At 31.6% G+C, this 144,179-nt stretch overlaps 1 protein-coding gene and 1 long non-coding RNA gene across 4 annotated transcripts; both read right to left on the reverse strand.

The window, feature by feature from the left end:
- Positions 1–1,599: 1,599 nt before the first annotated feature.
- On the reverse strand, positions 1,600–8,400 carry LOC127701407 (uncharacterized). 2 transcript variants are annotated; one of them, XR_007982021.1, is made up of 7 exons: positions 8,310–8,400; positions 5,797–5,877; positions 5,406–5,501; positions 4,748–4,782; positions 3,478–3,550; positions 2,831–2,948; positions 1,600–1,772 (listed from the first exon to the last, which is right to left on the reverse strand). It is a non-coding gene; the product is annotated as an uncharacterized LOC127701407 (long non-coding RNA). The 2 variants fall into 2 exon arrangements; XR_007982020.1 differs by lacking the exon at positions 5,406–5,501.
- Positions 8,401–20,031: 11,631 nt separating this feature from the next.
- Positions 20,032–90,906, reverse strand: LOC127701409 (sex peptide receptor-like). 2 transcript variants are annotated; one of them, XM_052205272.1, is made up of 3 exons: positions 90,624–90,906; positions 29,865–29,916; positions 20,032–21,887 (listed from the first exon to the last, which is right to left on the reverse strand). In XM_052205272.1, the coding sequence occupies exon 3, from the start codon at positions 21,586–21,588 to the stop codon at positions 20,449–20,451; it is 1,140 nt and encodes a 379-aa protein (XP_052061232.1). In that variant the 5' UTR covers positions 21,589–21,887; positions 29,865–29,916; positions 90,624–90,906; the 3' UTR covers positions 20,032–20,448. The 2 variants fall into 2 exon arrangements, with proteins under 2 accessions (XP_052061232.1, XP_052061233.1); XM_052205273.1 differs by lacking the exons at positions 29,865–29,916; positions 90,624–90,906 and adding an exon at positions 26,360–26,479.
- Between the last annotated feature and the right edge of the window lie 53,273 nt (positions 90,907–144,179).

Below are 144,179 nucleotides of genomic sequence, written 5' to 3' on the forward strand. Positions count from 1 at the left end.
AAAATGTGAATAGTCAATTCCAGTTTAAATATTCATCATAATTTAAAGTAAAATTATTTGTAATAATGAAGTATTTAAAGTAAAATTATTTGCAATAATGAAATATTAGCATATCATAATCATTATGTATGTTTTTCTGTATTTACAACATTTAAAAATCACATTGTGAGGTATATTAAACTAGATGATAAATGCATCCTCTATACAATGAAGAAAATCCCCAATGAAAAATGAGATTTAGAACTAACCTGAATTATACAAAAAGAATCACTGGTGTGACACTTTCCAAAGTTTTTTTGTATGGAGTCTTCATAATTTTTTTTTTAGAAATTTGTATTTAATGTATGCCAAGATTCTCTTATCTTTATTTAGAGAGGCATCCATAGTGGACAGTCCTTATGGTATATATATTTTTTTCAAAACTAAACATAATTGGGGCGGGGGGGGGGGATTTATACTACACATATCAAGAAGAAAAAAAACCAGTTCATACCTACAAAATATTAGGTATTCAAGAATGACATCTTAATATTAGGAAATAAAAAAATTAAAGAAAGTAGTTGTCAATGGTACTCAAGTAGGAAAAGGTATAAAAAAACATCTAACACATTTCTAATAAACTGCTTCGCTGAGCGCAGCTGGATACGCCCGCAGAGGTCCAACCCTGAACAGCTGGGGCAAAAATAGACACAATATTCAAGCTTGATACAGGTCTGAATTTGGATTGTAATTAAATATTTGACATATTATAGGTTTCTGAATAAATGTAGTCAAAGAACTTGAAATTGGTTATATGAATTAAATTTATATTCAATTAAAGATTTCTTGCTGTTGTGCAATACACTGTGCTGTTGAGCAATACTTAGTAAATCTTTTGTCAGACTATAAACAAACAATAACTTCTCAATGTTATATCAGAAATTTATAAAAACCTAAAGGGAGGTTATCTTAATAGATATAAATCAGTCATCAAAGTTTAATGAAAACTGCTATAAGCAGTTTAAGGATATTGTCCAAAAACTTGAAAATCACCCCTTTTTTATGAATAAAATCTTATAACTTGGAAACGTAAAATCTTAAATTTATAATAATCAAAAGGGAGCTTACAACAATAGATATAAACAATTTACCAAAGATTCATAAAAAATGCTGAAAGCATTTTTGAGTTATTGTCAGAAAACTGGAAAATCCCCCTTTTTGTAATGAATAAAACCCCATAAATCAGAAACGTCTAGTCTAAAATTTATAAAAATCAAAAGGGAGCTCATGTCGATAGAAATAAACAATTCACCAAAGTTTCTTGCAAATTGGTGAAATTGTTTTTGAGTTATTGTCCAAAAACTGGAAAATTCCCCCTTTTTTAATGAATAAAACCCACAAAACTCGGAAACGGTAAATCCAAAATTTATAAAAAATGAAAGGGAGCTCACGTGAATAGATATAAACAATTCACCAAAGTTTCATGCATATTGGTTAAAGCATTTTTGAGTTACTGTCCGACATGTTGACTACGGACGGACGGACGGACAGACGGTCAATGGTATACCATAATACGTCCCGTAAACGGGCATATGAAAAGGAGAAATTATAAAACAGATATATCAGAACAATACATTTCCTGAATGTTACATTACTCTATCATAGTGGTAAAATATAAAACAAAAACTCAAAACTAAGTGCAATAAAACAAGTCTTCTCTGTTCTTTAAAATTGTTCTTGCCCTTCACTCTTTGACACTTGTATGGCAAGCACTAAGATTAGTCTTGATAAACCTAAAATGAAATGGCTTTCATGTAAAATTCACAAAATCTGGTTCAATTATAGAAATAAACATTCATTCTAAATGAAAAAAAATAAGTTTAAACTGTTTTGATCACATTTCCACAAGATGACCTGGCTTTTCTTTTGATATATTAAACTCAATTTGGAATGGTGTCTTTGTTTCTGATCTTCCAGTTTGGACATGTTGCAAAAAATACCTTTTTTGGTTTAAAAATATTTTATCAAGTATAATTCATTATACGACTGGAACATCTTTAGCTTGAAAGGTAGATCAAACTATCAAAAAATTAAGTGTGATTAAGCGTATCTAAATTTTTTAGAAAAAAAAACTATTAAAATCAAGGGCAGATAATTACATTGATTTGATAGGACAATTTGTTTTGTTTTTATGGGCGGATAGACAGACAGGGTGATACCTATTATTTAATCACCTCAAAAACTTTGTGGGGTGTATAATAAGATGGATAAAGTACAAGATTATATCATGGCAGGAGGTTTTAAACAATAATCTTCAATAGAATTAGCATACAGTACAGTGTAACAATTATATCAGAATTATTTATTTTTTTTTATTTTGGATCTGGAAAATTAAAACTGTACCAGTAAGGTCTCTTCTTATTTTGAAATTAAAGGGAAAAAAAACTAAAAAAAAAAATAATTTGAGAAGACAGTAAAAGTTGATTTTTTGTTCAGGTCTTTAAATAATTCAATTTCTGAATTGATCAAATGTTTAATTAATCCCATGGAAACTGTTTGTAGCAGCATGTCCAGTCTGCCTTACTTCACCAGAGTACTAACCAGATTTTCCATTGGTCAATAAAACATAAAATTTCCATGAAAATTATGGTAAAGATGAATTTAAACATTATCCAATACGCCTGAATTATTAAATGGGTTTTAATGAAGTTGTTAATAGATATAAGAAGTTGTGGTATGAGTGCCAATGAGTTAAGTTTATATGTCTCAAATTAAAAGTATTTTTTTCAGATCAAATAATCCTAAATAAATTTCAGTCTCAAACATAGCATTTTTTTGGGGTGATTGATACCATTGTAGGTCCTGGATTTCTTTCAACATCACCAATTAACACCTGCTCGCTAAAACCTTCACTGTTGTTAAGGCAGATGTTCTTTTGGTTAAAATACTACTCTCAACTTCATTACACTCTGAAACAATATACACATAGATATATATTTATATTATTAGATACAGAACAGAGATAAAGAGTTTTCAGTTGCATTATATACACACTCTTTAACTTGATTGACTTAGTCAGATAAATGAAAAACGGTAAAAATCTTGAAAAAAATACAATTTCAACAACTAAAGATTGCTTAAACATGTTAAAAGTACATTAATAGTGAATGATTAACTGCAATAATTTATATAATATAAAAAGAACTTTTTACAAACACAAATCACCATGTTTAAGATTTTTTTATATATTTATACATAAACTATATTCAAAAGTAAGACTTTTAAAGAGGCAGTATATGCAGAAATAGCATTTTTCTTGAAAGAAATCAAACCTATCAACATATTTGTTTGTGCAAATGTAAATACATGTAATGCCTCTTTAAACTTAATTTAAAATTCAAGTCTGTTGTCAGATTGAAAATGGTGACAATAATGTATACAAAAATATTGTTATTTACTGTATCCAATTAAAAACAAATATCATCTATTATACACTACCAAATGCTCTTTGTGTATCATTCTCATCACAGAAACTCCCCTGTTCCTCAACAGCATTTTCTTTATTTGGTATCTAATAAAAAGAAAAAGCAAATTATATTGAAATTGACCACTCACACTACATATATGATGTATTTAAAAATAAATGGGGAATGTGTCCATGGGACACAGATGGACACAGATGATGCCCCCGCTTGCACATCATATAAAGTTATAAAGGGACATAACTGAAGAACGGTAAAAGTGAACCATTTGGTTGAGGCAAACTAAAGTTAGAGAACAGAAGCCAATTAACTTTGGGACGTACCAACGGACAAGGGTAAAACTTAATGACCCCTCCACTACGGCGGGCATAAAAAAAGAATTAAATGCTTGTTGATACCTGTATGTCCTTTTATTCCACGGGTTCAAATTCACTTTAGGCAAAGGAAGGTCCAGCCTGACCTTTGACCAATTATACTTAAAGGTCAACCCGTCACGAGGGTAAAGAATGTAAGTAACCACATAAGTTCCCTTTCAGTATAGTTGCATATATTAAGATCATTTTAATACTAAATTTTCATATTTTTGCTCAATATGTTTTTGTAATTTTTTTAAACTGCAAATATATTAAAGTACATCGGGTGTAACTAACTACCGGTGGGAAGGTCCAAACCAGTAAATGGAAGGTCATGGACCTCGGACCAACACCAATTTGAACACCTGTTTTCTAGTGTATATAAATCTTCCTCAAGTTCAAATATAAATAACACCATACAGCAGAATTAAATCCATATTAATTAAAGATGTTTGCTAGTCAGGTTTTTAAATTATTGTCAGATTTTGGAATTCCTCTAGTTCTGTCCATTTGAAAACCAAAATTTATTTTTGCCACTTCACTCATTTTTCTTTTCATAAATCTTTATTATGCCGGAGAGAAGCCATTTGTAAAAATCTTATCAAATTCTTGTAATTTTAGCATCCTAGCATTTTGTAATAGTGTTTGTGAAGTAAGATTTGTCAATGATAAAGATATCATAATTCAAGAGAGAATTTTTCCCTGAAAATTTTCAATAGCTTATATCTCAAAAACAAGCATAAACAACACAGTCCTTTAAGTATTTTAGCTCTTTTAGTTGTGAGTGAGTGAGTGAGTGAGTTTATTAATCTCCTATCAATATTTACCACTGTTCTGAAAAGCTTGATATTTTGAAACTGAGTAGAAAACATCCTTTAAGTAATTTACCATATTGTCAAATGGTGTGATGTATTCTGAATGTATATAACTAACCTGAAATGACGAATCTCTGTCTGTCTGAATTCTGCCTACAAAATAAATGAAGGCATAAGAACATAAATTCTTATTTATTTTTTGCTTATAACAATCATATAATAGTGCACATTAAAGACCCATTGGTGGCCTTGGGCTGTTTTCTACTCTTTGGTTGAGTTGTTGTCTCTTTGACACATTACCCGTTTCCATTCTTTATTCTATGTTGATCATTTTATAAATGTGTCAAGCCTTAGAAAATTAAATCTATTTTCTCATGTTTATAGCATGTTGTCTATTTCTCACATTAAGAGATATTTCTTGAATTACACTACAAGGAGTGAATAAAAAATTGCATGAATATGATTGACTGGGAAATGATGGTGTAACATTCCAATTGGTTATATGATAAAAAGTACATGTATCCATAGTTACCTATTCAATTGTGTAATACACGCTTTCTTTTTTTCAAATGTCATGTACACACTTTTTAAATATTTACAAGCATTTTCTTACGTGATAGTTATTGGTTATGAGTTGTTTTTCGGTTCAACGTCCTTGAGTCCTTGAGTTCTTTGAATCGCTAATCTATCAAATGTTTCATTTTTGTTTTGGGAAGATGCCGAGTGTTTGAATGAAGGCTGTAGTTTCATGTAATATATGACATTATCAATCAAACCTTTTTTTATTTTTTTAGTATGGCCAAAATAACATGATCTATCAAAAAGTCTTCTTTTAAGCACATCACTGGACAAACAGGACAATTAAAGGTGCTCTGCAACAATAATCACCATGAATTTAATTAAATGATCAACTATTGCATATATCCCATATCTCTGAACACAAAAAAGTTTCCTACTACGATGGCTTCAGTGAAAGTGGAAATATTAACACACATCTCTGAATACAAAAAAGTTTCATACTACGATGGCTTAATTCGGTGAAAGTGGAAATATATACCAAGAATAGCATTAAACAAGAACTCTGAACTAAAAAAATAACATACTTTAATATGTAATGCTTTGCATTATGAATTGGGCAGAAATGTTTAAAATAAATAAAATGTGTACCTTTTCTTCTTTCTTCATCACACACATTTTCTTCGTAGGCTGCATTGATATGGGTTCAAGCAGTTGCTTTTTTATGTGAGTCTATATTAAGTTAAAACAATCTATTACTATAAATCAGATTTTTCAGCATTAAGACAATAGTTTATGAGCAAACTATGATAATTGATGCTGAAGAACATTTTAATATTATCAAACCTGAAGTTAATATTACATTATAGTTAAATAAATGCATTCAAGATACATTGTAATGTAGTCCAAATATATTCTTTATATGATTTTGTCTTTTGGTTTTGAAGTAACACTATTAATGGATGGAAATGCAGAGATCTGATATATTTATGCAGTTCAATATATATATTTATATATATCAGCACAAGTCATTAAATATATGTTAGACTCAGATTGACGTCCGGTCTCTAATCGACGTCCAAATTTGACGTCACGTTCTAAAATCAGTGTCCAATATTTTAACCCTCTAATTGACGTCCAATGTGACGTTATGAATCACAAAAACGACGTCTGATCGATGAGAGTCTCCTCTCATCGCAATGTCTATAAATTTCATTGAATTATTTATTTTCAAATTGATCTTTGTTTATATTATCTGTATCTTTTTGTCTTTTTGTGAAAATAAATGAAAACAACACGTTATAAATTTAATGCGTACGAAGCACTTTTCTTGATTTACCTTCATCAAAAACTAGTAGCTTACCGAAACAATTACTGTTTTCTTTTATTGGTATCAAAACTAGAAGCTCTCAAGAGCCTGTTTCGCTCACCTGATTCTACTTTGTTTTTGGAAATCATGTTAAAATAGATTAAAATCATAACAGATACCCTAATAATGAGTGAGGCCAAATTTGGTTTAATATTAGCCCTGTAATTTAATAAAAAATCCTGGTGGCCATCTTGAACAGTAAATCAGCAACAAAGTAGCAACACTTCATCAGCACCTCATAAGAAACATTTATGCCATGTTTGGTTTCATTCCATTCAGTGCACCTCTAGAAGAAGCAATTTTGTATGTATTTCCAATAGGGTCTTATGTCAAAGGAAGTCCCCCCGCTGGCGGCCATCGTGGATGAAGGATCAACTTCAAAGTAACAACACTTAGTCGGCACCTCATAAGGAACATTCATGCCATGTTTGGTTTCAATCCATTCAGTGGTTCTCTAAAAGAAGACATTTGTATGTATTGTCCATAGGGTCCTTTGTTAAACACTGTTCCCAGCTGGTGGCCATCTTGGATCATGGATCGGCTTCAAAGTAACAACACTTGGTCAGCACTTCATAAGGAACATTCATGCCATGTTTGGTTTCATTCCATTCAGTGGTTCTCTAAAAGAAGTGGTTCTTTAAAAGAAGACATTTGTATGTATTTCCCATAGGGTCCAATGTTAAACTAAGTCCCCCGCTGGCGGCCATCTTGGATGATGGATCAACACTTGGTCAGCACCTCATAAGGAACATTCAAGCCATGTTTGGTTTCATTCCATTCAGTGGTTCTCTAAAAGAAGACATTTGTAAATATTTCCCATAGGGTCCTATGTTAAACTAAGTCCCCAGCAGGTGGCCATCTTGGATTATGGATCGGCTTCAAAGTAGCAACACTTGGTCAGCACATCATAAGGAACATTCATGCCATGTTTGGTTTCATTCCATTCAGTGGTTCTCTAAAAGAAGACATTTGTATGTATTTCCCATAGGGTCCTATGTTAAACTAAGTCCCCCGCTGCGGCCATCTTGGATGATGGATCGGCTTCAAAGTAACAACACTTGGTCAGCACCTCATAAGAAACATTCATGCCATGTTTGGTTTCATTCCATTCTGTGGTTCTCTAGAAGAAGTTCAAAATGAAAAAAGTTAACGACGACGACAGACGCCAAGTGATGAGAAAAGCTCACTTGGTCCTTCGGGCTAGGTGAGCTAATAAAAGGACAAATGTAACATCAGAAAATGACAATAAGACGATCACAGACATCATTATTACTTTACATGTACATGCATAATAATATTTTGGTGAAAGACCTTCATATTCTTGACCTACGTTGTCGTTTTCTTTTATTGTTCATATAAACAAATACATGTGGGTATACATTGTACGACAATGAGACAACAACCCAAAGACAAAGATAATCAAAAGATATCTAGAGGGCAGTACATCTATACAGACTCAAACAATAGAAAGAATAAAAACGTACGGCAAATTGTTGAAAAGTATTATAATTTGGTTATATTTTTCAACAACCGTTTTGAGTTATAGGTTCAACCCACCTTTGATAAAGATGAGATTTCACTGCGACATGTCCATAAAACGGACGTCAATTAGAGAAGCCAAAAAATTGACGTGGATTTGAGAACAACAAAAAAGACGTCGATTAGAGGGACATAAAATTGGTCGTCGATTTGGAATGTTATTTTATTGTGACGTCAGATTTGGACGTCGATTTGAGGAACGGACATCAATTAGAGACTGGACGTCGATCTGAGTCTTACATATATACAACAATACCTGATAAAAACTATGTTCCAGTAAAGCTTTGTTTGGTAGGACTACAGCCACATCCTCTGTGACCCCAAATACTAGATCACTAGTCTTTACCCTGTATCTATTAAAAATGCACTATATTAAATATGAAATGAAAGTAACTAAAAATTAAACAGTCTTAAACTAAAAGAAAAGGGATTTCAGTAGTTGTACAATCATAAAGTAATATTGTTGGTAGGTTTTAATTTTTTCAGCTCATGTGTAAGTGAGTCCACTTCAAAATTATATCAATGGCCATTCATTATCTCTTTTTAGTTTTTTTTTGTATCAGTGCTGTATCAAATAGACACAATTCATAATCTCTCCATGCATTATAGTGACCAAAGCATAATACCGTGCAGTTACTTTTGTGCATGATGATTAGGTCAATTGCCTTGTTTCTAACGATCTTATTATTCTTTAAATACGGTTTTACTAAAAAAAGCTATAAAACCAGGTTAAATCCATGATTTCCTTCATAAAAAATGCCTGTACCAAGTCAGGAATATGACAGTTGTTTTCTGATTCACTTCATGTATTTGAGCTTTTGATTTTGCCATTTGATAACAGACTTTACATTTTGATTTTTCCTCGGAGTTCAGTATTTTTGTTACTTTACTTTTTACATGTAACTTGCATATCTATCTTATCTAAATATCATTTAATTCCTCTTGAAAGAAGATGTATCATGTGTAATAGGGCCATGTTTCTAGATGTTCAAAACAATAACACCATGCATTCTTGTAAGAGATTTACCAGGAAAAAGTACAAACGGGTTCAGAAATACACATTTTAAGGTTTAATGGCAAAATAATTATCATTCTTATGTAGGTATCTTAAAATAAATATGTAGTTCCAACTCAAACACCTTTGTATTTTTTTTCTGCAGAAGCCCTTTGTAAAATTGTTAACAAATAAAATAATGCATAGTGGAGCAAAACAAAAGATAAACAAATAAAGAGTAATGCAACAATGACCAACCCTGTTTCATAAGTGCCACTTCTTCATCTGTGAGACTACATTAAGAATTAAGAATTTTAAGTTTTATTTTTTGGGGATTAATTATTTAACATTTGATATTTATGAATAAAAAATACAGCATTTATTTTCCATCATAGATTTTATAAACACTTTATTTTGGAAAATGTATATAACATTTATCATGCATGTACCTGGTATAAATCGAAAAGAAAATTTTGATTTCATTCATGTCAATGTTGGATTTATCAGCCAAATAAAAAAAAACATTAAATGTACAAAATACTATCTGATGTTCTGCTATGTTCTCCGGCCATCATTTATGGTATAATATTATTAATGACTATATATATATATATATATATACTATTATAAATGGCCATTTGTAGTCATACTATTCAAAATAATATGCTAACTGTTTTTTCTTTTTTTCTACCAATCTCAACTGAAGACACACTCCTCCTTTTGAATGTAGGGACTCCAATTGATTTCTTCATTTCCATACACTGTTATCAAAATTAAAAATAAAATAACTTTATTAACCAATAACAAAAAATATGATATTTTTTAAAATATTAGCTTTTATTTTTGTGATATGTACACTTCACATAAAAACTGCATTTACAAATATAAAATGTGTGTAACCTGAATAAACTAGCACTTTGAGTCAACTCACACAAGGAAATCCCCCATCCAGCACTGCTATTTTTATATTTATTATAAATCTTTATTGCAATTAAGTTAAAAGTCGAGTTGCTTGAAAATGGGGAAAACTTTCTTAATTTTTTGGTGTACCTCTTTAACATTTTTGAATGATGATTCCTTATAGAATTGTATAACAGTATTGTTGATTCTTTATGTTACAAAAATGTAATCTCTGCACAAAGTATGGTTATTTTCTGAAGAAACAGATAGCCTTTTGAAATACTGTGGATTCATTATTATTCGTTGGATACCAATTTCCGTGGATTTCGTGGGTACAGGTAAACCACGAAATTAAATGTTCAACGAATAACATATTTTCAATAAGGGTTTATGAAGACTTTTGCAAAACCACGAAATCAAATATCCACGAAAATGCAAGTTTTTCCGCAATCCACGAAAATTGGTACCCACGAAAATAAGTGAATCCACAGTACAGCAGATGGCTTGTAGTTTAATTATTATTAAATTTCACAGCCAGCACCGTCATATTAAACGTAAAGGGAGATAGTAACTAAACTATAGTACATATATGTAAAAGACCCTTTCTGCAAATTTCGTTAAGAATGGGCTCTTTGGGGCAGCTGTAGAGGCAATATTATTCGGGCAATTTCCAAGTATATTTCATTTGTCTACATGATTTATTTTCTTACGCTTGATTTGTTCAGTACAGTATACATTTTGTCTTGTATCTACAGTGTATCCTGTTTTATTTTAGAAAATGAACAATGTGTCACTCTCATAAAAGAATTTTAAGCGTGCATGACTTTCCAACATATAGACTATTATAAATAAGTATCGCATAACTTTTTCAAATCCTGCAATCAAAATACCGGGACCCTTTCTCATGCAGTGTATAACTTAAGTTCGAGTACATCTACATGTATGCTGTTCATTAAATGTAAAGTAAATCTGAAAATTCTGTTTAAAAAATCAGACGACACGACCGTTTAAATATGTGACTGTTTATATATATATAATTCTTAAGAAATAGGAGAAATATAATATTTTTGTTTATGTATCTCCCAAAACTTTGTTTGTAGGGTGTATAAAAACAAAAAGTGACAGACATTCCTCCGGCATATTTTCCATTCATTCTTATAATATTAGACATTATTTTCATACCTTAATATCAAACGTGGTTTTAGTTTGGTCTGACCTGTTGCATGCACAGGAAGTCTCACCACTTCAGCATAGGTCATCTTTGATGAACTAGATGCTGTATGAGATGGTGAAGTTGCAACCCCAGTTATGCACAGTGTTCTAATGGGGGCTTCCATCAATTCCATTGGTACAACTTGCTTCAGGTTGGAATTCCCTAGAATTAAAATGCTTCTCAACCTTTTCTGAAGTTTGTAAATCATATCTAAATAAATAAAATCGGTATACAACAGTTTGTCGGATCCACCACAGATTTGGCAATTTTTTCCATTTAATAATAAAGGAGCATAAATACATGTAACTCAAGAACGGTTACAGTGACGGGTGTCAAATTCAAACTTGATCTGTGTTTTGTGGTATTAAGTAGTGTATAAGTTTTATAACATTTGTTGGGACAAACTAAAGTTAGAGACAAGAAAAGAAAGATTCAGCAATTTTTGCGTTAATAAAGGGGCATAACTCACGAACGGTCAAAGTGATGCCACTCAAATTCGAATAAATTGATCTGTGTTCTGTGAAAAAAATAATTGAGTGCAAATAAAGTAAGAAAATGGAAACCAATTTCTGTACAGACAGACATATGTATGGATGGACATCATGACAACAGTAAAAGTTAATGCCCCTTCAACTAGCAGTTGGGCATAACAAAAAAGTTACAATTATATTATTCATTCTGTCTAAGGATTCAGTTAATTTTCCAGATATTTTTTTTAACTTCAATCTATTTATATAGTTTGATTGGTGATTCATTCAGTGGTAAAATAATAAAAAAATCACACCAGATACATCATCTCATACAGGAATAGATAATTGTCACTAAATACTTGTGGCAAACTATTTTTTTTAGACCAGATACATTATCCAATACGAAAATAGATTGTCACTAAATACTTAGCTCTGTAGAGAACAGATATAACGTAACAGTACCCAAATTGCACTGAGTACACAAATTGCACATATTCAACAAAATCAGCTGTGGAAATCTTACAAGTTTTCTTTAAGAATAAACACTTAGTATTTTTATGATTTGACATTACACATGTCTTTTAACATAGCTGAATATATTTAAATATACACAAAACGTTCACAGTAAATATCAACAGATGAAGCTTTCACTGGAAAAAGTAAATCTACGGAATCGTCGTCATGCGAAGTTCTCAAAAAGTCATCATTTCTTATTAAATGGATAGTAAGCATGGACTAATGTCAAATTGTTCTAAATATTTGAAGAAATGGAACAAAACATCTAGCTGTTATTCAATTCTTAAGGATGTGAGTTTAAGAATGGCCGGCTGGCCGATGCAATTTGGGTACTCCTCGTAATGGAATCCTGGATCGTTTGGAGGTCGGTTCATACTCATTTTTCAATGATTCAATATGGATTCAAAATTAAATATGTGTAACTATATAGTAAACAAGTATACATCTACAAAATAAACACAGATTTGAAACTTTTGTCTGCATCATAAAAAAACGTAGGTGAAAAAACTGTCAAAATAGGTGCAATTTGGGTACCGTCATGTTAGTTCTTAAATGTCTTCTCTAATGAAGAATTTGTGCGTTAGCAGGTCCATGTATATGTATCTTTATATTTTCTGCCAATCTGTATCTTGTTATATAGCTTCTGCCAATGTAGGCACACCTCTTCCGAGTAGTGTATTTAACAACATGAATAAAAATATCTTCCACCAATATCACTGTACATTATTTACATTCTTGACGATAAAATTGGGCTTAATGTCAATTTAGACTGCATCAACACTTTAAAATCTAAAATATCTATCTAAAGATATCACTGTTTAAGAGTAGACATCAATTAATCACTTAAGGGTTTATATAAAGTTATTATCTACTTCTACTTCAATATAGGCACACCTTCAGTATGATGCCATTTGATGGTGTTTTCAGTTTGGCAAGCCGCAATCCCGGTAAAGGTTTTTTTTTTTCTACACCGAACAAATTTTATTTGTTAATTCTAGAATTTGATTGCACTTTTATGTAAATATGACAATCTTGCAATAGGTACTAATATTAGCTGCCTGTTTTTTTTTATATAGCGTATTTCAAAAGAGAGAAAAAAAGAAACTTTGTTTTTGTTTACCTTTTCTACCTCACACGTAGAGAGCTAAAATAAAATATAAAACGGAATCAAAATCGGAATTCTTCCGGAGTAATCTCGTTTAATCAATCAATTTTTTAAATAAAATCTTTTTACACGTTGGCGTTTATGTTGTTTTCTCACTTTTGCAAGCATTTTATACACCGTTCAAGTTAATGTCTTTAATGAAATTGAAGGATACGGCGTTGCAAACAGCACTGTATGTAAAACCGAGTACATCTGGAAAACTTGTGTCGACTCGTTTAACCGATTTCTAAAAATGATTTCATTACCCTCAATATCATTACCAGCTGATTACTATGACCAATCTGAATGTCATGTGGATATTTCTGTTTTGTTTCTTCTTTCAATGCTGTCTGTGCCTGACTAGTTGACGTTACTTCCTGAGTTGTGACGCCGATATTTCTAAGTCACGGCTTATCATTTTTTACCCGAAAAGGATCAGACAGCAAAGCCCTTCTTTTACCTCTTCTCGTGTATTGTGTGACTGATTTGGAAATTTTTCCTTATGAAAATCATGTTGGTGCCATTCAACACGCAATTTTCTTTGAATCAAAACAACCCTTGTCATGATTTTTGATGTCCCCGAATTGAACATATTTTGTTATAACTACCAGCAGGTAACATCTATACTGTACAGTATAAAAGTATACTGTTGTTAGTGTTACTAGCAGACTAATTTTACTAATAGATTCCCACTAATAGTGGCTAATATTGCAGGATCGGGTGGCCTCGGATAGAAATCGAACTTATGCAAATGCAAGTTTGCATGTACATGTATAAGACTTTGACTGATTTCGGAACATACAAATACGAAATAAAAGATGAATTCGGGACTGTTTTGTAGGGTTCTTATACCAACTCAATTTTGAAACAGTAACAGAATATGCAAAGAAATTTTTTCAACCCGAAATAAGTTAACAAATGTATTGATATTCATTTGCACAAGGTCGATTTCTATCCGACGCAGCTCAAATGTAATTGTTTGTTCCCCTTGGTAATTTAATTGTTTTATTGCATCTTTCTCAATGACTAATATTATGATATGTCTATATGATGAGTTTATTATTTATTATATATTTCAAATTGGTTGACTGTGCTTTTGCTGCAAATTAAATTTTGTATAAACGTTACTGAACATCACTATTGTATTATTTCATATAATGTAGTTAATATTTATCTATATTTAACTAAATTACCCAAAAACGTAGTGAATTGTCAAAAAAACATGATTCCTCTACACTATAGAAGAAATTTTACGAACAAATTATTTCATTATTCCGGCTCTTCTTACGAAATTCCTACAGGCATTCTACAAGCTCGTGTTTCTTCCGCTATTTAGTCGTATCGGAGTGTAAATAACTGCGAGCATTATTGTATACAGTATTATCTATTATTGTTGTTCACATAGACGTGTTTTGCCGTCTGTAATTTTACTGATATTATTCAATTAGTACATTTTTCTTTATATTCGCGTGTTTTATTATTGACACTTTGTTCTTCCACTGTTAGGTATGACAGGAAACTGAAGTTTAGTACCTATTTAACAAATGACACCCGGAACATTTTATGTGCCCGTCTCGTCAAAGATATTGTCAATGCTTCTGTTTATCGTTTTTTTTTTAGAAATAAAGATTGATTACAAACATGATGTTTCGTCTGCATAAGCTTTGGAACTGTTAAAGCTTGTCATGAGACGTCAGAGCTTGTCTGAAGTTGATATATCACGAATAGTAAACGTGTTTGTATACTTGTGTTGTTTTCGATTTAATCTTTCCCCTAATCTAAACACAATGAGATTTATTGTAAACTAAGGGAGGAGACTGCATCATTTTTACTCTACATGGTATATATAAATACAGACTCATTACCGCTTACTGTATCCCCATGGTAAGTGATGAGAGAATATAACACTGTCTGCACGTTAAACAAGAGGCTCTCAAGAGCCTGAATCGCTCACCTGTATTTCAGAGGAGAAGATTTTTAAATGTTAGCAAACTTGAAGAACAAATTGTGTAAAATTGTCTTTAAAGGGCAATAACTCCTTAAGGGGTCAATTGACAATTTTGGTCATATTAACTTTTTTGTAGATCTTATTTTGCTGAACATTATTGCTGCTTGCTTTGTCAAAACTACAAATTTGGTGGCAGCAACCCAACAATGGGTTGTTCGATTCGTCTGATAATTTCAGAGCCGATAGATCTTGACCAATTAAACAATTTTACCCCATGTCACATTTGATCTAAAAGATTTAGTTTTTGAGATATAAGCCAAAAACTGCATTTGCCCCTTATGTTCTATTGTTAGCCATAGCAGCCATGTTTGTCGATGGATACAAACTTCCGATACAATTTATAAACAAGATACCCTAAGGAACATTTAGTTAAAGTTTGGAGTAATTGGCCCAGTAGTTTCAGAGGAGAAGATTTTTAAATGTTAGCAAACTTGATGTCTAACAAATTGTGTAAAATTGTCTTTAAAGGGTAATAACTCCTTAAGGGGTCAATTGACAATTATGGTCATTTAACTTTTTTGTAGATCTTACTTTGCTGAACATTATTGCTGCTTACAGTTTATATATACATGTATCTATAATAATATTCAAAATAATAACAAAAAACTGCAAAATTTTGTTAAAACTACCAATTCGGTGGCAGCAACCCAACAATGGGTTGTTCGATTCGTCTGAAAATTTCAGGGCCCATAGATCTTGACCAATTAAACAATTTTACCCCGTCACATTTGCTCTAAAAGATTTAGTTTTTGAGATATAAGCCAAAAACTGCATTTGACCCTTATGTTCTTTTTTTAGCCATGGCGGCCATGTTTGTCGATAGATACAAACTTCCGATACAATTTATAAACAAGATACCCTAAGGAACATTTAATTAAAGTTTGAAGGTATTTGGCCCAGTAGTTTCAGAGGAGAAGATTTTTTAAATGTTAGCAAACTTGATGAACAAATTGCGTAAAATTGTCTTTAAAGGGTAATAATTAACTCCTTAAGGGGTCAATTGACAATTATGGTCATATTAACTTTTTTGTAGATCTTACTTTGCTGAACATTATTGCTGCTTACAGTTTATATATATCTATAATAATATTCAAAATAATAACAAAAAACTGCAAAATTTTGTTAAAACTACCAATTCGGTGGCAGCAACCCAACAATGGGATGTTCGATTCGTCTGAAAATTTCAGGGCCCATAGATCTTGACAAATTAAACAATTTTATCCCTGTCACATTTGCTCTAAAAGATTTAGTTTTTGAGATATAAGCCAAAAACTGCATTTGCCCCTTATGTTCTTTTTTTAGCCATGGCGGCCATGTTTGTCGATGGATACAAACTTCCGATACAATTTATAAACAAGATACCCTAAGGAACATTTAGTTAAAGTTTGAAGGTATTTGGCCCAGTAGTTTCAGAGGAGAAGATTTTTGAAATAGTTTACGACGACAGACGACGACAGACGACGGACGCCAAGTGATGGCATAAGCTCACATGGGCCCTTCGGGCCCCGGTGAGCTAAAAACTGAGCAACGTCTGTTGGAGCGTAGTTATGAAAAGAGAAAACAAATAAAAAGTCTTTATTCCAATACAAGACTGGGGAAAAACACAAGTCACGTACAAAAGCTCAAAAATAAATATATATCTATATATTTATCAGGAAACTTCATTACATAATAACAAATATTTGTTCGTAAGAATTTTGGGGACTCGGTGGCCGAGTGGTCTAAGTTGTTTATCTACTGTATCAATAGCCTGTTAACACTGAGGTTGTGAGTTAGAACCCCGCACTTGGTCGGTGCTTTCGACTCCAATCTTAATTGACTAGGATTGCCAGTTTTCCTGAGGAAGATGAGTGGTTCATTCCGGGCACTGTGGCTTCCTCCGTCATTTAAAACTGGTCGCTATTAGTGCTAAAAGTGGTGTTAACACGAAAAATCAATCAATCAATCAATCAATCGTAAGAATTTGTATATCTTGATCATGTGGCATCTATCGTATTAACTGGTCCATTAAAAGAAAAATTAATTTGAAGTTGAGAAAATATTGCCATATACGGATAATACACCTACGTAATAAAACGTTCAGTATAAATAAACAATAAACATTAGCTCTTTCCTTTGTATGTAAGGTCAACCAAGAACGAAGGCATTCATCTATTTGCATTTTTAAATAGATATAAGAAGATGTGGTATGAGTGCCAATGAGACAACTCTCCATCCAAGTCACAATTTGTAAAAGTAAACCATTATAGGTCAAAGTACGGTCTTCAACACGGAGCCTTTGCTCACACCGAACAGCAAGCTATAAAGGGCCCCAAAAATGACTAGTGTAAAACCATTCAAACAGGAAAACCAACGGTCTAATCTATATAAAAAACGAGAAAAGAGAAACACTTATGAACCACATCAACAAACGACAACCAATGAACATCAGGTTCCTGACTTAGGACAGGTGCAAAAAAATTCAGCGGGTTTAAACGTTTTAATCGTTCCATTCACTGATTACAAACATGAATTACCTTTTCACTGATTTCAGAAGAAATATTCATATGTATGTCTAACCTTCGATAAAAAACAAAAACAACATTTTACATTTCATGCGTCCGAAGCACTTTTCTGTTAAATTTTTCTCATTGCCATTCCCTGAAGGGGGTTATTTCAGATATGACACGTTTTTCATTCATGCTAACATTGAGTAGGAAGCCCTAGAACTTTGTGGTAATTATTGTTCTTTTACTGATTCAGAAACGTAATTCTAGAATCCTGTAGGCAACTACAGAAAACTCATAAACACCAAGGTCTTTAATACAAAACAGAAATACATAATAATCATTGGGGTGTTAGGTTGATGTTATATAAACATGTCCTTGTGGTGTGAAATAAAATTCTTGCACGTCCTTGTGGTCTGAATAAAACGCTTACACGTCCTTGTGTTGTAAAATAAAATGCTAACACGTCACTGTAATGTGAAATACAATGTAGTTACCTGTTCTTGTTATGTACTAGATAGGATTGAAAAGTGATGTCATTATGATATATAAATAAATCTATTAATCTTCTAATATCTGACAATTTAATAGTCTACTTTCTTCCTTTAGATACGAAACGTGGTTTCTATTATCAAAACAGAAGAGGAAATTAAAAGAAAATGTTGTTGTATATATTTCATTAATTATGTTTTATTCGTTTTAATCTCCGCATGTTCTGGTGTTATTTGTTATCGTTGGTCTAAGCATGTTTTCGTCTAATTAAAAAGATGTGCTTGATAGATGATACACATGTATACTTGACTTTAGTTACTAAACTGTACACATTTAAATTGATGTGGCACGAACTCTTTGCAGTTTTTGTTAGTATTTGTTTGTTAATTTGTGGTATTATTTGTAACAGTATTAACATACCATTCAGCCAACTTGTATCATGTGTATCAATACATGCATGATATATACGGTTATAACTTCTCTAAAACAGAGCATTGTAGATTTTCCCTCGCATTTTTGCATCAAATTTTGCGAAGGGTTCTGACAAGATCGTGTCTTTGTGTAGTTTATGACGTAGCTGTAAGAAATCTGTTCTGAACAACATGAACCGATAGTAAGAGTGTAGGACGACATGACTTCAGATTAGGTTGAATAGTTTAAGTTTGCTTTGAGTAAATCAAAAGCGTTTATTGTCTTTTAGCTTTCAGCTGCTGATAATAATATAAAACAAAAACAATTATGACAGACAACAACCAACGACAACCACTAGACTACAGACGCTGAACTTGTGACAAGAATATAAAGGATATGGCATGGTTTAACATGGCTGTGAGCGCTCAACCCTCCTTATAATCTCTATAAGTTATTTTTTGTTTCTTTTGCTAGTTCACAGTTCGAGATTAAAAGTGAAAGGGTTGAGATAAGAAAAAAATAATTCAATTACACCACATGCTCAAGTGCCTGTCACAAATAAGGAATCCCACCAGTGATTATGTTTTATTTTAATTTATCTTAATGATTTTGTCTTGGAAAATTAAGTATTTAATATATTCACAACTTTTTTTTTATAATTTTAAACTCAGAGCGACTTAGAGCTTTGCTAATTGTATAGACATTAGCCTTTTGTTTGAGGGTGTATATTGACCTTTCAATGTATTTTGGTTTGTGTTTCCTTTGGTTGTTGTCTCATTTATATATACATAACAGCTCCATTTATTCACTCAGCTTTATGTGTATTTACCATATCCTATTAAAATGAATTAAACTAAAGTTAACCTTCATTATCTCTCTGCCCAATATGACTTCACCCAGTATTTGTTTAAGACGAAAATAGAATCGAACACGGCTGTTATAAAGACAGAAATGTCACGTCTTTTATTTTATCATAGCCATCTCCAGAACGTAACATATCCAAATTTATGTTTAAAGAATTGGTTTGCATCCTGAATGCTATTATCATTTTATTTTTTTAAAGTAATCGTTAACAAACAAGATACCACTATGAACCTGCCATTTTTTTGTAAACATCGGATGTTCATCGAATGTTAACTTTATTTCTTAATCACAGTTATATGTGTTTTTTTTCTTGCATCGGAAGAAGACTTTTAAAACTCGAAAATATCTTCTGTAGTGGTATCTAATTATTTGTGTTTTTTTATATTATGTTTTTGTTTAGTAATTTCTTTTCAGGGAGGAAATGTATATGCTTCCAATTTCGATTGATCTTCGTCATCTAATAAGGCTATTTCATAAGCATTTGTTGACGATTCATTTATATATTAACATAACATTAATACAAGATCTGTACATTCTTAACATAAGTAGATACAACGAAAGGCAATATTGATTTCAATATATTTAAGATTTGCAGTATTTAGGTCAATCTCCGAAACAACGGCGAGTATCCTTCATCAAGTATCATCTCCGAAACAATGGATATTGCTGTTAATCAAATAGCATGTCCACTTCTTCATATTATATGTTTCCTCACAAACCGCGTGATTGTTGTAACTGAACACAGATGACTGACAGCCGTACATTAGCCATAAAAAAATCAAAGACATCTGATGTTAGTTTAACAAAGATTAAATTCTGACGAAAGAACTACTAGAACCTCCGTTTCGAGGTTATTTTTCAATGTTCCATACTCGATTTACTAGTTCTCAAGCTCATTTACAGGACAGTTTCTCCTCCCGTCATCTGAGTCTTATTTCCGTTTTCGATCGGAAGCGTCATATACTGCGAGCATTCCCGATCTATAGGCATGCTTCCACCAATAAACATTCTTTTGAATGTTTCTCGAAACTGTCGGCTCATTCCACAATAAATAAAAAAATTAAGAGGATAACTTAGCAAAATGAAGAAATTGGACATAAGTGACATAATGGCGAAGGTTCGATCATCACAAATATTAACATGTTCGAATGTATTTTGAACAATATTTAGTATCATGATTATTCCCATTGGAAATTCTACCAATAAAAATAATCCGACAACAGCAACCAGCATTAATGTTGTACAGTTGCTGTCCTTTAGCTTTCTGGATTCACTCTTTTTGTTTTGTTTCAACAACTGCATTCTTCTAATTTGTGCCTGTCGCATTGTTAATATTAACAGAGCATTTAGGACTACTAAAAATGTACACGGTATCAGATGGATACATATGACACGGAACCAAAAGTATACATTGTAATAAAGATCCATATGATTCCTAACCCAGGGCTTAAGGACTCTAACACATGCATTTACAGTTTCATTTGGGTTTACATTTGAGGGAGCTTCAATATCTATATAGTCCTCCTCTAGGAACCGCGAAACCTGCGCTAAAGTTGCAATAGCATATATGATTGCTGTTCCTAATAAAACGTTTTGCATCGTACACCATTTACGGGCTTGGAAAGAATGACAAATATAAATATATCGCTGAATTGCCAGTGCCATTGTCAGCCATATTGAAGCCGTGTGGAATATTGTTGGAATATATTCTCCGAAATAAACGTAGATAACGCACCAGTTCAATGGCACTTTTTCCCTATAGTTTCCAAGTGAAAAAAAATAAATGAATACTGGTAAAGGGATAAGTCCAGTAAACATGTCGGACACCGCCATTCCGGCGAGAATTGCATTTGTTGGGGTACGCATATGTTTCTTTAGAAGCACCACAACGACTAGTATATTTGTAACCACAGTGAAGCATATTAAAATGGGTGAGAAGTATCCGTTTATTGGTACGGCATATTCAATAGGTGTCATTATCCTTAGATTCACGAATGGAGGTGTTCCGTTCGGGTTTCCTGTTGCATTTTCCGTCATCTTGGAGGTAACTATGGAGAATAACGGAACGTTACAGCTTAGGCATATCCACAAAACGATTTGAAATGTTGATTTTTTGACGTAGCAGTGTTTTTACTGTATAAATCAACAATTATAGTTATTAAACAACATCGAAATTTGATCTCACGACAAATACTCTGTAGAGATATTTTGGTTTGAGGTCTTAGACGTTGTCTTGTATAACGACAATCATCCTCATTATACTTGCTGTCTTGAGACAGTACTAGCGGAAACGTCCAAGTCTTATTCCATAAACAACTTCAAGCTAACATTTTGCCCTGCAAAGAAAAATGAAAGTTGATTGAGGAAAGGCATTGTAATTGACATAGCATCTAATCATCGCGTCATTATAAAAGTTCAATCAATAAATTTTTCCAAAAGGGAAATTCATCCTCGCTTTTAATCCAATATCTGTGTTCTTGAGGGGCAATTGAAATTGTAAGTTGGTGTGATCACGAATGAATTGAAATTAAACCGAACAATAACAGTCAAGTATGATTCCTATTGCAGGATTATTAAATTTTCAATCAACTTTGAATTACAAATTCTGAGACATTTCAAAATAACTAGTATTGAATACTTCCTATTTCTTGTGAATAGTATCTTTGGGTGGGTTAATAATGTCACTACGCAATAAATGACGTATGATCATCATCTTTGATATTGATTGGGGTTTTGTTATGTTTAAAATATAAAAAAAGAGGCGGAAGACACAAAAGGCCAATAAGAATTATAAATCGAAGAAAAACCGACAACATCATGGGAAAAAACGAAATGACTATACAAAGCACTACATAAAAACTAAAGATTTAGCCAAACAAATCTAACAAAAATCCGGTATTATTAATACTAATATCAGGTGCTAAAACTTAAATCAAATTTACTTTGTAAGTTATTTTGTAAATCCATTAAATGTAAAGTGATAGAAAACAAAGGATAAGGGGTATCCATCCATGACATAAAATCAGTCCATGCACAGCAAAAAAAAGTATAATATTTCAATACACCTTTCCGTAACCCCAATTCATAGCCACACACAAACACACGTATACAAAAAAAAATGCTTTCAATGTATTTCAAACGTTGGAAATAATTCTTAAGCTATGCAAATTGGTTTTTTTTCTTCTTACAAGAGAAGAACAGTGAGAAATAGAAGGATTTACTAGCTAATCTACAGTAGTAGCAGACTATTTTGGGCAGTACATTTATTTATTTACCAGTTTCGCTAGCCTGTTTTCCCATCTTTATAGTTAATCAAACTAAAGATTCACAAAAAGTAATTAAACAGATAGAATATTAGCTTGTTTACCTAGTAATTCTACAAGTGTTTTCTTAAAGTAAAAGAGAAGTAGACAAAGAAAACCATGTTTCAGTGTTTAAGTAAAATAAACAACATATATGCTGTATTTGCACGGAGAAGCATCTTCAATAAAATACTTGTAACTATCTATGTTATTAAATAACACAAAGAGAAAGAGCGTTTTACTTGTCCTCTTCATTTTGATGATTGCTGACTATACTTGATAATTAATTGAAACATTTGACAGTCTGCGATTTTTGCAATACACAAATGATTGCATTATAACCCTTGATTCGTATTTTTCAGTATATTTGTATTCATCACGGAGTCTTGAATAACTCGTAGATAGACTTCATGCACATCTCTTATAATTGGAGAATAAAGGTAATCATGTTTCGCGACATTCTTTTATCTGTCCATTACCAAATGTCTATTGCTATGGTTTGTCTTTGTACTCCAGAGTATTCGAGCATGTTTTATGTTGAGTCATTACAAAAAATACACAAGTTGTTTTAGTGAAATTGTTCATAAAAAGCAAAACAGCTCATTTAAAAACATGAAGATTTGTTAAAGCAAATATAAATGACTTCTTTTATAAATGTTTTCCATTAAATGAAAAAAAAAAAAAAAATAATGGCTTTCTCCATTTGCCAATCAAACTTTTTCATAAAATTGAAGAAAGGATAGTCATCTCCATAATGTTCTAAAGCAGGGTCATAATTTACATTGATTTTAAGTTTCAATGTATGTACATAGGTATTCATAAATTGTCAAAGTCAAAATTTCATGTTCGATTAGGAGAAATGAACCGATTAAAATCAAAAATAATGATAATAAATGTTCCCTTGTGAACAACTTAAGTGGCGCGTATATATAAGAATATAAAAAAAGAGTGTTGTATGTCGTAAACATTATAGTGAAGAGATTTATTTAGGAATTATCTTTTAAGTATAATTTGTAGCATATTTAATATATAAATTAAGAGTCATTCCAGATTAAACATGGCTGTCGCGGCATCTGCAAAGCAAGCTGACTAGTGGGGCCAGTATTGTGCTTGACCAAAAGATTTGTTGATCATTGTTATACGTGAGAAATTATAACATGCTTGACAAAATTCGCTGTTTTAACCATGTACAATGCAAATTTGTGAGATTTACCCGCCGCCACTTTACATCAACTTCTATAGCCCGGAAACAGTAGGTTTTTGTTTCAAACGATATATGGGTTTGGCTTTCCAAAGACCCAAGAGTACCTGATGAAGTTTATTGCAGAAAATATTAGTTTATGCACGTTAATAAATCATTATTATGCAACATTTGCTCCATAATATCGAAAATAGAAATTCTACATACAGTATGAAAGTATAATTTCAGCTGAAAATATTTACAAATCTTGTGTCTTTAAGATACAGGTGTTTGATTTAAATTTTTCTGAACATCAAAAAAGCGAAAAATGCTTTTAAAAATATAGAAATGTTGCATGAATCTGATTGTTCTCAACAAAATGGAATATGTATGAAAAGAAGGTGGTGCAAATTCTCGATATTCGTCATGCTGCAAAATCGTAGTTTTTTTGTGCTCTTTTATAAAAATATCACAATGACCATTCAAAACGAAACGAAAAGAACGGGACGGAAAATAACAGGCACCCATTCCACATGCGTTTAGAATCTTATCATATTGTAAAAATAGAGCAATGTTCTATCCTTTATACTAATCTGGTCGATATGTATTTTAACAATGTGAATTCAGGGGTTGAAGTTAAATGAATTTATGCAGTTTTGATATCTTTCAATCTGCATTTCTCTTGGATCAGCAACAACACTTGAAACAAAACCAAGGGAAATAAAAAATATTGAAAATATTGAATGTGCTAAATCCGTAAGTTTATACATCAGTATTTTGTATTTACAAATTCTTGTCAGAAATTTAATTCTTAATTTCCACTGACAAGGTTTTTGTTTATTCTGATAATCCAATTGTGTTTCAGTCACACAAATGGAAGGTAACTTTCTCTACTTAATAAGTTACAAATGGATAAAACTGTGATATAGTGGTCCACACAGTCAAAAATATAGTCGAATAATATTACTTACAAATCATGTTTGCCATCAATATAAGACCCCCCCCCCCCCTCGAAAAAACATTAAAGGTTTTTACACGAGATTTAAAAAGGCAGTACTTTGGTCGCGTTTCTTTGTGAGAGACCCGAGCGTGATATAGTTAAAATCTAAAAATTATTTAGTATGCAAAATCGAATCGACTTTCTACTTCTTAGTTCTGTATTATAACATGTATATAGTTATATTCGATATAAATGTTATTTCGATAACTCAGATCAGTAAAGTCTGTTTGCATAAACGTATTTGTTTCATATTAAGTATAAAATCTAGCTACAACAAGATATTCTATAATTCATGTGGAAACTACATGCATAAATTGATACAAATCAAGTGTCTGAATGTTAGCATGGTTCGAAGCATAACATGAACTAAAAAATAAGTTTAGCATGATGAAAAAGCAAATTATAACACGGCACAATCTTAAACTGAAACTGATCAAATGTTATAAATGTTGAGTTTTTAGTGCTTTGATCTGAGATTTTTTTTATCACGGAGTCTTGATTAAATAAATCAATCAATAAATTATAAATAATAAGAAATAGTTATTGAATATGTTCTATATGGCAGTGGTGTTGTAAAGGTCTAAAGAAAGGGTATCTTGTTCTTAGAAAGACTCTAAAGTAGGAAAAGAATAAACATTGTTGAAGTCTTTCTTTAATTTTTGTTTGTTGTAAGTTAGTTAGTATCCATTAGTCTTCACGGTTTGTCGTCTAGAAATATTTCTTCAGCACAGAATCTGAATTAAGTAAAAATATTCAATATAAAAAATAAGGGATTATAAAATTTACAGAAAAAAAAAACCCGCTGCTTTAAAAATTCCGCATTATGAAAGTCGTAAACGCGACATAAACAGACGGTTTTATAAAATCTTTTTATATATATATACTTAGAAAACAAAAACTTGTATTACAGATTTAGAGGGTAGTTATTATCTTAACCTACGTGAAGACACCATTGTTTCTTTACAAACAAAATATTGTAATATCATAATATTTCCAACAAGACGTGTGTCTTTATCATTAAATGAAATATTCTTCTAATTATTTGCATGTTTTTGTCATCATCTTCATACACCCTTTCATCGTTTCACCACCTTTTATTAATCGATTCCGAAGGGACGATAATATTATTGTCAACAATAGGTTGATTAAAATTTATCTAGACAAATGTATTTAAAAATGTAACAACTTGTTATCACAAAAATATCATACTAATTTTGTATTATCGATTTGAAATATACAACATAATAAAATTTTCTTTGTTAATATATGACTTGTACAGATGAAAATTTGCGTCGATTTTATAATATAGTGAAAAAATACTCATACCTCATAGCGTTAGCATTTAATTATTCCACATGTTTTTAGCATGTACCACAAAATCCTATTAAATGATTATATTGAACTCTTTTTCATTTTCTTGAAGCTTCTCTCCCATACATAAAGAAAAACAAAGATTATTGGTCAATTAAGCAAATTTACATATTGGTCTAGTATACAGCGTACTTTACTACTAATCACCGACGCGCTTTTTAAATCTGACTTTATTTTCGCTTGATTGGTTCCAATCAAGTAGTTATGGGTTTGTTGTTTACACTTATCTTTGCACTTTGCTCTTTTTCTAACATTTGGAATCTGTAATCATTTCATCTAATAGACAAACAATGAGATTATACACAGATCATCAATAATAGAGTAGGATGGTATAATTGCTTGAATTCGGTGACATTTCTATGTATAAGAAAATTATACAAAGTAATTAACGGAAGCTGTCAACTCAACATGATTTTGATGAAGCTGACACAGAAATTTCTTGCTTTATGATTACGATGAAGATCATTACAAGTAAAAATTCATGACTTTCTTATTGATCTCGCTTTTTTATTATTGTGAAAAACATTTATGTCACTTTTGTCAAATTTTATGTTATGTGTTAATTTGTATTTATGACTTTGTTTAGAGATTAGATGTTAGATAATTTGTAGCAGGTGACACAGTTCTCCACACCGTCTTAATAAAAGATCAGAAATGTAATGCAATAATGGTGTTACATGTTCAATTATTCAAATCGGACTACAACATTTACAGTTTTTGTGTGTCAGAATCGTCACTTGATTTTGTCGACGGTTATATTTTACACACTTAAAAAAGAGCAAAATCTCTCACCACATTTGTCTAGAAGTTGAATGTATTAAGTCGTATTTACACGGTTATGGGAAATTTAAACGTGTCTGACCTCTCGGTCATTCTTCCTTTGTCTCAAACATCGCTCGAATAAACTACGTTAACTTTAATCTGTGATAATATCCTAAGTTACCAAAAATGGAGTATGACAAAAACAAAATAATATACAAACAAATGTAAAATTTCTCTTTTCCATTCCAAGTGCTGATTTTTTTTTTATTATCCTGCACCTTGAGTGCGTTTTAGGTTCTTCTACTAGTTATAGTTTGTCAAAATACGAGCAATTTTTCTAATGTTAGCTACTTTTTTACGCCTCGATTTAAGGACTGTTAAAAACGAATCCGAGCTAAATTGTTAATGATCCTTTTTGAAAACAAATGATTTTATTTTGTAATACCAGTTTTCTGTAATAAACTTAAATTCAATTTTCTTTATTTTTTAGATGCAAATTTTGCAGAAGAAAAGAAAAGGTGAACGAAAGATAATACCCATCGTATTGTTTGATAATTTTACATGATATATTTTGACTGAGATAATTAGGTTTCATGGACCCATCCCTCCCAAGGAGAAAAGACCTACACTTTTTTATTTGCTTAAAAAGTTTGTATATTAGAGTTTCCATATTTTCTTATTACATTTCGGGTCCTCACTTCTTAAAACTTAAAAAAAAAAAATGCTCTCGACTTATAGAAAATTATGTATAAAAAGTATGAAATGAATTACCAAAATTATTGGACCGTTCAAAAGACTAAACCAATCATTAACACCATCTACTTTGAAAAGAAAACCAGACGTTCAAACAAGTCCAGACAGAACGACTTGTAATACACAGGCGTACCATGTGGTTTGGCAAAACCATCTTCAAGTGCAAACAGCAACTACCCCCTTTTTTGTCTAATTAGACAACATATCGTTTAAGTATTATATAAAAAGAAAAAGATTTCAGGTTTATCGAGATGTGTATAAGAACTATCTGATACCTTAGAAGAGGTATTATATAGTAATTTACACAGAAGTTTTATCATTTTATTAGCAAAAAGTTCATATTTTTGCAATTAAACAAGAAAAGGCAAGATAATACAGGGATTCATATTTCCATACAAAAGTCGTGATAAGGTATCAATTAGATGACAGAATAATAGACGCTATTTAGATTTTATTCCAAATCCATTACTACAAAACATCTTCTGAAAGTATTACTGCATCTGGAAAATTTGAGATAATGATACTTTTCCTGTTTTATCAAAACTAATTGCTCTTTTTAGAACAAGAGAAAAGATAAAACATTTATTTATTACTTCTATGTAAATCAGATGTAATCGTCTCATATCTACGGGGCTGACGCCTCACAGATATAAGAAGCTTACATCTAATACATACAATGAATTTAGTCAGATGTCATATGTTAATTTCACTAAAATGAAGGAAGAATCTGATTACACAAAGAATTGTTATATAACTTAAAGCAATCTGTTTAGACTGGGTTTGATTATTTCGTGAGATAAAAGTGACGAAAAGGATAAACGGTATAATCATGTTTATACAATAATATACGACACTTGCCAAGTTGTGGATATGACACGTGCTTATACAATACTACACAACAGGTACCAGGATGGGGATATGACACGTGTTAAGACAATTCTACATGTTAGATAAGATAACTGGTTTGGGATATGACAAGTGTTAATACAACACTACATGACAAATACCAGATTGAAGATATGACAAGTGTTTCATATACTATACTTCATGACAGGTATATTGTATCAGGTTGGGGATAAGGCAAGTGTTAATTATATTACATGACAGGTACCCAGTTGGGGATATGACAAGCGTATACAATACTACATGAGAGCGTATAGGTTAGGGATATATCAAGTGTTAGTTACACTACATGACAGGTACCAGGTTGGGGATATGACAAGTGTTTCCTATATAATACTACATGACAGTGTATATTAGGTTTGGGATAGGACAAGTGTTTATACAATACTACGTGACATATGGTTACAGGTTGGGGTTACTATATGACAGGGTATAGGTTGATGATTTGATAAGTGTTAATACAATACTACATGACATGTACCAGATTGAATATAGGACAAGCCTACACTGCATTTTATATCACTTCTTTGAATTTGTTAATTGAGTTCATATTGCCAAGAAAAGTATCAAATTGGCTGTGATAAGTTTAGGGAAGGTTTAGAATGTAAAATATCAATATAATGATAGAGTGAAGATCAGCACGCAATTAGTCATTCACAAAGACGTGTGAACAGGTAAACTACAAACAATCTTAAAAAACCTGAGTTATACATATTATCAGAAAGTTTGCCAATTTTAGTTCAAACTTCCGTTTTCAGATTTGAATAGGTAATCTTCTTGGTAATATCTGTATATTGGTTTTTATATTGTCGTTTTTAACTTTTACTCAAAACATCGGGTCTTTACAAAGTTTTTATAGAGTAAATGATTCGTTTGGTCCACAGATAAATCTGACCTCATTGTATGAACGTTTTGTACTCGTAAGGTTAAACATCGTTAGTCTTGGTAAAAACAGACAGTTCATATGAGACAAAATTATGATTATTTTCATGTTTTCGGGCTCTGGTTATTATTGAAATATAAAATGTTTTAGAATACTTACATGCCCGTCATAGAACTTCTGATTTTCCTTTGTCATTCGGATTTATTAATATCTGTAAAATAATATACAGTATTGATTTACTATATTCAATACATGACTAAGTGTCTGTGAACCCGTTTTTTTTTTGTCTCAGTGCCATAACTATCTACCTGTACTCTTATAAAAAAAAACCCGAGGCTGCAGTCTGATTGAGGGTATCTAGTTAGAGACCTGATAGCTGTATGATATCCAATTACATTTCATAGTATAAAAATGTACAGTAATACTGATCTATATATTGTTTATATATATTTTATACATATATAATTTCTCTGCTTTATCAGTTATTGTCCAGTATATATAAATATACATTTGAGTGGGAAATTTAGTTTCTTTATAATTTCTAAATTTATAAACGGACAATTTTAGAAAGGCTTGTTATACATCATGTCATTATTGAAGTACTGACTACTACGCTGATGATACTCTCGGGAACTAATAGTCCACAAGCAGCGGTATCGACCCAGTGCTGTAAAAATTTAAAACAACAATTTCATGCGTCCGAAGCGCTCTTCTGGATCTACCTTCATCAGGAATGCTACAAGCCGAACATTTGAAAGCCAAGGGTGATGGATTTTAAGTTAACATTGATGAACCAACCCACAAATCAGTAGGGTAGTTGTCTCTTTCCAAGGGCTGCTTCCGAGCAAGGATTTGAAAAGGTTGAACACAAATTTTAAAAGATATCACCCATAAATCAAATTTTGGTCCAATTCAGAATTGTTAGTGTGACCTTGACTTTTAACTCAGTGATCTCACATCAACAGGATTCTTCTTCATCTAAACAGTTGCCGTTATCAAACCAAGTTTGGTATCAGTTGCACATATGTTTCTAAAGATATCATCCAGAAAACACAACTTAAGGATCACCAGTCCTTCACCTTTCATTTGATACCTTAATTACTAAAATACATTCTTCATAGTTTGATATTTACTATTTTGTTTTAAATATGTATACTAGTACTACTTTCCAGTATGTTCTTTTTTGACTGGGTCCGATTTGATGGTGTTACATCTTACAAAGTCTATCCGAATCATTTTGCAAAGAATTCCGCTCAACTGGTGCTAGGGGTCGTCTTAAACTTGCAGTGATTTTTTTTTTTGCTCCGTGTCGAAGACCTCATTGTGACTTTGAAATGAATAACAGCAATAAAAGCGCTATACCTTTGCTTTTTTGTGTTTTTCGCTGTGCATGTACCGATTGTGTGTCATGGATGGATGCCCCATAACCTTTGTTTTTCTATTACAATATCTTGGATTTTGATCACCTATTAAAGACCACCAAGTCTTTTAATTAAAACATTGGAAAATAAATATTTTCGTAAATTTCTCTCTCAAAAATGTTGATAACAATAAAAAAAAACCTGTTCCCTGCTACAAGAGAGTAATGTAACTATTAGGAAAATTCTATGGTAACTGGTACATTGTTCTATGGTAACTGGTACATAGAACATTAAAAAAAAATACATATTACATAATCATCAAAATAGCAAACGACTCTATTTCTATATTCTGATAAGAAGTTATATGGTTCTGAGACAAATTGTCAACAATAGTGATAAGCATCAATTCCAATTCTGGCAACATCGGTAGAATAGCATCGTTATCTAAGATTTAATTTACCGATCCATGACAAAGGCGAACGATGTTAAATTAAGATATTAATTTTATCAATCTTTAATTGCAATCCATCCATCAAAATAGTCAGATCGTGTCACTTTAAATAATGAGGAATGGTCTGGTTCCAAAAAGTAACATTTATAAAACAGGGAACAATCTGAATACTTTGTATTTCATTACGTAATTCTATTTTTATTCATACATTTTCTATAAATTCATCTCGATGAGATTTTTGTAGGTTTAGTCTTCTGAAAACCAATAATGTGTTTTACAATGCAATTGTCGGGAGGTTTTAGCAGTATTTGTTATATTTCTCTGCCAGTTATAATTTCTAAGTTGTAGATGTTACCTCCTGGCAGTGTTATTCAATGCACTGGTCTCCTCAAACTGGTACTAGGGTACGATTTACACTTGCAGTGAGGTAAGCGTTTTTACTACTCACTGTTACTGTAAGATGAACAACAGCAATTTTAAAAAGCGTTCCCAAAACATTCAATAAAGGGTAGTACCATGGAATATAACACTTCCTTGGTAAAGTTGATCAGTTCATTTTTGTGCTTAAAGTTACTTCCTATGCATTAGTATAACTTGTCTGTTGTGTTATGTAGAGACTAAGTAATCCATCACCATTCGGCGAGAAACTAGAAACACAATATATATACAAATATCAAGGCAAGAGACATGAAATTGCAACAAACAAAAACAAAACTGTTCAAATTGTTGATTGACCACCAAAGACCTAAATTGGTACTAGGTCTCGAATAAAAATATATCGCTAAAATAGTGATAAACAAAGTTCGTCGAATAAAAAGTTCAGACTGAGATCTTAAATTGCGGTTATACACAAACTATAACTTTAAACAATGAAACCTAGACAAAGGCATGAGTTCATAAAATTGAGAATGGAAATGGGGAATGTGTCAAAGAGACAACAACCCGACCATAGAACAGACAACAGCAGAAGGTCACCAACAGGTCTTCATATCTGTTTTATTATAAGAAATAATATTTTGTATAAAGTCATATAAACCATTTGTCTGACCCTAGACTCTTTGATAATAAGGGTTTGGACTGTATTATCAAAAAGGCATTTTTATCATAATATGATTCTACAGAGTAAACCCATTTATGTTGTTTGAACTGAAGTAACAATCTGTTGGCTTTTCGTTCACACATTGTTGTCAAAATCATGGAATTTTATGCGACTGTCATACAAGTGAGAGGTTTAGCTAGCTATAAAACCAGGTTTAATCCACCATTCTCTACAAAAAGAAATGCCTGTACCAAGTCAGGAATATAACAGTTGTTTTCCATTCGTTTGATGTGTTTGATCTTTTGATTTTGCCATTTCAATGGGACTTTCCGTTTTGAATTTTCTTGGAGTTTGGTATTTTTGTTATTTTACTTTTAACATTTACTTATAGCGCACTTCTGGGAATATTGATCAAATTACACACATATACATGCATATATTGTGATGCATTTGACAAGTAACGATATCAAATACAATTTCATAAGCACTTGGAACTTTATGTGACGAAACGCACATTTAGAGGTCACTGGAACTCGATTTATTTGCTATTGATCTAGTATGGATGCAACATTGAGTTAAAATTCGCTCAATTATTGTCATACGTTATGAAATAATGATGCATAAACCCGTCGTTGCTTAAAAGTAGCTGTTACAGTCTTGGTTATATTTGAAAAGAATATCATATTTCATAATTGTGCAAGGAAATCTGCAAAAGACAGTCAATCATCTTTTATGATCTTAGGTTGTAATAATTCAAACTGAAACTGTTTTACGTGAATTTATGCATTTGAAAAATGACAGTAAGTTGATACAAACAGATAAATACTTTTTATCATAAAGTAATTCTTTTATTATTTTTTATTACATAACAGGGCCATTTTAATTTTTAGCCCGTGACTTTTCACAACGTTACGAGTTTTGTTTATGGTAACCAATTTGTTTTTGGTTAAAAGGAAGATTATTTCGCTACATTTTGGCTCTTTAATTCGGTATAAGTGCTTTTGATGAAAATTACAAATTTATAGATTATTTGTTGCAATTTTGATTAAGTTTTAGTAACAATATTACATCATTTTTGGTAAGTGGCAAATAAACACTGATTTATATGTTGCTGGATGCGGTTACAGTTTAATACTTAATGGGATAAAAAGAAAAATAACCCAGGAGATGATGGAATAAAAATAAAATGGATTTAAAATATTACTTGAAAAGCATCATTATTACATGAAAATGACACTTGTGAATGTATTCCTCTTTATGACTATCTGTCATCTAACCAATGTAACATGTACTCTAAGACAAGATTGATGTGAATTAGAAAATCTAGCTATTGTGTTATAAAATTGTAAAAAAAGCAAATAATTGACATTAATGAGTCTACTATGTCATAATGTCGATTGAAATAAAATCATAGAAAGAACACGGAAATGAATCTGAAAAGCGCATGGATTAGCTTCTATTGAAAATGATAAGTACGGAAGCGTAATAGCGCCACACAGTTTTTATATTTCTTCCTATCTTTGCGTTATCGTTATAACGCAAACCTTTGCGTATACAACATCTTTGCGTTGTAACTCAAAACTTTGCGAAACAACGCAAACCTTTGCGAAATAATGCAAACATTTGGTTTATCTTATTTTTTATTTTGCCGCTGGACGTTAAGCATCCATCCATCATCATCACCATCATCATCATTAGGAGTTGCAACTTGTACTGATATATTATTTATTTAGTAATGAATGAAAACTTTGTTAAGCACGGTATCAATCACACCTGGATTGTCAACAGTGTTTGAGCAAACTTAAAACACTAAAACACATACAGAAACACAAAAAGCAAAACTTATGTATTAGGGAGCTACCATTTGATTTTTATGGGGGGGGGGGGGGGGGGGGGGCTAGGATGAAATTTGAAAAAAATAGGCAGGACAGGAGTTTTGAGTAAAAGAAAAGGCAGGATGAGATTATTTGCAAAAAAAAAGGCAGGATGACAATTTATGTAAAAAAAAGTCAGGATAAATTAAAAAAAAAAGGCAGGACCGAATAGAGTGAAAAATAAAAAGGCAGGACGGAATAGAGGGAAAAATAAATAGGCAGGACAAAATTTTTCATCCTAGCCTCCCCATAAAAATCAAATGGTAGCTCCCTTAGAAACTTTAAGCGATTTTTCTTCTGACAATTCAGAATTATTTTACTGAATCCGTACATATATTTTAATTTTTTTTAAATATGTATTGAAACGGTTAAAGATGAATACATTGCATATCAGTTCTAACTTTTTTGTGAATTTATTTTTGGAATTTTCCTTTCAGCAAAGGTGAAGGCGGATAGAAATTAATATATATCGCTTTTCAATTAGGTTTCTCTAAATCAGGCTGAAGAAATTACATCACCTGAAAAGGGAATGCTTTCAAATCGTATTCAGTAAATGTTTTACACGAACGGTGGGTAGTCTATTTAATAATGCAAACTGAATCATCAGCTAAAACGATTTTTATACAGCTTCAGTAAATCAATTGTATTGAATATGGTATTTGTTGGAAAACCGGGTCATCGATACGCCTGATATTAAGGAGTCAATATTCGATATGGATTCGTGTGTTTTATGCATGATAGATATAAGAAGATGTGGTACGTGTATGAGTGCCAATGAGACAACATAATGACAGTATTTCTACTTGTTTTCAATGATGCATACGAATTGCACTTTAACAATACATTTTTTTTAACAATCCTTAGTTAGTTAAATATCTCGATGTACAAAATATAAAAATTGACCAATAAATTATAGGTTTCATAACTAGTGAAAATTGAATATCACGTGATATTAACTCGGAGTTACTTAATTTCAATGTAATAATAAAAGAGCGATTATCATTACTATTGAAATTAAATAACGAAATTTGATATTAACCGATATCCAATTCTCAAGAGTTGTCAATATTTTTTTTATGTTAGAAATAATCTTTGATCTGGTAAAATATTTGTATTTCACAAGCTTAACTTCAAATATAGTTCTGCTATTAGTATCGACTACTGTTAACATTTGACGTTTTCAAGCTTTTTGTACTCTTTAGAATGAAATCAGATTTGATACAGGTGAGTGTTTTGTTTATTACTGAAGAAATCACAAATACCTGTTGCCAAGGGAAGAATGTAGTCCGTTGTGACCTTTGACAGTCATCATCGCCCTTACGAATTGCTAACGAAAATGTCTCAATTTCGTAACACATTGGCATGACAGGCCAACCAAATTAACGCATTTTAGTATCATTTATTCATTCACCACTCTGTACATTGTGATTCGAGAAATATCTCTTAATGTGGAAAACAGATAACAGGCAACAAACATAAGAGAATTTAATATACATATCGGTTATGAAACAAAGATTGCTATAGATATGATAGCGATATACCGACAATGTTTGAAATAACATTTGTTTGCGTTTTTTAAAAAAAAAGTTGACGGGGTAAAAAATTTTATCCCCAATTTATTATATGGATTTACATTGCAAAATGTAATGCTTAAAGAAATATATACGTTTTCAAATAACAGTAGTTGTTTATATATATTGAAATAGTTGTTTAGTTAACGTAAGGATAGGCTTTAACTTAAATAATATGCTGCTTGGTGCAAACGATCAAGTTATATTTTCCGTCATAAACTATCGAATAATGTTCATGCAAATTGTATTTACAAAATATACGAGCGCTTGAATTTAAATTAGCATACAATAATAGTTGACATTCAAAAAACCATTGCAAAAATAGTTGAAACAATCAGATAAAGAATTCTTCAAACTCTCATGAAGAATAGAAATTATCATCAAAGATAGTTCAAGACTTTAATTGATTAGCGTTGTTTGATGAATTAGTTTTGGACGAGATAGAAAAGAGATGCAGATGAACTGTGCAAATAAGGCTTATTCCGGAAATTGCTTTCCAGTCATCGACTAAATTATTATATAGATGATTTTATCAGAGCTTCATTATACCCGGAGTAAACCACTGAAACCTAAATAACAACGGAACGGAAATCGTCTCGGAACCTCTTGGATTACATTGGATTCCTCATTATCATCAAATACGTGCATGATGACTTTATCGTTCATCTAATGTTTGGAGGAAGTTTTCTACTACGTAAAGAATATTGTCCAATTTTAAACAAGCATGCACCGATTTACAAATAATTTGCTTGTCCGATGTTCAAGACGTATATTTAACAATTTAGCACATACTATTATAGTTTGTTAAGAAATATAAGAGGAAGCAATCGCTATAAACCAACACACGTTTATTAATGTTTTTTTTTTAAACTTATATTTAATTTTTGGTTTAGAGATTTTATTGCGACTTTTTGTTAACAGGGGTCTCCATGCTAGCGCTTCCGTAACCTGTTAACGGTATTAACCATCAATAATATATTTACAATATAAAATGATAAGCAGTTGATGTATCATTGCTTTGATCTTTTTTACGAAATAAGAAGACCGCGCATTTTATACTAATCTGAAAACTGGTTATTATTTGTTGACACATTTTGGTTATAAAATGCCGTAAACTGTTTTAGACGAATTTTGTTTTGACAAGTCCTTTTAGAACTGTACCGTTAATCCTCTTCAGGTACATACCATAATTACAGATACACTATGCACATTATTTGTACAAGTTGTATTGTCTAGTCCTAATAGACTAAGTATTATGAATGAAAATTAAGCAGTAAATCACTTCATACCTATATCAGAATTTCTTTCCAAAGCTCTAATATTTTTTTCAATATATCTTATAGAAACATATTGAACATATATACGATATAGACAGAGCTATGGAACAAGTTAATCAAATTGTGTTATAGATGGTCTATGTAACGCATCCGAACCAATAATCAAATTATTTTAGTCAGATTCTCTTTAAAATATTAAGTAAATAATGTATCGCATGCAGCGTTATATCAATACGATCCTGATTACGAAGTTTGCTTATTTATTGCTATTAATATTTTTACCATATAGTCATTACGTTTTCTTAAATTTGCCATAGGATCAATTGGGTTACAAAATAAAAGTTTTCCCATTACTCTAAGTGCAGTTTCACACACCACTTAATAATCCAAAATAATGAAAGTAGTTTTTCGCATTAAATCACTAATCATATGCATATTGATTGTGATTGAATTTAAATTGACAATGACGTCATATCTTATATAAGGATCGAAGCAACATGCGAGTTATACAAGTAGTGGATGAAAACTGGAGTAGATTGTATATTTGAAACGTTTGAAGAAATAAATTGTGGATAACAGTATTTTTTTCAACTGTTGAATTTGTGATTATTGTAAAAGATTGCGTATTCACCCTTTTACGTATTTATAACTAATCTCAAAATCTTAAAAATTCACGTACAGAGAGAAAGATATTTTACTAAGGCTTTAATTTATACATTGCTAGAATGGTATTTTACTAGCACAAATTAACATAGCCGAAATATCTTGTTGAATATGAAGGTTTTACCTTTATGTTCAGTAAACAATTTAGATTTCATTTCGTAAAATTATAAATTCTAACTTCTCATTTTAGTTCTTTCTATGTCGAAAAACGATTCCCAATATAATCAATACATTTTTGTTAACACTAGCTGGAAATTAGTTGCAATTTTAAAAGAATCAGTATCAACCGCTGCCAAAGTAGTAAGAACGGAATGTGAATCATTCTGTAATGACATAAAATATCCACAATATAATGTTAAAGTGAGGATAATCATGGTGTATCAGTTCATGGCAAGAAATTCTACGCGAAAATGAACAGCGCTTTTTGCGGCTCTTCATCTTCAAGTCACAGTAAGAACTTGACTCTACAGCAAAAAATATCCCCTTACAGAAAATCAAAATAGCACCGGTCTGAGCGAAACGCTTTGCATGCTTTATGTCGATTACTCTACGTCTGTGTGTTGAAGAACGCAGTTGCGGGGTAATATACACACATTATAAGATTGTGAGTTTGTTATTTAGAAAGTTTAGAAAAACACTTTACGGGCGAGAATCCGTAAAGCGGAATAGGATAAAAGCCGTTATTTAACACCTGCATGTATAATCGCATAAAACCTTGTTAAGTTTTCCATTCCACCCATTCAAAATTATACTTATTTTATAGATAAATGAAAAGCTGATTATACAGTCTGGTCATTTTGTAATTTTATTGTGGTGTCATATCAAAGGCACTTGTCTCTGAAAAAATTACCTTTATACTTAATTAAGGCTATAGATACAAGTGCCTGAGTGTCATAAATATACATATCCTATGCCACAGTGGACAAACAATAGTCAGTATATTTATACATTGTATATGGTTTTAACTTGGGTAAAATATAATATATTAGTCACATCATTCCATATCCAAAAGTCCATTTGACTAGCATCGACTTCGTATATGTATATGACTACGCTGCTGGGGTCTCGTGGTAGCGTGCTCGCCTCGTATTTGTTGTTAAATCTATAAATACGCGTCATTTAGGAACAAGAGCAAAACATGGTAGGTTCTGAGTCAGAATAATGTGTCTGGGTAAGGTGAAACGCTGATTAGAAGAACTAAGATGTGTTTTGGTTATTATTAGTTAAGTTGTTTGGTTTCTGTCTCTATGACCTTTACTCCAAATCTCAATTTATTCAGATTAGAAAATATTTGTTTATAGAAGAAAAGATGCAAGCAGAAAATTATCAACAAGTTAATATAAGTCTTCTTCTAAACACAATTATAGGACACGTAATATCGAAGTAATAGGATGAAATTCTTATATTCTTAAATAAGTTGTAATGATCTGAAAAAAGATCTACTCTATTTATCGACGTCGCCCGGAATAATTATTAATGCATTTTCATTGTTTAGATTCATGAAGGGAACTTTACTTATGAATATAAATTGAATGTAATTAGTCATTGGAATACTAAGTCTCAAAGCTATTACAGACAGGATATTTGCAAATGACATCTGAATATAGTTCCACCAGATACATAATAGCTTTTAACCCCACGGTGGATTAACTTATTCCTCAAAATCTGTTTTATTCTATTAACATTAGAAAAATCTGACGATAAATTTTCAAATAGCAATAAAACCACTTTCAATCAATGTCATTATGAATTAAAAAATATAGCTTAAAACAACACGCTATTAGATTTTTTTTCTGCAATGGCGTTTTAGGATTTATTGCAATATGGTTAAAAAGTTCTAATGAATAATTTTCTTTTAATCCGATTTAAATTTCATATACATGAAAGTTACTTTTTCTTAGAATATTTCTTGAAATACAGATACTGACATAAGTGAAAGTAATTAAATAGTATCTTTTGTTGATAAAATTAGTTGTCAATTTGTGATGAAAAGAGGAAGAAACTGGTTTTTTTTTTAGAGAATTTTACTCAAGCAAATGCAGTGATGTTTTCGTTGGTAAGTGGGCATTGAGTTATATAAAGTACTCTCAATAGAATCATTGCCCGAAAGGAAAGTTTTCTTTGAAGGACATCAGTGACCATGATTCAGTCTAGTACCTATAATCTATGTATGTTGGCGTTTGTTTTTGTAGCAGTTCAGTGTTTATGTTGTTCCGTTGCTTTCCTCTTATAGTTGATGTGTTTCCCTTGGTTTTGGTTTGTTTCAGTTAAATCGATTTATGACTATTGAACAGCGGTATACTACTGTTGCCTTTTTATACCACAAATGGAAAATGCTTTAAACGTTACATTCACAGTCAAATCACCATTAAATTAAATGAGGTTTACTTGAGTTTGTGGGCGTTATGTGTTCCTCGAACTGACTGATAATGGTGTATCACATGGAACCAAACTAAATTGTTTATATAGTTATCAACAGTTGAAGACCGTATGTTTACTTCAGGCGTTTTTTGTTTTTGTATGGTTGGGTTGCTGACTCATATATTCCACTTCTCTTTTTTATTCATTCGCAAGGTTTTGAAGATGGTTACGACCATAGATATTCAGCTAGATACTGAGTTTACCTTTACTATGATAAATTTATCAGATATCCAAGATCTGATAAGTTTTCTTGGGATTGTTCATACTATATCTCTTAAGCTATAGACGTATCCGGGAGGAAAATCAATTTTGCTATTGTTGGGGAAAAATACTGGGAAAACCAAACAATAAGCGCTTACCCTTCCAGAGCACCTGAGATCACCCCGTATGTTTTGTGGGTTTTGTGTAGCAGTCTTGTTTTTTCTGTTGTGTTTTGTATACTGTTGTTTGTCCTTTCCTCTTTTTTCGTTTTTTTTGTGTCATGGCATTGTCAGTTTGTTTTTGCCATGACATTGTCAGTTCGTTTTTTGCCATGACACTGTCAGTTCGTTTTTTGCCATAACATTGTCAGTTCGTTTTTTGCCATGAATGACATTGTCAGTTAGTTTTTTTGCCATGGCATTGTCAGTTCGTTTTTTGCCATGACATTGTCAGTCAGTTTTTTGCCATGATATTGTCAGTTCGTTTTTTGCCATGACATTGTCAGTTAGTTTTTTGCCATGACATTGTCAGTTCGTTTTCGGCTAATGAGTTTGATTATTCCTTTTGTATCTTTCGCCCCTCTTTTCTTGATCTAATATATTTTTCAAAGTTGCGTGCTGCCCAGTCGAAGAACGTGACAAAGCATTCGACATTTATATATATATTCATTAGATTTACAATTAGAGATTTGAAGACCATTAATGAGATGGTATACTGCCAGTTGATGAAACAGATGTCTGACTTAATGGCTAATTGTCAAGTAATCCTCAGCTAACATGTCTCTTAACTTATTAAGATATCTCTGGTCACACGAAGCCAAAACAATCAATTATTCTAAGTGTGCTTATTAAGCACGGCGATTTATAGTTTAGGTTTCCTGATTCAGCTGTAGTCTTTGAAAAGGAGCAATTACAATTTATTAAAGAGGGTAGTTCGAACAATTACGTAAGCCACGAGACGGATTAGACATGTAAAAACATGTACATTAAGATGCACGTATTCAACTCGGTCTACCCATGGAAATGGAAAAATTAGACTGAGTTACAGCATTTTGTCATTTTGAAAGAAAACTTCAAAGCGTTAATGAGTAGTTTGGCTTTTGGATTTTTTTCATGTACTTTTGTTCTTAGCAAACACTTCGTATATATCTAACAATGTCTAAGTTTTTATGAACTATTTTACAGAGATTTAATAATTATATAACTTATATAACAAACAATACATAACTTCTTATTAAATCAAATGGGGTGAGAAATTGTATTTTGTACTTAATGTTACGCAATCTGAACCTGAATAATTCATTCTCTGCATATTCGAAAACAGTTTGTATGTTCTCATTACAAACATCAAGTTACCATGAATCTTAATAAATTTTACATTTCTGTAACAAGAAATTTATTGCAAGTTGAATATAAATGTCGAATACACCTTTAACTTACGAAAGATAATGATGTATAGCGGAACTTTAATGTACCATGTGCACATGGTATTAAACTTAGTTTGATTTACGTTTCTAATGGAATACAAGTCTCTGTACAAGTTTTCTATTGAATCAGTAGCATGGTATTCACCCACACGTTGTCAATTACTTCAGGTTAAGATTGTAGTCTGTGGCGATTTAAGCAAAAAAAAAAAGAAAACAAAAAAAAAGAAAAAATAACACAAAAAAAAATACACAAAAACACAAAAACAAAAACCAAAAAGCTAACGTTTTAATAAACTGAACAGATCAATATTACAATAAATATTATAATATATTTCAACAGCATCTAGATAAAAAAAGTTATACAGATAAATTATAGATTTCTGATCGTTAAGACGGAAAAGTTAGATAGGTAAGCCACAAAACACGACCATTCAAATAGAAAAGTTAGAAAAGGAAACCACAAATTCCAGGAGACGTACAGGTAAGTCACAAATGTTTGGTCACTGAGATTGAAAAGTAAGACAGGTAAGTACTAAATTCCTGATCAATAAGACGGAAAAGTTAAATAGGTAAGTCACAAATTTCTGGTCATTGAGATTGAAAAGTAAGACCAGTTAAGTACTAAATTCCTGATCATTAAGACGGAAAAGTTAGACAGGTAAGTCACAAATTCCTCCACGGTAATTACATTAACAGTACCAATGCTAACTAATGCAACATATGCGCATTTCGACAAGTAATGTCTCTTCGGTGACGATGAAGTCCAAAAAAAAAATGAAAAGTAAGACACCAAATACAAACGTTTGGGAGCTGACAAAACAAAACGAAAAAGACCAAAAGTAAAGCCAATCCCGGAATAGGAATCAGAGATATTCATGAGGGAGATGCAGTACAATATCTTCGCAACAGACTTCAAAGAAATTAACAAGCAATGTTTGAATGTCCCTTTGGTGTCTTTCGCCTCTCCTTTTAAAATCTATGTAGTGTTTTGTAGACTTTGTTTGTTCGTCGACGTTTTTTTTTTTGTCATGACGATGTCATGCAGGTTCTCCTCGTTATATGAGTTTTGAATTTTCCCTTTGGTATCTTCTGTCTCTTTTTTGTAGGTTTTTAAAGCACAGAAATGATCTTTTAAATGAATCCAGTACGAACTTATGTTATCTGCAAATGAAGGGGAATAACTCTTCAAACATTGTTTAGACACACATTCATGTGAAATATGCTAACATCGTATGAAAAAAGATAACTACAAATGAAGAAAATCAGATAGTGTAACGCAATTGTCAAAGCTTTACTGAGAGAACAGATCCATACCACTTAAATAGAAGACTAATGCATTTTATATTATGTAAGTGGGATTAAAATTAATCGGATTAAAATTTAAATGAACAGTGAGCAAATTGTTCCAATAAAAACCACTGAACTTAAAGAATTGCGTGGATGGATTTTTTTTTCAATAGTAATGTATAAAAGATTCTCCTCATTTACATAAATCCGAATTATAACATAGACGAAAACTTTAAAGTTAAGTAGATTAAATATGGATTTGTATTCATCTATAATGGAAGTTTTATGATTTTATAGTGCCGATGTAACACACTCAAAATATTCCTTCCATGTGATATTGGGTCAATTGTCATCATTCTGCATGCAATAAATTTATGTGCAGAGTATAATATTGATTGTTATGTGAAAATTTAAGAAAATGTTTGCTTTTGCGATTAAATTGTGGTTTTATATATCATTTCAATATGCAATCTGGCTTCGTGAAATGACTCTGTGTACGAAGTAAGAACAGAACCAGTTTACATTTAACAATTTCGCGTTTCTACATTCACGTTGTGAGATTTCTAAAAGGAAAAAAAAAAGAAAACAAATTTGCCATGCATTTATTAAATGAATAAAAATTTTACATGTGGGTATATAAAGACAATTATGTACATTTTGTTCATATGCAAATATCATGGCACAACCTTTGTTTTATGTTATTTGTTGATGTTAAAGTCATATGAAACTTCAAATAAAAAAAAAAGTATGTTTTATATACTTGAATGGCTAAGTTTTACTATAAAACCAGTGTAAGTAAACTTTCTTGCAAAATAAAATACTTAATATTATCAAAATCTTCATAAATGTACTGTTATGAATTATTGTCATCCCGTACACTAATTCGCCGATATTTTCCCGTATGCAGTGACCTTAACTACGAAACCTCTCTTTGGAACTTCGACCACCACACAGCGCAATTGCGAGGGGAAACACGTGATGTAAGAATGTAAACAAACATGCACTGGAAGGTAAGTAGTAATAACTGATTCTTAAAGAACGTTAATACAACAAATCATTTAATAACTGTTAATGAACAGTTAGATTAACAAATGGGAACGCTTGGAAAATATAAAAAAAAATATCATGACATTGTCAATTCACCTGTTTGTCACGTGCTCCACTGCTCTGTGTTGATTGTTTATCAATGTCCCGATCCGATAAACTTCGGCAACATACTCGAAAGTTAATTAGCTTGCGATCAACAATCACTGAATGAAATATTATTTGTTGATACTGCGTTATAGATTCGTAATAGATATAAAAAAGCGTACATAAAGGACTTAGTTTAGTATATATAGATATAGGAAGATGTGGTATGAGTGCCAATGAGACAACTCTCCATCCAAGTTACAATTTATAAAAGTAAGCCATTATAGGTCAAGGTACGGCCTTCAACACGGAGCATTGGCTCACACCGAACAGCAAGCTATAAAGGGCCTCAAAAAATGCATGTATTGGTTCAATAATTTCGATTACAATAAAATTACAAGAAACTCGTTTAAGACTTTAATGCAACATTGTTGACTTTTTAAAAACAGTAACTTACAAATGCATTTTATTGTAAACAATATAATTTAATCCTTTCTTAAATATGTGTGAATTGTCTATGCACATACATATTCATGTCAACAGAATTATTTATTAAATACAAGGTAGGAGATATAAAACTGAGGTCGATATGTTCTGTACGGCAATTTTCAATGACCTCCAATGAGGGTCTCTCCTGATCGTTACGACAATGTTTTCACGAGATAAATTAAAAAAGCAAACACAATCGAATAGTCAAATAAGAAAAAAACATTAATAAAAAACCCCCATAAAACAAAATACGAGATCAATCATTAGATGCTGCGGAAGGGTAACATTGTAACATCTGTTATCAAAGTCGATATCGAGTCATACTTAATACAGACATTAAATTGATAAACATTGAATTATCAAAATAAAAAAATGTAAGATTAGAAATAAAAAAAGAAAAAGTTTGTTATAACAAACGTATTTTTTTTTGGGGGGGGCCTGATCCATTATATGAAAAGGAAAAGATCAGTCTTGTAAACGTAAAATATGTCCAATGGTTATACCTTCGTACAGCAAGCCAAAATATGCACAGCAGAATAAACAAAAACTGTGTTTATCAATTTGTATGAGACAGACTGTGTTCATTTACAAGTGTTCAAAAGGTGGTATAGGACTTGGACCCGAACCAGCATCGTACCTTGGATCATTAAACATCTTTAGAATAAACCATAAACTTTATACGGATCTTTTATAAATATATATACTTTTTATTTTGAGGAAGGAATTGAAATGAAAACTGCATATCCCATGCGTTGTTCACTATATATATTTCCTAAAATTGATACCTTTATATATTTCATAAAATTATTACATTTTTCATAAAATTGTTCACTAAATATATTTCATAAAATTGTTTACTGTATATATTTCATAAAATTGTTCACTATATATATTTCATTAAACTGTACACTATATATTTACTTCATACAATTAACATTATTCCCAACATATGCTTCTTTCAGTGCGACATACAATGCCAATAAGTATTTAATAGATAAACAATATAGTTACATATAAATGTCCTAAGTCAGGAACCTGATGTTCAGTGGTTGTCGTTTGTTGATGTGGTTCATAAGTGTTTCTCTTTTCTCATTTTTTATATAGATTAGACCGTTGGTTTTCCTGTTTGAATGGTTTTACGCTAGTCATTTTTGGGGCCCTTTATAGCTTGTTGTTCGGTGTGAGCCAAGGCTCCGTGTTGAAGGCCTTACTTTGACCTATAATGGTTTACTTTTACAAATTGTGACTTGGATGAAGAGTTGTCTCATTGGCACTCATGCCACATCTTCTTATATATATATACAGCCTGGGCCTTTGTCTGTTTTCTGCTCTTTGGTCAAATTGTTGTCTATTTGACACATTCCCCGTTGCCATTCTCTATTCTATTTGTAATTCAAAACTTATATTCATCAATTTTCCAGTCTTTATTGATATTTTATTTCTAAGACGTTTGTAATCTAACATCTTTCTTCATCTATCCTATCGAATATGAAACTGAATGGACGCATTATTTTGATTATTTAAAACATAAGAAGTCCCCTGATTAAGTATTTTGTTCAGATCGGAATCAACGGCAATGAAATACTAGACCCTGGATAAATGTATTTTACCGATGACTCTGCAATTTTTCAAATCATTCCGAGAAATATTTGAAAAAAAAATATTGAAACGGTTTCAATTAAAGATGAAAGACTTAATTCCTCGCTTAATACATGTATAACTCTTATCGTTAAGTATTATTTAAATATGATTAAATGAAGTTAAGGTGTACTTCAATGAGACAGCAACACAACGGCAAAAATAACCAATAAAAATCAAGATGTTAACACATAGCCTTTTCAACAACGATACCATATATGAAGCGTCTAAAACATCCTGTATCTTCAAAGGTGGGGGAGAAATTGAAAAAAAATCAAAGATTTGCCGATATAAAACCATATTCTTTAAAAAACAAAAACATTAAGACATGAAATAACACATCTAACCACGAGGTCCCCGACATAACTATGAATATTTCAAAACATGTTTTTCTTGGCAGGATATAATAGCCGATTCATCGAAGTAATATAAAAGCAAAACAACGTTTGAAGACTTTTAAATGTTAAATGGTTGTGTCTTATAGCAAATTTCACCACTACAAAAGATTACCTCAAAGGTAAATCAAAGTACTGAAGTACTGAACATCGGATGACCGCAAGTTCTTGTGGATGGTCAAAAGCACTTGTCTCAGAAAAAAATCACATCTCTAAACCTGAAACTGAGGTTAATGTACAGAGATATATTTTTTTCTGAGACAAGTTCGTGCGTGTGTGATGAATAAATGACAGGAAATTCAACCTCACCGTAATAACTATTATATTGTAGTGATACAAATCAGTATACACTGGCTTGTTGTTATATACTAGTATTATATTAATATAACAGTTACATATATATATAATTTTCATCCATTTGTATATCATTCTATTCTACTGTTCTAATAATAGTGCAGTGCAAGTGCATGGTGGACACTCTTCTGTAAAAAATCGATTTTTCTAAAAGATTGGATATGAGTAGGCATTCATATTTTCCCGCAAAAACAATCTTTCATGCAGAGTTACCGGTCCTTGCGGGGATTGCCGAGATATTCTCCCGCATGCATTCACACAATTTTTCGGTACGTGTGCATAGATATTATCAATGATTTTTTACTCATATATATATATGTATATATATATCTAACGACAAAACACTTTCATATTATTAATTGATGTTCTAAACAAAAATATTTTTATCAGTATTCATTGAAGAGACGTATTCAGTTTAATTATAACAAACAATAAGGAATGTTATTTTGCACTCGTTAATGTACGCGTATTTATCATGTTTATAGATCGGTTACAAACCCAAAACAGAAGTTACGTAATGGAAATCTAGGCGATGGCAAAACATCGGAATGCCCTCACGGTCATCGCGATGTAAAAACAAACAAACTAAAAGATAAAAAAGCTCATAATAAAAAAGGGGAAAAGAAACCACATAAACTATAAAATAAACAATTGACTGACTAGTTACATGTATTTTCCAGAGAAAACATCGTGATTGAATATGTTGCACGACGTAAAACCCTTAACTTCTTCATTGTATGACATTACCTTATACTAGATTCGAAGATTTAAATAACAGTCGTATCAACTCTAGGTTCCAAATACCCCTATTAATGTTTATATTGTAACAGCATTGCGTCAACACATTTAGTTGATATACTTAGCTTCATCGTGTACACGTGTTCTAATAATTAAAAGATAAGACATTTAATGAAGCGCTACAATATTGCCAATTGCCTAGAAAATACAATTGTTTGTGGATTATTTTTGATACACTTGTAAGCTATCGTAATTACGAAAAGTCAAGTGTGGGCCAAAACTTCTGAATAATAGGTTATCGCTAGTAAAATGGATTAACATTTACAGAAGGAAAGCTTTTAAGCAATACTGTCACGTGAGATCAGTCAACAAAACAGAATGCACACGATGTCTGCAGTACTGCCAAACTATGTTCTTAAGTGAAAGATTTAACCTTTGTTTGCTTCAACCTTTGATCTGTATTTATCACATTTTAACATACAAACATATATTTATGCATTGTATGGTATATATTGGATTTTTGTTTTGTTCATTTTACAGTTGCCTGATATAAATCGTTTTAAGCAAAAATATTTTTGTGACGCCTTTAACATAATGGCGGTGTACAATGTTTTCAAATGAATATATCTTTGTCGAAATATTAATTTCCTTGTGCAATGGAAAAACGTATAACACACATTTCAAAAAATGATAATAAACATTGTCGATATAACGAAAAAAAAAAACTGACAAAGAAACCGGGCGTATCATTAGGTACGCCAGTCGCAAGCTTCGTCTACAAAAAAATCATTTGTGACTCTTGAATAAAAAAAAATTAAAAGGTCAAACTAGGTACGAAGTTGATGAGCATTGAAGACCAAAAAATCCGAAAGGTTTTGCCAAAATATAGTTACGGTAATCTATCCCTGGGGTAGAACATCCTTAGTATATCAAACGATTAAAGTTTTTTGTAAACAGTGTATTTGTAATATTACCATATCAATGATAATTCATGTCAACACAGAAGTTATCATATCAAAAGTTTAGAATATTACGAATACAAAGAAAAATCAGGAACACACTATAAATACTCGGAAAACTATGTTTTTATAATCCATGCAAGTTTATTAATGATCGTCATTCGGTATTGAGACTTCGGTCCGTTGAAATATTTTCCATGTGTCTACCTATTGGGAATGTTTTAGAGAGAAATAAGAAAGACGAAATATCATTTCAGGTAAAAGAAATGAGAATGAAATCAATCGAAATCAATTTACTATACTTAACAGCGTTCATGAGTTCAGGTTTGTCGACAGGGTAAACATTATATACCATGAGACACGGTTTGTCGACCAGGTTTGTCGGCAGGCTGAACATTATATATCATGAGACCAGGTTTGTTGGCAGGCTGAACATTATATATCATGAGACCAGGTTTGTCGGCAGGCTGAACATTATATATCATGAGACCCGGTTTGTCGACAGGACTATAAGACCAGGTTTGTCGGCAGGCTGAACATTATATATCATGAGACCAGGTTTGTCGACAGGACCACGAGACCAGGTTTGTCGGCAGGCTGAACATTATATATCATGGGAACTGGTTTGTCGACAGGACCACGAGACCAGGTTTGTCGGCAGGCTGAACATTATATATAATGAGACCAGGTTTGTCGACAGGACTATAAGACCAGGTTTGTCGGCAAGCTGAACATTATATATCATGGGATCAGGTTTGTTGACAGGACCACGAGACTAGGTTTGTCGGCAGGATGAACATTATATATCATGGGACCAGGTTTGTCAACAGGACTATAAGACTAGGTTTGTCGGCAAGCTGAACATTATATATCATGGGACCAGGTTTGTCGACAGGACCACGAGACCAGGTTTGTCGGCAAGCTGAACATTATATATCATGAGACCAGGTTTGTCGACAGGACTATAAGACCAGGTTTGTCGACAAGCTGAACATTATATATCATGGGACCAGGTTTGTCGACAGGACCACGGGACCAGGTTTGTCGGCAAGCTGAACATTATATATCACGAGACCAGGTTTGTCGGCAAGCTGAACATTATATATCATGAGACCAGGTTTGTCGACAGGACCACGGGACCAGGTTTGTCGGCAAGCTGAACATTATATATCATGGGAGCAGGTTTGTCGACAGGACCACGAGACCAGGTTTGTCGGCAAGCTGAACATTATATATCATGGGACCAGGTTTGTCGACAGGACCATGAAACCAGGTTTGTCCACAGGACCATGATACCTGGTTTGTCGACAGGGTAAATATGATATGACATTCATGCATCAAACAAACAAACAAACAGACAACTTTTTGCAAGTATATCTCTGTTTTTCTCATGAAAAGCTTAATACGTGGCATGCGCAATACATTTTAATCACGAATGTGAGTCATTAAATTAAAGAGATTCAAATGCTTATTACAATTAGGATTCAATAAATAAATTAATTGATCTTAAATAAAAATGAAAATATTAATTTCAGTGAGTTCCTGTCTTTTCCAAAGATGTTAATGAAGTATATATATGTAAATATTCAAAGTGTATTTTAAAATGCTAATTCCAATACTATGTAACAACCTAACAAATATACATAGTAATGAAAATAACAAGATGATTATCCAGTGAAATGGAAACAAAATCATGTACATTGGCTGTCAGGATTAAGGTCTATTATTATGTTAGTGTCTTATGCATATTAAGTTGATGCTTGCTTCATGTTTTCTGTGACATTCTGGTAATGTTTTATTTTATAGTTATTGCAATGTATCGGAAACCCTGTGCATTTATTGTTGTTTTCTGTGGAGAAATTAGCTTTGATGAGCTTGTCCTTTTCTGAAAAGTCTTTATTGAACAGCCTTTAATATACATGTTTCATGATGTACTACGTAACAGAACATAAATAAAACATTACGCATTTAATGACTGCATGTCCTCAGATTATTTATTGAATAATAGCTTTATAGTGTACTTTCAAGCCTTAAAATAAAAATGTTGGATCAATGCTTTAAACACAATCAGATATGAGTTTTTGTAAGGAGGTTTTCTCAACCCTGACAGTTATTATATTGAAGATTTTCGTGACTTGTGCAGTTGTAAACATTTTAATTCGAAAATTATAGAAGAAATTGAAAATGAAAAGGTTACAAAACTCAAAATTGTTTTATTTTTAAATATCAAAGTTCAACACATTGGAAATTGTTTATTTAGTTTGACATTTATTAAAAATAAAAATAAAATCATTTTTTTTATATAAAAGTATATTAATTTTTTTGTAACTTAGGTTGAGATTGCGATATTAATTATATCGGTGTCTTTATTCAATAATTTCCAGAATATCTGCAATAGACCATCATTTGTTTACATTTTTGTTACAAAAATGGGCATTGTTGCAGGTTTCTTATATTCCAATATACATGCATAATAGGTTTCTTGATAATTTGATTTTATTAAAAAAAAACAATAAAAGGAGTATAATTGTTGATTTAGATGTTTTATTGGCGTCTTAATTACACTCCACGTTAGCAACGTTGTTCATATAACAAGAAATTATATGACATGCTGTGAATAATCGGTACCAATTCTAACAAGTAATTGCATTAGTGATCAGGTTGGCGTGTTCGATTCCTTATCATTTAATTGACCTGTGAAAATGTCACCTGCAATGTGCCATAAACAAAAATATATTTGTTGGAGAGCCTTTTATAAAGAAGGTTAATAGATCAATACACTTTCATCACTGATATATTATCACATTCATTCGGAAAAGCTAGACTTTCTCAGTTGTCCAGGATATACCTAAAACAGAATTCACTTGAAATAATTTAATCGATAACCAATCACAGATTTAGAGTTACGACTATAGAGTTCAATTTTATTTCTCAAGTTCACTCCTTGGAATTCTCATTCGTTGCAATCATGCACTACTTTTCATATTTGTAGCTACTGTTAAAATAACATTGAAGTACAAGGCTAATTATCACAAACAAAATTTGAATACAACACAGACGAAACATGCATTGGATGAGCGACAAGACTTTAATCAACCTCGACAAGACTTGAAAAAACAGTGACATGACTTGAAATAACAGTAACAAGACTTGAAACAACAGCGGAAGCTTTGGGTTTGGTTATATGTTTCAAAACATTGACTGCAAGGCCTTCCATATGTTCGATAATTGGATGGAAACATTACAATTCTTGGCACATCACATTTGAAACATCAGACAGAAAATACATGAAAAATCAATGATAACAACGATTATTTTTAAATTCTTTACACGGATTAGAGGGAATTAGTCTTCCCACATTCGTTACTGTAAATGTCTAAGAATACAAATTATTAATTGTAATTGAAGTTGCATTTCACCTTAAGTAAAATCACTGAACAATTTACTTTTCCGTATCTGATATATGTTTCTAGTATTCAAACAACAGCTGTATCTGCCATAGCTAGCTTACTGTAATACCGAACATATTTTAACCTAGCTTTCTTAATTATGCGCCGTCTCTTATTTCCTTGTTTCATCCTGTTTGTAGCTGGAGTTCGTACTTTTATATTGTGTGTTTTTTACGATATATGATCTAGACAGGCAAAAAGGGGGTGGGTGCAGATGTTAAACTGTGGTATAATTCCACCACAATTTGTGCTTATACAGAGTCACTGGGCCGTGTGTTTTGTTTATTGTTGTTTGTTTTTATTTATACGTTGGTTTCTTCGGAGTAGTCGTGTGTTGGTGGTTGGTTTAGGTCTTCTGTAATCCCAAATATCTTTTGTAGTTCCTGCTACCCCTTTTATCTGTCAAGTGTCAAGAAGGCAATAAAAAAAAACACACAACATTATTATTGTCACTCAATCAGCTATCCACGAAACCTTCAAGAGACAAAACGCACACAAAGAAATCCCCAAATAGTACCTGTTAACATCCTGGAGTAAGATATTAGATGTAAGAACATTAAATAGTATCTAGGTTATCCCATTTAAAATTGATTGGTTACGTCAAAGTCGTGATGAAATTACATACTAATTATTCGGATGTAGAATAATGCCCAATAATTGCTTCAATTTACCCTCCATATTTTGAAAATCACCAACAGAGTTATTTAAAACACAATAAAATTCATTGATGTGAACTTTTTATTATACACTTCAGCTATACATTACAAGTACATTGTACATGTGAATGGTTCGTGAAAGTAGAGCAAGTCAGGAATACTACAACAACGACATTGTTTGATAAACTAGGTTTAATAAAATGGAATCGTTGAAGTTATTTTATCATCATTTGCATTTATCAATGAGAATATTGGCATTACATGCAAGTCTTGACGCGATATAAGATACATCACAGGAAAAACATGAGGCGGAAAGTATCTAAGGGAGATTCAAAACTCATAAGTCGAGGATAAGAGACCGACAACATCATGGCATGGAAAACAATTAAACAATATACGAATAAAAACAAATTAAAAAATATAAATTACTGAGCAACACGAAAATGGTCAATGATATTATACTTATTTCTTACACGAAATGGACATTCTTAACTTAAAACTTTTAAGTACAAGAACTAACTGACTTATTCTAATTTTAATTGAAGCTACCCTCTTTAAATAAAGAATTTATTATTTTTATCATTGATAATAATAATAATAATAATAATAATAATAATAATAATAATAATAATAATAATAATAATAATAATATAATAATAATAATAATAATTATCATCATCAATGTAATTTCCGGTAAATAACATCAATTAGTCGCAGTAGAAGTGTCCTCCTGGATCCTGAACGACATAACAGTATTTTTCCCATAATGCAACAATATTTACAAAAAGTTCTTAAGGAAGTTTTGATTGGGGTCATGTTGTTATCATAAAACTTCAGTTTGATTCATTAAAATACACGATATCAAATCACCTTATAATTGGAAGAAAAAAAATCAAATTAAATCCGTAGATCAGATAAGCAAACCTGCATGGTTTAATTGGATCTATTTTAATAGAATTTTCCTATACACAGATGATGGCATATGATAAGGTTTCCTGCATCAATTAATTTGTTAAGTACATCGCAATAAAAACGTGTTCACTTAATAATATTGACCATCATTGCCGTAGTATCAATATGTCAAGATATTTATTGAAATGATTGGAAATAATGGTTTCAGAAATAAATAATGGCAAGCATTTTCAAGCTAATTACACAGTATATACAAATATTTATCATGTAAAAAACAGTTTAAATGGCATTTTGATTCAATAAATAATTGATAATTTCAATAAAACATGATTTCACCAAATACATAGCTTTTAAGACTAGCATAAAGAAACATAATGGCTTCATATACATGTCTTTACATTTACAAACTAATTTACCATACAAATTATTGCATAATTGTTATTTTAGAGCGCGCCAGAAATAATGTCTGTAGATAGGATCTCTCGTTATGTTACATAATTTTTTCTTTATTATTTTCAATATTTAGGTTATAATTTCCAATTAAGACCTAATCATGTTCTATTCACATTTTTCCAATATTTGTTTTCGTTTTATTCTTTTCAGTATTATTTTTTCAAACCAAAATTAACTTTTTATACATTGTGAATTGGATGGAGAGTTGTCTCATTGGCACTCACACCACATCTACTTATTTATATGATCATAGATACCAGTATTAAAATTTTATACGCCAGACGCGCGTTTTGTCTACAAAAGACTCATCAATGACGCTCGAATCAAAAAAGTTAAAAAGGCCAAATAAAGTACGAAGTTGAAAACCACATTACGCTAAACAATCCATAAAATAAGTACCATGGTCACGTATCAATGCCAAGACTATGACAAAAACACAGTCCCTAGGTACTACATTCATTTATAATATTAGTGATTCAGATTCATTTCCAAGGTTTCATACTGATTATTAAATCACAGCCTACAACAATATCAAGTTAACAATGTACTGTTTTTTTCTTTGGCATATACAATTTATTACCCTTTGTCCTAGCAGAGACAAATATAGACACTTACAATGTAAGCGATAAGAAAAGGTTTTAGTAAATTCATACATTGTAAGTGAGCGTTTTGTTCCATTCAGTTGAAATAAAGTTAAACAGCTTAGCAATACAATAATCTAATTATCGAAAACAATTTTGATACCAAAGTCTGAATCGTTCATAATTTTCTGTCTTTATTTGATAGAATGTAAATCTAAGGTATATAAGACGAATACCAAACGATAACAACCACCAAAAGATATCTTAAAGTTCTTAACAGGCTTCCTTGCAAATATCCAAAAGATATCTTAAAGTTCTTAACAGGCTTCCTTACAAATATCCAAAAGATATCTTAAAGTTCTTAACAGGCTTCCTTACAAATATCCAAAAGATTTCTTAAAGTTCTTAACAGGCTTCCTTACAAATATCCAAAAGATATCTTAAAGTTGTTAAAAAGGCTTCCTTACAAATAATTTCAAGTCTATTACGGTGACTTGTCTTTAAAAAAATACAAAAAAAAAAACCACTTTACTTTCAAATAAGTGTTACATTTGGATGTTGTTTTATTGACGTATAACCCGCGCACATCTTTCATCTTTCATTCACATCTATATATACCAGAGTCTAGATACAACATATTCTTATTTAGTTGAAGTTGACTAAGCATGATGAAATGGATATATATACTTATTTCTTGTTCATTAAAGAATCTTATTTAAAACAATAAATTCATTTAATTGCAAATAATGAAATAAACTGTTTTTTCATGTTTTTTTTTATTTAAATGCATTCATTTAGACAAATTTAGCAATGAGGCAATTTCTTCTATAAAGTATAAAAGTGTCATGTAAAGGGAGCTACCATTAGATTTTTATTGGGGGGGGAGGGGGGGGCTAGGATGAAAATTTTTTGTCCTGCATTTTTTTTTAGTTGTAATCTCTGTCCTGCCTTTTTTATTTTTTACTCTATTCGGTCCTGCCTTTTTTTTCATTAGTTTATCCTAGCCCCCATAAAAATCAAATGGTACTCCCTAACCAAAAATAACGTTTAATATAAAAATAAAGAGGTGCGGTATGATTCCCAATGAGACAACTATCTACACAAGTTCAAATAAAGTGGATGTAAGCAATTATAGGCAACCTTTTTATTACGGCATTCAACCATGAGAAAAACCCATACCGTAAACATTTTGTAACACTGTTATCTATCAAATACCTAGAATATTCGAAGCAGATGAAGACGAAAACAACCAAATAATATAAATTTTAAAAAACCGGGACGTCACATAAAAGTAAAGAAGTAAAGAAAAATTGTTGACATTGCAGAATAAATTACAAATTCTACAATTCTGCTTGGCAATAAATTTTATGGTTATGTGTTTTGCATTGAGATGGAGTAGAACAAATCATCTCTGATTATTTGACTGTTTGAAGATGTTTTGTAAAATCTAGTTGAGTTCTAACATTAAACGAATCACAGCTGTATGTGATATTATATGAGTACCATCATATGCATGAACATAACTTATTAAATGACTCGTTAAGTTTGAAGCAAGCCCGTCACGATCAATACCTTACCAATTTGAACACTCAACTGTAAGAACGTCGTTAAAATCTCTATATAATTTAGATTTGATTACCCTTGTAATATTGTATAGAACATTCAGATTAATAAGACATAATCGTTGTGCTTCCATTTTTATAATTTGGGAGGCAAACCATTCTGCTTGTTAAATTCAAAAGGAAATTACCCTAGGCTTTTTTATGTTATGTCATACAAGTAACATGTGTTATACAGTTTATCAGTTCCGAAAAATGTTTAAAAAATACATCAGTACGGCTGTACTTAAGACACTTTGTATGTCTCAAACACCATTGAGAAATAACTATCCAGACTATGAGTCGTTGATCTTAAGTTTTTAATTTTGAACAAAATGAGATGTGCGGTCAACATCCGCAAGTCCTTACCAAACATTACTTGACATGTAAAATCATCAATGAACATGTTGATTCCATATCAACAGGTTAAGTACTTTGGGCTTGCTTTCAGTAACTGCACGTGAACACTCTTAAACATGTGATCTATTGTTGTACTGCTTGTAAGAGATTAAAGAAATGTAAACAAGACGTACTGATAAGTTATAAACAACAATGTAAAATCCTAAATTAACCCAGACAACTAAACAACAATATAAATAAAAAATTAACACATACTAAAAAAAAAAATTGTAAAATTCCAAATTTACTAAGACAAAATCAAAAACAACATCGTAAAATTCGAAATTAACCCAGACAACTGAAGAACAATGTAAAATTCCAAATTAACGCAGACAACTAAACAACAATGTAAAATGCCAAATTAACACAGACAAATAAACAACAATGTAAAATGCCAAATTAAAACAGACATGTAAACAACAATACACAATTCCAATAATAAAAAAATAAAAATGACAAAGAAACAACATGTGATCGAGATAAACAAGTGAATGGTTAAGTGCTTAACGACAAGTTTAATAACGTCACATTGTATGTGCCTGTCATTAGCCAGGAACCTCGTCAGTGATTGTCTTTAGTCATATCTTTATTTATTTTTGATATTTTAGGGGATTTGTTGTTAATTTTAGATTAACAAAGTGGACATAAAGATAGATGACAGGATCATTCTATCTGTAGTGAGTTGAGAAACTTAAACACCCTAAACGGTAAAAAAAAGAGGCGGAAGATATCAAAGGTACATTCAACAGATTTACCAATTGTTGGTGGTGACTGTAGAACATAATTCCCAATACAAAATTACATGGTACCGATTATACCATGCCAGAAACATCGTTATTGGTTGTCCTTAGTTACATCTTCATGTTTTTGTTCTATATGAAATTTGATATGACTGATATTTTTTTTATAGATCCTATTTGATATATTCACAACTTTTCTCAACTAGGGGCAATATATACAGTTTGACATATTGAATAGACGTTTGTTTATTACAAATATTAGACAAAACCATGGCCAAAAAGAAAAACAAAAAGTCATTAAAACACAACATAGAAATCTAATGATTTCTCAACACGAACCTTACTTGTGATGGTGATGAACACATGTGTTGTTTTCATAGATCATAGTTTTTAAGAATTAAAAAAAATAACGACTCAATGGTGTAAGAAAAAGATACCAAGGGAACATTCAAAACTCATAAGTCGAAGAGAAACTGACAACACCATGGCAAAAAATGAAAGAATGTTAGGTATAAAAAGTTTAGCCGTGAAATTAATTGTTAACTATCTGATGTGTGAAAATACTCCGTCTATTAAGCTTAATATTAAAAAATAATAGGCGTTTATGACCAAAGAATACATTTTACTTTTAGACCGATAAACAAATCAGTTTCTGCCAAAGACTTATTTTGCACGAGGGGTTAAGAACCTTTTAGTTATTCATGCCAAGAAACATTGGGATCTATTAATATATACAAAGACAGCTTTTAAAGTTAAAATTGCATCTAATCCGGAATAGAACGGAAATTTGTCTAAACGGAACTCATGTATCAGGAAATATCGTAAACATTCGACAGTTCATTTATCCAAACATCAATCTAAACCGAAAATAGTCCATTAGGGGTTCATTTTAGACACGTTTCATTGCAATCATTAACAAAATAGACTACCTAAATTGTTAGTTCACATTATTGAAAACTGTTACAAGCACATGTTACATATTCAACAATCACTTATTAAAAATCAGATTAACCCTTGACCTTGATGTTATGTTGTCTTTTCAGCAAGGTACAGATACTAATTGGTTATTGACGTAAGGTAAAGCGATAAGGATTTTACGTTCTTCGTGACCTTTTGTAAGGCCTTTGCGAATAAAGCAGTGTTTTTTTTAATCTGCTACTTTTTATGAGTGCAAATAAATATTGGTCCCAATAAATAGCTTTTAATTTGTAAAACAAACTGAAATTTATTGAAGATTACCACGATATATTGTGGGAAATCAATTTTTAATATGTTTCCTAGGATGCAAAGGGAATTGTTTGAGATGAATTTTATCACCAAGGTTGCTATATGATCTTTCAAAAGTGTCGGAAATAGCAAATCAAATTAATGATAACCATAGAAATACTTTTCTAGTTCTATGCTGAATATGTGGACTTTGCAATGCGATATTCCTCAAAAGATTGTATGTGGGTATTATTTTCCAAGGCTTTGAGAAATGTCAATCTGGGAAATTGCAAGTGAATTTTAATTGACGCAGAATTATTTTCTACAAAAAAAGCTTTAGGGGAAAACTATTCAAATTCTTAATAAAAGAGCTTGAATTCTTTCCACGAAAATACTACAATAATGCATATATTATCTTCTAAACTTAAATGTTCTCACTCGTGATACTGGCAGACAAACTAAGTTGAATGACATCTAGTTTGAAATGCATCATTCGAAAGGGTAACGGAACTGTTACGTTGTCATTAAAGAGAGGTAGGATAACGGCACTGTTACGTTGTCATTAAAGAGAGGGAGGGTAATTGAACTGTTACGTTGTTATTAAAGAGGAGGGTAATTGAACTGTTACGTTGTCATTAAAGAGGAGGGTCACGGCACTTTTACGTTGTCATTAAAGAGAGGGAGGGTAACGGAACTGTCACGTTGTCATTAAAGAGAGATAGGGTAACGAAACTGTTACGTTGTCATTAAAGAGAGGGAGGGCAACGGAACTGTTACGTTTTCATTAAAGAGAGGGAGGGTAACGGAACTGTTACGTTGTCATTAAAGAGAGGGAGGGTATCGAAACTGTTACGTTGTCATTAAAGAGAGGGAGGGTAACGAAACTGTTACGTTGTCATTAAAGAGAGGGAGGGTAACGGACCTGTAACGTTGTTATTAAAGAGAGGAAGGGTATCGAAACTGTTACGTTTCATTAAAGAGAGGATATACCTTGATTCAGGCAGATACCTCTATTAATCATTTGTGATCATAATGTGTATGTTATAGGCATTCAAGGCTTATTAAGCTTTCGTGTGAAAATGAATTAAAATAATCTATATTGCTAAGAAGCTTAGAATCTATTATTAATAATTATTTCCACAAACGTACATGTGATTTCTAAAATCACTAACTTACTACATCAATGAAGATGGTCAAGTTATTGTGGGGCGTGATACGGACATTCTTTCCATAAGCCATTTGACGTCATGAAAGGACTACTGACGTCATAAGAGGAGACATCTGTTGCAGCATTTTCTATTTTGTTACCCTTTATACAGTAGTTGTTTCTGACTAGGTTTGTACACGATCTTATAAAAATGTCCCAATCTAAGTCCGTGTGTAATCTTTAGATCTATAATTGGTCCTCATTATTTAATTAAAAAGCAGTCAGTTTCAATTTAGATAAGAATTTTTCCATTATTTTCTACAACAAATGTCTTTAAATTAAAGATAATTGTTCAAATCAAATATTTGTTTTTGTTTTTCGTTTATAACTTGACAATTATAGTTCCCTTCTTTTTTCTTCGCCGCGATATAGCCTATTTGCGCGGATGCGGCGTAAAGCCAACCTCAATCAATCAATCAATCGTCTTTTTTCCTAAGAAACCTACATAGTTTTAATTCTACATCGAAAGTTTGCGATTTACCTTCTTTTATATACTTAACAATTCATAAATAAATGCATTAAATTGAGAATGGAGATGGGGAATGTGTAAAAGAGACAACAACCCGACCATAGAGCAGACAACAGCCGAAGCACACATTACGTACACATTGCATTTCATATTTATAATTTCAAGAAATCTTCTTTATTTTATTTTAGCAATATCGAGAATGGTCATAATTAGTAATGAATAGTGAATACCAAGTGACAATGTTAACACCATGGTATTACCAAGTGGCAGCGTTAGCACCATGTTAATACCAAATGGAAACGTTAACACCATGTTAATACCAGATTGATATGAAACAGAAGTAGTTGTACAGCATATACCATTCTCTTTTTTATTCTGAAGGTCGTTAGTACCGTCAATTAGACAATAGCATGGACTTTCCTATTAAAACAATAGTAATATAGAAATTGGTATTTTGGAGAATTAACACATGTACTGGTTATATATATACCCTTTATATTAAATTTGTTTCACGGTAGCCTGTTTCGAAGAGGCAATCATAGTTGTTGCAAATGAACTGTTAGCATTGCGTATATCTTAGTTTATAACTACACGAATTTTACACATTCGGCATTATATCTCTTGCTTAAAGCCATATTGTCACTATCAAGTTTTCCATAAAAAAAACTTGGCCAAAGAAAATTAGGTCAAACTCATCTGTTGATATTATCAAAGTTTTAGTGGGGATTTGTAGCAGAAAAAGTTTTACAAAAAGTAAAGTGGCTAAAAAAATTTCCAACAGAATGATTGTATTGTCTTCTGTGTATTATCATTTTGAGGGGGATTAGAAATAAAAAAGTTATATTTGAGGCATACGAATCTTATACCCCTTTGTTCTCGACGAATTCTATGAATTTCTCTCTCATGCAATTTGACCCTTACAATTTCTTTTAGTTTTACGCGAAGTCGTAATGCCTTTTCAGTTTTTCATATCCTACCTTTTTACCTTGATCTCTTGTTTTGCAAACAAAATTGCTACACTGGATGAGTTTATAAATTTCAGTTTGCTTCATAAATCAAAATCTATTTATTGGGACCAATATGTATTTGCACTCTATGATCGGCTAATTCCCACCAAAGACCATCCCTAATTTCAAGAAAAATAAGAGGAAATCTTTTAATGAATATTTTCTTGGTGAAAGAAAACGGTGATAGTGACAACAGTGCTAGAATAAATGTAAAACTATGGGATAGTTGTTTCTACACTATATTCTATCTATTAATGTAAAACTATGGGATAGTTGTTTCTACACTATATTCTATCTATTAATGGAAAACTATGGGATAGTTGTTTCTACATTATATTCTATCTATTAATGGAAAACTATGGGATAGTTGTTTCTACACTATATTCTATCTATTAATGGAAAACTATGGGATAGTTGTTTCTACACTTTATTCTATCTATTAATGGAAAACTATGGGATAGTTGTTTCTACACTTTATTCTATCTATTAATGGAAAACTATGGGATAGTTGTTTTTACACTATATTCTATCTATTAATGTAAAACTATGGGATAGTTGTTTCTACACTATATTCTATCTATTAATGGAAAACTATGGGATAGTTGTTTTTACACTATATTCTATCTATTAATGTAAAACTATGGGATAGTTGTTTCTACACTATATTCTATCTATTAATGGAAAACTATGGGATAGTTGTTTCTACATTATATTCTATCTATTAATGGAAAACTATGGGATAGTTGTTTCTACACTATATTCTATCTATTAATGGAAAACTATGGGATAGTTGTTTCTACACTTTATTCTATCTATTAATGGAAAACTATGGGATAGTTGTTTCTACACTTTATTCTATCTATTAATGGAAAACTATGGGATAGTTGTTTTTACACTATATTCTATCTATTAATGTAAAACTATGGGATAGTTGTTTCTACACTATATTCTATCTATTAATGGAAAACTATGGGATAGTTGTTTTTACACTATATTCTATCTGATAGTTGTTTCTACACTATATTCTATCTATTAATGGAAAACTATGGGATAGTTGTTTCTACACTATATTCTATCTATTAATGGAAAACTATGGGATAGTTGTTTTTACACTATATTCTATCTATTAATGTAAAACTATGGGATAGTTGTTTCTACACTATATTCTATCTATTAATGGAAAACTATGGGATAGTTGTTTTTACACTATATTCTATCTATTAATGGAAAACTATGGGATAGTTGTTTCTACACTTTATTCTATCTATTAATGGAAAACTATGGGATAGTTGTTTCTACACTTTATTCTATCTATTAATGGAAAACTATGGGATAGTTGTTTTTACACTATATTCTATCTATTAATGTAAAACTATGGGATAGTTGTTTCTACACTATATTCTATCTATTAATGGAAAACTATGGGATAGTTGTTTTTACACTATATTCTATCTATTAATGTAAAACTATGGGATAGTTGTTTCTACACTATATTCTATCTATTTATGGAAAACTATGGGATAGTTGTTTCTACACTATATTCTATCTATTAATGGAAAAAATGGACATATAACATTATTTTGTATTCATTAAAAAAGTAAATAATTTGGAAACAAAAGCTCAGTTTATGCAGACTTTGAGCGAGTGCTGTTTAACGTTAGACATTTGAAACGTAGACTTTTTATATGCTGATTGTCATAGAAGTTGACCTATGATCATTCATTTTATACAATACTGTTGACATTTTGGTTTATTTGTTAAATAAAAAGTGATAGATCGACTTAGCCATATTCACTTCCGTAGAGGAAAATATCATAGACTGTAAATTGAAAATCCCATCAGAATATAATTGCGGCAATCTTGTGATCTGTGTTTATTTACTATAGCTAGCACCTGGTTGATACAAACATCATAATTCACAAGACCAACAATCAATACTTAGACTTAATACTGTGAAACTACATGGCCTAATAAATCCTATTTCATAACCGATCTAGTGTTTAACTTTTCAATTTACACGCTAAATCTTGATTTATATTTATTGACTTATGACTGAATACAAGAATTCAAATGATGTAGAAGCTGCTGGAAACAAGATATCTCTGAATTGTTGTCGTGCTCCTGCAGGGATGAATGCAGTGATTTAAAATGATGTAATTTATACTGTTTAAAACTTCAGTTAAACGTATTTACATGAAACTATTTCAATAGAATGATTAATTTGCACGAAAAAGTAAAAGGAATAAAGTCGACTATCACTTCCAAAAGAGGATTAATTAGGTATAAACACTTTTACGTTTGGCTGTAAATCTTTCAAGATTTGTTATGCATCTTCCAAAACATGATCAATGATACTGCTGCATTATAAGGCTGTTTTATAAAATTTCCTTAATTTGATATTTTTATGCGCCTCTTTATACCATTTCCTGTGCAAGAAAACGACGGAATTATTGCTGAAAAATTGTCATCTGTTAAATTATTTATGTAACTCAAGTAAAATCGTCATCAAGAGTTAACTGTATAATCAGCTCACAGAGCGAGTGTGTTTTTCATAGCCCTTTTTACTACTTATAAAACAAGTTAACCTTGAACATAAATGATACATGATGTAGAATGCACATCCAATGATGTAAGAACTGATTCAACTCCGAAACGATTAAATTTTAAAGTTTTAAAACGCAAGACTTGCTATGGATTCTAAATGTTTTAAATAATAATGCTGACAATGGAGATATGTCGTCGAGTACACAAAAAAACAATGGTAAAACATGTTGATTTGTAGACATTGTACAGACATACATTTATTTATGTTTTTATATGATCTGCAGAATTCACTAGGTTGTCTTCTCATGTATAGTTATAATACCATAATCAGACAACGGCACGATAATGTGGGTCATTATAAAATTATCCCGAACGAAAGGTAGGATGAGGTGAGCCACACATGGGTTATTAGGACAAATTAAATCCGGTGATATGTTGCATACGTTGCTTAGACATTAACCCAGAAAGAAAGACAGAATTGTGACTACGATAAAAGGAATAAATCTGTGGTCATTTGTAAAATAGATATTCTTTAAATAAACTCATCATAGATACCAGTCTTGTACGCCCCACGCTAATTTCGTTCACAAAAGACTCATCGGTGACGCTCGAATAAAAAAAAAGTAAAAAAAATGAAATAAAGTACGAAGCTGAAGAGCATGTCAATTAAATCATAATGTCGTCCGTAAACTTTCAAAGAGATGAACTCTACCTTCTGTCAGTTTGTTAGGGATTTTTGGCACATATTTTTAAAAGTCAGAATTTGACTTCGAAACTGGAATAAAAAGCATATAATTTCTAAATCTTTTATAATTTTCTATACCACAAAATTGCAAAATTTCTAGCTGATAATAGAGTATATGCAATGTCTCTAACTGAAAAGTTTTATAATATACCTAATTGTATATTAGGGTATATGCAATTTCTCCTGTTCAATATAACTTCTAATTTCTTATTTAGCTAAATGCAGTGTATATGAAATTTCCCAGATCAAAATGTGAATTCGTTCTTTTGTATATTGACTAAAGAAGGAATACGTTAGCATATTCATTTACTTAAATTGTTACTACACGTTAAAGTGTTATCTGTTTGACCAACTGAAAAGTACATGTATAAGCAAAAGGACTTTTAACATGATTGATTGACTGGTTATTTGTGTTTAACGCAACTGTCAACAGTCTTGGCTATATCGTGGCTGCCAGTTTTTATTGGCGGTGAGTGCGCAGAGAAAACCACCGGCTTTGAACAACAATCAAACATAAAACTTTCTTGTCTCGGAACAATGAAGACTTTGATGAGTTGTTTGCAGATGTAAAGATATTGAACGGAAATCAACTTAGGAGTTCCACATGCGCAACTTTATACACCATATGGTCATTTACAATGTAAATACTCGGTTATTTGTACGAAAGGTTATAGCAAAGAAATCTTGAAACTTACAACTGCCTCTAAAAAAACCCCCATTGAAATGATTTTCTGCTTATATGTTATAATGTTTTTAACCCTTACCTTGATTTTATTTACTACCTCTTGTGCAACTTGTAATGAATTCTGCATATCTAAATTCTGTAATTTTTCATTTAATAAAAAATATGCTTTTCTAAGGCGAGGTTGACCTTTGAATATTTTTTGTTATTCCTCTTATGCTTTATGTTAATTTTGGATGCAATGCCCCCCCCCCCCCCCCATGTACAATGAATATATCTTAGGCTATCCTAACGTTTGGGTTTGATTGTTTTTGATAAGGGTAAACACAGAAATCACATCAAACGCAGTTCAAACCAATTTTTACTGTGGTATACAAGGAAACCCGTACTCTTTATATAAGCACATGAAGCTACCATGAGTTCGGTTTAGCCTTATTTAATAGTTTTCAGTGTCGTTTGCGCCGCATAACGTTGTAATCAATTGTTAAAGATCCCTTTTTTGCAAGACTGTTGATCGTTTCAAACATGCTTAAATTACATTGGTTGATGTGAATTTGTCAAAAAAAAGTTTAATGTCACTAAATCTTTAGTTTGTCTGTAAAGTGCATTCTTGACTGTCCATCTTCAATATAGGATGTTTTATTACTCGCTTTTCAACTTTAAACAAAAATTGAAACAGTTCTATTTTTCTTTTTCAAATTTCTTCGCTTATTCTTCCCTTCACCTATGGTTTTTGTGGGATTTGTGTTGCTAAGTCTTTAGTTTTCTATGTTGTGTTTTGCTAAGTCTTTAGTTTTCTATGTTGTGTTTTCTAAGTCTTTAGTTTTCTATGTTGTGTTTTCTAAGTCTTTAGTTTTCTATGTTGTGTTTTGCTAAGTCTTTAGTTTTCTATGTTGTGTTTTGTGTAGTCTTTAGTTTTCTATGATGTGTTTTGTGTAGTCTTTAGTTTTCTATGTTGTGTTTTGTGTAGTCTTTAATTTTCTATGTTGTGTTTTGCTAAGTCTTTAGTTTTCTATGTTGTGTTTTGTGTAGTCTTTAGTTTTCTATGTTGTGTTTTGCTAAGTCTTTAGTTTTCTATGTTGTGTTTTGTGTAGTCTTTAGTTTTCTATGTTGTGTTTTGCTAAGTCTTTAGTTTTCTATGTTGTGTTTTGCTAAGTCTTTAGTTTTCTATGTTGTGTTTTGTGTAGTCTTTAGTTTTCTATGTTGTGTTTTGTGTAGTCTTTAGTTTTCTATGTTGTGTTTTGCTAAGTCTTTAGTTTTCTATGTTGTGTTTTGCTAAGTCTTTAGTTTTGTATGTTGTGTTTTCTAAGTCTTTTGTTTTCTATGTTGTGTTTTGCTAAGTCTTTAGTTTTCTATGTTGTGTTTTGCCAAGTCTTTAGTTTTCTATGTTGTGTTTTGTGTAGTCTTTAGTTTTCTATGTTGTGTTTTGTGTATTATTGTTTGTGTTTTGTGTACTATTGTTTGTGTTTTGTGTATTATTGTTTGTGTTTTGTGTATTATTGTTAGTGTTTTGGTCGTTTTTCGTTTTTGTTTTTGCCATGGCATCTTCAGTTTGTTTTCGACTTATGAGTTTGAATATCCCTTTGGTATCTTTCGCCTTTCTTTTGCCGTGTTTTTATGCAATGACACTTTATGAATTACTAGTATTCTGACTGTTTTTTCTTCTTCAATATAATCACTATTTTTTATTGATTGTCAATGGGTAATTTTAAAGAACCTAGTAATATGGACAAGACAAAAAAAATGTTGCAATTATATGATACAACGAGGAATGATGTAGTAAGTGCACTTTCCAGAATAACGTAGAAATGGCAGTTGCATAACATATAAACAGTATCCTATTGAACTTATTTACCATGCTAAAATATAGATTCGTAGTTACGTATAGAATATTTTTTTGTTTTCGTCCCGGTTTGAAAAAAATAATCCCTACGTTTCCCCGGAAATGTTACGAATAAATCAATCCACCTTTACAAAAAATGCACATAGTACCAGTAGGAGACATTAAATATTTGATATACTGTCAGACGTCACGTAATTTGATTTGTATTTGATATAAAAATCTATAAAACGTCCCATCAATTACATTTTAATTCAAGAATAACAGTTTTCATAGTTTGTAGACTATAAAATTCATCTAGGTTGAAAAAAGATGGTTTTGCAAAAGATCGTGTGGGCTCTGACTCACTGATAATATTCAGTCCTAATGCCAGTAAATTATAATAGAGGGTGTAGGTAGGTTTTTACTATATAAGGTTATTATAATTCTTATTTTTGTAAGTAAAGGGAGATTCGAGGCAAGACAAGAAGGATGGGCATATTTCATAAATAAATCAAATTTTTTATCGAGGGTTCCGGAGAAGTTTCATAAAAAACAATCATTTTCAAAAATAACTGGATATCTAGACAAATACGCGAGTAACTTCTCATATATATTTTATCCTATATTTCCTCTCTATTTTGGCAGATAGTTACTCGCGAGTTACTTCTCTAATATTTTATCCTTTATTTCCTCTCTATTTTGGCAGATAGTTACTCGCGAGTTACTTCTCTTATATTTTATCCTTTATTTCCTCTCTATTTTGGCAGATAGTTACCCGCGAGTTACTTCTCTAATATTTTATCCTTTATTTCCTCTCTATTTTGGCAGATAGTAAAATACTCGCGAGTTACTTCTCTAATATTTTATCCTTTATTTCCTCTCTATTTTTGGCAGATAGTTACTCGCGAGTTACTTCTCTAATATCTTATCCTTTATTTTCTCTCTTTTGGCCAGTTTGTTTATCGGTATTTATGTTGACTGAATAGTCTGTTTACCAATTTCTTAATTGATCCTATAATTAGAAATATAAAAATAAGAAGATGACCAAATGACACAGAAATTAACAACTATAGTTCTACAATGAGTAAAAACCATACCGCATAGTCAACTATAAAAGGCCCCGAAATGACAAATGTAAAACAATTCAAGCGAGAAAACTAACGGCCTGATTTATGTACAATATAATGGACGAAACACAAATATGATATACTACAACAAACGACAACCATTGAATTACAGGCTCCTTACTTGGGACAGTCACATACGGAATGTGGCGAGGTTAAACTATTTTGAAGGCGCCAACCCTCTCAACCTGGGACAGTGGTGTAACAGTACAACATTAAGAAGAAACTATAAAAATCGGTTGAAAAGGGCTTAACTCATCAGATGGATACAAAGCAAAAATACATCTAACAAAAATACAGAGCGGACGTGGCAGTGTACTTATATATCCCCACAACAAAAAGATACTAAGTACAGATCTGAGAGTACTCGCTATTACTGACTGCTATTTCAAAGCCAATAACAACAAATAAAAGAAATCATGCATCTAAGACTAAAATATCAATCAGTTCACATCCAACATCCAATGAATTTAGTGTGAAGACGTCATTAACAGTTAGAGAAAAACATGACCTTGTGTAATGCCAAAATACAAGTATCGACAGATTTTAGAGCCATGAATGTGCATATATATAAAGTATATAAAAAAATATTTAGTTTGATTCTAATTTACTGATTTCAAAACCAATATTAATACCAATAAAACAATATTCAAAGATCTAATTATAGTGATGAATTGGTAACCTTTAAGAAATCCATTTGTATGAGTTGTTTCCCTTAGGAGAGACATAAATTTACATTGACAATGAAGAGCTACCGACAAAAGAAAATTTATCGGTGTGTAATATTTAAATTTTTCGAATCTTTTAATTTCAGTGATTTTTTTTAGCCAAACAGTTTGATATCAATAGTTTTTTTAAACACCTATATTCCACTTTAAACTTATCATGCTTTGTATGGGAAGCAGCCAATTTTGTCCGGTTTGGAAACAGTCTACAATTAGTAAAGGGAAACAACTTGTGTGAAAGTTTGTTTTTAAACAATCAAATTGGTACTTGGCAAATATACTATAGCCTTATACCATCATTATTTCCTACCAAGTTGTCTATCGTTTTTCTCAATGTGCCCCTCGGTTGTTTAAACATTTGTATAATGTCCGTATTTATTTGCAGTGACAATGTCGGTCATTTTATGATACAATTTGTTAGTAAGATTTTAAGTGGGTATGGTACTGGTCTACATGTAAGTAGACTTAAAATAAAACTACTTTAAACCAAACAAATTTGATGTGCTGGTTAAAATTCAGAAATGCCGTCATTAGTTGTCGTTATTGTTTCTTAATGGTTTTTGTGTCGTTTGATTGCTGTCATATATCCACCATCTCCTCTTATCCATGTTGATATTATTTGGCATTTGTTTTCACTACTGAAACGTCTTTGTATATAATTCCAAATATTATAACTTCTAATACAAATCCCTCCGAGTTAATATCCTAACCTATATGTTTATTGATTATAGTTATACAGTTTCACAATCAGCAACACTCACCTGAGCAGAACGAGATAATTAAATTTCCACATAAACGGACAAAGATTTTACTTTGGTTCTGTAAACGATACGGGAAAGTCAGAAACTTAAACTACCCATTGAGCTTTTATTAATTCCAGACGAAATAACAGAAGAATTTCTTTCACAAACCAAACATCAATCGACGACTCCAGATTTAATTAAGGTGTGTTGACAAATTCTCAATTAAAGCCATTGAGAGATGAGCTTTCCCTTTATTATAATTACTGATACAAATCAACATGAAACTGTTGGTATGTAAAATAGTTATTTTCGGTACCGGTATTTTTTGTTTTGGTTCTTGTTTATCTAGAAAGTTATTTTGCAGTTTATCGAAGGTGTTTCGTCTAGAAAGTTAGGCTCTAACTCATAATATCATAAGCATTAGAAAAGCCATATTATGGTAACCATTCCGGAGAGCATTGTAAAGTTATTAAGAATATGCGGTACGATTGCCAATGAGACAACTATCCACCCCGTATCACAAAGGATCCATTGGGATTTGCTAAATTTCGGAAAATTAAATATTACATGGTACCACAAAAATTGAAACGCATATGTAAAAATGTCTTAGCTTTGAACAAAGCCATCAACCATATCTAATTTTACGATATGGACATAGAAATTGAAGAAATTGTAACTATTACCGCTTACTTAAAATGAATTGCGCATATTGACCCAATGGGCCTTTTCGGAGAAATGTATATAATTTAATTACCGCATAACCAACATTTGAAAATCAGTTATGAGAACATTTTGTATAACATTTTCACCAATGACAACGGATATGTTCCGCTTGCGGTAGTAACACAATCGGTTTTCGTGGGATTCGTGTTGCTCAATCTTCACGGTTTGTAAATGTTTTGTGATCATTAAATTTTTCTGCCTGTTTATCTCTCTTTTTGGCAATGGTTGTGTTTGTCACTCTGATTCTCTCCTTTACAGTTTCTAAGTCAATCCAAAAAAATAGCCTGTACGTTCTTACTTATATATATGACCTACTGGTCTGCTTCTTATTAAATTGAAATATTAATTACAATATTTATATAACTTTACCACCGTGCTTGTATCGTCGTCGGTACACAACAGCAACTTTAAAACTTTGATAAACTAGTTTTTCTGGTTTTAAATTCATTTTTATAATCAAACGCTTGGCATTTAAAATCACACTATTAAAAAGTCTAATAAAGACTTTACTGTTATGATTGCTTCCAGCAGAATGCCACTTTAAAGGGTAAATATGCGTTATCAAACCAAAAGTGACGTTGAATGAAAGCATAAGAGAACCACGTACTAAATCAATTATGTCTTTGTCAGCTAACAGCATTCCATAAATTCAGTTCAAGCTACGGAGCTACTAAACATTAAATTTTACAGCAATTTTATTGTATTAAGAAGAAGCACTTTAAGTTAAAAAGATTCAACAGCAGTTTTAAAGACTAACTGTTACAGACAGTTAAATCAAGTAACACAATGTATGACTCATAATAGTTAAAAGTATACACGTCGACTGTGATAGGAATAGGTGATAATTACATCAGTTAAACGTTCTCTCTAGTTTTAAAACTAGCAGAGTTAAAGTTTGAGATGAAACTCCTTTTTCCCACACGAACTACGCATATTTTTTTAAGAGAAATGTATATAAAACACGTTTAACAATTCTTTCGATCCCTTTTTAAAGTATAATTTTGAATACATTGTCCGGTTGCCTTTTAAAATTTAGAATCTCAAAATGGATTTGGAGTTAACGTCCAACCCAATAAAAAGTAAAAACAACAAAAATACTGAACTCCAACGAAAATTAAAAACGGAAAGTCCCTTAACAATTGACAAAATCAAAAGCTCAAACACTTGAAACGAATGGAAAACAACTGTCATATTCCTGACTTGGTACAAGCATTTCCTTATGTAGAAAATGATGGATTAAACCTGGTTTTAAAGCTAGCTAAACCTCTCACTTGTGTGACAGTCGCATAAAAATCCATTATATTGACAACAATGTGTGAACAAAACGAACAAACACAATAGGTAAAAATGTCAATAACGCACATATACTGTAAATTCAGAAATTACTGCGTGCATTTATTATTGCGATTTTGTCATTTTAGACTAAAATGCGATTTTAATTTTTGCGATATTGAGAAAATTCTGTTTAATTCATATAGAAAATTTCAAAATGCGAGTTTAAATTATTGCGATTATAACCCATTCGCATTTTTCGCAATAATAAAAACATTGCAATAATTTCTGAATTTACACAAAATCAACAGAAATCTAAAGGCCAACATGTGTTTTCAACAATAGATAAGTGATCATTAGATATAAAACCATATACTTAACCGACCATAATCTAGAACAGTAGTGAACAAATTTAACAGATATCATCAAAGATCTAAATTATTTAAGTTTGAATATTTCCCTGACGTGTTGTTTAATTAGGGATTTGACTCAATGATGCATTTTTATCATTTGATGTTTAGAAAATCAACTATATTAGAAAAGTTATTGTCAATTTCAGATATTATTGCGTGCTTTTTTATTGTGATTTTCGAAGAATGAACAAAGATGCAAGTTTAGTTATTGCGATTTTAGGAAAAGCTTCATACAGATGTATGTACCAGATATCATAATGCGAGTTCTTATTATTGCGATACTCAAGGATTCGCATTATTTGCATTAATAAAGCTGACTTTGCAATTATTTCTGAATTTACAGTACATGGACATATGTATGAGAAAGAAACGCATTGATATGAGTCTTGACATAATTAAAAACTCGTGAATATGCTTCAACAAAACCAAAAGTTCAGCATATGCGAAAAGATACCCCAAAAAATTTGCTGTAATCTCACTAGGTAAATTCAATATAAACCTGAAAATATATATTTCTATTATGATAACTTTCACTGTCTTTTTCAAATTTCATATTTACACAATATGGACAATCAAATATGTTAAGACAATAAGCGCTGTTTACATACAATAATATAATACTTTGCTGGATATAGTACACGTGTTATCAAGTCGGAAGCACAAAATAAAAGATAAAAAATCATTAAAAGAAATTGAAGTTGAATTTTTATTATAGATTTGTCGTTAAAAATATTTAACTACAAGAACTTAATATTTTTCGCAGTCAAAGAATTTTTCCTGGGCTATCGAATATAACAATGCAACACAGCAATACCATTCTCCTGTAATTTTAGTTATTAAATATATCCTGTTAAAATGGGAGAAATTGAATCTTGAAGTGCAACAAATGTCTGCAACGAATTGTCAAAGATAAAATGTTCTAATCTTTTCAACCTGTGAAGGTATGTGCATATATACGCGTGGCCTGTAATTAGTGAAATCAGTTATAAAAAGGGCGAATTTGAACCTTAAAGTGCGACAAATATAAAAATAAGGAGATGAGACAACTATCCACCAAAGTTCAAATAAAGTGGATGTAAGCAATTATAGGCAACTTTAAAACTTTGATAAACTAGTTTTTCTGGTTTTAAATTCATTTTTATAATCAAACGCTTGGCATTTAAAATCACACTATTAAAAAGTCTAATATAGATAGCTAGTCTTTAACACACAAAATAAAAAATGTCAGCTTTAACAATAATAACGACAGTTATATTGAATAGAAAAACATTGTTAGTTGAAGGAAATAATCCATAAAAAGAGATCTTATTTTTTAGTTGTAACATACATCTGCAACTAATTGTCAAAGATAAAATGTTGTTATCTTTTCAACCTGTAAAGGTATATGCATGTACGCGTGGCCTGTAATTAGTGAAATCAGTTATAAAAAGGGCGAATTTGAATCTTGAAGTGCAACAAAATGTCAACTTTTACAAGCAAGAACGATAGCTATATTGAATTGAAAAACATTGTTAGTTGAGTGAAATGATCCATACAGAAAGGATATATCATATTTTTTAGGTGCAGCATACATCTGCAACGAATTGTCAAAGATACAATGTTCTTATCTTTTCTACCTGTAAAGGTATATGCATGTACGCGTGATCTGTAACTAGTGAAATCAGCCAATATTACATCTAATCAATTAAACTTTAAGTGGAAAAATCACTTTAGGTTTAATAAAATTAACCTACGTAAAAGCAAAGATTTTTCCTTAAAAGAAGAATTGATTTCCTTTGTCATGCAAGTATAACGGAAAAGTATCAGAACTTTCATTTGGATAATATGAATACGATTAGTTAAAGAAAATGCGTCGGTTCTTACTTCCTGATAAATCCCGACAAACAAATAAATTCTTACAAAAAAGGAATTCCATCATCACCGTACTGGGATAATACTGCAGACAATCCAAAAAATATGGCACAGCAATCAACAATCCAAAAATATGACACAGCGATCGACAATCCAAAAATATGACACAGCGATCGACAATCCAAAAATATGACACAGCGATCAACAATCCAAAAATATGACACAGCGATCGACAATTCAAAAATATGACACAGCGATCGACAATCCAAAAATATGACACAGCGATCGACAATCCAAAAATATGACACAGCGATCAACAATCCAAAAAAAATGACATAGCTACGGACAATCTTAAAATAAGACATAGCTGTAAAGAAAGAAAAAAGAAAATAAATGTAATTATAGACAATCCAAAAATGAAATAGTATATGAAAAATGTATGGTAAAAGTGCAGATAATTAAAAAATATGACACTTGTAGACAATCTAAAAATATGACAAAACTGAAGTAATCCCCAAAATATGTCAAACTGCAGACAATCCAAAATATAGACTATCTGTAGAGAGAGCAACAATATGACACAGCGATAGGCAATCCAAAAAACCAGACGTCGTACCCTAATATCAAAGTCAGTAATTTGTAACAACAAAAAAACAAAACAAAACAAAAAAAAAAGGGAATGAGACATAACCTCGCATCACTGTTTTTCTTTTAAAAACATTAAAATAAATGCATTTACAGCACAGCAATATTTCGTGGTGTACAAGCATTACACAACGTAAATTGATAAATACATTGACCTGTGAAAGATTGATGTGCTGTTCAAAAACATGACTTAAACGATTATAAATTGCAAACCTTTTGACTTTCAAATTACTAAATATTTTATCGTTTAATTTGCACATTCATCTGATCCAATTGTAAAATATCAGGATCCTGCGTGCAATTGAACATACAAGATGAATTACAAGGTTCGAAAGAGTCAGTTAATCTCTTACTTAATTATATAATAGTCCCGGCATCAATTAATACAAGACTCAACTGTGCTGATTTTAACTTTTTTAATTGATAATGCTTGACAACCGGGCGTCTTAAAAATCTCATGATTTAGTTTCTATGTCGCTCTTCGTAACATTATAACCTTAATCTAAAAGACAAGGTGGGTGTTTTTAAACAACCAAGAAGGCAGCTGTATATGTAAGCCATTGATACAGTTTTGATTTTCGGATGCATGTTCGTCTTGTTATACCAGTAACCTAAGATTTGTATTGATTGGATACAAATCTTTTGTTAATTAGTCCTTTTCGGGTTCCCGAAGGTATCACCAGCCCAGTAGTCATGACATGAATTATCATTGATATACAAAACTTTGAATTGTTCGAAATACTCAGTATTTTCTACCCCAGGAACAGATTACCTTAGTTGTATTTGGCAAAACCTTTCAGAATTGTTGGCCCTTAATCTTATTCAACTTCGTATTTTTTGTTGCTTTTTAATCTTTTTGATTCGAGCGATGATGAGTCTTGTAGACGAAACGCGCGTCTGGCGTACAAACTCATAATCCTGGTATCTTCCTTTTGTAACTTTTTAAATTTGAATTGGAAAAAGAAAATAACAGCATGAGTTCTAGAAAAAATACGTATGCGAACAAATTATACAAAGTATGAAGTGCTTTCATCCAGGACTAAGTATACAATTAATTTGGCTGGATATTAAACATGATTCCTATAGGCCCATATTGTTTTCTGTCATCTTTTTGAAGAAAAAAACATTGAACTATTTTCTTCTTTGTTCATCGAAGAATTGTACTTGTGATTCATATTAAAGTTTCATGTAATCGACTGACGCTTTTAATTTCAAAAAGATTTATTCATCGATTCAAAGTAACTAGAATTTTACATTCTGTTTATTCTACTGATAAGGTTCTGGCGGAAGTGACGTCATGCATAGATTAAACCGATATTAAGGACAAAATTCTGCAGATTATTTTTAATTTGTATCAATGTCTTTATCTTATTGAAGTACCATAATTTCGAGTTGGCCCTTTCCATATATTTAAAGAAGGAAACAATTTGATTATATTTATATCTTTAGATAATTCTGACATTTAGATACTCAGAATAAATACTCAGACATATGTAGGAAATTGTTAAATTTATTTATGCGAGCTTTATCAGCAAGAAGAAAAGCAAGAATCGTCAAGGTTTCAACCTGTTTCTTGGCGAATACCATAACTTAATTATATATCTTCTGTCAGTGTATGTTCACTTAGATGTGCACATCTCATTGGCACTCATACCGCATCTTCTTATATCTACATATTGTTTTTATCCTGCAATTTAAGATAAGCACTTACATGGTTATTTTTTGTTTTTTTATTCTTAGCTGTTGCTTAAAAAAAAAAAGAAATCGGCATTGCCAGCCAACGGACCATGAGAGGATACCACAAACAATTATCACGTAAACAGTTATTTGATTGATTGATTGATTGATTTGATTGTTGGTTGCTTAACGTCCAGTGGCAAATAATTCATGCATGTTCAGGACGAAAACCAGTTATTTAGACATAAGCGTTCGCTCACAATACAAGAAGGATAACAGAAGACGATATTTATATCGTACCAGTTTTAATTTTAGTATAGTAAAATAGCTGATTACAAATGAAGATTAGCTTTGTGCATACATTCTTTTGTTACATTTACAAGCGTATGTACATGTACTTGGGTATGTTTTACATGTATAAACACCTGTCAATATTGTTAAAGGCCGTACACTAACCTATGGATGTCCTAAGTTGTTTTAGTGTAACTATATTGCTTACCAATTAACACATACACTATAAGTCCACTTTAATTCGTTACACACTACAAAGAGCTTAAGAAGGCCCTACAAAGTTGAGCGCTTAAAATAGAACGGACAAGAGCGAAAATTAATTTAACAGCAAAATAAGAAAACTATAACAAATGAAGGCAAACAACTAGTTGATGTCGGTAAGAAAACAAGTATATGATGATCTCATATCATTTCACGTTTTAATTTGTGATCTCAAAATATAATCCAAGAGGGATCTATATACTGTTTTTGGAACAGTGAAACAAAAATAAATGACATAAAAGGCAACACATTGGCGCAAATTGAAACTCCTCGAGTCTGAAGTACACCCAAGGACAAAATTTTACTGTTTAATTAATTTCATAGGAAACTCATCGTGTCTGCACAACATCCATGAAAAAGGTTTTACTATTTAATTAATCTTTATCGAGACACTCGATGAAATATGAAAATGGAACATTGAAAACGCTTTGTCGTTACTTTTAAAAATCGTCATTACATGTATATACATGACTTCCCAGGCCGTTAGATTGAGAGGAAGATTTTCCTGTAGTCTAATTGTTAACATAAATGTTTATCACCTTCTGATGGTCTTTAGTACACACTTCTGATCATTTTTTGCAACATCTTTTCTCGTATATAGTGAGATTCTTGTTTGTGTTTTCTCGCGATACTATCGTGTATAAGTTGCAACTTTTGGCGCGTGTTAAACCGTTACTCTTATAGTTAACAGTTCCGTTACAGGATTCTTAATTTAAAAGACATAATTATAAACAGATGTTTTATCATTATAGGGGATACTAGTAGGTGAAAGATACAGCATATTTAATACAGGGCATACGAAAAGCTAATTCGACAACTATAAAAAAATACTTATGATAAAAGAATCACAATTAAGCTATATTAGATAAACACAAATAATTTATAAGAAAAATACAAATTTAAACAAAATTATCTGCGGAATCATACAATGGAAAAACGAAGCTTTCTTGTTTTAGTAATTAAAGGTAGAACAAATACAAAGTATCACAGTCACGCAATTATCTATTTCTGAGCCTAAGTTATTCCTTACACTTGGAGTTAAACACATTCATTAATACGTATATTGAGGAGATTTTCATCTACTCTAAATAGCAAAGAGACAGGAGATTCAACGTCAAACGAAATAACTAATTACAAAACCCTTTTTATCATAGCTTCTAAATTACATTTATAATGTATATGAAGCTAATTGCAGGGCATAATTCCTGTACATAAAACTGCACGAATCCTATTAGAATATATCAATAACTATTGTGGAGGAAATAAAAAATAGAATGTTTTTAGCCAATTATTCATTATGCATTTTACATTTTATGTAATTTAAACAAATCAAACGAAAACGAAAACGTTAATAGTCAAGGACGTATATTAGATTGTTAGTTATACGTCCTTGTTAATAGTGCATTGAAAAAATCCTCTCATACCGTAAACATGTTTATGTATGTTATCTTTAAATCGTAGAGCAAAATAAATAAGAACAGTAACATTTGTATCTTTCACTTAAAATGAAATAGATGTTTTAAAGTTTTATGAATTTTTAAAAAGTTTAAGGAAACTAAATGGTATTAACGCGATTTTCAAGCGCGAAAATGTTTATCCATAATGTATTTACCAGGTTTTTTAATAACTCTAATGTCAAAGTGTAGTTATTTTGATGACAAGGACATTTATAGGAAGATTCCAAAAAGGAAGTAGAATATACCGGGGAAAGGGAGGGGGGCAATAAAAACAAACCAGTAGTGTTAGGAAATACTGACACCTTGTCTCGGAATAAGATGGTAGGACAAACCTGTATTTTAAGGCACTCGAATCAAAATATAAATTAGGGTCAAATAAAAAATAGAATGATGGCTATTACTATAATATGACAAGTCAGTTGATGTTCCCGAAGTTTCTCGCGATAGACCAAAGTGTACGGAAGTCATCTTGTGATTGTATTCCGACACTCTGTCTTGTAAGAGATCACATGGTTTATTAGTTAATATACCTCTGTTTTGTTTAATATTTTTGTGTCACTACGATCTTGTTTTCCCTTCAAATTGACATCAATTCATTCGGTGTGAGTGAAAGAGATTTTTTTTCAAATACCAATGGGATTGCTACTTATAATATAGATTCTGTCAAATTTCTTCAACTTGAAAAAATGTTATAAAGAAGACTTATCACTTTTAAGTTCAAAGTTCGTAGTCAAGGATTCTATTACAAATCATATTTATTAGAAAAACCTTTTTACACTATATCAAGGAAACAAACATATAGAAAAAGATAAATTATTATTTCTAATCTGTTTTGTTCTTCCTAGCATATTGCATTAGTAAATCTGATTGAATTAGAAGGCTCTAATCCTGAACGGTTTCTGTCAAACGGAAATAAAAATTTATTCCAAAACTAAAGGTATTGATTTTATTTGATAAGCTATAACCACGCAGAAACTGTAATCGGATTAGCTGGTTGAGGTACCATCTACCACATAACTCCACAGCATAAAATAATAAGTGTGCTAAGATTGATTTTTAATGGCAAATAAACAGCTACCAAGCTTTCAAACTTATCTGAAAGCTTTTAAGGACAAAAAGGTTCATAATGTTTTAAAATATAAATCAAAGAATGGGTTCTAAAAATGCTACAAAGCAATCAATGTATGAATTTAAATGTAAAAATTCCATTGTATAAAGTAAACAAATTGATTTTCACAATTAAAAAAATAGAACTTCCAGTAATGCTAACATTTCATGATATAAAATTGTATTCTACTATAACAAATATTTTGTTATACTTGCTGCGGCAGCTATCTTAAAATAATATGTTTGGTGAAAATGTGCTTTGTTATTACAAGTATATCTAAGAAATAATTTCATGAATTTCAGGTATGAATGTGTTTTAATTGTAATTAAAATAAAATTCTATATATTATAACCTTGGTTTGATCCCCGGCTATGTCAAACAAAAGACTAAAAAAATAGTATATGCTGCTTCTCTGCTGCATTTTGTAGAAAGAACAAAGATTGTTCGGCTCGTTGTCAGAATAATATGTCTGGGTAGTTAAAAATCCGGTTAAACGTATCGGGTTCATAATCAAATCACAAAGATATTTTCTCTTTCTGATATGCATGTAATATTTGCCCCTGGACGTTAAGCACCGATCCATCATTATTTGTTTTTGTAAAAGAATTTGTATAATCCTAATCAATATCAAATCAAAATACTAGAGGCCTACAATTTACTGGATACAAGAAAAAACGACAACAAAACTATCTATTCGTTTCATAAACTTAGAGAATACATAACAACAGATATCAGGAAACTTCAAACATTTTTGACAGTACAATAAAAAACACTTAACTTATAGTTTTCATCCAGAGTAGATATATATTTTCTCCAACTTCCAGTAAAATCACTTCAGCATGAAATGAATTTTACTGTGTGTATACTTTTTTGTGACTGTGAGTATACATTTTTGTGACAGTGTGTATACTTTTATGTGGCAGTGTGTACGTTAAGCAAACATAACAGAGATGATTTTCTTGCCTATTTAGTGTCTTTAGATGTTTTTGTTTGTTTTTCATTTCTAGTGCTTGGGCATGTATATGCAGGTCATCTTAAGGCTAAAATCATATCCGGATAAAATGGATCAGAAAAGAATGAAAAAGGTTGAAAAAAGGTTTGATTGATTGATGGTTGCTTTACGCCGCCTCAACACAAAAAGGCTATATCGCGGCGAATAAAGGTTAAAAAAAGAGCTGTAGTATTACAAAATTATATAACATAACAAAACAACAGTAAAGGATTTATAGGACATGATTTTTGAAATGAGGATGCCAATAAGTTAGAGTTTTGTCTGTCTAAAATCTGCTCGAGTACAGGCATGACTGACCGAATTTGTTTTATTTCCAAAAGCTGATTCTAGATAGATCTTCCTGAAATTACCAACTCTTTCCAAAAGCTGATAGCTCGATAGATCATGCTGAAATTACTAACTCTATAACAACTCTGATCTGGTACACAAATTAGTCTACACGTGTACCCGAACAGAGTTTGTCACAGAATGTAGATAAAAAAACCAGCTCTGATCTAGGTGAAAAATAAATCTGCATTGCAAATCCTCTATGTAGTTCAGTTGATAAACATTGGACATGCAAGTTGTCGAACTCGAAACTATAGATTGAAAGTTTTTCGATGGCCTTGTTTCCTTGAATAATTTTCCCTGCTTATATTGTGTCTGTTTTTGGTACTTGCCTCCATGAAGCAATCCTAGCCCCGCCGTCATACGAAGAGACTTGAGAAAAACTGTCATTTACAATTGTTTGGATGAGACGTTTTGTGACCATAAGCATGCGATCAGCATGTTATAAGCACATTTTTATCAAAAGCTGAAATGCGTACTTAATTACAAGACCCACATTTCCTTTTAGAAATGAAAACCAAAAATTTTTTGACTGACCTATTGGTTTGAAAGATCAAATTTTTGTTTGAAAGAGATAGAAACTTTGAAATTTTCATTTTTCCACTCTAGGGGAATAGAATCATGTAAGTAAGTACACAAATGTGCAATCCTGTCGCGAGTAATATAAAATATGAGAAAATACTTTGGGCTATAAAGCTTCTTAACTCATGCGAGTATATCCTGCAATGCGATGCAATCACTTCTTCATCTAAGCTCTATCAGCATATGATAAAGTAATGACGTAAGTCTTTGTGAACCCTCTCGTGAGGCATTTATCAATCCAAAGAAAAGTTAATTTTGCAATAAATTCAAAATATGGCCATTAGAGATATAATATATAACTTTAATGGGGGTTGATATTATCTTGGTAATAGGGCTTTTATTTGATTTGCATCTATATCACAATACAACGTGCAGCGGTATTACATATGGATAGATCACGTTTGGAAGGTATATTCAATACGTTGTCAGTGTTGGACGCCTCATATTAGTCTTTTTTCTAGTACAGAACAATTTTATTTTATGCATGGAAATGTAGCGATATGATCTTGAGGTTATGCCAGCGGTGTATGTGGTATCCTTTTTATGGTATTTTTGATGCAATAACATTTTATGCGTTTTACAGTATCATGTTATTATTTATTGTGCATATTTTAATTGTTTCCTTTACTAGACAATCTCTGTCAATATCATCTGTTGATGATTAATTGTACAAAGCACGTGTACTCTTATTTCTGCAGAAAAAAAAATCAATTTCCGTCGTCGTTATTTAGCGAGACAAATATTGAAATGACTTGGTGGGTGAAATGTCCAATATCAGTTTACTTGTCCCGTAAGAAAAGCAGAGTCATAACGGAAGTTTTCACGGTGCTTTTCCGAAAAAGTTGTTTTTAATGCTCAACCCAACCTTTGTAAATCTCATTCCATGGAATAACAAAAGAGGGGCGGAAGGACCTTTTTTCGGTACGTTGGGGTTGAGCCGTTTAATTCGCGGGATATTGAGAATTCGGGAATGTGGGATTTGATTATATCGTGATGCGTTCGTGACACGTTATTGTCACCGAAATTCAGGATTTGGCATTAATGTTTTCTGAAATAAGGTTTTAACTCTCCTCCCTCCTTTCAAAGGTGCATAGAAGGGAGTGCAATAAAAATAAGATTAAAAATGCACATAAAATAATTTACATGTACCATTGGAATAAATATAGAATTTCAAGTTTATTAAATAAGATCCCAAAAAAGTTACATTTTACAAGGTGTATACTTAAATAAAATTGTGAGTTTTCAATTCTCTCTGCTCTTTCAACTATTTTGAATCTTTTGTTCAATATTCATAATCAAATGCTTAAAAATGCCATTTGGCTAAGAAAAAAATGTGGACCTGTTGAAAAGAGCAATTTATTGGAAGACTTTCCTTTTGATATTGTGAATAAAGCATACAAATCATACAAAATCCATTATAGTGCCGGAAGAAAGCAAAAATGAAAACGAGACTCTACGAAGATCTTCATTTCATCTTTGTAGATGATGCGCAAAAAATGCATCCCAGAACACATCTGTATCTTTGAAACAATTTGGACTGTTTGAAAATCAATACAAAGATGTAGATTTTCACAGAGCGTATCGTATCAAATTTCACCATCTGCCCTGCAGTTGGTCCTGATATTGGGATTTGATTTGCAAATCTTTTTAATTAAGACCGTTACGACATCTGTTGGATAAATTCTCAAATATCACGTTGGATTTAATACACTAAGTCTGTTATAATTGGCAAAATCAGGAAGATATAAACTATGAAAATGAACGGCTTGGTTTATTATCTAAATATATATCAATAAGAATGATGTTATGATATTATACAGTGTTTATCTGGATAACAAAATAAAGGTACAAGATATAATTCCATAAAGCATGTGTAAAATAATTAATAATGTTGTCGATAATAATTGATAGGAACTGATCAAATAGTTACTGCGAACTTTTTTGGATGGATTTTTTTGATTGGACAAACGAAATCGAATAGGCAGTGGGACGGGAGGAGATAAATTGGGCAATCGACACTCCAGAAAGAAAGAGGAAAACTTTATGCGCCCTACAGTTTCATCCTATAACTATTAGCCTGTTAAAAAAATGCTTGCCCAAAACCCTAAAGTATGTTTCACTGCCACTGACAAAATAAATACCATGGTAAATCCAATTCTACGATGGTTTGATTATTCAAAACAAGACACAAATCACAAAAACCCGGAAGCCAAAAAAAGAAAACGTTTGAGAGCATAAACACTATAACGACCTTAGCTGGACAACTAAAACTGTCTAAACAGGACAACCAAATCTGCCTAAACAGGACAAGTTTTCCTACCCGAGGCATCGGAAAGTTTTACTTCCCTATTCCGACCGTTCAGGACTGCGTCATCCCGTACATCTAACGGAAGCCCCTCTGTAGTATGAGTTTACAACCGAGTGAAAGAAGTCATGGAGACCATATATTTCTATGCACTAGCCAACACTTTTGGTGGTAATTGGCAAAGGGCCTTATTAATTTCAACTCAAATAATTCAGTCGTTATATTCCGCTGCTCTACGATGACTACACAAACCTCGCAAGTTGGAGAGATAGATTACGGGGAGGAATTGACTTATTTTGGGTTATTTTGATTTGGAAATATGTATACTGTCTTCCATATATAAGTAGAATGACGCCATTAAAAAGATACACTTGAACTCAGATAGTTTTCACCAATAATCTTTTATGAAGTAGAAATTAATTTTTTGTTTCAAATACTATATAATCTAGAATTCCGATACATTTCCCTTTTTTTATGGCTTAAAACTTTTGTATATCTTTACAATTTAAGATTAGCCGTGACATTCTTATAAATATACTGATATCTGTGTTAGCTATCAATAAAATTACTTGCACAAGATTAAGCGAAATTAGATACCAGTACTTGAATCAGACAGTTTATTCTCTCATTTTGTACAAAACAAACGACTTTAAAAATCTTTTAAGGAATGACGAGTCTGTAGTAAAAGCTCACTGAGGATGTTTTTTCTCTCGTTAATCATAATTAATATTTTTATGAATCGAAAACCGAAACAATACTTAAAAATATATAAGCTACAAAGAAAGGCATTGAGCTCTGGCAATACTGAGTACAAAATGATTTTGGTCTTATGAATATTCGGAATATAAGTAATTTGAAATCTAATACACTCTGGGTAACATTTTTAAAAGCGTACATCAATACATTGTGATTGGTTAACAAAGTCCTATACAATGCAAATCCAACAGACAACCAACTGAGAGTAACGGACTGGTTAACACAACATTACCGACCAAAGAGCAGAAAACAATACAAGGCCACCAATGAGTCTTCAACGCGGCGATAAAATCCCGCACCCGGAGGCGAGCTTCAGCTGGTCCCTTAACAATAACGTATACAAGTTCTGAGAAATGGGCGCCACACTTCATTATAGTACACAATAATGTTAACTCCGAAGGTATCAAGAGTTAAAATGAAATTAGGTTTGCATCACTGCTGACAAGGTTTTATGGTCGCCATCGTATATTGATAAGCTACTCAACAGTTTCATATAACTGTCAATACTACCCTAAGGTGCCTTATTCGCAAACTGTGTTTAACTTTTTCACTAATACTAAGTACTAAAAGGTCTACAGTGTCCAATGAAGGGTGAGGCAAACGGAACTTATACCATCCCGGACCACATTATGCCATCTGAGGATGTGTGTGCATGTCCATGAGATTTACTGTGGACTTGTACTGTCCTACGGATTTTGAACTTTTGATATTTGATTAGACGTCCTTAATTCGACCTAGATGACATGACATATGCTATCTAGACGCAACATGATAAAATCAATCTCTGAAAGATGAAGTGTGGTAGGGTTAAAACAAACAATACACGTCTCAATTCCTTTAAAAAAAGCTCATCAAATATACCAGGAATATAATTTTGTACGCAAGACGCGCGTTTCGTCTGAAAAAAGAATCGACAGTGACGTTCGAATGAAAACAGATTAAAGGCCAAATAGAGTACGAAGTTGAACAGCATTTAAGACCAACAATTCCGAAAGGTTTTGTTAAATACCGCTCAAGAAATCTGTTCCTGAGGTAGTATTTTAAACAATTCAAATTTTGGTAAACAGATAATTATTAAATCAAATTAGAAGTTTTAAAAACTATAAAATCAAAAGTTGTCAAAATTAGAAGTACTTGTTTTGTATATTTCAATATTGTTTTACGATTCTTGAACAAGTGGAATAGGTTCTGCATTTTAACTAGTAGCTAGAATATTGAAAATAAGTCACCCAACAATCGATTACATGATTCATTATACATGTACTTACACTCTTTAAAACATGAATAATTATTTTTTGGATGAATTGTTGGATCGTTTTCAAATTTTTTTTCTTTCGATCAAAATGTCTTATTTAGTTCTCAACTTGAAAGACGAAGTATTTGAAAAGAATAGTTTTTTTTTATAAAGAGTAAATAAAGGCAACAGTAGTATACCGGTGTTCAAAAGTCAAAATAAGATTCAATACCAATGCTTTTAACCACCGTTTTCAGCTATACTGGTAGCCATCAGAGTTTAATCAAACGTCAAAAACAATTGTGTCTTAACACTGATTTTTATCGAGTTTCATGGAAAAAAACACAAAGTGTAAAATAATCTAAAATACATCTGTTCAATAACCGGACGCGCAAAATTATTCATAATTTGTACAAAGACCCACCTGAAAATTAATGGCTTAAGTAAGTGCAGATGATAGCGTGCTTTTTATTCATTGGAACGAACACTGTCATTAAGAAGTATCAAATATTAAAGGACTTCTACTAAATAAATATTTTAACTGACTGCCTGCAAACCAAACATTCTATTAGCACTAGCTAAAAGGAGAATGTTGTCCTTGCTAATGGAACACTTCATTTCTCGTTTTTCTCATCGCCTTCATGTGTCGGAAATGTGTTTCAGACTTCATAATCGTGTTTCCAGACGAGAAAACAATCAGGTAGTCGATAAATCGAGATATGATAAAAGCTTTTAGACCTCTTTATATTGGATGAGGGTACATTGACAAAGATATTTGATATTATTGACGGAATGTTGCTGCAATGGCCTTATTCGAACAAGCACATCCGTTTAAAGATGTATAATGTTTACAGAATGTTTCGTGTATCAGTATTTATTCACCTTTATAAAATCTTGGTCTACATGGTCAATACTTCATCTTATAGAAAATAAAAACATGCAGTATGATAGCCATGACAAAATTATCCATAAAGACAATAGGTCAATGATGTAAACAATTACAGGTCACCGTACGTATTTGCTTATAAGTTTTTGTATGCTTGTTCTGTTATTTCTCGTTGTATTCTAATAATTTTTCATCAAAAGTATTCCTTTTGTACAACAAAATGCTTAAGCATAAAAACGTATTTATTACTTACATAGATATAAGAAGATGTGGTATGAGTCACAATTTGTAAAAGTAAACCATTATATTTAGATTACACAGTATATTTCAGGCCCTGTCATTTTCTCGGGAAGTGTTTTTATACCTGAATTTACCTGATTGAACTTTATGGCATTAAACAATCTTGTGTAATGATGAATATATAGATATAAGAAGATGTGGTATGAGTGCCAATGAGACAACTCTCCATCCAAGTCACAATTTGTAAAAGTAAACCGTTATAGGTCAAAGTACGACCTTCAACACGGAGCCTTGGCTCACACCGAACATCAAGCTATAAAGGGTCCCAAAAATGACTAGTGTAAAACCATTCAAACACGAAAAATAGTTTGGCATTGTTATGTAAATTTTGGTATAAAATATTTAAAAAAATTAAAAATAACAATATATGAATAAAGAACAAAGTTAATTACTGTCTTATGAAAAGTAACAACAATATCCTAGACTATATTGTTTTAAAATACAATAAAATTATGAAAGAAAAATTAAGAAAATAAATAAATAAATAAATAAATAAATCTTGTCTTAAACTATTCCAGAAATAGATCAGGATCTGATATAGGGTAGATCTGTCAGAAACAGTCCAAGGATAGAACTGTAAGGGTTGATTCTAGAGTAGAACTGTCAGAATATGTTCTAAGTTAGAACTGTCAGCCTATGTTGTACGGTAGAACTGTCCAAAACTTTTCTAGAAACTTTTTTCATCCTCTCCAACAACAGAAATACAAAGCAGGAATCAGGCCGCAATATGCATTCCCCCTTTTTTTGAATTTAACTTGGAGTTCAGTATTTTCGTTAATACATTTTTCTAGTTGTTTTGGCGTAGCAAACATTTTCACACATCTTTCGCTATTTAGCAACGCTATCCGATGTACGGGGAATGAAAATCAAATATGTAAACAGAGTAAACACCCTACCCCCTGCCCCAAGATAAAATTATCTCATTTTCGTTTAAGTTGAAATTGGAATCTAGAAATACTTTTTTTTCAGTTACAAAACGTTTAATCTTTGTAAATGTATTACTATTTGATTGTTTTGAATGAAAAGTCGATATAAAAAATTTCGGGATATGAGGATGCGAATTTTATTTTTGATAGATATTTTCACTAAGATTATAAGGCAACTTCACTGAAACCATAGTTCCATATGCTCTCTGACAAAATATTCCAAACTACAATATTGGTATCTGCTTTAACTTTATCAACTCAATTTTCATTATTGACCTGAATTTTGGCAATGCGGGAGTACTCTATTCATATAAATTAAGAGTTGAATCTGACAGCACGTTTCAAACTCTATGAAAAATGAAAGATTTTAAAGTATATGTATGTATTTTAAATATTTCGAGAGCAAAAAACTGTAAAACAAACTGAATATGGTCTACAACGAGAAACATAAAACATAAAACAGTTCATTGCCATCAAAGGGAAAAGAAGTCATGTAACTACAAACATTTTCCTTACCTGATAAACAAACCTTTTTTTTTATCAATTAAATACAAAAAAGATGTTTTATATCAATCAAACATCAATCGAATATTTAGACCTATAAGGTATAAATATATTGAATACAATATTCGAAGCAGCCTCGTGTCAAAAGGAGGGATTGGTTATTGCAGTTTTTCTATCTTGCAACATACTAAATATAATCTGTTGCATGTTTTACTTCATAAAAAAAACCCTCACCAAAGATAACTGGCATATAATTGTGTACGCCAGACGCGCGGCGCGTTTCATCTACTAAAGATTCATCAGTGAGGCTCGAATCAAAAAGTTAAAAGACTAAATAAAGTACGAAGTTGAAGAGCATTCAGGACTCAAAATTCCGAATGTTCAAACAGATCAAGAAAGATACATCATATTTCGACGAAATCATTTTTTCTTAAGTCATCCTTTTATTTATATATAAACTCTTACAATGTCTGCTATTTTGTTGCACACTTTTGGCAAATATCGCAATTTGCACATTCATGCTTTTTCAAGTTAAAAGATTGTCTTCATGTTTTTTTTCAAGTAAAAAGATTGTCTTCATGACATGGCAATGATAACTGTAAATGTTAGGATTACAAACCGTGTGATTTTTAATCAATGTATGTTGAACCTTGAAAATAACTAATATAAAAAATAATATGTTTTATTGATGTAACCTACCACCTGTGACAGATATTTACAAATATAAATATGTAATTGAATAAAATATATAAATAAGATACAAAAATCAGCCGTTATGAATAGATAGTTGCGGCTCAACAGAAAATGTGTATATTTTGATCAGTTCCTATTACACAGTCGTTTCTGACCTTGAAAGATTTTTTTACGACAAACAATTAAGTACTTTAAAAACCCTAAAAACAAAAAAAAGAAATATGTAAAGACATCCGGCTCGTTTAGAATGCTTTGCTTTTATTCTTAAACCAATGGAACATTTTAAAATGTCAGTACTCGCCTTTTTAGTTATAAATCTTGATTATACGACGTTTTGATGTGAAAGTAACCACCTTCAAAATTAAAAGAAAACATTGATTATAGTATTGATTGCACTTACAGCAATATTTTCTTACATTCATTGAACGAACCTAATAAAAGAAGACGTTTCTCCATCATAACATTACAAGAATCAGTGTTTGTTCAGACATTAACATTGACAGGTACTTGTTCATTTTCCTCCGTTTAACTAAGTCAAACTATTAATTCCAGTTATGTTACATTCACCTTGTAGTTTTGTTTCTACCTATATCTTTGGTTGATAAGTTTTCCATCTGTTATTTAAAAGATTTAGCATTGATTCGGAACATGGTAATTCAAACATAATTTAAATCTACTTTGATGCCAAAAAACATCAGAATTCGATACAGTTATGTTATTGTTCAAGAATTTTCCTACGAAATATGCAAAAATCAAGAAATTGCATTCGCTCTTTTACGTTTTTTTTCAATTAACATTTAAGAAAAGATTTAGTTTTTGTCGATTTTATATAATCCATTGTTTTAATATATTTTTATTATTGTTTTTTAGAGTCAGCATAAATAATTAAACCATTTGAACACTGCAGTAATTAGTAGACTAGGTACAACTAACATGTGGAAATATAAAATAAGAAAATGATAAGGAAAATTTTCCATGTATTATTAAATAATGATTAGTTTCATATTATGCTTCAGAAGTAATTCTTTGATAAAACAAAATGATTTTAGTAATTGTATATAACCCATCATAATAACACTGTTTCAAAGGAATTGTAACTATTACATGTATTAACGAGGGAAAATGATCAAATTTCTTTCTAATTCAAAATTAAAAAATAGTTTTGTTCAAAAATACCAAAAATATATTTACAAAAATATCAGTATACGAATTAGCGGAATTCCCATTATTTTATGTAATTTCGTACATCTTTTAATATATATCATTATCACATATGATTATTATCAATAATTCTGTAATATTCCCTTTTTTAGACAATTTAAATCGACATAATATCAATCAAACGAAAGAAAACTTACCTTTCATAAAATATAACTTTTAACGTCTCTTATCTTTCTTTTCTATCACTTTTATCAGTATTATTACTTTAATCCCGGTACATTATAACATGTTCGCTAACATTGATCAGTTACCGGTGTGACAGTCGCTATATACAAAATCTATTGAATGCTCTGCTGTGTGAGGCGCTGTTATCGATCAGTTATTCAGCCTGTCGGCCGAAGCTTTCCGTAACACTGCAATGAAAAAGTTTCCATAACTAATAAACTACCAGAATCTTTTGAAGTCAGTATATATTATGTTGCGTAGGCTGTGGTTGTTGTTTGGTAGCTTCTCTCTGCTTAAGGATTTAACATTTGTTATTAGAGCGGATTATAGTTTTACATGGCGCTCAGTATAATGAAGTGACATTCTGTATAAGATAATTATCTGGTAGATGCATGTACGTCTTGCTTGAATCCTTAATAATAATGTAAATTTCTTCCAAACAATAAACAAACATACTTTAATTTATTATACTATTGATCCACAGTCTGCAATTTCAATGTGATTTTTTTTTAAATGAAATGAAAAAAAGTATATGAATTAAAATGACGGCGAAAGTGAGACAATTAAAATCTAGATTATCAGGTTTTTGATCCGATAATGTTAAGATTTAAATTATCTGATAATGGATTTTGATGGAAAACTATTGATTTTAACAATATTTCTTTGTTAAGTATATTCAAGCGGAAATACCTTGAAATAAATTGAAGTAATTTAAAAAATAAGTCTTAAAATGTATAATACCAACGTGAAATACAAAATACTATACATAAAGCAGTGGAAAGGGCAAAGTTCTCACTATGATTGAAAAAAAATTATGAATGCACTTCATCCCTTACAATTACAACAATGACCAGTAGGGAAGGAATACAATCACTATCACACCAGCTCAGTAGCCAGTAATGAAAATAAGGATATCGTGTTTTTGAAATTTTCTGTTACATAATTTAAGAAATTGTTTTAAATTAAGGAATATATCTCCCTCATGCAAAGCTCTGATTCCTTACCCGGCTTTTGCTATACTTTTTGTCCTTTTTGGTTTTATCAGATCTTCAATTTTTGAGTAAGTTTTGACTGAAAAGACATTTATTGTCGAAATGCGGATCTGGTGCAGTAAAATTGGAACCGTCTATATTATTATTACAACTGGTTAGATACCTCTGCTGGTAGATCGTAATTCCCCGAGGGTATCACCAGAACAGTAACCAATACTTCGGTACTGGCATGAAAATACGGATATTGTGTTATTGAAATTTTCTGTTACGTAATTTTTGAAATTATCTTAAAAAAGGGAATATATCGCACCCATACAAAAGTTTGATTTCTTACCCGGCTTTGGTTATACTTTTGTCCTTTTCGGTTATATCAGCTCTTCAAATAGAATTTAGATTTTCGAATTGTTTAGCCCCGAGCATGACTGAAGAGACATATGTTGCCGAAATCCGCATCTGATGTTTAAATCATTAAATGATAATGGACGCAATTACTTTTAAATAATAGAATAACAAAAGTTCTAACCTATGAAAAAAAAACAACATGTATTAATCTAGCTGTCACCATGTAACTAAGCTGCATGCTTCTAATGACTTAAATTAAGGTATCCTTCGACAATTTTTATTTTGAACCAGCTAAAAAAAACCACGTGTAAAATCTAAATATATATATCTTTGTAATTCATTACGAAATTTTTTATTCTGACGTCATTAATAATTTTGAAAGCTAAGACGGTAACTCAGAATTCAACATCAGAAATTTGAAATTCAATGTCTAAATTTAAAATTCGAGACTCGAACTCCAATATTTTATTTTGTACATTTAAAATTGTTGAATATTTCGAAGGCATTTAATCATTAGCAAATAAATGGTTCTGTAGAAAAAAACTTGCAAGCTTGAGGATACCGTTTGTTTTTAGAAGTTTCCACTAAATCAATCCAAGCAAACTCAAATTGTAGAACAATATGTAAAAAAATTACTAAAATCTGGCAATTAAAGTCCCATAACTCTGGAACAACAAACCAGAAATATAAAAAAGCAAAAGGGGGCTTACTTTCAACAAACTCCACAATAATGTGAAGTGTGTAGGAAATCAATCCAGGAATATTGGAGTAAGTGCGCAATTTGTAAAAAATGCCATTAATGATACAGTTAAAGTTCCGTAACACAGGAACGACAACCCGGTAAATAAAAAATAAAAAATCACAAAGATGCTTTCTTTCATTAATCCTTACATTAATATAAAATTTTGAGAAAATCAAATTAGGAAAACTTGAGTAAGTGCGCGATTTGTGAAAAACTACCCAAAATCTAGATCTAAGAGTCAACGTTCCGTCACGCTGGAATGATATAGCAAAAAAATGGAAAGGGAGCTTTCTTCCTTCAATTTTAATGTTTTTAAAAATTTTATATGAGAATTGGTTAAAGCGAATTTGAGTTTTCGTACGAAGTGTTGACGGACGACCGGATGGATTGACTTTAAAAACATAAACTAATGTGAATTACTTATAAGATAGATCAAGTTAAATCGTTATAGTTTGCCGACGTTTTGGCCGACTTCTTCAAAATTTGAATTGAACGCTTGAAAAAGGAAAGGGAGTTCAAGTATCATTTTGGCTGATATTAAACCTGACAATTAAAATATTTAAAACGTACGCCGATCACTACACCACTAGTGAAATGTTTTTTTCAATAAACAAGAATGATTGAATAAAACAACTTTTCAGACTGAACAAAAACTGAGTAACAATAACGAAAGTATAGTTGGAACTAGACATAGAAATACAACCACTAATTAAAGACCACCTTTTTTCAATTGCTAAATCCTGCAATTTCATAGTTTTGTGGGTTTTTTTTTGTATGTGAAATTCAAACTCAAACCTAAGCTTTTCTGTAAGAAACTATATCTTTGATGAACTTGTCCTCAAATATCGAAATACCTTTTATTGCATACAAGTTAAGACTGATTCCCTGGCAAATGCCACAAGACGATGAAACAACTCATCATACATACCAGGCTTATTTTGTTTATTACGACAGACCTGCGTTTCATCTACATAAGACAATTCATCAGTGGCGCTCGATTCTAAACGATTGCAAGACAAAATCAATAACAGAGTAGTAGAGCATTGTAAAACAAACATTCAAAAAATAGTTGATCCAAATATGGCTTAGGCTATATATGCCTGGAGGTAGTAAAACTTCAGGTTTTTATTAAAAAAAAACATTTTATCAACGGAAAATTAACAAAAATTGACATATCAGTTTATTTCATGTCAGCACGACAGTGCCAACTACTGGGCTTGAGACACCCACGTGGACGAAACGTCTACCAGCAGTGGCATGAACACAGTGGTTATAAAAACTCATAAAAGATCCCAGATTCCAATTTAACCGAGGTACAGTTTACCCTATTTGTATAATCCAGTAAATCTTTTCATGTTTCTTGGTGTAATATACCACAATTACTTGAAATTGTATTCCTGTTTCTTACTTGTGTTATTTTACTTACAATTGTAAATTAGAAAAATTAAAGTCATTTTACGAGGTAATAGTAAATTATACCTTCAATTAATTATTTGGCCAAATCAGCATTTTCAATATGCAAATGTACGTACATATGACTTCAAATTGCTATTTTTACGTGGGATAAAAATTCTTTTACAAGCTAAAAAAAATAAACTTATTCTCATCAAAATCACACTTCCACCTTCCCGTGGTATGCAAGGTGCAACTGACAGACGGACGATGTATTTTCTGAAATCATCTATACTACTAAAATAACGAAGTCCAATTTGGCTAGCCGGCATCACGTAAAAAGGACGAAGAAAAAAAATCAACTGTATATATAATTTATATAGGGAAATGGTGTTAATTAAAAATTACACCAATCAAGGCTCTTTTGTTTTCCACATAATTAATACTACCAATAATTAACAAGTTCCGGGTCGAATCTAATACCGATACCAATAGTATATGTCACATGTAGTTTCCGGTTGTAGTAAGAACACTAGGACTGGTTCAAACAGAAAGATTTTGAAAGATTTTGAAAGCAGAGAAAACTGTGCACCTTAATATTAGCATGACTTTATCAGATGACAATACCAGTACTAAACATCCAGGCTAAAAATAAGGCGTAGGTACTTAAATTCAGTCACGGACCCGCGATGTCGCGGGTGTGTTTTAATATCAATAACTTCTATAGCACTTATGTTCCTCATGACTTATGTTTAAATGAAAATAGACGCTAATGAAAAAAAAAAAGATTCAAATGAAATGTTGATTGGCGCAAATGAACAAAAGGGTTCAAATGAAATGTTGATTGGCGCAAATGAAAAAAGCCGATCGTAACAAAAGAGAGACAAAAGATACCAACGGGATATTCAAAGTTGAAATCAAACTGACCATACCATGGCAAGAATCGAAAAAAAGACAAACAACAGTTCATAAAATACAACATAGAAACCTAAAGACTCAGAAACACGAACATCACCGGGGGTGACCGCAGGTGTTCTGGAAGGGTAAGCAGATCCTGCTCCACATGTTACACCCGTCGTAAAGCTCATTTAAGTACAAATCATGTGCTTAGTTTAATTTGGTAGGTTACATTCGAGGACAAGAGGACGGAATTATGATTACGACTTTTGGAACATATCTGTTGTCATCTGTGAAACAGATATTCCGTAACTGTCAAGTAACTCTTGATGGCTAGAAGTAATGAGATTTGAAAAAAAAAATTTACTTCGAAAGTTACAATGACATCTGATATTGTATTAATATGAAATAAGTTGCATTAAGACACAGTACTACTAACCACAATGTGTTATATTCATTGAAAATTTAATGACAATAGACGAACCTTAATAATTACAAGGACATTAGAGATGTGTTAATGAGGAAAGAAGTCAACAAGCTTAACGTTAAATCCATAAAAAGCAACGTTCCATTCAAATAGATCAAACGCAAAGCAATATGAGCATGTTGCATACATACATATATATACTTTAGGATTGTTTTAATATAATACCGAATTTCATATGTTTGCAACACATTTACCAAACTATTTGAGATATATAATGAGAATTTCCAATGAATATTGCTATTTTCAATCAATTTTTTGAAACATTTGTGTGATCAAATAATAAATTTATTTTAATCAAAGTCTTTTTGTTTTCTCTTTTAACTATAATATCTTATAGTCATTAAGTATGGTTTTCACGTAATATTTATTTTCATAATGGTTTTACACAGAGTGACGATTGATTCAATTAAATGAGGAATATCACCACTATATTTCATTTAGTCCTATAAAAATATAAACTAGGCAATCGGGGACGCACAAACAATTAGGTACAGTCATGTACAAAGATTTTCAGAGACAATGAAAACTTCATTGGGATTTTGTTTTTATATTGAAACATATGTCGTATGTCATTTGAACTAAACAATTCAATATGGCTTTTCCACGGCCGTTTGCAGATTATCATCTCCAATGACTCTTAATACATTCATTGCATTGATGCTAAGCAGCAGGCAAGATATAATAGGATTAAACATATTTTTTCTAGAGGTTATTGATGCGTAAGCTTGTCTGATTAACTCACAAACAGAATAAGATGGACTTTTATGTAGTTTTTGAATCAGCGACCCAGTTTACACATCATTAACATCTAAAAAAATGTGTTCAACCCTTACAGTTCTCAACCCAAATATTTTTTTTCTTTCATTATCATTTTTATTTAGAACCCAAGGATTCCATGCATTTGTACAGGGCATTAACATACAGCAGTGAAACAAGGTGTTTACAAAGCTTACGGAAACAGTTTCGGAAACATGGTCTTTCAAAATTTAAAACAAGAGAAAATATTCTAACGGCCCAATCACATTCAAGTATTTCCAGATATGCATAGCATATACGAATTATTCACCATTAAATCTAGCATACTAGTAAGTGAATGCGTCTAATATTTTGTTATATAATTTGATTTCAGGAAACCTACAAAGGGATCCATTTCACCCACCTTATGTATTAATGATAATATTTCATTAAAAGTTACAAGAAAATTGAAGAATGCATTCTTAAATATGATTATATATATATATATATATATATATATATATATATATAACCATTTTTATATTTCCTGTAAGTATTTCCTCATATAATAAAATGCAAAAAAAGCATACTAAATTATTCATATTTTTGTATAAGATTTTAAACTCAAAATAATATGCTTTATCTTCCCTTCATGACTATTGACACATATGTTGTATGTTATTGTTCCTGCAGATAAAGAAACAACCAATTTTATTTGCATTTGCAAAATCATTTTATGGAATATCGAACATAAAAAATTGGAATTCGCAGCAAATATTGGAACCTCACATATACCCTACATTTTTATACATCATTCACCAAAGATGATATTGTAGAAAATCATAAATCCGTCCATATTTTCTATATTATCAACATACAAAACGATGAACCTCACAAAATCCATAAAACAAATATTGAGATGACTTATGTTCAACCAGTGGTATCAATGGATGATGCTTATAGATTTCTATGATCTATTTCAAAATCTTCAATCATAACCATTACAATTTCGTAGTAATATCGAATTCTTTGATTTTTCTATGCTCTAAACTCCTATTCCCAATGCTCAATTGAAAGATACTAATATAGTCGTTCGGAGTGTGGATTCGCATGGCGTTTGATGCATTAATATCAGGAGACGCTCATCCTGTAGACAAACCAGGTTCGGCTTCTTTTTATGTCTTTTTTGAAGGCTACATGTGAACATGGTTTGCTTAACATTTTTGTCTATATGAAACTTCAAAGCAATCAAGGAACAAAAACAATGCATTAGAATTCAAGTCTAAATGCGATTCCCTCAGGTTTTTTCCTTGATTTGAATCTCCTAAATTGATTTATAAGACTTGAACATTGGTAAACATTCATCAAAGAAACCAGGCTTATAATTCGTTACGCACAATGCGCGTTTCGTCTACATAGGACTAATGTTGCTTTCATTTACCTCACCGTATGTAGCTCATTCTTGAAAGCTATATGATGACCTGTTTATATTGACTTTCTTGTAATTTGATCTTTGAAGATTATTTCTGCTAGGTTCATTTGTTTGTATTAAAAAACTTTGTTACATTTTCACTGATAGTTGATGTTCCATCATCTTTATTTAACGAGTTTGCTCTCTTTTGGTTATATTCTGACCGAATTTCTCGTTTCCTACAGAAATGTTATAGAAATTATATCGATATTATTTCTCTAAAAGACACCGTTCCTAAGACTGATCTAAGGAATCAGCATTATTATAATTCATTTAGGAAACTTTATTTTTTCAATATTTGCTTCTATTATGCCAAACAAATATTTACTCTGTTGTAGTAGTAGTTGTGCACATTTAATAATTCGTTAGAAAAACAAAAAAGTGTTTATATGAGGCAGTCTTCAATTTTTCTAATTCATTTAAATAAATACTCAAAATAGTAGAAACACTAATGAAAACATGTTATATGGCATGTAGCTTATTTTCTTAAAACGAGTAAATGTAAAGATACTCAGATCGGGATATTAACCTTCTTCATCAAAGAGAAAGAGAAAATATTAAAATGTATAAGCAATGGCAGAATTGTATTTTTTTATTCCATCTTCTTTTCTGTAAATGTTTTTATACACAATATTTTCTTTTAATCTTTATTTTCTTTTTCATTCTATATCTTACCTGACAGGAAAGATAATTGGTCGAAGTTGAAGGTCGTATGATGATCTGTTGACATTCAATTTATCATCCTTTGATCCGTGTTGCATATTTATATTAGCAAAAAATTTACCACATTTTATTTCATATGAAAGAATTTCATTTCCCAGATGATTACATTTCCAGAAAGTATAACAAAAAAAAATTCTCTGAAGTTTTAATATTATGTTTGAATCTGTAACGGATCATCTGCATTCTTATTGGCATTTTTTTTATGTCTAAGACAAACTGTACATATAGTCATTCGTTGGAGAATTGTCCGATGAAAGTATAATGCGGACAACTTTTTTTATTCATTTTTTTTTTGATTATCAAAATTTATTATTGGGCAAGGAATTGTATATATTCGTTGGAAAATTGTCCGATGAAAGTATCATGCGGACAACTTTTTTTATTCATTTTTTTTTTTTATTTTCAAAATTTATGATTGGGCAAGGAATTGTATATTTAAAAGAATGGGAACGCTGACGACTTAATTATATAATTCCTTGAATATGGTCAAATTCGAACAAATGTCTTAATGTGGAGTATGGTGTTTTGAAAACCTCACATCGGGAATATGATAGTTGTTTTTCGGTCTTTCCGTTGGTTGATATAGTCGAGCGTTTAGTTCTGTCAGTTTTTATGGACTTTCCCCAAGTTTTATTTTACATTGGAGTTCTGTATTTTTGTTAATATATTTTGAAGAAACATTTAAATTCAAATGTGGTAACAAGGCAGACTAAACAATTAACCAAAAATGGGGAACAAAAGAACACATGCATAGTTTTCATTATTATTTTTTATTTCTATGATTTAGAATTTTTATTTGGCAAACAGGGCACTTAACAAGTATAATGAGTTATAAATTCCAACGTTTGTATAAAGAAATTAAATAGACCTCATTAAAATTCACATATTTGAGGAATAGTTCTCAATCGTTCTTTTCTTTGTCTTTGTCTTTTAATTATATTTTTCACAATACATGCAGTAAATGCCTTCAAAAGTCATTGCTGCTAATTTATAAATCACCAATACAACAGTCATACATTCTTAAATCACTAAAGAGGCTTTCTTTAAATACCTATGTAAATAACGTTATCTATCTTTAAAAATTTGTAATATACAAACTAATGTTCACGTACAAATGTGTTTATACACATTTACCTTTTATACTTTATTTTGAAATGATTTAAATGAGAAGCCTTCCGTCTGACACTACATGTAGCTTTTTAGATTGTATAACGTAAATGGAACCGTTAGTTGACCAATGACCAAAATTCAACATAATAGTAAATGTTTGCAAATGTATATTAAGAAACAGTACAAACCTGTTTGTTTTTGTCTTGTGATACTTGATATAGCTTATATTTCACAATGCAACGGTTTCGAATGCCTCTCTCCTACTTGTTATAATGAATGGCGACCGTTTGATATGCCGGATCCAACTTATCGAAAAGGTTTGTGTGGACGGTATTGTCAAGCAACGTGGATTTGTGATCCTTGTCAAGTATTAAGCAACGATACAGGTAAATGTTTTTTTTATGTATAATTCTCTTAGGGATTATTAAAATTTCTTCTCGATAATGTCAACAAAAGGGAAGCTGAAGTTTGAATATTCATTGTGCCCTGAACATGGCTACGTTGAAAACGTAAAATTATTTTGGAGGTTAGACTTATCGAAAAAAAGACAGATCACACAGGTATTTTTCCACACACACGTGCTTAAATTTAATGGTATTTCATATTTTGTTCAATTGATAAGACCACTTGGCCTAAAGCCATCACTTGACGTCCGTCTTTCATTGCCCTTACACATTTTCTTAAATGCAACAAAAATCTAAAAATAAAATCACCAAATGGTTCAATTTCTACTAGTAACTTATCAATGGTTAATATGCCTTATTTTTATATTTGAATTTAAATTTTGAGATATTAGACTTAAAACTTGGACAGACCTGCATACTCCTTTTATCTTTTTTATTTTATTTAATTTTTAGCTGATGAAATAGATGAAATGCTGGTTGACATACCAGCACACAAAGATATATGCACACATTCATATGAAGACAAATACAGAATTTCTGTAGCCATAGTGAACATAATGACAGCGCAAGAAGGGTATTGTATCATAATTTGATGATGTATGCTTTTTATTTATGATCTGATGATATAATTACAGATTTCAAACTCGACCATCACGGGAGAACATTAATTGTCGAAATGCGAATTTTGTGCTGTAAAATTTGTACTTATAACGTTATCACTACCATTGGGTGGATACCTCTGCTTGTGTACTGTAAGTTCCCGGTCGTGAGGGTATCACTACGTAGCCATGATGTTGGCATGAAGATACTGACATCGTTTTATTTACACAAGTGACATAAATCCATATTTCTACCAATCTTATAATAGCTACCGGTTTCTACAGCTAAACTATGAGATGATGAACGGTATTTGTAAATAAACGATTTGTACATAACATTCACACTACGATCTAAATAAAATTGCAACCCATATAGATCCTAAATAAATCTATAAAAATAACAATTGGATGATTTTTCAAAAAAGGCATTCATTTCAGTCACAAAATTATTCTTCACTCTTTCTCTGAATTCGTGTAGAAATGATTTAGTATTATTAACACCATGGTTATACCATACATCATAATATCCATATTGGTATAAAGTATCTCTAATTTTACATGCCCAATTGTACTTGTCATTATATCTAACAATAGACCTTTCTAACATTTCTTAATAACAACTCTTTAAAATACAGTTTCCAGTACATAATAGTTTGAACCAATATTTCAGCATTCTATAATATCAATTGACAAATATAGGGAATCTTCCTAATTCACAATATACCATACACATGTAGTTAACAGTTGAATTCTTCACTTGAAGAATACGTTTTAAGTAACTGACATGGACCTTTTCAACATCATCTGCTTTGCAGCGTCTACAAACTTCACAACCATAATTTAGGATAAAAGATATATATGTGTCAAATAATATAAGCAAAGTTTCATGATTAAAACAATCATCATGTGTTTTACTAAATAGACTAAATACTGTCTTTATTTTTTGATTCGCTATCCTTTATTTTTAACAGTTCAGTTTCGATGTCATTGACGTTAAACGTTGGGGCCCTTTATAGCTTACTGTTCGGTAAGAGCCAAGGCTCCGTGTTGAAGACCGTACTTTGCCCTATAAAGGTTTCCTTTTATAAATTTTGACTTGGATGGAGAGTTGTCTCATTGGCACTCATACCACATCTTCTTATATCTACAAAAGAGGAGATAGGGACTCCCCTTGCACTAGACCAACATTACCTGAGAAAAAATTAGACAAAATACCATCAGAATTCACACAGCTTTTAAATTTTGAGTACATTGACTTTATTACACACAATAATCTACCAATAATAACAAGTTTAACTTATCTTAACCATAGTTTCAAGTACGACACACTATCAATAGTTATTTCGTAATCTATAAAACAACAGTATATTCTTTTACCCGATATAAGAGACTTTAAACTTAACGAATGAAGGGCGAAGATGGCGTTAGTCGTCCCGTATCCTGTCGGAAACATAACTGAGCATCTTTGAGTATGCAGTTATTGTTTCTCAACGCTGTGAGCTTGAAGTTGACAACGGACGCGGTGAATAATTCACTAATGTTAAAAACGAGTGCAATACCACGATAGTTAGATAATTACCAGGATCATTTAACAGATCCTTTTTAAACATTGGAACAATTATGCTTTTTGTCCATTAATCTGGGAAAACACTGTAGTTCAGTATACAGTTAAAAAATTTGCCAAAAATTGGTTTTATTAAATTTTCACTGAACAAGATGTATTCATTTATAACATTTCAAGTTACATGTTCATCACTGACATAAAATATCTCATTTAAATATGTTTCTGAACAATTTGAATTCATCAAGAAATAATATCAGTGTACATTCGTTTTGTCAAAATTTGCTTCATTTCCAGTTGTATTATACAATGTATGAATCAAGTTGCACCAAACTATAGCTAGTACTAAGTTACGAAATGAAATGACCTTTATTTTTACACTTATGTATCTTTACCACAGCAAAAAAGAAGAAGATGCAAAATATTTTGCCACTTACTTGAGAAAAGACAAATGGAATTTCGAATCTGGCAATTGCGGAAATAATGTGGTGATATTCCTGTCCAAAGACGACATACAAGTAAGTGATGCAGCTTCTTCTTAGACTTTATATAGGGCTGTCAATTGATTCTTTAGATCACTCCTCTTCCTCAATTTTTAACATATTTTGAAAAATACTTTGTCACCTTACCTCCTCAAACTGTCAAAGGCCCTGACATCTACACATTCACTTTGTCAAAATTTCAATTGAAACAACAGATTAACACTAATACAATAACACAAATAAACTTATGAAGTTTAAGTGACAGGCACAGAAAATGGTTGTTTTTACTTTATACTTGAATGGTCAAGTGTTTTATAATTTGCCTCTATATGACACATTTAGAATTGTTTTCAAATGTTTTACGAAAAAAATATATATTGATTACCCGTATGTGTATTAGATCATATCCCTGAAATGCAAAACTTTAAACATAAGTAGTGCACAAATATTGATCCTAGTATAAAATGAAATTTAACTTTTCAAACAGAGTAGGTCAATTTCGATGTAACTGTTTGCCAAATTATTATTGTGCATGGCCATATACAAGAAAGCAAAATTGTTTGTTACACGCTGGGTCAAACAGCTATACGACAAGCTTTGAATTGCGCAGATTTTAGACTTTAAAATATAATGAAATAGAGTAAATGAATTCGAGAGCGGCTGCCAAAGTTCAACAACTGTCCATCGTTTTATACAAAATCACAAAGATCCAACGACAACTACAATCCCAGGTGTATAAATATATCTGATGGTCAAATAATGTAATTAAATCATGACCCGAGCATTGAGTCTGAAGAAGACTTCAACAATGTAACTAAATAAAACAAAATACGATATCAATAACGATGTATAATATTTCCACAACAGGTGTACACATCAGCTGGCGAATCTGCTTTTAAAGTATTGACAACAAAGTGTATAAATAGAATTTACAAGAAAGTTAGGAAGGACTATTTTGCAGACGACAATTTCGGTGGAGGATTGAAGTATATCATACAAGAATACAAGTATGTTTTTTTCTTAGAATGACCTTGTAATATGTGTATATTGGACTTTCATCACTTGAAGTATTTTTTTCCTGTACCTGTTCATTAGAAAATGACAAATATAAAAATAAGGAGATGTGGTACGATTGCCAATGAGACGACTATCCAACCAAGTTCAAATGAAGTGGATGTAAGCAATTACAGTCAACCGTATAGCCTTCAACACTGAGGAAAAAAACATACCATATAGTCGGCTATAAAAGGCCCCGACGTGAAAAATATGAAATAATTCAATTGAAAAACTAAATTAGGCAATTTATAACAAAACAATTTACGAAAAACAAAAATGGCAGACATGAACCAACGACAACCACTGAACTACAGGCTCCCTCCTGACTTGGGACAGGCACATAAAGAATGTATCGGGGTTAAACATGTGTGTGAGCGCTCAACCCTCCCCTAACCTTGGACAGTGGTGTTGCAGCACAACATAAGAACAAACTATAAAAATCAGTTGAAAAAGGCTTAACTCATCAGATCGATACAAAGCAGAAAAACCTCTAACAAAAACACAGACCGGACATGGCAGGGTATTTATACATCCCTAACAACAACAAAAAGACACAAAGTACAGATCTGAGAGTGATTGCAGTTACTGACAGCTAGTTCAAAGCCAATAACAACTAATAAAAGAAATCATGTATCTTAGAATAACAGTCAGAGGAAAAACATGACGTTTTGCGATGCCAAAATATAGGTATCAACAGAGTAGTACCGTGAAAGTGTATATGTGTATAACAATACTATTTAGTATGGTTTTAATTTACTGATAACAAAATCAATATGTATACCAATAAAAACAATATTCAAAGATCTAATTACAGTGTTAAATTGGTAACCTTTTAGAATAAGTTTATTCAAAGGATTGATACGTTTACCTAGATCGTATATAAATATCCGGGATCGGTAAACAACATCACCGTAAAATATAGGATGTACTATTCCGTCTGAAATCATTTTTTGGTACAGCCAAACTTGCAAACCAATATTTGTATCTATGGAAGAATTAAGTAAAGGTTTTCAGTGATTTGTTGTAACGAAATCTCTGACTTAGTAATTTACCAGTAATACATAGATTACGCTAATTGAAATCCAAAACGTCACTACAGACACGGACATAGCGACGAGTTGGGATATATAAACACCGTAACAGTGCTTAAAGAACATCACCGTCAAAAATAGTAAGATAAACAATAGGAAAAGAAAAATCATCCCTTTTGTCGTAAAGTTTTGTGTAGAGTTTCTGGTGTAAAACGAAAATGTTTAAATCTAGGAAAAGACACGTATTGCTGAAGTTAAAATTTGAATTTATTGAGGGTAAGTTCCTTTGGGTCAATTTCTGCAGTATAATTAGAGTATTCCTGATTATTAAACGAAAATATATCATCAAGATAACGGTAAGTGTTGTTGAATTTATCAATTAAATGGAGTTTGTACGGGTCTTTACTGAGTTTGACCATAAACTGTGATTCATAATAGTACAAGGTAATTACGTTATAATTATTCCATGAGGACGCGGTGTGTCAGTGTAAGATTATCCCGATGGCCGGAGGGGATAACTATTTTACATCCCAGCTGTTCTAGATTAGATAAAAAAACCATTTACGCTTCATAAAATCTAGTTTAGAACGCCACACAATCATTATCATATACTTTATATATTACTATATGGTATATACCCTTTATGAGCCCCTGACACAATGTTTAAATATGTTAAATTAACAATGATTTGTATCCAGTCATGCTGGTGTATGGGTATGTCTCGTGTGTCTATATAATGATAAAAAAAAAAGTCTCGTGTGTCTATATGATAAAGGTCTTGAGTTCTATTCCCAGGATAGACACTGAATTTTTCAACATAAATTTTGATCCCGTCATTGTGTTGTTTGTATTATTTTTCATTTTTACTTGTGTGCGTTGTCCGTGTGACTTCTTATGTTTCTTTGATACATATGACGTGTCTCTGTACTTTAAACATCCCGCCATTGTGTTATTGTTCTATTATAATTTTTGCAAACTTTGAACGACACAATTATTTCATATCTCTACCTGTGTGACGTTTACATTCTGACGTCAAACACGCGATTCTACACCAGAGTTAATGTTAAAATTACGATTCGGTCCCAGTGCTTAAAATCCCTCCATCCTTTATGGGTTGATTTGGCATACATAAATGAAATACAATAATAAGTAAGCAATGAATGATGTTGTTAAATGTGATATATGCTTTTTGTGCTTCTTTGTTAAATATTTGTTTGTTTTTGTTGTGATTAAGATTGTGACACGGTTTTGACTGCTGTACCCCTATTTTGACGTTTTTACCTATTATTTCTGTTTGTTTTATTCACGCATCGTTGTCAATATAATGGAATTTGATGCGACTGTCATACAAGTGAGAGGTTTAGCGCTATAAAACCAGGTTCAATCCACCATTTTCTACATAAGAAAATGCATGTACCAAGTCAGGAATATGACAGTTGTTGTCCATTCGTTTGATGTGTTTGTACTTTTGATTTTGCCATTTGATTAGGAACTTTCCGGTTTGAATTTTCCTCGGAGTTTTTTTGTGATTTAACTTTTTGATAGTTAGTCTTTTCCGTATAAATATTTCTAAGTTTTAGTATAAATTTGACATTCCCGCCAAAATGTTACAGAACAAAGGAAAGCATGCAGAACAAAGAAACTCAAGCTAGAGTGATCTGGTAGGGGTGATCCGGCTCAGATTACCCCTGGTAGAACAAAGGAGCTGGGATGTAACACACAATATAGCCACATTGATCCACAGAATGAAAGTTTATCTGATCTTAATATGGTGAAATCAAAATTGTTCTCACCAAAAAGAAAATCAGGTAAAGCCGCAAAAGGTGAACATTTTTCATATTATACGGAGTTCATTTACAGGTTTTTGCTCCTAACAAAATCTCCTGCTAGGTTTTGAGAAAAAACGACTAAATAAAGGCAACAGTAGTATACCGATGTTCGAAATTCATAAATCGATTGAGAAAAAACAAATCCGGGTTACAAACTAAAACTGAGGGAAACACATTAAATATAGGAGAACTACGACACAACAGAAACAAAACATTAAAATGTAACACACACAGAAACGAACTATAATATAACAATGGCCATTTTCCTGACTTGGTACAGGACATTTTAAGAAAAAAAATGGTGGGTTGAACCTTGGTTTTGTGACTCCAAACCTCCCACTAAAATCGATACTACATATGTTTATGAACACCTTCTTAAATTGTTTGACCGAAAAAAATGCGTATTCGTATCAACTCACGAATACATGTTTTCATGGTCTGTGATCATAATAGTTCAGGATATTTCCTAACGCAAAATATTTTACAGAGTCTAGATTCGCATGGCGAGTTATGCATGCAAAACAGGACAGGACCTTGTTGACAAACCCGGAGTCTAACTTTGTTTGTATTTCATGGGATTCCATTACCAGTTATATGGTTTGCTACTGACATTAATTGATGACGTCACCATTAAGAGTAAACGTGACGGCATGAACCCCATATGAAATCTACTGACCCCATACGGATCCATAGGGGGTCACCACGTGATGGCGTTAAAAACCAATCATAACGTCATAATTTATCCGAGGTGCGATAACAGGTTTTATTCTCTCACGGTTTGTTTTATTCAAAATGAATTCATGACGTTTTCAACATCATAAAACTACTGTTGCCTGTCATTATTCATAATTTCTATTCCGGCTATTCATTACAATTTAGATTTGTTTGCGTTCAAAATGTCTATTTTCAATGTGTTCCTGTGCCAAACATCAATATTTAAATGTCTGAAGGTCTCACAGATCCCTATCGAAACAAGTGAAATGAACAGAATGTCCAACAATTCAGACATGTAAAACATTGCTATAAATGTAAGAAACGTTCCAATAAATCTTTTTCTTCAATAAGACATTATTAATTTGATTTACATCATATTGACCATTAAATCAAAATTTATAGTGTCTGTTCGTCCATGTTGCATGTTCTCAAACTGTTTAATTACCGTAAATAAAAACACGACACGAAACAGACAAAATACGCAGAAAATAAGGCCAAAGCAAAAGCAAACAATGAAACATTGAACATTTGTAGGTCCCTACTATGTATTTGTTGCCTAAACTACACAAAAAACAGTAAACTATCGTTTCATCTCGGCCTCTTGTAAGTGTTCTACAAATAATGTTTCAGTGATTTGAACTTGTTCCTTAACTACTTTCAAAGAACTTAATATCATTAACTTTTGTAATAAAACATATGAAAGTAGTGGAATTTACTATTTTTGGAGTGAAAAATTTCTTTGGATGTTTTAGATGAATTACGTGCTTTTGATGGCCCTTTTGATTCTGTTGACAGTTTTGAATTTTCAACTCTTCACACTACACTTCAAAACAATCCTATCAAACAAAAGTTTTCCTATTTAATTAAATGGTCGTTTGATAAATCTGCTTGCAAATATATTTGCTGCAACTTATTTAAAGCCTTCTTCTCTAATGAGAAAGGTAAATGTGCTAGATATACTTACTGGAGTTGTGATAAGATGATTGAAGCTGTTAATTTTCTCCTTGATAACATTGATGTACGTTTCGGCAATAAAGTTTATCGACAGGTTGGAGGTAGTCATATGGGCAAAAATTGCGCCCCTTTAACGGCATACTTGTACCTGTATTGTTATAACTCACAGTGTATGGCCAAACTCAGTAAAGACTCGTCTAAATTCCTTTTAATAGATAAATTCAACAACACTTATCGTTATCTCAATGATATTTTTTCGTTAAGTAATCAAGAATTGTACAAATATATTGCCGAAATTTACAACAAAACTTACTTAAAATAAATCAAATATGAACGGTAATAACTGTCCTTTCCTAAATCTAGATATTTCAGTTTTACACTCTAAACTCTACACGAAAATTTACGACTAAAGGGACGATTTTTCGTTTTCTATTGTTTTCCCTTTTGGACGGTGATGTTCCTTTGGGTTTATATATCACAACTCGTTCACTATGCCCGTGTCTGTAGTGACGTTTTGTATTTCAATGAACGTAATATATGTATTACTGGTAAATTTTTAAGTCAAGGATTTTGTTACCACAAATTACTTAAAAATTTACTAAATTCATCCACGGAGATATTGTTTACCGAACCCGGAAATTTAGATACGATCCGGGTATACTTGTCGATCCTTTAAATAAACTTATTTAAAAGGTTACCATTCAACACTATAGTTAGATCTTTGAATATTGTTTTTATTGATACAGATATTGATTTTGTTATCAGTAAATTAAAATCAAACTAAATATTATTGCTATTTACATATGCACATTCATGGCTCTACAATCTGTCGATACCTGTATCTTGGCATTGCATTGTTTTTCTCTGACTGTTAATGACGTCTTTACACTAAATCCATATGATGTTGGATGTGTACTGATTGATATTTTAGTCTTAAATGCATGATTTTTTTATAAGCTGTCATTGGCTATGCACTAGCTGTCAGTAACCTCAAACCTGTACTTTATTAGTGTCTTTTTTGTTTTGGGGATGTATAAATACCCTGCCACGTTCGGTCTGTGTTTTTGTGCTTTGTATCGATCTGATGAGTTAAACCTTTTTCAACTGATTTTTATTGTTTGATCGTATGTTGTACTGTTACACCACTGTCCCAGATTAAGGGGAGGGTTTGGCGCCAAAAACTAGTTTAACCCCGCCACATTCTGTATGTGCCTGTCCAACGTCAGGAGCCTGTAATTCAGTGGTTGTTGTTTGTTGCTGTAAATCACTTTTTTTTCGTTCCTTGTTTTGTTCATAAATCAGGCCGTTAGTTTTCTGTTTGAACTGTTTTACATTTATCCTTGCGGGGCCTTTTATAGCTGACTATGCAAGAGGGGTTTTGCTGATTGTTGAAGGCCGTACGGTGACCTATAGTTGTTAACTTCTATGTCATTTGGTCTCTGGTGGAGAGTTGTCTCACTGGCAATCACACCACTACTTCTTATTTTTATAAATGAAAAGACTGTCTGTTATTATTTTGATACGATTGAGGTACAAAAACGGTCATTTTAGCATCTTGACTGACCAGAGAAATGATGCAACTTAAAGGCGTAGTAATACAAATATAAATTGTTGATTACGTATACTGAATAGTTAAACATATATTGTCAAGCTATTTATTTGCTCTTATTTCTTTAGTTTTATTTCAGGAAAGCTTTAAAGAATGGTAGTTGTGACGACTCGAACGGGTGGATTTGGGTTATAGTGGGTTGTGTTGTCGGATTTCTTGTGATAGTTTGTGTTCCCCTCATAGTTTTGAAATATAGATCGGGTGATTGCAGTGGAGGGTGGTCAGGTGGAATTGTCAGTGGTGGTGGTGGTGGTGGTAGTGGTGGCGGGGGTGGAGGAGGAGGAGGAGGAGGTGGTGGTGGTGGTTGATGAAACAACTTTCCAATGAAGTTTGTTATAACTTTTTCGTTTGCCTTAGCATTTTTGGTGAGGTGAACTTGAGTAAGATATTTCACTTCTTACCATATATTTGTATATTGGGCTTCATATGAAATATTTTGCAAAATATGTGCTATGATGTCATTAAGGACATAACTATGTTAAATGCACCGGTTCCTATGCAATATTGTTAATATAACCTTTTAAAACAGTCTGCAAAACACTACAAAAATACCGAAGACACAGCAACACGAACCCATCAAAAATGGTTGATATCAGGTGCTATTTGATAACTTTTACCTGAAGATCCATAAATGTAGTATGTAGATGTTCAGTAAAAATCTCATAAGTCTTAAAAGCTATTGTGAGAACTACAGCGGTTGCCTTTTTCTTGCTATGTATATATTGTCTGTCACAAGATACCAATCTTAGTAAACAACAAAGAGAAAGATAATACCAAGGAGACATTCAAGAACTACAAATGGAAGAAAAAGGACAACAACATACCCAAACAAAAACATGGCAAAGACAAACAACAGTTTACAAAACAAACTACACATAAAACTAAAGACTAACCAAACAAAAACCGTGGTCGATCTCATGTGCTCCGTAAAACGTAAGCAGATTCTGATATACTTATAAAGGAAGCTTCGTGTCCGATACTAGTGTAAGTTTGATTATAATGGTTTACTTTTTTAAATTTTGACTTGGATGGAGAGTTGTCTCATTGGCACTCATACCACATCTTCTTATATCTATTGACACTGGTGAACATGTAGGATTTATTACAGCGTTTTTAGTTGTGCAACTACGACGTATCTCTATTAATGGGATTTTTTACAATTGAAAGAACAAGGACTGATCGGCCCGGAGTCAGAACAATGTGTCCGGGTAGAGTGACATGTCTTCCTGCGGACTGTTACTTTAATATTTTACCAGTTTTTTTTAAATAGAAATTGAATCAAAGCACTTTAATGGATATAGATTGAGAAAGTTACTAAATTGATAATCATTTCGGGTTATGGGCATTAAGGAAAACTAAAACGAAAAATCCGACTTAGCGTGTGGGTCTATTACAAAGCAGGATTCATATTCATATCAGATTTACATGTTCCCGACCTGATATATCATCATCATCATCATAGTCTTCCGTCGTCATCATTATCGTCCATCGTCATCGTCATCATCATCATCATCAGCAGCAGCAGTGGTTGATATTTTGAATTAAACCAAATAGCACTGTGTTACTTTTTTCCGAGGGAAATCATAAATTGATTACTTCACAAAAACAAATAAGGTGTAATCTGAATTCTGAGTCTTTAATAGTAGAATATAGATTTTCAGTTGTATTTTACCATATAAATTAACAACAAAAACGAATTGAATTGTTTACAAACAAAAACTGTGTAAAGGCTCTACGTGAACATGAACATGAGTGATGCCACAACTCTGAATAATTTGCAAAGGGGTTTTTACTTCACAAAATACTTTCGTCTAACTTATTTTAAAACTTGCTGCACTAATAATATTTTACCAGTTTTTTGTTTTTTTTCAAATAGAAATTGAATTAAAGAACTTTAATGGATAAAAATTGAGAAAGTTACAAAATTGATAATCATCTAGGCTTATGGGCATTAAGGAAAACTAAAAAAAACGAAAATTATACAAACACTTTAAAGATGTTTTTGTTACCCCTCTGACATTATTGCTTACGATCCAGACTTTACCATTACTTGTTGATGAAATTTTAGAATCGTGTACGTACAATGCAGAATATGGTTACCCTGTCGGCACATCTGATATCACTCCTTTTTGAGCTCATGAGAATCCGATATACCACCTTTACACTAATTGAAGTGACAACCGCAGACAAGTTCATAACAAAAAAGAAAACTTTTCTTGAAGGGACGATTTACCAATTAAAATCAATTTGTCATATTTATTCAATACATAGTCTACAAATAGGCCGGTAAACACCATAGACCAAGTTTTCTTCGCCAAGACAACAACTTCTGTATTAACCTTATATAGTATATATTATGAATTTAACGTCCAAAAACTTTTTACCTCCTTATTTTGATACATTATAGCATAGAACCCGCTATAATTTCGAGTACTTATAATCAATTGCAGTAGAAGTGATTTTTTTTATATAATTCAGACTAAAGTAGAGGAAAAAAATTCTTTCCATATGAAACTGTGAAACATCTAAATTAAGACATAACATATCAATATGTCTATGTTATTACAGGGAATATGAATTTTCTCAACAAACGCGGCCAAAATATCGTCCACCATCGAATATAGATTAGAAAAATTGTACCCAAATAATTAAAAATGCTCTATAATCCGCTTAATAATAGTGGGTTGTCGTAAATTCTGCACGAAAGGTCTTAAAAATGAAATAATCGATTCAAAGACGTATGATTCTTGGAATGTCAATAAAGACACTCATATCATTATTACATCTCATTACAACTTAAAGCCTCCTCTGAACATTTGAAAGTCCTTACTATTTATTGACTACCTTAACTGAACAAAATGTCTGACAGATTTCTTTTTATCTCGACTATTCTTTCTGTCCTTTTAACTAGTGTCCTGACTATATTATCAAAACAATATTATAAATTTTGTAATAAAGCATGTGAAAATAATGAAATTAATTATTTTTGGAGTGTTAGAAATGTCCTTAAATAAGTGGTGTGTTTTTAATGGTCCTTCTGATTCGCATGACAGTTATAAATTTAAGATTCTCCACTCCACAAATCCATATAATCTTATCAAACAAAATTTTTCTTATTTTATCAAAAATAATCCTTCGGAAAATCTGAATGCAAATTTATGTGCCTTTTTAAGTAATAAAAAGATAAATATGCTAGAATCTCTCTGGAATTTGATTAAGACAAAAATCAATAGCAATCGTTTCGGCAATAAGATTATCAAAGTTGTATGCTTTCATGTGGGAACTAGTTGCGCCCCTTTATTAGCAAACGTTTTTCTTATTTGTTATGGTTCTCACTTTATGGCGAAACTCTGTAAAGACAAGGCTAAAATATATTTGATAATAAAAACATTAAATAATACATACCGTAATCATGGTGATATATATATATACTTTGAATTACTACAAATTTGCTAATTTTACTGCGGACATTTACCACAACAAACTTTAGATAAATCTAGAAACTTTAGATAAATCTAGAAAACTTTAGATAAATCTATGAACATCAAGATTTGTCCTTTTATTATTTGGATATTTTCCATTTCACAGGGGAAACTAAACGAAAAATCGTTTTTGGCCCGGCCGTCTTAAGGCTTGTACAGTTTTCCAGCTCATCCGCATTGTCACTGTCTGTAATATTTTAGGCTATGTATAACTTATATATTAAGTTAGGGATTTCGTTTTCACAAGTCATATTACTTTAAACATCAATAATTTTTGTAAATTCAATGATTTGGTTTTTCAGTTTGGCTGTTCACGTAGAATCATATAACAAACGGGATATTGTTTATAGAGCCTGTAAATTAAGATGCAATCCATATAAACTTGTTCCTTTGAGTAAACTCATACTTTCTAAATCTGTTTTTAAATTTAGCCCGGAAGTAAGATCTTTGAATATTGTCTTTATCTGTATTAACATTAATTGTACATCCAATGGTTAAATACATGACAAAAATGTGTTGCTATCCAGATATGAACACTTATGTTACTCGTACAACTCGATGATACGGATATTTTGGCATAAAAACAAAATCAAGCTTCTCTAAGACTGACGTCTTTATACTAAGTCCATTAGATGAGTACTGATTGACATCTTAGCCTGGGAGAACAAAAATTAGAAGACATTGTTCTTTCAACTACCTTTTCAGTAGAAAGGTACTTTGTGTCTTTTTGTTGTTTGGTTTTGTGCTTAGAACTACTCCGGCGTGACAAACCCTTTCCAACTGTCTCTTACATTTTGCTTTTATATTTTATTGTTACATGACAATCTCGGGTTAACCCCGCCAATTTATGTATGTGCCAGACCCAAACCTGAAACGGGTTATCGTTGGTTGTTATCTGCAATATTGATTTTTCTTTCATTGTTGCAGCATAAAACAGGTCGTAGATTTTCTTTTTTAAATGGTATCACTTTTTTTCACACGGGTTTTTTTTTTAAAGCTTATTATACAGTTTTGCTTTTACTCCTTGTTTAAGTTCTAACGGTGACCTGTAATCGGTCACCTGCGTGACCTGTAATCGGTCACCTGCTTGTCGTTTGGTCTTTGTGGATGGTTGTCTATTCGGTTATTATATCCTTATATTTATTCTGACGACTTGTGACAGGTCCATAAACACATTGGTTTGTCCCATCTTTACGGGCATGTACATGTTTAAAGTGTTAACACTTGAATATTGATTGATGTAGAAAGTGGTTAAAGTTTTATTAGTAAATTGTTGCATAACACTCGTAACATCAGAAAATGCGTGTTCTAATGTGCATTACATGCTCGAATGTATCAACTATATGTATGAGGTCCTGGTTGGAGATTACAGAATAGAGAGTAATGGGCTAAACAAAATTAATAGAGAAAAATTGACCCAAAATGCAAAGAACAGAGAATTATGGGTTGATAAAAAATAAAGAATATAGAATAATGGGCAAGCAAATAAAGAATAGAGAAAAATGAATCAAAAATTTAAAGAACACAGAATGAAAACACCCCCATTCAGACCCTCAACTATATTGTTTTTTTGTAAATTTTATTACGTTTTGTCACTTTGATGTCGTTAGCCTTGTCATGATATCAAATACAATGCACTGACTAACTTTGAAACATGTTGAAATAATTAAGTCTTAATTCTAGATGACAAAGACACAAATCACAACCTTGTAATTTTTTCCCGTTCATCTGATAGTACAATAGGAGCAATCACCTTTGGAATGGGATTGTTTTACAGAAAGGATTTAATAATAAAATCATATTTGAAAATTGGCTTTAACGGTGCAGATCATTTGACTGGAAAGGTAGACTACCTTGACTATTTCAATATAAAAATCAAGGTGATATAACAAACAAATTTAAAAAGTAATACAACATTAAATTTGGCAAAATTTTCTAAAAGAGAGAAATATTACCCCACAAAGATAATAGGACGGTCCTGAATGTTTTAATATCTAATGAAATGTAATGTGTTTCCTTCATTCAGTTTGGATTCAAACTTAAGTAGATATAAGAAGATGTGGTATGAGTGCCAATGAGACAACTCTCCATCCAAGTCACAATTTGTAAAAGTAGAGCATTACAGATTAAATTACGGCCTTCAAAACGCAGCCTTGGCTCACACCGAAAAGCAAGCTATAAAGGGACCCAAAAATGACTAGTGTAAAACCATTCAAACAGGAAAACCAACGGTCTAATCTATATAAAAAACGAGATACGAGAAACACCTATGAACCACATCAACAACTGAACATCAGTTCCTGACTAAGGACAGGTGCAAACAAATGCAGCGGGTTTAAACGTTTTCATAGGCGCCAACCTTCACCCTACCTGAAACAATAGTGTAACATCACAACATAGAAAGACACACTAGAAAATATTAATTGTAATGGCTTAACTCCATCAAAAGACATATAAACCAAAACTCTGAACGAATAATTTTGATCTATGACACAATGTAAATACAAAATTAGTAAAACAAGATGTAAAACAATATCAGAAAGACAACCATAACCTTGGACAAAATGCCGCCAAATAAAATAACGTACACAGGTAAATAAAATTAATTTTGTAGTAAGGTACATGTATACATGGAGTACGGAAATAATTTTTACAAAATAAATAATTTTGTTGTTCCTGTCCAGTTGAATCGATATTTAGCCTGAAATTATTTTTTTTTTATTTATGAAGTTTGTAGGTGAACACGTATACACAAGTGCAGGATAAGACTTGGTTTTAAATTATAGGAAACATATGAATTATTGATATCTATGTAAAGACGCCATCACGAGTTGGTTGACCGTTTATGGAATATCCGTTCACTGTGATGACGGTGGATATGTTCCAATTGCCGTAACCACATTCTTGTCCTCTTTTCCTCGAATGTGACCTACAGAATTAGTCGATTTGGGTAACTGCAAATAATTTCGGATGATGCACAAAGTTCCATCATGAAGAAACTTCATTAAATTCTTGAGTAATGCAAGACCAGACAAGAAAAGATGAATGAAAGTTCATACAGTCATATACAGTCATATACAAGCCGTATTTATGATAGTCTTGTAAAAAAGAGGCGAAAAATACCAAAGTAATATTCAAACTCATAAGTTAAAAACAAACTGACAATGTCATGGCAAAAAACGAAAAACGATAAAAAGAAAAACAACAGTGTACTAAACACAACATAAAAACTATAGACCAAGCATCACGAACTCCACTAAAAACCGGGGATGATCTCAGATGCACCGGAAGTGTAAGCAGATCATGCTCCACATGTGGCACCAGTCGTGTTGCTCATGTCTAGCACATCCTTCGTTTTGTCTGTTGCCCTTACTAAAAATTAATAACAAGGCAGTTAGGCTTAAAATAAAGTTTAATAAAAATATAAGAAGATATGGTATGCTTGTCAATAAGACACCTCTCTAACTGATAACTGACAGCAAATGGCGTAATATATCTGCGAGCACCGCTCTCCACCCCCCCCCCCCCCCCCCAAAAAAAACAAAAACAAAAACAAAGGATATTATTTGGTAATGAAACTGATTCAAGTTATTATCTCTCCAACACACAAAATGTCATAGAAAGACAGCATCTTCTCTGCGATAAAGCATTTTGCGCTAAAGCGATGTAAAAACACACACACACACACACACACACACACACACACACCAATCGATCAATCTATTAGAGTGTTGATTATATTTTAAGGCAACAACGCTGAAAAAGACATAAGGTATAATAACATAACAAAATCAAAGAATGTAACGTAAACAGATAATTGTACAATGCCCAATATGTACAACTAAAAATTAACTCTTGTAAGATATCAGAAATCGAAATTTTTTATTTGCCCATTCATATAAAAATAAGAAGATGTGGTATGATTGCTTATGAGACAACTCTCCACAAGAGACCAAATGACACAGAAATTAACAACTATAGGTCACCGTACGGCCTTCAACAATGAGCAAAGCCCATACCGCATAGTCAGCTATTAAAGGCCCTGAAATGACAAATGTAAAACAATTCAAAAGAGAAAACAAACGGCCTGATTTATGTACAAAATAATGAACGAAAAACAAATATGATATACAGCAACAAACGACAACTACTGAATTACAGGCTCCTGACTTAGGACAGGCACATACAGAATGTGGCGGAGATAAACATGTTAGCGGGCGCCAAACCCTTCCCTAATCATGGTTATTTAATTGTGTCTTAAATATTTATCTATCAGTTTTATAAGAGAATCAACAAACAGATTATTGTGACAATATTTACTGCAGAACAACGTTTTTGCAATTACTCTTGCGAGATTAGTAGAAGACAAGATGATTTTTACTGCTACAATTCTCCGTTCGAATTAATTATAAACATATTTCAGTGTGTCTCTGTTGATAAAATAGATTGTCATGTAAAGCTTCATTGTTTTTGCTGACATATCAATTTCAATAATTTTTTAATGCATTCATTGTAAAATATTTTAATCAGGTAGTAATGATTTATAAACAAAAGTGTTATTGTCCCAATAGAAATCGTTGTTATCATATTAATTGTTCCCGGGTGAAAGCTAGAGTAGATGGCAGCTCAGTAAGTTTTTACAATTACTTCCATAACTTTATCTATAGGGACGATAAGCATTACAAACAGAAATATATTATCTTATTTTTATATTGTGTCATGGGTTTGTCGACATATTTCATGATTATCTTCAAAGATGCTTCATTTATTTGATGCATATTTGGTAAGGTAACTGCACATTTTCAATAAAGCAAGTCCTTTAAAACTGAACGTCTATATGTAATTATATTGAACATAAACAACAATTATAATAACACAGCATCATATTATATCACGTTAATTATAGATACAGACCTAGAAAGAAAAACAGCTGCGTGCTCTGTTCATGTTGATTTCCAAAAACTATATATAACATAACTTTAAACAGGAATATAGATTGAATATCAAAAGTATGATTAAAAATGTTGACATTTAAGAATAAGGCTTTGTCTTAAAACTGATGTTGTGAAGCTGGCCTTGAACTAAAAAAAATTATTAAAAATTAATAGTTCTCCTTAATCAGGTCTTCGTGAGACCTCATGCTTTTTACAAGAATTCAAAACGATTTGATATTAATTTTAATAAAATGGTCCTTTGATAAATCTGGTTGTAACTTATCGGTTGTAGTCGTTACAATTCCTGTTTTGTTAATAAAAAGTACTAAACAATTTAATTTACTGGACTTGTAAACAATTTTAGGATATATATAGTAAAATTTAAGTTACAATTTAGAGATAAAGTATACATGCAAGTAATAAGTATCAGATATAAGGACAAACTGTATGTTCCAAGCCTCTTATCGCATATTTTTTCCTTTACTGTTATTTACTATTGTTGTTCTGTCTTTAGAACGAATATCAATTCGCTTTTATAAGATATAAGAATAAAACATTTCTAATATTTTTCTGTATCGAAATTTTGTACAAATTTTCCTTGGGCATTGAACAAGATGAGGTCTTAAGCTTCCTACCATGTCCACGTCGTTGCTGTTTGAAATATACTTGGCAATCGACGGAATCATAATTTTACAAATGACGAGCTAAAAAGTTAACCCTCCTGGATGAAATCAAAAAGCATATCTTTATCTTAAGGATATGGCGATCCTAAGATCATCATAATGCACATTAATTTCTGTTCTAAACGCTTGGCCTGAGTTGGGGCGTGCTTGATAAAGGGCTAAGATATGTCATAAGATGGTATTAAAACACGCTCTAGTCCTAATACGTTTTCGTTAGTCAGGCTCCAGGAAAAAATAATTTAAAATATCAACAGCTTATATAATTTTAGCTTGCTTTCATTAACCGAGAGCTTCTTCTTACGATAAAGTGTTGAATTGCTTTCCACGCAATTATGCCTTCGTTGCCTGTTATACCGGATTAAAGAATTGTATGTGATTTTTCTTGTATTGATATATATCTTCCTTTTTTTAGCTGTTGTTTTTTCAGTGATCGAGTTGAATGGGAGAATTGAGTGCCACCAGGCAGCATGACTAAAACCCTGTCAAAATCAAGAACCTCGTCCGTGACGGTCTTTTGTTAAAAATAACCGATTATATTTTTTGTCTATATGGAATTTGGCGTTGATGAAAGATCGGTGATAGTCTCTTAAACTTAAATTTTTTTTTAATCTAAGACTCGGGGCGAATTAAAGTTTGAAATATTGTATTGGCACTTCTCTATTGTCACCTGTTTGTAACCTCTAGATGTCATTTGGGTGTTTTTGTGTCGTTTGGTTGCAATTTCATTGACGTTTACCCAACGTCGATTTTTTTGCCAATTGACAGTTCAGATATCACTTATTTTATGAATACATGGAGATGTTGGGTTGTTTGTCAATGAGACAGCAGCCCAATGACAGAAATAACCACAAGACATCTAAACGGCAACATTAAGTCCTAGTCCTTTATTTAATAAATGGTATACAATCTTAATACCGTAATCGTATAGCCAGTATGAAACATACGACAATACTGTTTGCTACTTTATAACGATCCTTGACTTTATAACGATCCTGGACTTTATAATGATCCTGAACTTTATAACGATCCTGGACTTTATAACGATCCTGGACTTTATAATGATCCTGAACTTTAAAATGATCCTAAAACAACAGATCAAACCACTTTAGGTGTTATACATAAACTGATTATAACTTGATTCCACCCAATTTATTACAACATTGTAAGCATCACGCAATCTTCTTTCAAGTGAAAGTCAAAAGTAGTTTATCGTCACTGTATAATGAAATACTCTTCATTTTTTGTATGTTTGCAATAACTAGTTGATTATTCACAGAAAGATCAATCAAAAAGTGATAAGATAAAATAAGCCTTTTGACCTTTCAACACCTTGCAGAATGCCAATTCCTATAAACTTTTTAAACTGCTTAACTAATTGGTTTTAGCAGATAATTGCAACATTCTTATAGTTGCATTCACATACATGCATTTGGAACAAATTTAAAATTAACAACTGAAGCATGCAAATAATGTAAATAAATCTTCAATTTTCAGATATTTTTTTTAATCGGATGAAATAAATTATCTGGTTGACGGGTCTAAATTAGTAGGCATTTTGGGTGGACAGTTTTTAGTCTCTGGTTTTTAGTTATATTTACAAAAACAGCAAGTAATTATATAACCAAAATAGAACAGAGGTTTAAGGTTAAACGTGTGTGTATGAGATCTTTTAATGACACAGAACACAGAAGGGTGTATGGAAACTTCGTACTGAAATCATGGTAGATCTAGACGCCAGATGAACAAGCAAGTGTGATATAATTCATTTTCAGTTTTAGGGAAAAGAGGTATTTATTTTCCTAACATTGGACTCTTTTTCGCTCGAAGAAAGTCAACTTTAGAGCTCCGTGTTTGAATTTACGAGTAAATCATATGGTTGCGCATTTCTTGTTTTATTTATTCAGGAATAACTGCAATATGTAATTTGACAAATGTTGAATAATAATAGAAGAGAAAGGATATGGGGTATCCATCCATGACACAAAATCAGTATATACACAGAAAAAAAAACACAACAAGCAAAGAAACAGCGCTTTTATTGCTGTTTTTCATCTCAAAGTCACTGTGAGGCCTTCAAAATGGAACAAAACTTTCACCTCACTGAACGTTTAAGACGGTCCCTAACTACATGGATTTAAATTTTAAAGATGCCTTTTTTACGAGACAAATGTAAAATAGCGGCTGTCATGGGTAGCACAAGTACAAATGTAAGCTCAATGAGAAAATTATCGTGTCTTCTGAAATCATTTGAATTTGTTTTAAAAAACTATCATATAGTACTTCTGACACACACATTACTCTTCATAGTTCAGGAGAAGAAAAATGATCTGACTATTGTTGTCTTTACTGGGGAAAAAATACATCGTTTAATAAGGTGGATACGACTAATATATATGGTGTACGAGTGTACTGATTGTAGTTAGATTGCTTGGAATACCCTCTACCAATATATATGGTGTACGAGTGTACTGATTGTAGTTAGATTGCTTGGAATACCCTCTACCAATATCTTGTTTGAAATGTTACTGAATTAATGCTTTTGAAGAGGAAAATGTTCGGTTTTATTGACTTGGAAAATATATACTAGCTATTCCAACGTTAAAAGAGAATATCAGGGTTTTTTTATCAGTGGGTTAACTTATGTAAAAACGAATAAAAAGCCATTAGATTTACTCGACATCATAGTCATATGCTAACAAGGTATATAATAAATTTAAGATGCAACTCATGTCATTCAACATAGAAACTGAAGAAGTTCGTGAACTATGGTGCAATGAATAGGAACTATGACTTGACACTGTTCTGTACGTCATTGTAATGTGTATATCATTATTTACCCTCTTGTTACTGTAACAGTGTAAAATGTCTTAGGGTGAAATAAAAACTTGAAAAACTTGATTTTTATTGAAAATAAATTCAATTCTTAAATTTCCATTTAAATTTTTCACATGAAATAAACATGTGTATTGTTGGCACTGTCAGAGTACGACTGTCCTGTACTGTTAAGACAAGTACCGAACACAAAGCAACTCAATGAACATTTTTTAACTTGTCCAAAAAGCATCGTTTAAATATAGTACGTGTCTTTTAAATTACATGGGTTGTGATTAGCAGCATCAAGTATGTTCAAGGTAATAATTTTAGGTGTATAGACAAACTGTTGAACACCTGAAATAAAACAGCTTTGTGTTGTTTTGTATTGTTAATTACTGATTAGTAAGGTAGCAAGCAGTATGATCTAACAAAATGTGTTCAAATATATTGGCTGTTTTGACAATTTTACGCTTTATGAAATTTCAGTTTATATAGCTTTTTAAACTGTTTGCGCTAGATGTTCTAAGCAACTAAAATATCAGCCAGGTGCTAAAACTAACTTGATGACCCATTTGCAGACGTCTACACTAACATGCACATACTTGCGTCTGTAATAGATCTAAAACCAAACCAGCTAATAATCATAATATAACAAATCTGAGTGTTCTTTATTGCACGCAATCATCGGAATATATAAAAACAATCATTATGGACTAGGTGAAAAAGTAAGTTGACCTCATGAATGAAATTGTGTACCTGTATATGTTAAATATAACAATCTGTAAACCGAAACTGATAAATTTAACAAAGTTAATCTGTTCACATCCTTGTCCTTTTGGTGGTTATGCATAGTCGTCTCATTAGAAATTGTGCGACATCTCCTTATTTTTATATAAACCTGAAAATATACAATTGAAGTTAAACAGTTTCCAATACAAATATCAGCCAGCATCCATCCTATAGGGCTATGAAGCACGTTGTTCCAAAAATATTTAAAAATCAATTATTCATAGGAAGTTATTTGAAATAATCAATGTCATTGGTGCAACAGGGATGTATTGGAAATGGAAATTGTGATTGGTTTAGCCTTCTCCAGCAATCGAATCAGTTCGAACCTAGGTTTTGCAATAGATAGAATATAAAAGTAGTCAAACTATCCCCGATCTATGATAATTTTTTCAAGGTAACTTGCCTGATAATTATATTAATTTGTCTGCCCCCATGAACGTTTTATTTGCAATCAACTTAAGTGGTAGAAGCTTTTGTGAATTAATATTAGAGCCATCTAGTTCTGTAATTGCAAAAACTAAACCTGAAACAGATTGAAACAGGTTTTAGAAGATGATCAAATCTATTTGATCCCCTTTATTTGTTTACTAAAATGAAAAAAAAACATGATGCTAAGTATGTGTTATAATAATTTATTTTGGAAGCATGCCATTACATGTACTAATGAAAAGCAAATGAATAAATGCATTATTTGATTAACTTTGCGTGATTTACAAGGATATATTTTCAAAAGTTACATTTTGTCTTGGTCGTTATTATGACTTAGACAGATGTCTGATAATGGAACGCGATATACATAATAAATAATCCCGGGAATCCATCAATGGAAATTAACCACAGATCATGGTATCGGTTAATTGTATTGTAATGGTCGAACTCGTGAAGGTGTAAACAAGAAAACACAGGTGACGACAACAACACTTTATTTCGATATTAAATCAAAAATTCTCTTTAAATACAAGTCGACTGTTAATAAATGACATAATTTCAAATTTTTGATAAACGTAGGAACACGTACCAACTGTGATAAATAGTGAAGAGAAATATCGCCCTTGCAAACGAAACTCTTCAATGTTTGTAACTTCAATGCACAAATGTCTAAAAGGGATGTCACAGTGGCGCAGGTCAGGTCCCTTTTGGTCATATATCTCTTCACGTTTTTCAGTATTCTTACATCCTTTGTTTTCAAATATTTGGTTTTGAAAGTTCCTGAGAAAGTAAATCCAGAAAAGCTATCAAGTGTTATTTTTTATGTCTTCTTACAAGAGACCACATGACAATTATGTAAACAACTATAGGACACTTCAACAATAAACAAAATCCATACCGTGTAGTGAGCTATAAAAGGCCCCGGCATAATAAAATGTGAAACAATTCAAGTGAGTAAACCACTGATCATAGTTTTGCATAAAACTACAATCGTAAAAAAAGAAATATGACACACAACAACCTTCGACAACCTCTGAAATACAGGCTCCTGACTTGGATAGGTCCATAAGTAATGTAGCAGGATTAAACATGTTTGTGAGCGCTCAATCATTCCTTAACATTGGACAATGTTGCAACAGCATAACATAAGGACAAACTACAAGAATCAGTTGGAAAAGACTGGACTCATTAGATCGATACAACGCAGGAAAAAACCCAAACAAAAAGACAAAAAACTCTCGGTACTAACCATAGAGATACCAAAAGCTAGTTCGAAGCCAATTCTAACCAAATAAAAAAATAAACCATGGTTTTCTCAGACTAACAATACTCTTATTACTCTAGATGGAAGCCATTATAATCATAGTGTTTATATATAGCTATTTCGATAATACATTATATGTGTTTGTCGTCCAAGCATGTTGCAATCGTAGGAATGGTGTAATTACAGGGAATTAATGTTGAACCTGCATGTTCAGTTATTGTAATTTGAATGACGGCATGGGAGTTACTTTAATACGTAGCTTTTATTTCATTAACCCAGTAACAAGATGTTATTAAGTCAAATCAAATAATCACACAAGTTGCATGTTGTTTATACATAGCAATTCCAATTTGGAATTCTCTTTTACGAAAAATGCGACGGGATACATATAGCATTAATTAGAATCGCATTTTAAGTTCTGACAGCAACTATTGTATGCAGCAATTTAAATGCACACGGAATGACCACTTCTTGACTTTATGTCGTTTATGTGATAAAAAGTTTGAAATGCATTACTAGTAAGTTAAAACAATAACAACCCAACTAAAAAGAAAAAGAAAAAAAACATTCACCAATTATTCACTATTAGTTATTCAATCTCCCGGAACAGAGTTCATATCAGTTCCGTACGGGCTTTGCAATACTTCACTGAATATCAGTTTGGTGTCGTACAAGTTCATGTTTCTATTCCCATAAAGTTACCGATAATGCTCGTCTTTTAACGAGACGTTTGTTGTTTATTCTGCACCATATGATATATTATTGCAATCGCATGTATTTGCTATTTCTGTTTAGTAAGTATTTATGAGGTGATAAATTGTAATTGCCGCTTTCCACATCGATTGATTCTTAATTCATTATTTCAAAAGAAAAACCAACAACACAGATTTTTTTAGATTTTTTTTTACTGTACCTGACTTTTACCAAATGCCCTCGTCTTGTCCTGGATTATCAGGCAAATGTCCTGTATTTTTCATACGATTTATCAACTGAATCAAGTCCGTTAGCGATAACAACCGGAAATTAAACTATCTGACGTTAATATACACGAGAACAGAGAGAGCAGTAATGTTGACCCTGACGCTTAATCTTTAAGTATAAAAATGGAGAAAAAAAAAACACTTTATACACTTCGTGGGCCCGAAGCGCTTTTCTATATTTACCTAACTCGGGAACGCTCAAATCCAAATCTGAAAGCAAAGTATGTAAAAATACTGGAATACATCCGGAGCTATGTGACAAAAAGGGACTTAATAACCTTATTCACCTAAGTCAACTTAGTTCCTTAATAGTTTATAAATTTATAAATGGAAGTTTAAGAAAGGTACATGTATGTTACAAGTCGTGTCATTGTCGAAGCACTGAGCTGATTCTGATGATTCACTAAGGGGAATAGCAGTCCACTAGCAGCGGTATCGACCCAGTGCAGAAATTCAAAATCATTTTATAAACTTAAGTGAATACGATGCGCCATTTTGAATTTACCTTTACCAGGATCGCTCAAAACTCCCCAAAAATAAAGACATAAGATCAATGGTGCTTAACTCGATGCACTTTTCACTTTAACTGATTGTTGAAGACTTCGTTTTAACTGCATTAAAACACTGATGTATAATTGATGTGCTGATAATAGTAAAACCTTCAGTGTGTTGCAAGTCCAGGATCCGTATCGAAAAAGATGGGATGATAGATCATTCATTGTCGTTATAAATATTAGAATAAGAGCAACCGTATGTATACAAGAACTGATAAGGACAAATAAGTAACGATTATACATCGTTTATATAATTAAAGAATTTTAAAATGGTTTGATTGGTTGATTGTTGTTTGGTAAAGCTCAGTTGCAAGAAACGCCTTATAAAACACCTAACGAACTGTAGAGCTACCCTTCATCTGGCATTCAATATCCTAAATCTCTTTCTCAGCACATTTTATGATAGGGGCATGTACTAATATACATATATAGTTCTCAGCATAGTCATTGTTTATTTAAATCTATTGAATAACATATACATGTCTTGACATGAAATGACTCGTGTAAACAGAGAGAGTAGATTGATTGATTGTTGGTTGATTGACGAAAAGACAGACAAAGACAAAGACACTTTACAGAAAGCTTAAATCTGAGCAACAAGAACCCAACCAAAAACCGCAAGTTATCCCCGGTGAACCAGAGTAGTATGGAAAAAGATGGGATGGTCGTTACATATATACGGTGTAATGCACATTTGGGTGATGTTTTATTCAAACATGTATATGGTCGTCTTTTTGTCTCTGCTGGATAGTTGTCTCATTTGTAAACATACCACATCTCCATTTAGTATATGTTTCAACCTAACCATTAGCCCATTTAGCGCACGGGTCGAGTTCAAATATGACCAGTTTCAAGTGTATGACCTAGTTCTTAAAATATTCATTAAATTAATGAAGAAAATGTACAAAGAATCTTCTGTTATAAAAATAAGATGTTGAATGCATGGTTGCAAATGAGACAACCAAAGTACGAGGATGTACGCAACTTAAGTCACTGTATACAGCCTTCAACAATGGGCAATATCTTTACCGTATACTAGTATTCAGCTATAAAAGGCCCAGACATAAGAAGAATGTAAAGCAATTTAAAAGAGAAGACCAACGACCTGATTCATGCATAACACAATTAAAGACAGGCAGACAGGGACCACCACTGGAATACAGGTTCCTGACTTTGGACAGACAAATAAAGCATGTGGTGGAATTAAACATGTTTGCAAGCACTAAATCTTAGTGAACTTAAGTATGCTTTAACGATTTGTTTTTGTTGTATTCAAGCAATATCCTATAGATAATACAGATATAGTTAGAATAGGACGCATTTGACATTTAATGTTTATAATTGTGACTTTCAATAACCTAAATATATTAAACAAAATGATTTGAAACTTAAACACTATATCAATAACAACTAAACAAAGTTTAATATAAATTTGACAAATGTAAGGTTTGTTGTACCAGAGAAATGCCTTCAATAATGTGGAACATAAACAAATTTAAGATTTTCATTCTAGAAATTGGAATTGTTTTAACGAAATTTTAACACGATATTATAAAACATTAGACACGGGTCGAGTTCAGTTTGAAATAGTCTTCGTGTTCATTTCACAAATAACTCAGTTTTGTAGAACCTGCCAAAAAGTGTTTTCCAAACAGAACGTTTTACTTACTATCAACTTGAATATAAAAGAATCTAAAAATTCATTAAAATACATCCCATTAGACATTGCTATTGAGGACATTCAACTTCGATGCACTTTTGAAACGCATGTTTTTGTAAAATTTTACATCGAAGATATCCGGACTAAAAATGAATAAATTTGATTTAAATGAGTTCTTAAATATTGTACAGCTTCGCATTTAACAGGATTCTTACGTGATACTGACAACGATCTATGGGTATTTCAGATTAATATAATAATAAAGATCTTTATACGTTTTTCATAGAATTACTACTGAGCTTTTAATGCTTTTTTAAACAGTTCAGTAATTCATTTAATACGATCTTACGCGATGGTTTTTTAATGTAAACAAATATAGTTTTCGTATACTATAGTTTTTGTATACACGTGCACTTTTAGTTGAGGCAAATTCAAACAAGTCTAACATTGCTACATGTATGTAGTCTGCAAGGTAATAGGATGGCATCTTTCAATATCATGTCGTAAAGAAAAATTCTCCTGGGAACAACTCGTAGTGGGACGACTTCATGCCGACGGACACTACACGGAGTACGTGCTTCTAGATGGAAACAAATAATTGTTGTGAGATGTTTTTTTTTTAAATTCAATTTGAATGCAATTCGTTGGATAGACACGAGTTTTAAGAAGTTGTCTGTTAAAAAACAATGTTATAATCATTATGGTTAATTTTCATTTTAGTCTATTAAGTAAGGTGGTGTCGTTCATAAAGGTCACTCGAGATAAATTTCTTAAAACGCAACCGAGCCAAGCAAAAATTAAAAACTATATCCAATTGTGCCATTGTTTCATGTGTTTGTTTAAGAAAATATCTGTTTTACAAATCGTAAAGATTTAAAGAAGAGGAAGCAGCCTGTATTACATCTTCCACTACCGAACAATAACTTACATTTTTTTTTCGGAAGTTACAGTATGGGGAGTTATCAGTTCCCCCAAAAGTGCTTCACATTGAAAAAAAAAAACCCGGAAAATATCATCACGGTAACATGTTCAAATTCTTCCGATTAAATCTTCGTTCTAAACAACGGGCAGCTTAAAAATAATTAAATTAAACATTATAGTTCGTACATACTTACATACGTTTGAAAACTTGCATTTTCTCTACTTTTTATGTAATTTACGAAAATTATCAATTATCACTTATCATAATTGCATCTTTTGTCAATTCTTTTAAAACAAGAGACTGCTAAACTACAGCAATTCCGGATAAATCTTCAAATTCAAACGTGACATCGGTATTCTATTGTGTTTAATATTTAAATTTGAAAAGCTGAAACGGTTCTGAATCTATTAAAAGCTTGTATCGACCGTTACAATGTCCACCTGCCCAGAATTGATCACCGTATATTTTCGTTAGGAAAACGCTGTAAAAATTGAATTTTCGTCATTACGATTCTAGTTTTCGAAAAGGAGTTTTATTAGTAAACGATGCATGACTATTTCTCCTGAATTTGTTCCATTCAATCACGGGATTAAATCCCCAAAGTTGTTGAAACTCAGATGAATTTTGCTTAATTTTTATTTGATAAGTTTATTGCAATAATCAAACAATAGGATTAAAAACAAGTTATTTCAACTTATATTAAGTCCTCTCCTTACATATACAATACACATATATGTTGACAGCAAACGCATAAATAATATAGCTTCAGTTATAGAAAATAAAGGATGGAGCAACAGAAAAAAGCTTTAAAAAAAGCAAACACGACAGAAAAGAAAATAGAAAAAGACAAAGACTGTCACAAAACTTTTGACTTGGAATGTTAAATTTTTTTGACAGTTTAATGAAACAACGATCTTTATCAAAAATTTAATTTCGTAAGATATAAAATTGAGAATGGAAATGGGGAATGTGTCAAAGAGACAACAACCCGACCATAGAGCAGACAACAGCCGAAGGCCACCAATGGGTCTTCAATGCAGCGAGAAACTCCCGCACCCTGAGGCGTCCTTCAGCTGGCCCCTAAACAAATATGTATACTAGTTCAGTGATAATGGACGTCATACTAAACTCCAAATTATACACAAGAAACTAAAATTAAAAATGATACAAGACTAACAAAGGCCAGAGGCTCCTGACTTGGGACAGGCGCAAAAATGCGGCGGGATTAAACATGTTTTTTGAGATCTCAACCCTCCCCCTATACCTCTAGCCAATGTAGAAAAAATAAACGTACAACAGTACGCACAGTAAAACTCAGTTTAAGAGAAGTCCGAGTCCGATGTCAGAATAGGAAACAAAAGAAAATAAACAAAATGACAATAATATATAAATAACAACAGACTACTAGCAGTTACTGACATGCCAGCTCCAGACCTCAATTAAACTGATTGAAAGATTATGTCTTCGTCATATGAATATCAGGCACAATCCCTCCTGTTAGGGGTTTAGTATTATACCGTCATAAAATATATGAGAAGAACATAACCCGTGTCATGCCAACAACTGGTTTTAGAATAAATATGTTTAATTCCGATGCAAAGACCCTATAAGTGAATCAATATTAAAGCCAAAATATGCAATTTTTAATGACCTGACAACAGTATCGTAACTATATCCCTTCTTAATAAGTCTGTTTAAAGGTTTTGTTAGCTTTGAGGTGAATACTGACATTTTTGTGCTTTGTTAAGAATATTACCATAAAAGATTGGATGTGAAATACCCGAACGTATAAGATGTCTGCATGTTGAGTTATATTTACGAATGATGTCCTTATACCGATGATAAAATTTATTAAATGTTTTGACTAGTTTATGATATCGAAAACCCTGGTGTAATAATTTTTCAGTAATATATAAATTTCTGTCGCTAAAATCTAATACGTTGTTACATACACGAGCGAATCGTACAAGTTGAGATACATGTATATAAACACCATAAGATAGTGACAAGGGAACATCACCATCTAAAAATGGATAATTAACGATAGGAAATGAAAAATCATCTCTTTTATCATACATTTTTGTATTAAGCTTCCCGTTAATGATATACATACTGAAGTTGTCATTATTGAGAGCCAATATATCATCCAAATATCTAAAAGTATTGTTAAATTTTTGTATCAGATGTTGTTTCGATGGGTCTTTGCTGATTTTAGTCATAAATTGTAACTCATAACAATACAAAAACAGGTTCGCAATAAGTGGTGCACAGTTAGTCCCCATTGGAATTCCGATAACTTGACGATATACGGAATCTCCAAAGCGAACAAAAATGTTATCAAGTAAAAATTCAAGGGCAGATATAGTATCAAAGCATTTCCAATTGACATAGCTCTTTTGTTTGTTGCTACTTTTCCAAACAATAGTGTTTCAATATCAATGTGTATGTTCATAATTATCAGATCGTTAACTAGTCAGAGATATTCCTTGGTAAAAATATAATTGGCATTATAGAAAGTAATGGATGGCATCTTCAACAGGAGAACCGCAGGAGCATTTAGTATCGTTCACTACATGGACCTTAAATCTGCATTTAGTGAACTACACTGGTGCCTTAGCCTTGCATGCAGTCTATTAAATTTTCTGGACCCTTCATCATAATATGTTGGGAGATCTAAATGGTTCTCACATTATTTTCTGTTTGAATTGTGGGATAGTTGGTGCGTTTCTTATAGTTGGATTTAAATTATTGCATATTCTGACAGTAGATGGTACGGATGACTTTTCAGTAATTCATAGTCTACAATGTACGTCTAAGGGGTATATAATTATCATTTTTTTCTTAGGTTGTATTCATTGACATCAGATGTAACTGGGGGTAGACAGCTGATTAAATATTGGGGACAAAATTTATTATGAATTTAATAGAAAATTGTTAATTTTCGTTGTCTACGCCTTTCTGCTAAAGTTTCCCAGCTCATTTCAAAATATGAGGATTCTAAACTTGAAAATTTTGTCAGCCGTGTTACTTTGACTTGCAGCTTTTATTTGTATTTTTTCTAGTTTATTAGTTTCATTTTCAAAATACACATCCCATACTTCGCATCTATATTCCAAAAATGGTCTTAAAAATGGCATAAATATTATGTAAACCTTTTCTGGAAGGTGTAAATTTTAGTTTTCTCAGTACATTTACTTAATTTAATGCAGACTTCGTAATATAATATATATGGCTGGTCCAGTTTCCATCTGATGAAAGTGTGACACCTAAATGCTTGTGACATTTAACAACTTCAACGATTCATTTCTAAGACTTGTGTTTTAACATTTGTAATTACCAAAGCTTTCTTTGGATTAAAAATCTATTAGCGTTTTTTTTTTTTGGCCTTTTCAATTAAACTAAAAATATCCTTATTAATTATATCACTCTCAATTGCTTAATGGATACAGCAATAATTTCCCAATATGTCCTGACCATATGTGCATAACATTAAAATTTCAATGATTAAGATTTCTAATGTAGACTATTTTGAAGAAAAAAAAACAATGAGAAATTGTACATGCTTTAGTCAAATTTACGTCGATGGATTGGTCGATCGATTTTTGAGTAAACGCCTCGTGGCACATATTCTATGTATTGTATTTAAGACAAACATTAAAGACTTTGTCAACCAAACTCATTTCATGTCTAAAAGAGTACACACGGACGAGGTAGATCAGAGGCAAGCCACAGATGCGACGACATAGAAAGTAGTACATATACGAAGGACCACACTTAGAGAGTGCGCGTAATGTACTTTCACCAATATTAAATTGCTAGAAGAACGGATGCTAACAATACAGCATTTTGTAAGAGACAAGCGAACAAACTGTGATATTTACATATATGACATACTTAGGAAAGGAAAATTAAATACTTGGAAACTTGAAACTAAGTTATAAAGTTATATATTGCGGAAATGTACCAAAAAGAACTTACTTTAAATAAATCAAATATAAACGGCTATAACTGTCTATTCCTAGAATTAGATATTTCAGTTTTACACGAAAAACTCTACACTAAAACTTCACAACATATTTGTTTTTCGTTTATTGTTTTGTTCATAAACCAGGCCGTTAATTTTCTCGTTTGAATTGTTTTACATTTGTCATTTCGGGGTATTTTATAGCTTACTATGCGGTATGGGTTTTGCTTATTGTTAAAGGTCGTGTATATTGAATTAAAAGTAAAATACGGAATGGCTGATGCACTAGTCCAAGTACTATGAGATATAATGTTCAGTCTACATTTGACAGTTGATGTCTGCTTTTAGCTATTTACAACGAACTTATGCACTAATATAAAATGTCGATTTAAACCACTATCTAATTCACATCAAATTAATCGTATTTATCGGTTCGACCTTCCAAAACCAATTATAAAAGAATCTCTGTAGCGTTAGTATATGCATTTTATCAATATACCCAATATGATCGAGCTTACTATTACTAATTCATATGATTTCATCGGTTTCAATGGAAATAGATGTCGTAACATCAATAGTTTCTTTATGATAATAGGAATCAACCACGCAGAAAATATATGAATGATTGATCATAGATTGTTATTTGCATAAAGTCATTGGCAAACAATTCATGCATATTCAGGACCAGAATAATTTACCATTAAATTAACAGATAGATTCTACAAAGTGGTGCGTCGTCCAGGATCAAGGGCGGGATTATTTGTACTGCAACTGGAATAGAGGGCATGATGGAAATGGGCAGAAATTTTGCATTTTTAATGTCCGAGTTTAACGTGCAAAAAGCGTGGCACCGGACGTGGTTGCGTATTTATACATCCAAACAGCAATAACGGAAATGAATTTAAGTGGATATAACTCTATATCCTAGTCCCGGGGAGGAAAGGGGGGGGGGGAACATTTGTGAAATTTCTGTAAATGTTAATAAAGATAACAAACAGAATTAAATCCTTTTTATTCTAAAAAATATTTGTTTACACTACATATAAACTGGTGGTTTTACGTGTACTGGTTATAATAATGATATTTGAAAGTACTTTTAACCTATTTTTCGCAAATTTGAATAAAATGCATGACAATGACAAACGCTTGTGAAAAAATATTTTTAATTAAAAACAAAAGCTTATAGACTTACATAAAGACAGGATTGACATCGTTAAAGGTATTAAACTTAAATCAAACTCCAAACCATTAAACATATGCTGTGTATTAGTTTATTCCACATGGCTAGAGGTGTAGGGGGAGGGTTGAGATCTTACAAAACTTGTTTAACCTCGCCGCATTTTTGCGCCTATCCCAAGGCAGGAACCTCGGGCCTTTGTACGGAAGCGTATTAGCGCCACACGTTTTTTTTATATTTCTTCCTATGTTTGCGTTATAACGCAAACCTTTGCGAAATAACGCAAACATTTGCGTTATAACGCAAAACTTTGCGATATAACGCAAACCTTTGCGTTATAACGCAAAACTTTGCGATATAACGCAAACCTTTGCGAAATAACGCAAACCTTTACGTTATGACGCAAACCTTTTGCGTTATAGAGGATAATACATGTATATATATATATATATATTTATATGTTTCGATTCCTAACATCACTGAAGAGACATTAATTGTCGAAATCCGGATATGGTGTACAAAAACCTTTGCACCTTTTGTTTGCGGTATACCATCTTCTCCGCAAGTTTATTGTTTTTTGTTTAGTATTTAATTTATAATTAAGATCCATTTATTACATCGGTGATCCGTTAATTTGGAAATCGCCAATGGCAGTTAGCAGGGTTTAAGAACATTTGTTGTTCGACCTGTTAGTCAAATGCGTTTTGTTAAAATATACTTTTTCACTTTTTTGGTCTTTTGGAAAATGTTGTTTGTGCTGTATTTAGACCCCTCTAACAAGAAATTTGTTTTGCATGCACACGTATAAAAATTGCGGTTTTTATCCAACGCAATCATAGGTTTGTACGTTGTTTTCAATTTAGACTTGTTTATATTTTTTCGTTTGGGCTTGTATTATATTTGCCTTCGGGTTTATATGATCCGTTCATCCTATTTTGACTCCTCAAAATTCAAGAGTCTATCCCAAATTGAGGTAAATTGTATGGCTTTCCAAATACCGTTTCGATTTCTAACATCACTGAAGAGACATTAATTGTCGAAATCCGGATATGGTGTACAAAAACCTTTGCACCTTTTGTTTGCGGTATACCATCTTCTCCGCAAGTTTATTGTTTTCTGTTTAGTATTTAATTTATAATTAAGATTCATTTATTACATCGGTGATCCGTTTATTTGGCAATTGCCAATGCCAGTCAGCAGGGTTTAAGAACATTTGTTGTTCGACCTGTTAGTCAAATGCGTTTTGTTAAAATATACTTTTTCACTTTTTTGGTCTTTTGGAAAATGTTGTTTGTGCTGTATTTAGACCCCTCTAACAAGAAATTTGTTTTGCATGCACACGTATAAAAATTGCGGTTTTTATCCAACGCAATCATAGGTTTGAACGTTGTTTTCAATTTAGACTTGTTTATATATATATATATATATATATATATATATATATATATATATTACAAAGAAAATTGAGTAAATTGAAGTTATACCGAAGAAAATAAAAAATCAACCCCGCTAGTGTAGCCGAATTTAAGTATACTTCCAAAGTAAGCGCTCGTTTTAGCATTGTGTAAGATTGGTTAGATTCAAACAAGCTACCCTTTTTCCATAAATGTATAAGATGAAGATGTTATTTTATTATAATTATGTTCTCTACATTCAAATTTCTACCAAAGCATCTAAAATAGCTACCTTACCAGATTGAAATTAAAATTCAATGACTTTTTTTAAAGAATCTTTATCATATTCTGAGTTTTCAACAAACGATTTCTTATATCAAAATTTAAAAAGAATATAATCTTAAACAATAGATCGCTTGTGGTCCTGATACAACCTCCAACGATAGGCAGCTGATGGATTCACAAAGTTTTGTTCCAACAAATGTTTAAAGTACCACAAACGTAAAAACGGTAAAATCAAAATGGCGGTACTATATAGTCAACTTCACATGATGACAAACAAAGGTACATGTACCAAGTTAAAGAGTCTCCGAGTATAAATGTGTTGCGGACGGACAGACGGACGGAAGGACGGAAATCATTTATCATATCCCCAGCTTAAATAAGGCTTTACTCATCAGTTCGGTACCAATTAAACTACTTTTGTCGTCTTAAATTCAGCCCAACAATTATTCATGAATGATTTTGTTTCAGCTCTAGAGATGCAAATGATTTGTCAATTATCTAGATAACGCATGTCGTTTTACAAGTTAAAATATTGTTATATTTATCGCAATTCTAAAATTGCCACTATGAAACATATGATAACATTTTGTTAAAATCCCTATGGGACTCGTTTACTGGTGGTAAAAACTGTCATACAGAAAGTGTTCTTCTGCTCATGTTTAAAAGCGTTAGCATAACCTTCAATAACTGTTTTAAAAAACAACGAATTTATTTCAATACAATTTGAAATTTGACGTTTGCACCATTGTGTTAATGCAATGTATTGATTTATGGTTTCTATAATTTGATAAATGCAGCAAAATCATAAAATATTATTTCATATTTATAAATTCTGATTTTTATTCAAATTATAGCCAAAAGGTCAATATCTAAATGTAATAAAACAAAATCCTACTGGAATTTGCAAATAGTAAAATTCTTCAACCTTCAAATTTATATTAAAAAAATGAAAGTAACACATTATAAATGTCATGCGTCCGAAGCGCTTTTCTGGATATGCCTTCATCAGGAACGCTCAAAGCCGAATATTTGAAACCTAGAATGTATAATAACCTAAATATTGATGAGCTATATGACCAAAAAGGACCTACAAAATCGCCAAATTTATCCAATGTCATTTTTCCGGAAATAGTTGAAACCTTGGCTTCTTATAATTTCAAAATTTATTAACGGACAATTTTAGAAAGGTTTGTTATAAATCATGTCAGTACCGAAGTACTGACTACTGAGTTGATGATACCCATTAAAGTTATTAATAAATGAATAGGTGGTATGATATATTAACTTTAATGAAAAAATGCATGTTGTTTTGTCATGTTTGACTAAAATGATCATTTTCATACATTGTAGTTTTAAGTAAAATCAAATCAAAGATTTTTAACTGACATTAACATATCTATATAAATATAAAAATAAGAAGATGTGGTATGATTGCCAATGAGACAGCTCTCCACAAGAGACCAACTGACACAGGAATTATCAACTATAGGTCACCGTACGGCCTCCAACAATGAGTAAAACATATTACGGCAAAATATCTTTTCGGGTAAGGCTTAATTTCATATTTAAATCAAAATGTGCAAATTTGTTTTACTCTTAAATTTACTATATTTGGAGTCAAAAGCAAACAAGATTTAAGATGATAAACTTCCTTTACATGTATATCAATATTGTTATATTACTGGTGAAATGTTTCATACATGCGAAATATTATATGAGTATTCTATACTACTTCATCCTTATCGATTTCAAAGTCTAAAAAGTGGCATCAATGTGCATTTTTCTTTTCGGAAATTTAAACAAGATTTAAACAAGCTAAAGTATGCATTGCTGGTTTGTAAAAAAAAAATACTTTTATTAAATATCAATGAAGGAAATTCTATTGTGTCTTTAGTTTTCTCGTAAAATTCACTACTTCCTATACATAGAGAAAACACATTTAATCATAATGATCAAAAGTACCTTTCTTTTACGTACATGCATGTATATACACTCTACTCTCCGACTAGAATAGTTCTTCTACTAAATAAAGTTGGTATGAAATGTTTTTTTTCCTATGAAACAACGGAAAAAGTTCAAAATGCGTTGGATTGCAGGAATAATTAGAACTTGCACGAGTTTCATTATCAAATTTTATATTAAATTCTATGCATCATCTTAGAAACCAGTAATACCAGTAATTATAAAACAATTAGGCCTAAACATCTGATAAAAATTGCATAAATACAAATACAAGTAATGTTCCATATTCTAGGTAGATGTCTCATCGCCGCAAAGTAGCACTAAATATACACTGGCTGTCTTTTTGTATTGATTCTTGTTAAAAATGAGACTACATGTGAGCCTGGTACGCCCAATACAAGGAAACCGTCAAAGAAGAATCTGTTGATCTTTGAAAGAAAAATAAAATCCAAGAAAATCATAGTTTTAATGTATTTTATTTTTAAATGTTTTACAATGTATTACATATTACTGTTACGTAATACTTATAAGAATTCATATTAAACCAAAATGATTTTTCTATCAATGTTAAAAGTATATAATTTTACTGTCATGCGCAATGTAGTTTAGATATCAATCTCAATGCTTTGCTCTATAAATAAAAATTCATGATAAAAATTAATCTATATCAGTCATATTTTTCTCTAAAGCCTATCGTGACACTATTGAGTGAAGTATTCTGTTTTAACTTTAGAAATTCTTTGTTGTTTTCAATCTAATCAGTTTGTTAGAATGCACTTCACAATGGGATACGTCTGAATTGTTGGTTTACTCTGTCAATCCTTTATGAAGAAAAAGTAAAAGAAACCGCTAAAGGAAATTAATTTATCTTAAGATCGCGTTGAATGTCGCGGTCGCGTTAATTTTAATTTTGATGAGTAGGATAGACGGATTTCAGCTATAAAAAAGCTTAAAGGGAGAGCATTTATGTTTAAGTACTGAAATCTGATGGTATGTTGAAATAATCATTGAAATCTTTTGTATTGCTGTGTTTCTAGTATGTATATTAATAACAACTGTTCATGGCAGCTAACGTGATTGTTTTTCCATTGTAAATATAACTTATATGTTTCTCCTTTGTGAAAGCCTTCATGCAACAAAGAAAAACAAACAAAACTGTTCTATAGCTCATCTTAGATTCTTTGTATTCTTCGTTGTTGAAGAGAATAGCAATGAATAGAACATTAGCTGTAAAACATACACCAAATGATGCTATTGACAGACGAAATGAATGAAGTCAATAGAATTTACGGTCTGTAAAAAGTACGAAAATTCTTTGACAAAACACCGCTAACTCCATTGCATCTGTTTTATTATCAAGTGACGGAACGTGGTTATAATGCGAATTTTTATACTTGACATTTTCTTTTTTGCTTCGTGATGATGGAATAATATTCTATTTGCCAAGAAAATAAGTCTATTTTGAAACACAGCTTTTATTGCCAGTAAAACTTGCATTACATTCAATCAATCAACTTGCATTACCATATCCTTTTATTGTGCAAAATAAATGCATTTTAAAAGTTTAATGAAAAATGGTAAATTAGATTTAAGCATGTTTTTGGGGAAATTCTTAACTCGACAATCAACAGGATTTCCGAAGTCAGACATTCTTCACATTGTGAGATAATATCATAAAAACTATTTTGTTTTTCCCAGTTACATTGAGATAAAGTTTAAATAAATTAATAACAATAATAATAACCATTAAAATAATAACAGTCTTCATAATAATAACCAGAATTTTAATTGCAAGCAGTAGCGGATGTCACCCCAAAGTAAATGCCACCACATTAAATCTTGGCTCTGTGTCAAAATTACCAGTCATGTGATGAACCATAAAAAACCTTGCAAACACTCTTTTAGGGGTCCGTAGGTTACATGTTGCAAGGCAATATTGCTATCCCTGTTCAACATACCTTCATTATTCCACTGGCAGTATAAATATCCCGCCCTTCATTTCGGTCCATCCACTTTTCAGAACATACATATTGGATTTATTGTTAATTTTTCTCGTCATGAATATGCTTGAAAAATTGCATCTGAACGTTAAATAAGCATCAATCAACAAAACCCAATCAATCTTTGCTTTTCGTTGTTCCTCTCAATTTGAATACATGCTACTATACTTTAGAAAACACTTAACGATAAGAGATAATTATTGGAATTAAAATGTTCCGGAAGAAAATGTGGTAGACATTTCCTTTGCGATAACATACTTAGTCATCTTGACCACCTTCTTTTCTTCCAATCCATTTAAATTCACATAATTACTTCTTACCGTGCTTTAACTGTTTTAAAATCCGCCAGATAAATCACATTTTCGTCTCTTTCAATATAAACGCTGTAAATGCTGATTAGACCACGACCCTGAGTACAGATTCCCAGAATATCTGGTTTAGCTGTTTTGTTCATTATCTTATAATTATTGGTTTTGGATTTTCAAATATTTTAGCCTCAAGTATAACTGAAGAGACGTTAATTGTCGAAATGTGCATCTGGCGTAAAACAATGGCACTATTAATGTTTTTCTTAAACTAAAAAATGTCATTCATTTAAATACAAATAGACAGGAATCATAACTTATGATATAATGAAAACTTTAAAACCTTTCATAAATTTCATCTCTGAAGTTATAGTATATGCAACACAGGACTCATGCTACCGAACTTTGGAGGTAATTATACTTATTTTTTATCTCCTTTAAGAATATATTTGATGACCATCAAACATTGGTTAACTTTAAATTTGTGCAGACTGTATTTGTATATCTATTTACTCAGCAATGGATTATTCCAGGACAGACGTTCATCAGAAAACCATAGTTTGCTTTAGACCATGGTACTACCCAGAATAACAGAAAATTTATTATGAAACAGATTCTTGAAGAAACTTATGCAAGCATGTATGACTGGATTGATTATTCTTAAAAGACCATTTCTATTCAGTCACTGATCAATGTACTGTTAAAAGTTCCGAAGGCAAAACGAATTTATCTGGTTAAGAGGATGGGTTGGCTACAAGCTTTTCCCGAGAAACTAACAGAACATTACAGGGGCCAGATAGGTAAGTCTGTACATGCTTTGGTTAAGGCAAACATAATTAGAAATTACGTGCATTGTGGTCCATTATCTCACAAAATAAAGTTAAATTGAATGAAAGTTGTATCAAAAAGAAATTTCCGTAGTCAACAATTTCATACTTATTCGAAAATTTCATAGGAAAAAGTAAGACAAAGGCACTTTATTAAAATTCTAATTAGTATTATGAAGCCTCATCAATCAGTAACATATGCACAATATAACGCTGACTGAAAAATATTCCGGAAATATAATTAACACATCTATAACTTCAGGCTCAACTAGAGTTGCAATACCTACAGTGTAACTGAATTTCGGGTATGTAAACAGAAATCATGAAGAGATACACGCACCTTTGAAATATATTTCATCTTAAAGGCAACAGAGTTTACCGATGTTCAAATATCAATTAAGATGAAAATAAAGGGGGACAAACCTATGTGAATAGCATGAACTCCGAAAAGAACGAGGTCGGGTAAATCGTCAGGTCTCCTGCATCACAAGCTGTCAAAATCACTAGACTTGCGGTTCAAACCATGACCACTTCGACCTTAAAAATTGCTGGGAAAAAAAACATGCAAGCGAGCTAAAGGCACGAAATAAAACTATATGGTTAACCTAGTAATACGTATCAATGTAGAATTTGTTTTGGTGTGTTAAATTACAAACCATGCATATTAGCAAGTCAAATTTTGAAAAAAGGATGCAACGGTTCTTGATATTTTCATACCTTTAGAAAAATCCAAGTAATACCAGACTCTGGAAATTTAAAAATGTAAATATGTCGACTAATAAGACAACACAATTATATATAATACTAGCTCTTGTGAGGTGTGCAATATTATTAAGACACCAAATAAGATACTCTTGTGGTCAATTCTTTTTTATTGGTAAAATGTGGGAAAAGTTAAGAAATTATTTTTGTAATATGTGAACGGTTGCAATATGATATGGCGACTAAAATGACCTTGCAATACAACAAATAGCCATACAAATGTATGTGCTCTTACACGTAATGCAAAAGAAGTTAAACCACAAAATTATATTTGAAGGGGTTGATGTTGCATTTATTAATACTATCTCAGATGTCATCCTTTCAGGTTTTGAAAGATTTCATGTCCAAGTCACAATGTGGCAGCAAAGCTCACCAGAAAGTATTAACAATTACAATTTTAACAACACGTTTGTAGACAGCTTAAATACAATAAAGTGAAATGTGAACAAAAAGATATATCGCTTATATTTTTTGTTGGATTCTGAGTATGAGCTAATATGATTGACATCTACACGATTGAGTATGAGCTAATATGATTGACATCTACACGATAACTTAAAAAAAATGTTATGCAATTATAGAAAAATTACGTGTGGTAACGTATCTCCTTTTTTTCCATATCAAAAATTATCACACTTTTTACATGTCTGTATAAATCATATCACGGGTATCTTAAACCAGTTTTAGTGCATTGTATCAAGATGGCAGGTACCGAATGCAAGAATTAGGTTTTCTTGTTATAGTTCCTTTTGAATAATGATCAATCGAAAAATTGGTAGACTAGACAGAGTTTTTAATATTGGCATTATACCAATCATCATAGGTTAAGTTCTGAACATAAGTTATTAAATTGAATTAAATGGTTTTTGAAATCCATCTATAGGTATATCTTATCCCTCATTTTAACCACAAAGGCCTATGATTTATGATTCCATAAATCTTGTTGATAGTGAATTAGTGAACTTTGTGGCTGTTTTTTTGGTTTTGGCTAATCTATTCATGTTTTATAAAAATATAAAATTACGAAAAAAAAAAAACCAACAATAGAGCACAATAAGGGAAATCAACTAAATTCAATAGGTTCCTTGTAATCTGCAATCCACTACCAAGTAAATCATAATATAATGTCCAACAAACCATCATAATTCTTATATGATTTGCATATTAGGGAATACGTTTATATGATTGGTCGAGAGGGCCTCCGATAGTGGCTCTTAAAGTTATTTATTTTTCGATAGACGACGTTGACGGAGCTACTTTTTGCAACCAATGTAAACAAGATGGCGGCGATAATAACACAAACCGGCGGGACGTTAAAAATATTTATTTTCACTTCGCATTCATCGTTAAATTAAATAATAAACACAAAACATTCATTTGGATGAAAATAACATATTTTTGTAGTTTATTTTTTATCAGATAGCAACTTTTATGGAGTACATTTTTTTGCGTTAACCAAAAAATATAGTCATGGCCAGGCCAATTCAATGACACAAATATACAATTTACGTGTGATAGAGTTTACGAGTGGGGAAATTAAATTCCTTATCTTCAATTTTAAAGAATTATAAGGATTAAACGCATTTTTAAAGATTTTATTTGTTTGTGAGTGAATTGGTCAAGTTTATACACCAATAAATTCCTTTAAAAAGACGTTTAATCCTTTAATAAAAATATCTTGCTTTCTTTACTTTAGAAAATATGAAACCATTTGCAATAAGCAGTTCTATTCAACGATCTGTAATTTTCATAAATTATCAAATTGTATCATAGAAATCTTCTCTCGAAAAATTATATAGGTGACATTCATGAAGTTGCTCGCATACAGTACATTGACCAACTTGTCATTTACACAGATGACCTCCGGACACTTCCTTAACCAGATATAATAATAGCTAATTCATCTTTCCTAAGGTAAAACACGGAATCTAATAATTAGAATATTGTCCCAAAACTCAGTTTCTTATCATTTCCATTTGATTATCTTCTAGTTATTAACTACAAATAAATGATACGACATTTTGTTTTCATATGTAAAGGAAATATCTACAAAATGTCTGCTTCCACTTTAAACAGTATAAAAGGCGCTTTATTTGTCTTTGTACAATCTGGCCTAAATCCATAAGTTTGTTTTTTTACCTCGTAAACATGTAAATGTTAAAATGAATGCGTGTAAAATTTAAAGGTTTATTAGAATTTCCTGTCATATTTGTTTATGTAAAAATATACGCATTTTAAAAACACAAAATACTTTAAAAATTGTCAAATGCAGTGGAAATAAAAAGCATAAAAATATGATGACAAATGTAGTTCTTAAGTACTATATACTTGGAAATTGTTCAGTGTAGTAGAAATAAAATATATAAAATTAATATGACAAATTATTCAATTGACTTTTCAGAATTATATATGTCTTTTGACTGAATAAAAAACAAAAAATTAGTCAGATAGTTATAGCACAAGAACACTTTAGGGTGTTTTATCGTGAAAGTAGCAACTCCTGTAACATATACGTTTTTCTTGTATGCTGGGAAAAATACGGTCAAATTCTTTGAATGTGATGAGTTATTAATACTATTTTAATACTCCCAATCGGATGCGTATCCAGAAACACGTGTGCCCCCAGAAATATTTCATATGACCACTGGGTCGGTGCTGCTGCCAGACTATCAGAGGGTAACATCTACCATGAAGACAAGGATTCCCTATTTGGCATATATTTTGTCTGTAAATTTCCAGATAATAAGATAATATACTTGTGCTGAAGATTAGGTCGCAACTCCCACGGACATTTTTTCCTTAGACGGTTATTTACTTTTCTCTGCAAGCCTCTCCATTTTTGGTGCTTTCCGATGTTTTATAGTTTTGGCTTTCAAAACCTATGGTGTTGAGCGCACCGCCTGATGAAGAAAACAAAACACAAAATAATATTATTTATGTGTGTATAGCACGTGTCTTGGGAATACGAAGGTAAAGAACCTCGATTCAAATGGGGGTGGGGGGTATTAAACAAAAGGGGTCAACTTCAATCCGGAATTAAGAAGGAAAATTATTATAAATGCTTTAAATTTCTATTTTGATTATCCGACCTGACAATTATGGCGCAAAAATTCAAGTTAGAATCACAGTAACAATACAAAGTAGCAATAATTTGCAGAGTTGAAGGAAAATACTCATTCTGTTCCAAAATTCATTCTCGAAACAAATTGTG

Source organism: Mytilus californianus, unplaced genomic scaffold, assembly GCF_021869535.1.
Source record: "Mytilus californianus isolate M0D057914Y unplaced genomic scaffold, xbMytCali1.0.p SCAF_5, whole genome shotgun sequence".
Lineage (NCBI taxonomy): Eukaryota > Metazoa > Mollusca > Bivalvia > Mytilida > Mytilidae > Mytilus > Mytilus californianus.

What these genes read in the sequence shown, in the direction of transcription:
- LOC127701409 (XM_052205272.1), bottom strand. Translation starts at nt 21,588, where the DNA reads ATGACGGAAAATGCAACAGGAAACCCGAACGGAACACCTCCATTCGTG.